Below are 144,179 nucleotides of genomic sequence, written 5' to 3' on the forward strand. Positions count from 1 at the left end.
CAGCCCCAGAAGAAGAAGGGAGGGAGAAAAGGGTTGAAAATTTATTTAAAGAAATAATATCTGAAATTTTCCCAAACCTAGGATGAGATTTCAATATTCAAGTACCTTAAAGTTTCAAACCAAAACAATAATCTCCAACACACTTTATAATAAAACTATATATGAGAAAGACCCACAGCTGTATCATTCTCAATGGGTAAAAACTGAGACCTTTTCTCTATGATCAAGAAAAAGACAAAGATGTCCACTCCCAACATTAGTATTTAGCATACTACTGGAAGCATTAGCCTCAGCACTCAGACAATAAAAAGAAATAAAGGGCATACAAATCAGCATAGAAGAGGACTAACTTGCACTATTTTCAGATGACATGATATTCTATTTAGAAAATCCAAAACACTCCACCAAAAACTTGCTAGACTAATGCATAAATTCTTCAAAGTCACAGGAAATAAAATCAACATGCAGAAATATGTTGCATTTCTTTGTACCATTAACAAAGCAGCAGAAAAAGAAATTAAGGAATCAATCCCATTTGCAATTGAACCGAAAACAATAACTAGGAATATAAACCTAACTAAAGAGCTAAAAGATCTGTGCTCTGAAAACTAAGACATTTATGAAAAAAAACTGAAAAGGACACAAAGAAATAGAAAAGCATTCCATGCTCATGGGTTGGAAAAATGATCATTGTTAAAACGTCTATATTACCCCAAACAATCTACACATTTACTGAAAACCCTATCAAAATACCACCAGCATTTTTCACAGAACTAAAACAAACAATCCTAAAATTTGTATGGAACCACAACAGACCCTGAATAGCCAAAGCAATCATTAAAAAGAAAAACAAAATTGAAGGTATCATGATTCTGGATTTCAACATGTATTACAAAGCTGTAGTGATCAAGATACTATGGTACTGGCACAAAAACAGACAGATAAATGGATCAGAATAGGAAACTCAGAAATGGACCCACAACTATATGGTGAACTGATCTTCAACATAGCAGGAAAAGGTATCCAATGGAAAAAAAGACAGTTTCTTCAACAAATGGTGTTGGGAAAACTAGATGGTGACGTGCAGAAGAAAATGAAACTGGATAATTTTCTTACAGCATGCACAAAAAATAAATTCAAATGGATGAAACTCCTAAATATGAGACAGGAAACCACCTAAATTCTACAGAGGAACACCGGAAGCAACCTCTCTGACCTGGGTCATAGCGACTTCTTTTTTTTAATGTTTGTTTTTGAGAGACAGAGAGAGACAGAGCATGAGCAAGGGAGGGGCAGAGAGAGAGGGGAATACAGAATCTGAAGCAGGCTCCAGGCTCTGGGTTGTCAGTGTAGGGCAAGATGCAGAGCTCAAACTCACAAACCATGAGATCATGACCTGAGCCTAAGTCAGAAGCTTAACCGCCTGAGCCACCCAGATACCCCATAGAAACATCTTACTAGTCACATCACAAAAGGCAAGGGAAACAAAAGCAAAAATAAACTATTGGGACTTTATCAAGATAAAATGTTTCTGCATAGTAAAGGAAACAGTCAACAAAACTAAAAGGCAACCAATGGGATGGGAGAAGATATTTGGAAAAGACATATCTGATAAATGATTAGTAACCAAAATCTATAAAGACCTTATCAAACTCAACACCCCCAAAAATAAATAATCCAGTTAAGAAATGGGCAGAAGACATGAATAGACACTTTTCCAAAGAAGACATCCAGATGACCAACAGACACATGAAAAGATGCTCACCATCCCTCATCATTAGGGAAACACAAAGCAAAACTACAATGAGGTACTACCTCACACCTGTCAGAATAATTAAAATCAACAACACAGGAAACAACATTTGTTGGTCATAATGTGGAGAAAGGGGAGCCTTCTTACATTGTTGGTGGGAATGCAGACTGGCGCAACCACTCTGGAGAACAGTATCAAAGTTTCTCAAAAAACTAAAAATAGAACTACCCAATGATCTAGCAATTGCGCTATTAAATATTTACGTATAGGCTACAAAAATACTGATTCAAAGGGGCACTTGCACCCCACTGTTTATAGCAGAGCTATCAACAATAGCCAAACTAGGGAAAGAGCTCAAATATCCATCAACTGATGAATGGACAAAGAAGATGTGGTATATACATACAATGAAATATTGCTCGGCCATCAAAAATAATGAAATCTTGCCATCTGCAGCAACTTGGATGGAGCTAGAATGTATTATGCTACAAATTATGGAAAGACCCTAAATGTCCATCAACTGACGAATGGATTAAAAAAATTGTGGTTTATATACACAATGGAATACTATGTGGCAATGAGAAAGAATGAAATCTGGCCTTTTGCAGCAACGTGGATGGAACTGGAGAGTGTTATGCTAAGTGAAATAAGTCATACAGAGAAAGACAGATACCATATGTTTTCACTCTTATGTGGATCCTGAGAAACTTAACAGAAGTCCGGGGGGAGGGGAAGGAAAAAAAAAGAGGTTAGAGAGGGAGAGAGCCAAAGCATAAGAGACTCTTAAGAACTGAGAACAAACCGAGGGTTGATGGGGGGTGGGAGGGTGGGGAGGGCAGGTGATGGGTATTGAGGAGGGCACCTTTTGGGATGAGCACTGGGTGTTGTATGGAAACCAATTTGACAATAAATTTCATATTTTAAAAAATTAAAAATAAATAAATAAATAAATAAATAAATAAATAAATAAATAGAAAAGAATGTATTATGCTAAGCGAAATAGTTCAATCAAATAAAGACAAATATCATATGATTTCACTCACAAGTGGAATTTAAGAAACAAAACAGATGAACATATGAAAAGGGGAAAAAAGAGAAGAGACGGAAACAAACCACAAGAGAATCTTAATGATAGAGAACAAACTAAGGTTTGATGGAGGGAGGTGGTGGAAGTTGGGCTAGATGGGTGATGAGTATTAAAAAGGAAACTTGTTGTGATGACCACTGGGTGTTATATGTAAGTGATGAATCACTGAATCCTCGTCCTGAAACCAATATTGCACTGTATGTTAACTAACTAAAATTTAAATTATATGTGAACAAATAAAGAATTTTAAAAGCAGCAAAAAAATTATCTTATATAAGGGAACCCTCATAAAGCTGTCATTGGATTTTTCAGCAGAAACCTTGCAGGCCAGGACAGAGTAGAATGACATATTCAAAGTGCAGTTAGAAATGAATAAAAACCCTAAGAAATCTTGTCCTTCAAAAAGGAAAGCTATAAAATAAAGACTTTCCCAAACAAACAAAAGCTGAAGGAGTTCTTCACCACTAGGTCTGCCTCATAAGAATGATGAAAGGAGTTTTTCAAGTTGAAATAAAATAATGGTAATTAGTAACATGAAATCATGTGAAAACATGCAAAACATTGTTAAAAGTAAGTATATAGTCAGTTTCAGCATATTCTAATACTGTAATCCAGTGGGGTGTCACCCAGGCAACTCAAATATACAAGTTAAGGGAAAAGCAGTAAAAATAACCATAACTAACATAATTTGTTAATGGATGCACAATATAAAAACTTTGACAGTAAAATGTGAGGGGGAGAAAATATTTGTGTACCATGTATATGATAATCCATTAATATCCAGAATATATAAAGAACTCCTATAACTCAACAAGTAAACGATCTAATTAAAAATGGGCAAAGAACTTTCATAAACACATCTCCAAAGAAGATATACAAATTTCCTGTTAGCATATAAAAGATGCTTAACATCACTAATCACTAGGGAAATGCAAATCCAAACCACAATAAGACACCACATTAGATACATTAAAATTACTTCTATCAAAAAAAAAGAAGAAGACAATGACGTGTTGGCAAGGATGTGGAAAAATTGGAACCATTGTGAATTGCTGATGGGAATATAAAATGGTGTAACTACTGTGGAAAACAGTATTGTCATTCCTTAAAAAATTAAAAATAGAATTATCATATGATCCAGCAATTCCTCTTCTAGGTATGTATCCAAAAGAACTTAAATAAGGAGTTAGAACAGATATTCATACAGCAATGTTTACAGTAGAATTATTTACAATAGCCAAAGGAAGAAGCAACCCTTTTGTCAAAGTATGCATGAGGAAATATTATGCTTATATGCATATGGAAATATTAAGCAGACATCAAAGGGAAAATATTGTATGATTCCATTTAAAAGAAAATTTAGACAAATTTATAAACATAGTAGAATAGTGTCAGGGACTGGCAGAAAGAAGAACGGGGATTTACTATTTAATGGGATGAGATGGATAGTGGTAATGGTTGCACAACAATATGAATGTACTTAACGCTATTGGACTGTATACTTTACAATGATTAAAATGTTAACTTTTATGTTATGTGTTATCTTGTGTGTTATTTTATCAAAATAAAAATAGGTATAAATATTTTCAAACATCTGTTTGACAGATATTTACAAATAACCTATATTATTCTAGACACTATACTAGGTAGGTCATTGATCATAATGATAAGTGGTATGAGTGTACAACTTGGGTTCCAAATAAGTTTCTACCAGTAATCAATTATGAAATTTGGGAATAATTTCTCCTCTATGGGCTTCAGTTTCTTATCTATAAAATAAAGGAGTTTAATAAACTGAAACCTTAATTTACATTAGAATCACTTAGCATACTTGGTAATATGATCATTACTTGGCCTCACTCGAGATTATGTTCATTGATTTGAGAAAAAGATCTTTAATATGAATTTTAAACAAGTACTACCCAATGATTATAGTGAAGGTAGTCTGTAGGCCACATTTCAAAAAATACCAGAACACCTCAGAATTTTTTAGCACTAAAATCATATGAATCAATTTCATCCACTCTTCACAGTTCCTGAAATTTTCCCATTAACCATTTTTATTCCTTAGAGTACTATCTCTAGTTTGCACCCTGTTAACACCATTAACATATTCATATTCATTAGCATGGATTACTCCATTAGATTAAATGAACTTTCAAACTTGGCACTGAAATACGGAGGCAGCTCAAGGGGCATATGGCAAGTCCATGGATAAAAAAAGGCAATGTTTATCTGGGGAAACATAAAATAACAGGAAAGATGGGAAGGCCTAGTTTATAAGAAAAAAATGATTTACTAGGTCTTTTCCCCCTCCATCTGGTCTGGGTTAATTAGCTATAAAAGGTTATTGAAAACTTAACATATTTGATGTTTTCCACCTAAACAACTGAAAAAAAAAAACTATGACTAACAACTAAAGACAGAATATGTAGTAAGGGCAGAGCTGAGATTTAGGGATCTGGAAGTTGGAATATCTAGAAGACAATGCTTCCAATCTACTTCTCAGAACAATGAGATCTGTCATAGACTCTGGGTCTAAAGTTCTCTCTTGTTCAGCAAGAAAGCTGATTAAAATGCGAGAGATGGGTAATGTCCGGGAAAAGACAAGAGCCCCAAATAAGGGTCCTTGCTCCATATTTATTAAGATCAGAATGCTTTCAAATGTGATGGGTGTGCACAAAGAGACAATGAATATGCGAACATTAACTCATGGGCATGAGGAAAAGCGGTTTTGAAGATATACAGTGTTTGAGGTTTGGGTTAATATAAAACAAAATCCTGGCGCCAGGTAGATGGGCACATGGTTGTTACTGGCAGACAGGAGGTGCTGTGTCTACCTTAGCTGGCCTACAGGATGAGACAGAGCATGTAACCTCAGGGTTAACAAGACACCTTTCTTTTGCTAATCAACTCCGCTCTTGGCAGCTTCACCCACAGCTGTTTATACCCTATTTACCTGTTTAATTAATTTTGTCCTTCCTTCCTGTGAAAGCAGCTTTCTGCTATAGTACTAAATTGGGGGGGGGGGGTGTTTTTGCCCTGAATACCTAATCTTGCTTATCTCATATACCTTTGTATTGGGGCCTTTGCCCCTCCCCCTCTCTGTTCTGGGACCTTCCCCCCTACTCTATTCTGGGGGCCTTTGCCCCTCTACTCTATTCTGGGGGACTTCCCCTCCCCTACTCTTTCCCTGTTTATATAATCTTGTTTACCCAAATTGGATGCAAGCATCCTATGGCTTTATAATTCTTTATGCCTTGTGAAACCATCAGTGCAGGCTCAGGGAATTCCCAAGCTTATTCCCCAGAGACATCCACTGAAAGATTACTGTGAAATTTTCAGAGAGGGAAATTGCCTTTGATGAGCAAGATAAGCCAAGAAAAAAAAAACAGCTCTTATTTAGATATGCAATTATTAATCTTATTTAGCTGAAAAAAGAGTTAACACTCTTAATAGTTTTGACACGCCTTTTTTAAAAATGTTTATTAACTTTTGAGAGAGACAGACACAGAGTGTGAGCAGTGGTGGGGCAGAGAGAAAGGGAGATGCAGAATCCGAAGCAGGCTCCAGCCTCCAATCTGCCAGAATAGAGCCCGATTTGAGGCTCAAACTCACAAACTGAGATCATGACCTGAACTGAAGTCGGACGCTTAACCGACTGAGCCACCAAGGCAACCAAGGTTTTTTTTTTGTTTGTTTTTGTTTTTTTTTTTTTAATTTATTGTCAAGTTAGCTAACATACAGTGTATACAGTATGCTCTTGGTTTTGGGGGTAGATTCCTGTGATTCATCGCTTGCATACAACACCCAGTGCTCATCCCAACATGTGCTCTCCTCAATGCCCATCACCCTTTTCTCCCCTCCCCCACCCACCCCATCAACACTCAGTTTGTTCTCCCCATTCAAGGGTCTCTTATGCTTTGCCTCCCTCTCTGAAACTGTTCCTCTTCCTTACCTCATGGTCCTGCATTAAGTTTCTCAAGTTTCACATATAAGTGAAAATATAGGATATCTTCTTTCTTTGACTAATTTCACTTAGCATAATACCTTCCAGTTATATCCATGTTGTTGCAAATGGCAGGACTTTATTCTCTCTCATTGCCAAGTAGTATTCCATTGTATATAAAAACCACATCTTCTTTATCCATTCATCAGTTGATGGACATTTGAGCTCTTTCCATAATTTGGCTATTGTTGAAACTCTGCTATAAACATTGGGGTACATGTGCCCCATGAATCAGCACTACTGTATCTTTTGGATAAATTCCTAGTAGTGCTATTGCAGTTCTACTTTTAATTTTTTGAGGGCCCTCCACACTATTTTCCAGAGTGTCTGCACCAGTTTGCATTTCCACCAAAAGTGCAAGAGGGTTCCCCTTTCTCCACAACCTCACCAGCATCTGTCGTTTCCTGAGTTGTTAATTTCAGCCACTCTGACTGGTGTGATGTGGTAGCTCAGTTTGGCTTGAACTCGTATTTCCCTGATGATGATTGACGTTGAGCTTATTTTCATGGGTTTGTTGACCATATGGAAAAGTGGAATGTCTTCTTTAGAAAAGTGTCTATCCATGTCTTCTACTCATATCTTCACTGGATTATTTGTTTTTGGGTGGTGAATTTGGTAAGTTCTTTATATATTTTGTATACTAACCCTTTATCTGATATGTTACTTGCAAATATCTTCTCCCATTCCGTCGGTTGCCTTTTAGTTTTGTTGATTGTTTCCTTTTCAGTGCAGAAGCTTTTTATCTTGATGAGGTCCCAATAGTTCATTTTTGCTTTTATTTCCCTTGCCTTCTGAGACCTGTCAAGTAAGAAGTTGCTGCGACCAGTGTCAAAGAGGTTTCTGCCTGTTTTCTACTGTAGGATTTTGATGGTTTCATTTTTCACAGTTAGGTCTTTCATCATTTTTGAATTTATTTTTGTGTATGGTGTAAGAAAGTCTTCCAGCTTAATTCTTCTGCATGTTGCTGTCCAGTTCTCCCAAAACCATTTGCTAAAGAGACTCTCTTTCTTTTCCATTGAATACTCATTCCTGTGTTGTCAAAGAGTAGTTAGCCATACATTTGTGGGTCCAATTCTATTCTATTCCATTTGTCTATGTGTCTGATCTTGTGCCAGTACCATACTGTCTTGATGATTACAGCTTTGTAGTAGAGGCTAACATTCGGGATTGTGATGCCTCCTGCTTTGGTTTTCTTTTTCAACATAACACTGGCTATTTGGGGTCTTTTTTGGTTCCATACACATTTTAAGCTTGTTTGTTCTAGCTTTGAGAAGAATGCTGATGCAATTTTGAGTGGAATTGCATTGAATGAATAGATTATTTGGGTAATATTGACATTTTAACAATATTTATTCTTCCAAAACATGAGCATGGAATGTTTTTCCCTTTTTTTGTGTCTTCTTCAATTTCCTTCACAAGTTTTCTATAGTTCTCAGCACACAGATCTTTCAAATATTTGGTTAGGTTTATTCCTAGGTACTTTATGGTTCTTGGTGCAATTGTAAATGGGATCAATTTCCTGATATCTCTTTCTGTTGCTTCATTATTGGTGTATAGATATGCAACTGATTTTTGTACATTGATTTTGTATCCTGAAGCATTGCTTAATTCATGTATCAGTTCTAGCAGCTTTTTGGTGGGGACTTTCAGGTTTTCCATGTAGAGTATCATGTCATCTGTGAAAAGTGAAAGTTTCACTTATTCTTTGTCAATTTGGATGCCTTTTATTTCATTTGGTTGTCTAATTACTCAGGCTAGGACTTCCAACACTATGTTAAACAACAGTGGTAAGAATGGACATCTCTGCCATGTTCCTGATCTCAGGGGGAAAGCTCTCATATTTTCCTCATTGGAGATAGTATTAGCTGTGGGCTTTTCATATATGGCTCTTATGATGTTGAGGTATGTTCTTCCTATCCCAACTTACTTGAGGGTTTTCATTAAAAGATGCTGTATTTTGTCAAATACTTTTTCTGTACATATTGACAGGATCATATGGTTGTTTTCCTTTCTTCTATTAATGTGATATGTCACATTAATTGATTTGTGAATATTGAACCAACCCTGCAGCACAGAAATGACTCCCACTTGATATTGGTGAACAATTCTTTTGATATATAGTTGAATTCAATTTGGTAGTACCTTGTTGAGAATCTTTGCATCCATGTTCATCAGGGATAGTGGCCTATAATTCTCCTTTTTAGTGAAGTCTCTGTCAGGTTTAGGAATAAAGGTAATGCTGGATTCATAGAACGAGTCTGGGAGCTTTACTTCCATTTCTATTTTATTGGAACAGCTTGAGAAGGATAGGTATTAACTCTGCTTTCAACGTCTGGTAGAATTCCCCTAGGAAGCCATCTGGCCCAGGACTCTTATTAGTGGGGAGATTTTTGATTACTGATTCAATTTCTTCACTGGTTATGTGTCTTTTCATTTTTTTAATTTCTTCCTGTTTGAGTTTTGGTAGTGTGTGGGTGTCTAGGAATTTTTCCATTTCCTCCAGGTTGTCTAGTTTCTTGGCATATAGTTTTTCATAGTATTCTCTAATAATTGTTTTTATTTCTGTGGTGTTGGTTGTGATATGTCCTTTTTCATTTGTGATTTTATTCATTTGGGTCGTCTCTTTTCTAGAATTCTGGCTAGGGGGTATGAATTTTGTTTATATTTTCAAAACAACAGCTCTTAGTTTAATTGATCTGTTCTACTTTTTTTTTGTTTGATTGATTGATTGATTTAATTTTGGATTCTATTTTTTTTTTATTTCTGCTCTAATCTTTAGTATTTCTTTTCTTCTGCTGGATTTGTGGTTTCTTTCTGTCTGCTTCTAGGTTCTTTAAGTGTGCTGTTAGATTTTGTACTTGGGATTTTTTTTGTTTCTTGAGATAGGCCTGGATTTCAATGTATTTTCCTCTCAGGACGGCCTTTGCTGCATCCAAAAGGGTTTGGACTGTGGTGTTTTCATTTACATTCACTTTTGTATATTTTTAAAAAATTTCTTCTTTAATTGCCTGGTTGAACCATACATTCTTTAGTAGGATGTTCTTTAACCTCGATGCATTTGGAGGCATTCCAAATATTTTCTTGTGGTTGATTTCAAGTTTCATAACGTGATCAGAAAATATGCATAGTGTGATCTTAATTCTTTTATATTTATTGACAGCTATTTTGTAACACAGTATGTGATTTATCTTGGAGAATATTTCATGTGTACTCTGAAAGAATTTGTATTCTGATGCTTCCGGATTAAAAGTTCTGAATATATCTGTCAAGTTTATCTGGCCCAGTGTATCATTCAAGGCCATTGTTTCTTGATATTTTGCCTAGATGATCTGTCCATTGTTGTAAGTGGAGTATTAAAGTCCCCTGCAGTAACAGTATTCCTATCAATAAGATTGCTTATGTTTGGGATTATTTGATTTATATATTTGAGTTCTTTCAAGTTTAGAGCATAGACATTTACAATTGTTAGCTCTTCTTGATGGATAGACCCTGTAATTATGATATAATGCCCTTCTTCATCTCTTGTTACAGCCTTTAGTTTAAAATCTAGTTTGTCTGATATAAACATAGCTACTCCAGCTTTCTTTTGACTTCCAGTAGCATAATAAATGTTTTTCCATCCCTTAACTTTCAATCTGAAGGTTTCCTCAGGTCTAAAATGGGTTTCTTGTAGACAGCATATAGACACATCTTGTTTTGTTTTGTTTTGTTTTGTTTTGTTTTGTCTTGTTTTTTATACATTCTGATACCCTATGTCTTTTGATTGGAGCATTTCATCCATTTACATTCAGAATTATTATTGAAAGATATGGATTAAGTGTCATTGTATTATCTGCAGGTTTCATTCTTATGGTGATGTCTCTGGTACTTTGTAGTCTTTGCAACGTTCCCCTCACAGAGTCACCTTAGGATCTCTTGCAGGGCTGGTTTAGTGGTCATGAGCTTCTTAAGTTTTTGTTTGTCTGAGAGAGCCTTTATCTTTCCTTCTATTCTGAATGACAACCTTGCTGGGTAAAGGATTCTTGGCTGCATATTTTTCCTATTCAGCATGTTGAATATTTCCTGGCACTTCCTTCTGGACTACCATGTTTCAGTACATAGGTCTGCTACTACCCTTATGTGTCTACCCTGGTAGGTTAATGCCCATTTGTCCTTAGCTGTTTTCAGAATTCTCTTTTTATCTTTGTATTTTGCCAGTTTGACTATGATATGCTGTGGAGAAGATCTATTCTTGTTAAATCTGAAGGCAGTTCTCTGTGCCTCCTGTATTTGGATGTCCGTTTCTTTCCCCATATTAGGGAAGTTCTCAGCTTTAATTTGTTCAAGTAAACCTTCTGCTCCTTTCTGTCTCTTCTTCTTAATGAAACTCCTATGGTATGGATATTATTACGTTTCACTGAATCACTTAGTTGTCTAATTCTCCCCTCGTGGTCTAGTAGTTCCTCATATTTTTCTCAGTTTCATTATTTTCCATAATTTTTCCTTTATTTCACTGAATCTCCCCTCTGCCTCCTCCATTCTTGCTGTCACCGCATCTAGTTTATTTTTCACATCATTTATAGCACTTCTTCATTCATCTTGTCTATTAGTTCCTTGATCTCTGCAGCAATAGATTCTCTGCTGTCTTCTATGCTTTTTTCAAGACAGCTATTAATCTTATGATTGTTATTTAAAATTCTTGCTCAGATATATAGTTTATATCTGTTTTGAGCAATTCTCTAGCTTTTATTTCTTCCCAGAATTTCTTTCCAGGAGAATTCTTCTGTTTCATCATATTGGCTAGTTTTCTGTCCCTTATGTGTTTTAATAGCTTGTTATGAGTACTGAACCTTTGAGCACTACTATGTTAAAAGCACAGGTCCTGTGCTGTCCAGGGCCTGGCCCTTCAGGAGGTGTTTTTGGATTGTGTTTCATGATTTCTGTTGTTGAGACTCTGGTTGCTTTATCTCTCTACTTGTATTAGTGGTTTGGACCTTCCACCAGGTGTGCCTTAATATGTTCATTCAAGTATCTCTGGAAAGAAATTTAGGGGGAAAAGGGGGGTGGTGGTGGAAGAAGACTTATCCCATACAAAAAAAGGAATATCATAGGTGGGGAAAAGGAAAAGAATAAAAATTGACATGCCAGTGAATCAGAGAAACTATACGGATTAGTCCAGAGAGAGAGAGAGAGAGAGAGAGAGGGAAATAAAGAAGAAGGAGATGCAGAAGAGACGTAAAACGAGATGGCCAGTTCTACTCCACTCCACAGTCTCCCATGCCTCCTAGCTGCTTGGATGGGGTTAAAACCCCAGTGTCTTAAAGGATTATGCTCCATGTGCCCTGGTTCTGTGGAAGCGCAACTCCACCCCACAGACTAGGGGCCCCTGGATCCTCACAGTGCGGAGCGGGCAGGCCACTATGTCCTGCTTCACCATTTCCCACACCTCCTTGGCACTTGGCTGGGATTCATACCCCGATGTCTTAAAGGATCCTACTCCATGTGCCCCAGTTCCAGGATTCTTTTACTCTGGGGTACTGTCACAAAGGGCCTCTGGGTGGTGGGGGCCTGCAGGGTCTTTTGTAGTTGGAGTGGCTACTTTCCTTCTTCCCATGGCACTAAAGGGAGGGGAATGCTCTCTCTGACTGCACCTGGAAGCTAGCTACTGAGCCTGGGGCTGGCTCCCCTCCCTGCCAGGCACATGAACAGGCCAGAGAAAGCCCCACCATTAGAGATTGGTTCTTTCTCTGTTTTTTTAGTTCCCTGTTCCAAGGTTTTTCTCTTATCCAAATACAATATTACACTTCCACAGACTCTCTTTCTCTTCCTTTTGTCTCTCCATAGAAGGGGATCCCTCCTCTCCATTCCTTTGTCTCTGATTTTATCTCTCCCAGTTCATAATCATGCAACTATGGCCTGCCATGTTGTCCCTGTGGGCTCTTGGAGATGTTTCCATCATTTTGTAGCCCAAATTTCTGGAAATCCAAGTCTTCTGTCCTCAACACTGCTGTGTTTGAGGGAGGAGGGAACTTCAGGTCCCCCTGCTTTTCTGCCATGTTGACTTCTCCTGCCAGTTTGACAGGTCTTAAATGATTCTGTCTATATGGCAGAGCCTTTCTGATCTTATTTAGATGAAGTCATCTAACTGCAAATAGTTCTTTCTCAGATCACTGTCTGGATTGGGGTGTGTGGGGGCAAGAGACAGAAAGCAAGAAAAAGATAGTAGGGAATCAAAGAAGGGAGGAAGGAAGGAAGCATAAGGAAAGAGAAAGAAAGAAAGAAAGAAAGAAAGAAAGAAAGAAAGAAAGAAAGAAAAGAGAAAGAAAGAAAGCGGGAGGAAGGAAGGAAGGAAGGAAGGAAAAAAGAAAGAAAGGGGGCACCTGTGTAGCTCAGTTGGTTGGGCATCCGACTTGATTTAAGCTCGAGGCATGGTCTCCAGTTAGCGAGTTCGAGCCCTGTGTCAGGCTCTACGCTATCAGTGCAGAACCTGCTTGGGATCTTGTTTCTCCCTGTCTCTCTGTCTCTCCCCAGATTTTTCTCTCTAAAAATAAATAAACTTTTGAAAAAAAAGAAAGAAAAGAAAAGATTTTTAATTGGTAAAAGGATTGAACAAGTTGCTTTTATCTATTATTTACTTTTTCTATTTCTCAACTGGAAAGAAACATACATTTCTATGTCAGGCATCTTACAGAAATTGCCTCATCTACTGCACAATGGCCCTAAGAGAGAGTGATGCACTGTAAAGGGAAGGGTGAAGGGCTTGTTTGAGTTTGAATTTGAGAATTGTGGAAAGAAGTGATGCAAAATGCACCCAGAAGTGTAATATGAAGGGGAAAGAATTAAACTCAATACTTCTATACATTTGTGAATAGAGGCAGTGATTTTACCTTAACCTAAAGAGTTGTTACTATTTTCATTTGGTGAATGAAGGCTGTTAAGACAGTGCTAATAAATGTCAATGATAAGATTCAAACTTACTCAGCTTTATTCCAAAGTCACTGGTGTTTTGTCTTTTCTTTATTTTTAATGTGTATTTGTTGGTATTTATATTTTAATTCAACAAACGGCTTTTTATTTATTATTTAGACTCCAGTTAGTTAACCTATAGTGTAGTATTGGTTTCAGGAGTAGAATTTAGTGATTCATCACTTACATATATAACACCCAGTGCTTAGGCCTCTTTAATGCCCATCACCCATTTAGCCCATTCCCCACCCACTTCGCCTCCAGCAACACTCAGTTCGTTCTCTATATTTAAGAGTGTCTTATGTTTTGTCCACCTCCATGTTTTTATATTTTTTTTTGCTTCCCTTCCCTTATTTTCATCTGTTTTGTATCTTAAATTCCACATATTTGTGAAATCATATGATATTTGTCTTTCTCTGATTGACTTATTTCGATTAGCATAATACACTCTAGTTCCATCCACATTGTTGCAAATGGCAGGATTTCATTCTTTTTAAAAACTGAGTAACATTCCATTATATATATATACATATATATATATATATATGTATATATATATATCTACAAAATGGAATATACACACACACACACACACACACATATATATATATATATATATATATATATATTCCATTATATATACCACATCTTCTGTATTCATTCATTAGTTGAACATTTGGGCTCTTTCCATAAACTGGCTATTGTTGATAACACTGCTATAAATATGGGAGATGCATGGGCCCCTTTGATTCAGCATTTTTGTATCTTTTGGATAAATACCTGGTAGTGCAATTGCTAGGTCATAGGGTAGTTCTATTTTTAGTTTTTTTGAGGAAACTCCACACTGTTTTCAGAGTGGATGCACCAATTTTCATTCCTACCAGCAGTGGATAAGTGCTCCGTTTTCTCTGCATCATCACCAACTGCTGTTGTTTCCTGAGTTAATTTTAGCCATTGTGACAAGTATGAAGTGGTATCTCATTGCGGTTTTGATATCTATTTCCTTGATGGTGAGTGATGTTGACCATCTTTTCATGTGTCTGTTAGCCACCTGGATATGTTCTTTGGAAAAGTATCTGCTCATTTATTCACTGGATAATTTTTTTTTTGCGGGGGAGGGGTGTTGAGTTTGGATCCCAACCCTTTATCTTATATGTCATTTGCAAATATCTTCTTCCACTCTGTCAGTTGCATTTTAGTTTTGTTGACTGTTTCCTTTGCTGTATGTAAGTTTTGTTGTTGTTATTGTTTTTTTTAATATTGATGAGGCCTCAGTAGTTCATTTTTGCTTTTGTTTTCCTTGCTTCCAGAGGTAAGTCTAGTAGGTAGCTCCTGCTGCTGATGTCAAAGACGTTGCTGCCTGTTTCTCCTCTAGGATTTTGATGGTTTCCTTTCTTGCATTTAGGTGTTTCATCCATTTTGAATTTACTTTTTTTCTGTATGGTGTAAGAAAGTTCTCCAGTTTCATTCTTCTGCATGTTGCTGTTTACTTTTCCCAACACCATTTGCTGAAGAGGCTGCCTTTTTTCCATTGTATATTCTTTCTTATTTTGTCAATGATTAGTGGGCCACACATTTGTGAGTCCATTTATGGGTTTTGTGTTCTGTTCCATTGATCTATGTGTCTATTTTTTGTGCCAATACCATACTGTCTTGATGATTACAGCTTGGTAATACAGCTTGAAGTCCAGAATTGTGATGTTTCCAGCTTTGGTTTTCTTTTTCAACATTACTTTAGCTATTCAAGGTATTTTCTGGTTCCATACAAATTTTAGCATTGTTTGTTCTGTTTCTGTGAAGAATGCTGGTGTTATTTTGATAAGGATTGCTTTGAATGTGTAGCAACAAAGACTAGAAAGGACCAGAGAACATTACTAGAAACACCAATTCTACAGGCAACACATTGACACTAAATTCATATCTTTCAATAATCACTCTGAATGTAACGACTAAATTCTCCAATCAAAAGACATACAGTATCAGAATGGATTAAAAAAAAAACAAGTTCCATCTATATACTGCCTATAAGACACTCTTTTTAGACCTAAAGTCAAGTTCAGTGTGAAAGTGAGGGGATGGAGATCCATCTATCATGCTAATGGACATCCAAAGAAAGTCAGAGTAGCCAAACTTGTATCAGATTAACTGGATTTTGAAATAAATACTGTAACCAGAGATGAAGAAGGGCATGGCCTTTTGTCTTTTCAATGTTATTTTTAATTTTTGCTTAATTTGTGTGTGTTATATTTAACTTGTGCTTAGGAAATTTCTTCTGAGCACTGAGCCTAGGCTCTTGGGCACATATAACTTGCAAGAGCTAATAGTAAGCCGTAAGTCCCATCACTACTCTACTTGAAGCCTGAAAATGAAATCACTTCATTTAAACCTATGCAAATAAAATACCAATGGTGGTTCTCAAATACCAATTAATAATACCATTTTCACAGACATGGGAAAAATATAAGTAATGCATTTTCACAAGGCTAAATGCATTCCAGTTAAACATGTTTTTATTCCAAGCTTGGATTCTTTCTTTAAATAAGGGTGGTAGATTAAAATGTTCTTTAAAAATATATTAATGGTAATAGTAGATGTAATTGGTGATTTGCTTTAATATATTTGGCAAAATACAATCTCTGCCAGTCCCTCCTATTTTTTTCTATAGAATTATTTTCTTGACTGTGAAATCCACATCTATTGTGGTAACAACTCTTGTGATAAGCCATTTAATTTTACTTGAATGTATTATAGGGATTTGAGGACCCTTAATTAAGAAGTAAGTCAGAGGTAAACCATGCAGCACTTTGCATTTCTTCTCCCTAAACTGTTAAGAGGTGGTTACTTTTTGCAGCATAAGGCACTAATTATGACATCGAACACTAAATTCTGAAATGCATGTCTTGTGAGCTTCACACTGCCTAATTTTGCAATGTTTTACAATCTGGAACAACTTTGTGGTTTCCTTCACCAGGGAGGACTTAGAAGAGAGGAATATCTTTACTCTCATATATCATGGGATAGAGAAGACCTTTAGTGGAAATGTCTGATTATACTGGTGATACAAATAATTTCATCAAACCATAAAATGTTAATTATATATTTATTACAAATTATAGTCAAATAACTTAGACTATATTATAGACTATAATTCTTACAAATTATAGCCGAATAACTTGAGTTTACACAAGAAGATACTGAGGCCCTAAAGATAGACAGCTGGATAAATAGTAAGCTGTTTTATAAGGATAAATAGTAAAGCTGTTGGTTGTTATAATAGAAGTTCAGAAAGATTAATTTATTTGCACAGGGCAAAAGTATTTTATCAAAGGTAATTCCAGTATAGATGATGGTTTAAAGGCTTTTCTAAATTTTAGTAATCTTTGTTGTGAAGGAGAGAGCTGTTAAAAAAAAAACCTTGTCCTTATTTGTCCATATAAACCTGTTTCTTACTACAGCAATTTAGATAACTAAGTCAAATCTCCATTTTTACTAGACATGATCCTAGAAGATATATAGAATGAGGTTATCCCTCATCTTAATCATAAATGACATCTTTCCTAACCTTATTTAAACCCATGCTTCTCTTTAACAAAAAGACAAAGCAGTCTCATGTTCTTCTTTAATGTTACCTAAAGTTTAAAAATATATTAAATATTATGACCATAAATATAAGCAATGGTGATTTTAGAATAAAATGTATTTTATCTCTAAAACTGAACATAGAATTGTATCTGTAAACAGTTAATTTCAACCATACATTTTTTTTATTATAAAAATCCAGGACCCAGCTACTACATGGCAGTAGTAGGTACTCAAAAAATATTTGTTCACAGATGGATGGATAATAAAATATTGACAGAAGAAACCAGATTAAGATGGACTGAGGAGTAAGTGGGAGGTCAAGAGGTAGAGACAACATCATTAAGCTAACTCTGTCATTATTTTCTTCATATCCCCAGTGCCTAACACAAGCATGCTTCATAGTAATCAGTCGGTGTTTAACTATTTAATTACCATGAGTTTTAAGACAAGAAAATTTCTACAACTTTCCTATTCTAGCTAAAGTTGAAGATACATCACATAATAGGTCACCTTAAATATCAAGTCTTTTGCTTTGTTTCATTTTCATAGCCAGAGACAAACCAAAAGAGTTTTGAAAGTGATTTATATTAAGCATATCATATTATTAGAAATGCCTTTTCTAGGGGGCGCCTGGGTTGTTCAGTCAGTTAAGCGTCCGACTCTTGATTTTGGCTCAGATCATGATCTCACGGTTGGTGAGATCCATCCCCGCGTCCTGCTCTGTGCTGACAATGCGGAGGCTGCTTGGAAGTCTCTCTCTGCCTCTCTTTCTCTGCCCCTCCCCTACTCATGCATTGTCTCTCTCTTTCTCTCTCTCTCTCTCTCTCTCTCTTCTCTCAACAAATAAATAAACTTAACAAAAAAGAAGAAATGCCTTTTCTGAATATTTAAGCTTCTCTGGTTGTTGTAATGATCCTTCTTCTCTAGTTTCCCAAACATGCTTTTCTTCCTCTACCTCTTTATAGAAAACAAAGTTGTAAGTTGATATAGAATAGTTGAATGCTGTATGAGTTCAACTTATTTACCTTCATTTTTTATTTATCCATTTTTTATTTATTTATCGGTATATATATAATTGAGATTTATTTGACATACAACATTATGTAAGTTTAAGGTGTACAACATGATTTGGTATTTTTTTACATGTTTATTTTTTTTATACTTGAGAGACAGCATGAGAGGGTCAGAGAGAGGGAGGGATAGAGGATCTGAAGCAGGCTCTGGGCTGACAGAAGAGATTCTGACACAGAGCTTGAACACACGAACGACTAGATCATGGCCTGAGCTCAAGATGGACACTTAACCGACTGAGCCAACCAGGCACCTTGATTTGATACTTTTATATTGCAATATAATCGCCATTATAGCATTAGGTAATACTTTTATTGCATCACACAATTATCATTTCCTCTTGTGGTTAAGAGCAATTAAGATTTGGTCTCTTAGCAAGTTTAATGTTTGTAAGTACATTTTTTGTTGTCTACAAGCCCTATACTGTGTATTAGGTCTCCAGGACTAATTCATCAACTAGGTGCAAGTACGTACCCTTAAACATCATCTCTTCCATTCCCCCAACCATCGGTCTCTGGTTCCACCATTTTACTCTTCGACTTTGTGATTTCAGGTTTTTTTTAATCTATGTATAAAAGACACAATACAGTATTTGTATTTCTCTGCCTGAATTATGTCACTTATTATCATGTTCTCAAGGTCCATACTTGTTGCAAATGGCAGAATTTCCATTTCTTCATGGCTGAATAGTATTACATTGGATATATATACTGCCTCTTCTTTGTATGTTCAACAATTAATAGACACATGTTGTTTCCATATCTCAGCTATTGGTGCAATAAACATGGGAGTGCATATATCTCCTCAATAACCTCTTTTCATTTTCTTTGGGTATAAATTCAGTAGTGGAATTACAATATCATATGATAGTTCTGTATTCAATTTTTTTGATGAAGCTCCATACTGTTCTCCACAGTGGCTGAACCAGTTTACAACCAGTGCACAAATGTTCCTTTTTCACTACTTCCTCACCAACATTGTTTTCATTTCTTGTCTTCTTGATGATTTCCATTTACAGGTGTGACGTGATATCTCATCCTATTTATAATTTGCATTTCCTTGATGGTTAGCAGTATTGAGCACCTTTTCATGTACCTGTTAGAAATTTGGATATCTTCGAATCAGGGAAGATGGCGGCGTAGGAGGATGCTGGGCTCACCGCACATCCTGCTGATCACTTAGATTCCACCTACACCTGCCTAAATAACCCAGAAAACCGCCAGAGGATTAGCAGAACGGAGTCTCCGGAGCCAAGCGCAGACTAGAGGCCCACGGAAGAGGGTAGGAAGGGCGGAGAGGCGGTGCGTGCTCCACGGACTGGCGGGAGGGAGCTGGGGCGGAGGGGCAGCCTGCCGGCCAAGCAGAGCCCCTAAGTCTGGCTGGAAAAGCGGAGGGGCCAGACGGAGTGTGTTCTGAAAGCAAGCGTGATTTAGTGTCTGGGAGGTCATAAGTTAACAGCTCTGCTCGGAAAGCAGGAAGGCTGGAGGACAAAGGGAGGGAGAGTTGCTGAGACCCCGGATGACAGAGCTCAGTTTGGTGGGGAAAAAAGGCGCTCGCCAGCGCCATCTCCCCCGCCCATACCCCAGCCAAAATCCCAAAGGGAACCAGTTCCTGCCAGGGAACTTGCTAGCTCCGCACAAACACCCAACTCTGTGCTTCTGCAGAGACAAACATCCCGCAGTGGATCTGACTCCCTCCCGCTGCTACAGGGCCCCTCCTGAAGTGGATCACCTAAGGAGAAGAGAGCTAAGCCTGCCTCTCCTGCCCCCGTGCACCTTGCCTACCCAACCCAGCTAATATGCCAGATCCCCAGCACCACAAGCCTGGCAGTGTGCAAGTATCCCAGATGGGCCACGCCACCCCACAGTGAATCCCACCCTTAGGAGAGGGGAAGAGAAGGCACACACCAGTCTGACTGTGGCCCCAGTGGTGGGATGGGGGCAGACATCAGGTCTGACTGTGGCCTCGCCCACCAACTATGGTTATACAGCAGAGCACAGGGGAAGTGCCCTGCAGGTCCTCACCACTCCAGGGACTATCCAAAATGACCAAAGAGAAGAATTCCCCTCAGAAGGATCTCCAGGAAATAACAACAGCTAATGAACTGATCAAAAAGGATTTAAATAATATAACAGAAAGTGAATTTAGAATAATAGTCATAAAATTAATCGCTGGGCTTGAAAACAGTATAGAGGAAAGCAGAGAATCTCTTGCTACAGAGATCAAGGGACTAAGGAACAGTCACGAGGAGCTGAAAAACGTTTTAAACGAAATGCAAAACAAAATGGAAACAACGACAGCTTAGATTGAAGAGGCAGAGGAGAGAATAGGTGAACTAGAAGATAAAGTTATGGAAAAAGAGGAAGCTGACAGAAAGAGAGATAAAAAAAATCCAGGAGTATGAGGGGAAAATTAGAGAACTAAGTGATACAGTAAAAAGAAATAATATACGCATAATTGGTATCCCAGAGGAGGAAGAGAGAGGGAAAGGTGCTAAAGGGGTACTTGAAGAAATAATAGCTGAGAACTTCCTTGAACTGGGGAAGGAAAAAGGCATTGAAATCCAAGAGGTACAGAGAACTCCCTTCAGACGTAAATTGAATTGATCTTCTGCACGACATATCATAGTGAAACTGGAAAATACGAGGATAAGGAGAAAATTCTGAAAGAAGCAAGGGATAAACATGCCCTCACATATAAAGGGAGACTTATAAGACTCGTGACTGATCTCTCTTTTGAAACTTGGCATGCCAGAAAGGATTGGAACGATATCTTCAGTGTGCTAAACAGAAAAAAATATGCAGCCGAGAATCCTATATCCAGCAAGTCTGTCATTTAGAATAGGAGAGATAAAGGTCTTCCCAAACAAACAAAAACTGAAGGAATTTGTCACCACTAAACCAGCCCTACAAGAGATCCTAAGGGGGATCCTGTGAGACAAAGTACCAGAGAAATCACTACAAGCATAAAACATACAGTCATCACAATGACTCTAACCCCGTATCTTTCTATAATAACACTGAATGTAAATGGACTGAATGCGCCAACCAAAAGACATAGGGTATCAGAATGGATAAAAAACCAAGACCCATCTATTTGCTGTCTACAAGAGACTCATTTTAGATCTGAGGACACCTTTAGATTGAGAGTGAGGGGATGGAGAACTATTTATCATGCTACTGGAAGCCAAAAGAAAGCTGGAGTAGCCATACTTATATCAGACAAACTAGACTTTAAATTAAAGGCTGTAACAAGAGATGAAGAAGGGCATTATATAATAATTACAGAGTCTATCCATCAGGAAGAGCTAACAATTATAAATGTCTATATGCCAAATACCGGAGCCCCCAAATATATAAAACAATTACTCATAAACATAAGCAACCTTATTGATAAGAATGTGGTCATTGCAGGGGACTTTAACACCCCACTTACAGAAATGGATAGATCATCTAGACACACGGTCAATAAAGAAACAAGGGCCCTGAATGATACATTGGATCCGATGGACTTGACAGATATATGTAGAACTCTGCATCCCAAAGCAACAGAATATACTTTCTTCTCGAGTGCACATGGAACATTCTCCAAGATAGATCATATACTGGGTCACAAAACAGCCCTTCATAAGTTTACAAGAATTGAAATTATACCATGCATACTTTCAGACCACAATGCTATGAAGCTTGAAATCAACCACAGGAAAAAGTCTGGAAAACCTCCAAAAGCATGGAGGTTAAAGAACACCTTAATAAAGAATGAGTGGGTCAAGCAGGCAATTAGAGAAGAAATTAAAAAAATATATGGAAACTAATGAAAATGAAAAGACAACAATCCAAACGCTTTGAGACACAGCGAAGGCAGTCCTGAGAGGAAAATACATTGCAATCCAGGCCTATCTCAAGAAACAAGAAAAATCCCAAATACAAAATCTAACAGCACACCTAAAGGAAATCGAAGCAGAACAGCAAAGGCAGCCTAAACCCAGCAGAAGAAGAGAAATAATAAAGATCAGAGCAGAAATAAACACTATAGAATCTAAAAAAACTGTAGAGCAGATCAATGAAACCAAGAGTTGGTTTTTTGAAAAAATAAACAAAATTGACAGACCTCTAGCCAGGCTTCTCAAAAAGAAAAGGGAGATGACCCAAATAGATAAAATCATGAATGAAAATGGAATTCTTACAACCAATCCCTCAGAGATACAAACAATTATCAGGGAATACTATGAAAAACTATATGCCAACAAATTGGACAACCTGGAAGAAATGGACAAATTCCTAAACACCCACACTCTTCCAAAACTCAATCAGGAGGAAATAGAAAGCTTGAACAGACCCATAACCAGCGAAGAAATTGAATTGGTTATCAAAAATCTCCCAACAAATAAGAGTCCAGGACCATATGGCTTCCCAGGGGAGTTCTACCAGACGTTTAAAGCAGAGATAATACCTATCCTTCTCAAGCTATTCCAAGAAATAGAAAGGGAAGGAAAACTTCCAGACTCATTCTATGAAGCCAGTATTCCTTTGATTCCTAAACCAGACAGAGACCCAGGAAAAAAGAGAACTACAGGCCAATACCCCTGATGAATATGGATGCAAAAATTCTCAATAAGATACTAGCAAATCGAATTCAACGGCATATAAAAAGAATGATTCACCATGATCAAGTGGGATTCATTCCTGGGATGCAGGGATGGTTCAACATTCACAAATTAATCAACGTGATACATCACATTAATAAAAGAAAAGAGAAGAACCATATGCTCCTGTCAACTGATGCAGAAAAGACAAAATTCAGCACCCTTTCTCAATAAAAACCCTTGAGGAAGTCGGGATAGAAGGAACATACTTAAAGATCATAAAACCATTTATGAAAAGCCCACAGCTAACATCATCCTCAAAGGGGAAAAACTGATAGCTTTTCCCCTGAGATCAGGAACACGACACGGATGCCCACTCTCACCGCTGTTGTTTAACATAGTGTTGGAAGTTCTAGCATCAGCAATCAGACAACAAAAGGAAATCAAAGGCATCAAAATTAGCAAAGATGAAGTCAAGCTTTCGCTTTTTGCAGATGACATGATATTATACATGGAAAATCCGATAGACTCCACCAAAAGTCTGCTAGAACTGATACATGAATTTAGCAAAGTTGCAGGATACAAAATCAATGTACAGAAATCAGTTGCATTCCTATACACTAACAATGAAGCAATAGAAAGACAAATGAAGAAACTGATCCCATTCACAATTGCACCAAGAAGCATAAAATACCTAGGAATAAATCTAACCAAAGATGTAAAAGATCTGTATGCTGAAAACTATAGAAAGCTTATGCAGGTAATTGAAGAAGACATAAAGAAATGGAAAGACATTCCCTGCTCATGAATTGGAAGAATATTGTCAAAATGTCAATACTACCCAAAGCTATCTACACATTCAATGCAATCCCAATCAAAATTGCTCCAGCATTCTTCTCGAAACTAAAACAAGCAATCCTAGAATTCATATGGAACCACAAAAGGCCCTGAATAGCCAAAGTAATTTTGAAGAAGAAGACCAAAACAGGAGGCATCACAATCCCAGACTTTAGCCTCTATTACAAAGCTGTTATCATCAAGACAGCATGGTATTGGCACAAAAACAGACACACAGACCAATGGAATAGAATAGAAACCCCAGAACTAGACCCACGAACGTATGGCCAACTCATCTTTGACAAAGCAGGAAAGAATACTAATGGAAAAAATACAGTCTCTTTAACAAATGGTGCTGGGAGAACTGGACAGCAACATGCAGAAGGTTGAAACTAGACGACTTTCTCACACCATTCACAAAAATAAACTCAAAATGGATAAAGGACCTGAATGTGAGACAGGAAACCATCAAAACCCTAGAGGAGAAAGCAGGAAAAGACCTCTCTGACCTCAGCCGTAGCAATCTCTTACTTGACACATCCCCAAAGGCAAGGGAATTAAAAACAAAAGTGAATTACTGGGACCTTATGAAGATAAAAAGCTTCTGCACAGCAAAGGAAACAACCAACAAAGCTAAAAGGCAACCAACGGAATGGGAAAAGATATTTGCAAATGACATATCGGACAAAGGGCTAGTATCCAAAATCTATAAAGAGCTCACCAAACTCCACACCCAAAATACAAATAACCCAGTGAAGAAATGGGCAGAAAACATGAATAGACACTTCTGTAAAGAAGACATCCAGATGGCCTACAGGCACATGAAAAGATGTTCCACGTCGCTCCTTATCAGGGAAATACAAACACTGAGATATCACCTCACGCCAGTCACAGTGGCCAAAATGAACAAATCAGTAGACTATAGATGCTGGAGAGGATGTGGAGAAACGGGAACCCTCTTGCACTGTTGGTGGGAATGCAAATTGGTGCAGCCACTCTGGAAAGCAGTGTGGAGGTTCCTCAGAAAATTAAAAATAGACCTACCCTATGACCCAGCAATAGCACTGCTAGGAATTTACCCAAGGGCTACAGGAGTACTGATGCATAGGGGCACTTTTACCCCAATGTTTATAGCAGCACTGTCAACAATAGCCAAATTATGGAAAGAGCCTAAATGTCCATCAACTGATGAATGGATAAAGAAATTGTGGTTTATATACACAATGGAGTACTACGTGGCAATCAGAAAGAATGAAATATGGCCTTTTGTAGCAACGTGGATGGAACTGGAGAGTGTGATGCTAAGTGAAATAAGCCATACAGAGAAAGACAGATTCCATATGGTTTCACTCTTATGTGGATCCTGAGAAACGTAACAGAAGCCCATGGGGGAGGGGAAGGAAAAAAAAAAGAGGTTAGAGTGGGAGAGAGCCAAAGCATAAGAGACTGTTAAAAACTGAGTACAAACTGAGGGTTGATGGGGGGTGGGAGGGAGGGGAGGGTGGGTGATGGGTATTGAGGAGGGCACCTTTTGGGATGAGCACTGGGTGTTGTATGGAAACCAATTTGACAATAAATTTCATATATTGAAAATAAATACATATCTGATAAAGGAATTGCATCCAAAATATATTTTAAAAATTCTTAAAAACTCAACAATATGAAAACTATCTAGTTTTTGTAGCATTATTTACAATGCCAAGGTATGGAAGCAACCTCATTGTTTATCAATAGGTAAAGGGATAAAGATGTGATATACACACACACACGCACATACATACACACACATACACACACACACACACAATGCACCCTGGAATATTACTCAGCCATTAAAACAGGATGAGATCTTGCCATTTGCAACAACATGGATGGACCCAGAAGGTATTATGCTAAGTGAAATAAATCTGACACTGAAAGACAAAAAAAAAAAAAAAAAAGAAAGAAATTTGGATATCTTCCTTTGAAAAATGTCTATTTAGGTCCTCTGCCCAGTTTTAAAAATCAGATTGTTTGGTTTTGTTGTTGTTGTTGTTGTTGTTGTTCAGTTGTATTTTTTTAAATTTTTAATATGAAATTTATTGTAAAATTAGTTTCCATACAACACCCAGTGCTCATCCCAACAGGTGGCCTCCTCAATACCCATCACCTACCCTCCCATCCCTCCCACCCCCCATCAACCCTCATATTGTTCTCAGTTTTTAAGAGTCTTTTATGGTTTGACTTTGTTTTATTTTTTTTTCTTTATTTTATTTTTATTTTTTAATATATGAAATTTACTGTCAAATTGGTTGACTTTGAATATTAGCCCATTATCTGATATATGACATGGTTTGCCAAAAGTTTGACCTATTCTATAGGTAGTCTTTTTATTTTGTTGATTTTTTCTTTTGCTTTGCAGGAGTTTTGTGTTTAATTTAGTCCCACTTGTTGATATTTTCTTTTTTTGTTTGTGCTTTTGGTGTCATATCCAAAAAAAGCACTGTTAAGACCAATGTCAAGGAGTATTTTTCACTATATTTTATTTCAGGAGTTTTATAGTTTAAGGCCTTTATGTGTAGACTTTGATCCTTTTAGAGTTAATTTTTGTGAATGGTATGAGATATGTTACCAATTTCATTTTTCTGCAGGTTATACAGTTCTTCCAATACCATTTTTGGAAGACTATCCTTTCCCCACTGGAGGTTCCTGACCCCCTAATCAAATATTATTTGACCATATATGCAGAGGCTTAATTCTGGACTCTTCTGTTCCATTGGTCTATGTGACTATTTATTATTATTATTATTAATTATTATTATTATTATTTGCAGTACTGCATGATTATAATTCTTATAGTTTTTAAATATAGTTTGAAATCAGGAAATGTGATGCCTCCAGTTTTTTTCATTCTTTCTCATGATTGCTTTATCTATTCAAGATCTTTTATGATTCCATACACATTTTAGGATTGTTTTTTCTAGTTCCACAAAAAATGCTATTGGTATTTTGATACGGATTGCATTCAATCTACAGGTGGCTTTGGGTAGTATGAACATTTTGACAATATTAAGTCTTCCAATCCATGAAAACAGGATGTCCTTCCATTTGTGTCTTAGATTTCTTTCAGTGAAGTCTTATTCTTTTCATTATAACAAATCCATTACTTCTTTGGATAAATTTATTCCTAGGTATTTTATTGTTTTTGATGCTATTGTGAATGGGATATTTTCTTTATTTCTTTTTTCAGATGTTTTATTATTAGTATATATAAAAACACCTGATTTCTGTGTATTGATTTTATATACTACAACTTTATGGAATCCATCATTTAAATCCAATAGTTTTTTTAGTTTGGTATATGGGATTTTTATTACATAAGATCGTATCATCAGTAAATAGTGATAATTGTACTTCTTCATTTCAGATATGAATGCCTTTTATTTCTTTGCCTTGCTGATTGCTCTAGTTAGTACTTCCAGTACTATGTTGAGTAAGAATGGAGTAGGCACCTTTGTCATGTTCTTAATCCTCAAAGAAAAGATTAGTATTTTCCATTAATAGAATGTTAACTATGGGTTTGTCATATATGGCCTTTATTATATTGAGGTATGTTATTTCTATACTTATCTGTTGACCGATTTTACCATTAGAAATGTATTTTGTCAAATGCTTTTTCTGCATTTTTTGAGATGATTGTATAAATTTTATCTTTCATCCTATGAAGTGTATCACATTTATTTATTTATTTATTTATTTATTTATTTATTTATTTATTTTTTTGGGTAAACTATTTTTTATTGGAAAACAAATACAAAACTTGGAATGGATTTGTGGCAAATCATGCCATAAGCAGATTTTCTCTAAGTGGCTAAGCAAAGTTTAAAAAGCAAGTAATAGGGGTGCCTGAGTGGCTCGGTTGGTTAACCATCAACTCTTGATTTTGGCTCAGGTCATAATCTTATGGTTCATGGGATCAAACCCCATATCAGGCTCTGCACTGACAGAGCAGAGCCTGCTTGGCATTCTCTTTCTCTCTGCATCTCCCCTGCTCTCTCTCTCTCTCTCTCTCTCTCTCTCTCTCTCTCTCAAAATAAATAAATGAACTTTTTTTTAAAGCAAGTAGTAATAAAAAAAATGTTTTAGGTGCAGGACCATCAGTACCAAAAAATAGTGTAAAAGCACCTGGATAATACACCTGTTTTGCAATAGTGTAGCTTTTAAGTACATATTGTCCACACAGAGTCCATAGTCCACAGAGTTACATCTCCACATTTCAACAACATGCTGACAGTTCCTAAAGAAAACTATTTTTTTAAAAAGGTAAAACACAGATGTTCCCTCATTTGACCAATTACATCTGTTTAGATGTGCAGAAGAGCTTAGATATATCCAGAGTAAGCCACATGTAACATGTTACTTGATCAATTTTCTAAAATAAGGTTTCAGGACAATGACAGAAAGCTGAGAAAAGAAAAAAAAAATGGAGGAATGGAATCCTAATTACTATACAGGCAACTTTTTAAATGTTTATTTATTTATTTTGAGAGAGGGTGTGTGAGTGGTGGAGGGACAGAGAGAAGAGAAAAGAGAGAATCCCAAGCAGGCTCCATGCACAGCATGGAGCCCAACACTGGACTCCACATGGGGCTCAATCTCATGACCTTAATATCATGACCTGAGCCAATATCAAGAGTCTTATGCTTAACCAACTGAGCCACCAGACGCTCCTGTACAGGTATGTATATATATATATATATATATATATATATATATATATATATATTACATCAGGGGGAAACCTTTTACAGATAAGTTAAAAAGAAAAGGCACATAAACAATTTTGTACAAGAAATTTAACACATTCTGTACAATGTCTTCACTTTCATGTCATCATTTGTACAAACTCTTCATAGTTTACCCGACCAGCTCCATCAATATCTGCTTCCCTGAGAATTCATCAACCTCATCATGTGTTAACTTCTCTCCCAGGTTTATCATCACATGGCTAAGCTCTGCTACACTAATATAGCCTTTGCCATCTTTATCAAACACGTGGTATGCTTCTCTAATTTCTTTTTCGTTGTCTGTGTCTATGATTTTTATTGCCATCATTATGAGAAGTTCTGGGAAGTCAATTGTGCCATTACCATTAGCATCTACTTCATTAGTCATGTCCTGTAACTCTGTTTCTGTGGGATTCTGCCCAAGAGACCTCATTAGAGTTCCCAATTCTTTTTGTTGTTAAAGTTCCATCATCATCCTTGTCAAATAGTGAAACAACTTCTTTGAATTCTGAAATCTGATGTTCAGTTAGTTGGTCAGTTATGCTGTAAGTAGCACTGGTCTCTGAGAAGTGACCGCAAAATCACTCAGCTCACTGGCCCCACTTGAACTCATATGTCATGTTTGAGTATTTTAAAACATCCTTCCCTGGGGTAAATTTCACGTAGTCATGGTGTATAATCCTTTTGATTAGTTCTTAAATTGAGTTTGTTAATATTATTTTCAGTATTTTTGCAACTTGGTTTATCACGGATATTGGTCTCTAGATTTTTTTTTTCTTGTAGTGTCTTCATCTGGCTTTCATATCAGGGTAATTCTGCCTCTATAGAATGAGTTTGGCATCCTGCTCTTAAATTTTTCTCCTCCTCTTAAATTTTTGGGAGAGTTTCAGAAGGATTAGCATTAATTCTTCCCTAAGTGATTGGTAAAATTCATCTGTAAGCCATCTTGTCCTGGGGGTGTCTATGTTTGGAATTTTATTATTATTATTATTATTATTATTATTATTATTAATTATTATTATTATTATTGAAGTATGGTTGACATTCAATTAGTTTTATGTGTATAATAGAGTGATATGACAATTCTATAAATTACACAATTTCGCCATGATTAAATGTTGTTACTATCTGCCACCATATAATGTTATTACAATATTACTGGTTATACTCCCTACTCTATCCTTCTCATACCCATGACTTATTTATTTTATAATTGGAAGTTGGTACCTCTTAATCCCCTTTACCTATTTCACCCATCCCCCACCTCCCTCCCTTCTGGCAACCACCAGTTTGTTTTTTGTACTTATGGGTCTGTTTCTGTTTTGATGTTTTTGTTTGTTCATTTGATTTATTTTAATATTCCACATATAAGTGAAATCATATGATATTTTTCTTTCTTTGACTTATTTTGCTCAGCATAATATTATCTGGGTTAATCCATGTTGTCACAAAAGGCAATATCTCATTATTTTGTCTGAGTAATGTTCGATTCTTTACGTATCTATCTATCATCTATCTATCTATCTATCATCATCTATCTATCCCACATCTGTGTGTATGTGTATATATATCTTTTTCAGGATTGCTGAAAACACTGACTCCATCATCTTTGGACCTTCATTTTGTTTATGCCCATGAAATGACCTCCTTCAGGGTTGTGTGTTTAGGGCCCTTGGAGGTTAATGTACATTCTGAATGCAATGTGAGAAGGCTTGTTCTGATATTCTCTAAAGTGACACACAGAAGGCACCACTTTAGATAACTAGTAGAAATGACTGGTGCATAGAAGGAACCACTTTAGGGGCGCCTGGGTGGCTAAGTCAGTTAAGCATCTGACTCTTGGTTTCAGCTCAGGTCATGATCTCACAGCTTTGTGGATTCAAGCCCCACATCAGGCCCTGCACTGGCAGTGTGGAGCCTTCATGGGACTCTCTCTCTCTCTTTCTCTCTGCCTCTCCTCCACTTGCATTGTCTCAGTCTCTCAAAAAAATAAATAAACTTAAAAAAATAAAACCCATTTTAAAAAAGAAGGTGCTATTTTAGATTGCCCTTTGACCTTACCACAATGCCCCTTGCCCTATGAAAGCTGTGGATTAAGGTCCAGACTCTGGCAGAGAGTAGCTGTGTAGTGTGGCTGGATCATCTGTCTGCCCCATCTACCCTTTAGTAAGTCACCTTGAATAAAATTCTGTAAACAGTATGGACTGACTTGCATTGTTTTTTGTTTGTTTGTTTTGTTTGTTTTTTGGGTTTTCTTTTGGTCTCAAAATGACTTCTCAGTCTAGAGGTTATTTTACTGTCTCTATTCCACCTTCTAACATCCATTCCGCTATCAGTGGACATTTAGGTTGCTCCCAGATCTTGTTTATTGGAAGTAATATTGCCATAAACACTAAAGTTCAAATTAGCTTTTTTGTTACCTTTGCATAACTTTACTGCGTAAATAGCCAGTAGTGTCATTACTAGGTCATTTGGTATTTCTTTTCTTAATTTTTTGAGGAATGTCTGCACCATTTTCCACAGTGTTTGCACCAATTTCCATTCCCACTAACAGTGCACAGAATACTGATTCAACTCCTTACTCATTGTTGGTCTGTTTATACTTGCTATTTTTTTTTCCTGGTTTAATGATTCTAGGAAATTATCCATTTCATCTAGGTTATCTAATGTGTTAGCTATAGTCGTTCATAGTAGTCTCTTATAACATGTATTTCTGTAGTGTCACTTATGATTACTCCTCTCATCTCTAATTTTATTTGAGTCATCTTTCTTTTTTCTTAGCATTGTAAAGTTTTCTCAATTTTGTTTATCCTTTTAAAAAATTGCTCTTATTTTAATTGATCTTTTTTTTCTACTCTCTATTTCATTTACTTCCATTCTGATCTTTATTTTTTCTTTCCCTTAACTTTGGGCTTAATTTGATTTTTTTCCTAATTCCTCTAGATGTAAAGTCAGGTTGTTTATTTTTAATCTTTCTAATTTCCTAATATATACATTTTACCACTATTAACTTCCCTTTCGGAACCACTTTTATGCCTTCTCATCGGCTTTGGTAAGTTGTGTTTTTCTTTTCATTTGTTTCTAAATATATTTGATTTCCATTTTGATTTCTTTTTTGATCTTCTGGTTGTTCAGGAGGGTGCTGATTAGTGTTCACATATTTGTAGATTTTCCAGCTTTCCTCATGTTGATTTCTAGTTTTGAATCATTGTGGTCAAAAAAGATAGTTGGTATGATTTCAATCTTTTATATATTTGCTAAGACTTATTATATGATCTATCCTTGACAGTGTTCTGTGTGCACTTGAGAATGTGTATTCTGCTTTGTTTAGGTGTAATGTTCTATACGTGTCTGTTAGGTCCATTTGATGCAATGTATGATTCAAGTCCATTATTTCCTTGTTGATTTTCTCTCTGTATTATTTTATCCATTTTTGAAAGCGAAGTATTGAAGTCCTCTAATGTTATTGTATTGTCTATTTCTTCTTTTGGATCTGTTATTATTTGCTTAATATTTTTAGGTATTCCAATGTTGGGTATATATATATATATATATATATATATATATATATATATATAATGGCCGTATCTTATTCATGCATTGATCTTTCTATCATTATATAATGACCTTCTTTGTTTTTTGTTACTGTTTTTGGCTTAAAGTCTGTTTTGTCTGATATAGCTACCCCTACTTTCTTTGGTTTAAACTTTTATGGCATATCTATTTCCATACATTCACTTTGAGTTTATATGTGCTCTTAAATCTGAAATTGGCCTATTTTAGTGCTCTTAGATCTGAAATTGGCCTATTTTAGGCAGCATATACTTGGATTTCTAAAAATTCTATCCAGCAATTTTGTTCCTTTTGATTGGTAAGTTCAATCCCTTTATATTTAGAATAATTATTGATATATAAGGACCTATTAATACCATCTTACTAATTTTTCATTGTTTTGTATTTTTATTGTTTCTTTTTCCTATTGTCTTTGCATATTTTTGTAATTTCCTTAAGTTCCATAGTGATATCCTCTGTTTCCCCTTTCTTTGTCTTTGTGGATCTACTCTAGGTTTCTACTTTGTGGTTACCTTTTAAGTTATTTAAAATGTCTAATAGATAAAACAGCCCACTTTAGGCTGACATGAACTTATCTTTGAATGGCTATAAAGTCTCAGTTTTATTATATTATTGATTTTATAATTTACTTATTTTATTCCATGTATTTGTAAATATATTGTGGCTATAGGTATTTTTATTACTTTGTTTCCCCTCAACTTCATTACTATAGTTGAGGGGTTAACACTTCATCCTAATAGAGAGTTGCAGTTTTCTAAGTCTGACTGTCTATTTTTCACCTTTACCAGTGTCTCATGTACTTTCACATGTTTTCCTGTCACTGATTAACGTCTTCATTACAGCGTGAAGAACTTTTAACATTTCTGTCAAGGCAGTTCTAGTGGTGGTGATCTCCCTCAGCATTTGTTTGTCTGGGGAAACTTTTATTTCTCCTTCATATAAGAAGGATACAATTGCAAGATAAAGTCTCCATAACACTTCTGCAGTAGAAGGCTCATCTAAGGAAAACAGAGTCAGGTTAATAAACATTTTTATTTTAGTTGGCAACTGTTCATATTGATCAAAAGGAAATTCTTATATTTGTTTGAATTTAGTGTTTGATGTCATTACTGAAAACATCTTAAATCAGTCTTATTATTTAACCTTTTTTGATCATATATTGAATAGTTCAGTACTATAACTTATTGGGGCACCTAGGTGGCTTAGTTAGTTAAGCAGCTGACTTTGGCTCGGGTCATGATCTCATGCTTTGTGGGTTCAGGCCCCACATCAGTCTCCACACTGATAGTATGGAGGCTGCATGGGATTCTCTTTCTCCTCCTATTTCTATGCCCATCCTCAACTCAAACTCTCTCTCTCTCAAAAGTAAATAAATAAATCTTTTAAAAAATAAATAGTACTGTAACTTATTAAAATATTTAAAAATGGAATTACATAATGTGTGAAGTGTACTTTAATGTAATATGGGGTAGGGAAAATAGGTATAGTCAGAGAAAAAGAAGATTGGCCATGTGTTGATGTTGTTAGAAACTGAGTAATAGGTACATGGGGGATCATTATACTAATTGCTCTTCTTTTGAAAATACTTGAACTTTTCCATAGTTAAACAGACATATGCGCGCACACATGCACACACACACACACACACACACACACACACATGCATCTAAGTGAAAAGGTTAAACTTAGTGACATAAGACAGCACTGTGATTTCACACCATTTTTAACCTAGTATTACATATTTGAATTTATACAAGCATGGTGAGGAGGTTATAAGGCTACTCCTTTCATGTGTTCCTTCAATGAAATACTTGAATGAGCCCAATACTTGGACCATTAGTGTTTCAAGCTGCTTTTTTTTAATTTATTTTTTCTTATTATTAGATTAGCATTTTAAAAAGTATGAATGATACTTGTCAGTGAATAGGTTGTGAATATTCAATATTGCTTGGAAAGGGCTGAAAAAAGTCTTTCCATTATGCCCAAAATCTAACTTTGAAGAGCAAAAATCCTGTCTCTCGACTCTGCTAATGAAGCTCTTGCAAAAAAAAAAGACAATTGGGTCAGGGTGAGAGGCTTAATAACAGCCCCCACTGCCAAGGGGAGTTCTATTATTCTTTGAAGAGATCCAAGAAGACAAATGTAAGCCATCAAATAAAAGCTATGTCTATAGATGACATAGCAGACGTGTAGTAAAGAATTAGGTAAATAAAAGTCAACAAACAATAGAATAAAAATATGGTCTTTGCAAAACCAAATAAGTGTTTAAGGTTCACGAAATGGTTCTGCTGAGAAAATAGTCAATAAAGTTCAAGAAAGTTACAATACATTGCCTTGTTCCCCAAACATATATCACATCTTCTATAACTGAGGAATAAGTTAAAAGATCCACATTTACTTGGGAGTTTTATCTCTCACTCCTTCCCCCCAAAATATGCCAGTGAAGGCAGTGAAGTTACTTCTGGCCTGGCTGTAGGAAGGCACAGAGATGTATATGTGATTTTAGGACATTGGAAGCATGGGCCAGATCCCATATTTTTATCCCATTATTTTCTTCATGTCTACCAAAACACCAGAAATTTCTCCTTAGAAAAGCCTTTAACACTTCCTAGGAAATTATTTCTGCAACAGCCAAAATGTAATTCTTAACAACTTGGTTATTACAGAAGATACCTGGGTCTCCCCAAAGCACTAGGGATATAGGCAAAATATAAAGGGAGTTGCTAAAGAGGAAGAAAAAGAACTAAGATGAGATGAGTGCCAACAGCAGCTATACTGTCGTCACTGTTTGTTTTTATATCTGTTTTTGGAAAAGTAAACGAAGACAGTGGAATACGGTGTTTTTTTTCCTCCTGCCAATCCACAAAAAAATCAGACTATCATCTTAACAACATGTAAGACTTAAGGAAAAAACACTTCCTCTGTCACCTCATCTCACTTTATGCCCATAAACTGCATTCTAGAAAATATAGGGTAAGTTATTCAAATAGACTTGGTCAACAAGTGAGGGATAGGAATAATCTCAATAAGGTGTGGATAGTAAAGAATCAATCTATGAGAGAAGTGGAAATAGGGGTAGAATAAGATGGGGGAAGTTCCTCATCTTTCTGAGAATAGAATGCACCTCTCCAATGAAAGAAGAGTGAAGTCTCATGGGACTTATCTATGTGTATGAGAATACAGAAAAATATCCTTAAGTTTCACATTTTCTGAAAAAGTCACTAAATATACATTGACTTCTGGAGGCAGAAAATTTCTATGTAACTACAGAGACTATCTTTATTATTAAAATGCAACTTATAACTTACAAATGTAAATAAATTATAAGTGCAAGGATTTCACAGTGTCTTGAGAGTAAAAACAAAAAGATGGTATAATAATGAAGTTGCATAAAGTTCCACTTATGTACTTTTTCAGATCAAGGTAGCTCGATCTGTTGTTCCTAGGGTAGGAACTCTTTTTGTATGGAATTACAGGTTAATAGAATTAGCTGAGTAATTGACTGATAATGAAAACACATAAACCATTTGAATATAATAAAAAAAACCAATAATGACAGCAATAATAATACGGAAGTCACTCCATATTCAAAATATCTGTTTTTGGAATAATTATGTGTATATTTTGGAATCAAAACTCAAAATATTTTATATGGGAAATGTGAGCTTATTTATCTTGAATTGTATATTACTGAGGTTAAGGGTGCTTACTTTTTGCACCCAGATTTCATTGAACCAAGAAATTGATAAATAGGAGATTCAAAAAGAAGATTCTTCAAGGAAAAAAAGAAGCACAAAGAAGCTGCCATTTGAATGTCAGGTGCAGTGGCACATCTTTCCTACTCCCTTTTAAAAAAAAACAAACAGAATTTATTGTCAAATTGGTTTCCATACAATACCCAGTGTTCATCCCAACAAGTGCCTTCCCCCATGCCCATAACCCACTCTCCCCTTTCCCCCACCACCCATCAATCCCTGGGTTTGTTCTCAGTCCTTAAGAGTCTCTTATGGTTTGCCTCCCTCTCTCTCTGTAACTTTTTTCCCCTTCCCCTCCCCCATGGTCTTCTGTTAAGTTTCTCAAGATCCATATATGAGTGAAAACATATGGTATCTGTCTTTCTCTGTCTGGATTATTTCACTTAGCATAATACCCTCCAGTTCCATCCACATTGCTGCAAATGGCCAGATTGCATTCTTTCTCATTGCCAAGCAGTATTCCATTGTGTATATAAACCACAATTTCTCTTTCCATTCTTCAGTTGATGGACATTTAGGCTCTTTCCATAGTTTGGCTATTGTTGAAAGTGCTGCTATAAACATTGGGGCACAAGTGCCCCTATGCATCAGCACTCCTGTAACCCTTGGGTAAATTCCTAGCAGTGCTATTGCTGGGTCATAGGGTAGATCTATTTTTAATTTTTTGAGGAACCTCCACACTGTTTTCCAGAGTGGCTGCACCGGTTTGAATTCCCACCAACAGTGCAAGAGGGTTCCTGTTTCTCCACATCCTAGCCAGCATCTATAGTCTCCTGATGTGTTCATTTTAGCCACTCTGACCAGGGTGAGGTGGTATCTCAGTGTGGTTTTGACTTGTATTTCCCTGATGAGGAGTGACATTGAGCATCGTTTCATGTGCCTGTTGGCCACCTGGATGTCTTCTTTAGAGGAGTGTCTAGTCATGTCTTCTGCCCATTTCTTCATTGAACTATTTGTTTTTTGGGTGTGGAGTTTGGTGAGTTCTTTATAGATTTTGGATAGTAACCCTTTGTCTGATGTGTCATTTGCAAACATCTTTTCCCATTCCATTGGTTGCCTTTTAATTTTGTTGATTGTTTCCTTTGTAGTGCAGAAGTTTTTATCTTCATGAGGTCCCAATAGTTCATATTTGCTTTTAATTCCCTTGCCTTTGGAGATGTGTCAAGCAAGAAATTGCTGTGGCCGAGGTCAGAGAGGTTTTTTTCCTGCTTTCTCCTCTAGGGTTTTCATGGTTTCCTCACATTCAGGTCCTTTATCCATTTTGGGTTTATTTTTTTGCACAGTGTAAGCAAGTGGTCTAGTTTCATTCTTCTGCATGTTGCTGTCCAGTTGTCCCAGCACCATTTGTTAAAAAGACTATACTTTTTTCCATTGGATACTCTTTCCTGCTTTGTCAAAGTTTAGTTGGCCCTACATTTGTGGGTCCAATTCTGGGGTCTCTATTCTATTCCATTTCTCCTACTCCTAAAAGCAATGTTTTTCTCCTGGAAATCAGGTACTGAGTTGGAAGGCAGAAATTCCGAAGGAAAAGGAAATAAGCAGAGATCTGAAACTGATAACCATTCTTGTGGATATATTTCTTAGAATTTAGCATCCCCATTATGGTAAGGAAAGTAGGTAATCATTTACTGTGTATAATTTCAAAGACACTGATGTAAAATCCATTTTCTTAAAAATATCTTCCCCTCCAGTTTTCTTCAGTGTCTTTCATCCTTCCATTAAAAATAAATGATTAACACTTTGAATTAAAGTTTATCCCTAAACCTTGGATTCAGATATCTCTGGGAAAGTTCATATTATGCCAACATTATTCACTAGCATCTCAGTATGAATAAATTGATCAGATTTATTGGGTGGTCCTATAAGCATAAGAATACAGGACATTTGTCCTCTCTTTGCATGATGTAAATTACCTGCAAGGGCTTCTGGACCACCTAATAAATGGGCTCTAACCCCTTCAACCATTCTTCTAAGAAATGTAGTAATGTTCTAGAAAGATTTTCCCTCCCTTTTAGAAAAAAATAAATACGTTTAAAGTGAAATTAATATGTTGGGATGAGCACCGGGTATTGTATGTAAGCCAATTTGACAATAAATTATATTTAAAAAATTAAGTCTTTGGTATCCCAAAATTACCCTAGAAGTGTAATCCGTTCTAATCTAAAAAGTAGTAATGAAATATAGTATAGGTAAGACTCTTCCATTATAAGTACTCATAAAATTATTACTTTTGATACCATTACAACACTAAATTATATTCAAAAATAAATCACTTTAAAGAAAACAGACCAGACAGAGATAGTTACTGTCTCTGAAACACAACTTAACACTCATTCATAACTCATTTAACACATCAAAATATGTACCTTGCAATGAATAATATGTACCTTGCAATGAATAAATACACTATTTAACAGCACAAAGTGTGTTTTCTACTAGGTTATTATTTTAATAATAAAGTACATGCAAAATCAATACTTGTCCAGAGAAAACATTAGAAAATCTTCCATTCCTCTCAGATATTAGAAATAATTTTGATTTTACCAGTTTCTCCTCCAACCATATTAGTATCATAATTATGTGCATAAAACAACTCCTTTTTATAAAAAATATGATGGAGCCCTTGGTTGATTCCCACACTCCTTCCAGATGAGTGGTAGTATGTGTCTTTATTATATAGTGCACAGATTTTAAGTAAATCACTTTTTAAAGTTAGAGATTTTTGTTAAAACATGTTTCAAAGTACTATAATATTTAAAACCTCAGATTTAATTACTACTCTTAGTCTTCTGCACTTTTTCCCAAAAGATGAATCTCCTTCCCCAGCTGCTGGGAGGTAGGCTGTGCAGGCCTCAGAATGGTAGGACTGGGGTAAAACTGGACCAGAAAAGTTACTGCAGGGTCTACATGCCTGGTTGCCTTCAGCTTGTAAAGGCAGCTTGACCGTCACCACTTAAAGTGAGAAAAACAATGTGATGAGTCTTTTAAGAGGTGTATCATCTCTTCATCTTTTTTTTCTCTGGCCTAAGCTTAGTAATTAATTGTGCATTACTTCTTTCGTAGGCTCAAACAGTGCAGTAAACAGTCAGAGATATTCAATGTTAGTCTAGAAGCATGGTGGAAACTCTCTCTTCTAGGCAGGTCAATACATTTCCATAGGTGTTCTTTAGAAATAGTTTAAGAGAACCAGAACTGTGATTGTCACTTATAGGATCTGTTCTGGCCCTATAGAGGCAATTTGGGTCACATCATATGTATTTTGGCAAGCTATCTGACCTGGTAGATTCAATATGGCTTCTTATACAGTCATAGAAATTACTGTAGGTGTATTTGTTTCCTGTTCTTACTTTAAACATACCAGAAGCTTGAGTTTGAATATTCATTTTACGAGTAGGTGTGTCAGATGATGTTTAATAATGACACTTAAATGTAGGAAATAGTTTTTTAAGTCTTCAAACCTTACTGTATAATCACACATGAGAGATAAAAATGATTCCATGTTTATACCACTTTGTTTTCACAGAATAACATGTTGTTCATCCTACTTAAAATACAATAAAAATATTATATTTGAATATAAATTGTGATTACTATAATAAATAGACAACTACATTGCCTCTAAGTACCAAGACTCAGTGTCCATTGCAGCAAAACTAAGTGCTTATGATGAGCCCAAGCAAATACTCTCTGTGTCTTAGGTTCACAGATAAAATTGCTGGCGCTAATTCACTTCATATATTCACAAAGGATTTTCCATGGAGTTGGATGCTCTCTTGTCTTGAAAGTCGTCTTCTGAACTCATTAGTGGTGAAGTAGTATATGACTGGGTCAAGACAGGAATTCAGACTAGCAAGACAGAGGGCAGCAGAATGAAATATTAGAATCACCCTTCTGGCTAGGCAGCTTTGAATTTTGTTGGACTTGACCAGGAAATCTAAAGGAAAACTGAAGTGATAAGGTGCAAAGCAAATTAAGAATACTCCTGCACAGGTTAGAATCATCTTCAAGGTTTTCTTTTTCTCCCCAAGGTCTTGGACCACAGGATATTTATCATGCAGTGATAAAACTGTCTTCCAGGTACAGTAAAGGATAATCAGAAGAGGAGTGACAAACCCAATCAGCTCACCAATGGTCATCATGGCAATAGATTGGACCAGATTGACATTCCTGGTAGGAAGACCCACAAAGCATTTGGTTCTGTTGCCTGAAGTGTCATCACTGGTTCTGAAGAGAGGAAAGAGCAGACAGGCAAGGCAGATGATCAACCATCCAGCGATGCTGATGTATAGGTCATATTTCTGTTTGCAGTCATGGAAGCGAAAGGGGTACATGAGACACCAAAATCGTCGCACACTTATGCAGACCAAGAAGTAGATGCTTGCATACATGTTGACATACTTCAGGTAGAAACAGAACATGCAAAGACCAGTCCCAAATGGCCAGTCATGATTCAAGTAGTAAAAGATCCTCAGTGGCAGGGAGAGAACTTGTAGTAAGTCAGCAATGGCTAAGTTTATCATGAATATCACAGCCCTTTTGGTTTCTTTCATATAGCCATAAAATACCCACAAGGCTAATATGTTCCCTATGAGACCTGGCACAAGAATTACAGTGTATGTCACTGCATAGATAAAATATCGAAAATCTCTATTGTCTCCATCTGGCACAGCACAAGTGTCATTTGCAGGCATGTTTCTTTCCAGAGCAACTACGTTTGCCAAATGGTGATTCAAAACATAAATTCACAATCAACAGCTACTCTTTCTAAAAGACTTATCCATGGGTTGTACAGAGTGAGTGTAAAATAGCTTCCTTTCTCCTGCTTTGGTCTGAGCCCCTACACATAATTTTTGGGTTTTCAAAGAACTATCTGCATATTTTCCTTGGATTTTCTTTTATAGTAACTACACTGAAGTCTAGTGTGCAAACACAGGTGATAAGCTATTATAATTTTCCCTCTTGTTTACTCTGTTATAAGGCCTTCTGGGATATCATGACAGCTGATTCCCATTTGGATCATGAATGTGCCACATAGAAGCTCTTCAAATTTCCATATGATGATAGCCATCTCTTTACAGGTGTTTGACAGGCTGTTTTTCCTTATCTTTGGCTCACATAGAAGAAAGATTTGCTTTAGTACTGAATGAGTCTGCAATTCTTTAGAGATGATTAGCTTGGGTAGATCAGCTTTCTGAGAGTTTTTCAGTTATGTGTTGAAAACTAAAAATTGGGAAACAAAGGCAGCACTGCAAATGAAAAAAACAAATAAGCCAATTATTGTCTGCATTTTTTGCAAAAAAGAAAAAGGCTATGTATACAAAAATCTATTCATTTGAATGGAAAATTCTGAAGTTAGGGTGATAAGCCAGTTTCTATAAGGTACTTTAGAATCACGGGAAAGCACAGCTAGAAGTAACTTGAGAGGTAATGTAGTCTGTGACTGAACCAACATTTTCTGAGAGCTTGTTAGAAATGGGGAAGACTCTCAGACCCCACCTGGGACCTTTGGAATCAGTTTGCAGTTTAAAGAGAACCACAGGTGATTATTATGCCTATTAAAATTTGGGGGGCTTTGATTTAGACCATTGAGTCACAAATCACATTGTCAGACTCATCTGATGGTGTTAAATAAATACAGTTTTCCACAGCTTTCCTGGTGTCTCCTCCAGAGATTCTGATTCATTATAGAAGGCCCCAAATTTGTATTTTTAAAAAGTTTCCCATATGATTAAGATATAGTTGACCAAGCATTTCTCCTTGAACCATCATTTTAGGAGCCACTGATTTGGCAGGAATCCTTCTCATATGTCTGAAAATAAGTGGGAAACCAGCCTCTCTTTATTTTATTTATCTTCAAATTGTAATTTAAATTCTAGATAGTTAACATATAGTGTAATATTAATCTCAATGATTTAGTGATTCATCACTTGCATATAACAACCAGTGCTCAACACAAGTGCCCTCAATATCCCATCACTCATTTAGCCTATCCTCCACCCACCTCCCTCCATTAACCCTCTGTTCTCTATCTTTAAGGGTCTCTTACAGTTTGTTTCCCTCTCTCTTTTTCCCTCTTCTCATATGTTCATCTGTTTTGTTTCTTAAATTCCACATATGAGTGGAATCATATGGTATTTGTCTTTCTCTGACTGACTTATTTCGCTTAGCATAAAACACTCTGGCTCCATTCACATCTTTGCAAATCAGCCTCTCTATAAATAGTTCATTGACATGGATCATTTAGTCACCTCTTAATTATCCAAGATAACAAACCATAGCACCAGTAGAGAGAGTCCAAGTTCCAAGGTGGTTGAATCGACTGGACTCATGACCTTTGTCTGAGGTAAATAAATTTTAGCTTAGGAACTTGGATAGTTGCCCCAAGGCTGCTGAAATCCAGGAGGATTTAACTGGCTTAAAGATATGTGGGAAGAACAAAGTGAAATAAGAATTATGAAACATTCTGCATTATATTATCAAATCCATGTGGCTTAAAGTGTGCTTTATTCAGCCCCTGAAGGAATTGTTATTGTTCTTATTTTGCCTCAATTGCTTCATAAGAAAAATAGTACATTTTGTTCAAAAACATAGTGTTCACTTTAACTAAAAGACCTGATGTAAAATATGAACTATGCATCATACTGAAGAGGTTAAATACTTGAGATTTCTCAGTTAAGGGCAAAGTAGAAACATGGTGTTATAAAATACAAGGAAACAAAACTGTAAAGCATTATTGTTGAAAGAGTAATTAAAATTAGAGGTTGTTTAGCTCTGAAATTGAAATACGTCTTTGTAATATTTTCACAGGTAGTGATTTTGGATAGGTGACAGGCCAAATCAGGTGGCAGACCGATCAAAAGCCTGGGGTTCCAACCTCCTTTTAACTATATAGAAGTCATTATCTTCTAATGTCAGTGAATAAACATTAGAAGTTTATACAAATATACATCCAGTAAACCTTTATTGAACATCCATCTTCCCTATCATGGCCAATGACTCTTCTGGATTTCATTTGAGCTGTAGCTCTTTCCAACTATACATAAGAACTCATCTCCTAATGACATTTTCTCTCAGAGGAAAAAACAAAGTTCTTTTCAATGGCCTACATCTTCTTACATGATCTGGTCCCTGTTACACATCAAGCTCACCTCCTAATATTCTCTTGCCCTCTGCTCCAGCCACTTTGCCATTCTTGCTGTTGGGTGAACAGACCAGTAAACTCCTACTTCAAAGCCTTTGAATTGGCAGTTCCCTGTGCCTGAAATGCTTTAGACCAGTTATTTACTTGTTGCATTCATTCATCTCCTGCAGATATTTACCTAAATGTTACCTTTTGGTGAGGCTTCCCCTGATGTTTCTACTTAAAACAGCAGTTCTCTTCCAACATTCCGCATCTCCTTTCAGTATTTATTTTATTCATTTTCATTCATAATTAACATACTTTATGGGTTTTTTTTACTTATTTTGTTTTTATATATTTTCCCTACTAGAATGTAAAGTCCATGAAGACAGGGATTCTTATGTTTTGTTTACTTTGCTGTATGCTAGAACCAAAGACTGTGCAAAACACAAAGTAAGTTCTCAGTATTAGTTGAATGAAATCGTCACAGTAAATAAAAATTAGTTGAATATAAAAATCAACATTCCCAAAAATTATCATCTCTCAAAACTTCAAACCTGATTCTTCTCTAGATTTCCTTATTGCTATTAATTTCATCAATATTTTCCCAGGTTGTCTCAAAGTCTTGGAGGCATTGACTCTTTGTCACTTATTCTCCACTTCCAGACAAGTTTCTAAGGGGGAAATAGCATACTATGGGGGGAATTAATGTATGTTTAGAAGTTAGACTGACCTAGGTTTAAATTTCTGCTCTTTCAATTAATAGCTATGTGACCTTGGGTATATGACTAAACCTCTCTGATCCTTAATTTTCTCATTGGTAAAATCAGAATAATCATAGTACCTAACCTATAGAGTCAGTGTAAGAATTAATTGTGCTATTGTATGGAATCTATTTTGCACAGTGTCTGGTACATAATAAGTGCCCAATAAACACGTGAGTTATAACTGATATTATTACTATTTTCTGCAATTGCATTGTTTAACACAACCATCTCATTTTTAAAATTCACATTGTTTTTACTCTAGTTCAGGTCTTCATTAACTGAATTTGTCTCCCTATCCCATATCTTTTCCTAATCTATTATGTATAATGCCATCAGATGTTTTTCTGAAATGAACTTTTTAAAGAGCATTAATGACTCCCTGTTGCTCATCAAATCACAACGTGCATAGCCTTGTAGTCAATGGCCTCCTTAAAATACAGTGCCTCCTACCTTTAGAGTTTTGTCTCCCATTACTCTCCTGGCATGATCCACACTCCAGCCGAAAGGAACTCCTTACTGTTCAAACTTACCTTTTTTTCCTCCCCACAAGCATTTGCACATTATTCTACTCATCCTGGAATATCTTCTTTTTAATATTAGTCCTACCTATTTGTAAAAGCCTTTTTCAGATTTCCTGTTCTTCGTGGACACTTTTGTGATGAACTCAACACTGTTACGCTAACCCCCTTTTTAAATACTCATTTATATCTCTCTCATAGTACCTAACATTATCTACTTTTTAGTTAGTAATTTTTGTCTGTGTCTTATTTATGCCTCTGTTCCCCTGCCAATCCCACGTTACCACAATGAGGCCAGAAATCCCTTGAAGTGAAGGGCTGGGTCTTAAACACCTTTATATCCCCTGGAACACCTAGAGCCATGTTTAGAATGTGGTGGATTCAGCAAATATTTATTCAGCAAATATTTACTCAGCATCTACCATTTGCCAGGCACTATTCTTGGTACTGGGGATATTGACAGTGGAACAAGGTACATGATCTCTATCTTCTTGGACCTTATTTTTCTAGTGAGGAAGAATGATAATTGCCACACAATATTAAAAAATATGTGTTCATAGGCAATGTACAATGTAGTCTATAAGCACAAAAGAGGGGAAACAACTAAAATATTCAGAACATTTTCCTTAAGTAAAGTGAACTTAAAGTCATGACTACCTTTCTGAAGTCTATACTTTTCCTTTTGGTCATTCCCTCATTGCCCACATTTTAGTGCATTTTCATATGTATATCCTAGCCTGTAACCTTGAAATGTTCCTGAATAGAATGTCTCCCTTAAAATTCCTCTGGCTTCCTCTGGGAGAGCTGATGATGCTTACCCTTTGTTTAAATACCATTATTTTCTAATAGGGAAAGTTACCTGGGATGACTGAAAAGGTTTTCCATCATGGAAAAAGCCCTAGTTAACTGTTCCATAATGAATATAAATTGTCCATTATCTAAGAGTGTTGGATACAAAAAAAAATGAAGGAGGCATTTTTTTTTCAGAGCATGCCACTATTTTTTTGAGATTTTCCTTTCTCAGGAAAAAATCCATATTTAACAGGCACTGAAACAGACTCCACTTTTGAATGAGGTATTTATGTGAAGAAACTTGCCAGACTCCTTGATCAAATTATTTATTTATTTCCTTTCAGGAGCTTATTCTTCCTTAATTTTACTTACTTCCTGATATAAGTAAAAAGAAAAAATTTAAAAAAAAATGAAAAAAAGAAATAAAAAATGAACTAATGGACTAAATCCGTCCTCTTTCGCAGCAATCTGCAGGTCAGAAACTATTTCATATGGAGTTCTCATGGGAAGATATTATTTTCATTTATGAATATTTATGTTGATCCAAACCTGAAGATTCATTAAATTTCACTTACGATATGGTTCAAGTGTATTTTCCAGTAATACTATGTCTTTGCTTATTCAGGAAAAACATAACTCAAATGAATATCAGGGATAGCTTTTTGTGTTATTTTACTGAGACGTCCTTGAACAAGTTACTATTATCTATGAAGATGCTAGACTTTTATCCATCAAAATGTATTTCTGTATTTTAATAAAAGAAAGTGAATTATTAAAAATATTACACCACCAAATGGCCTAATTTTTAATGGTGGCCTTTGAGACCTATTAGTGACAAGGGAAGACTATATTTTGGAATGTGGAGTTCTGCCCAGCAACTGTCCAATCATAAGTCATAGGTAGCTACTTACTCAAAAGCCAACTTTATTTTAGAATTCTTTCTAGATATATACTGTACTAGGCCAAGAAAAGGCAGACCTAGTGCTTTAAGTGACTGCAAATAATGTGGGGCTAAATAAGGTGTGTACATGTGTGTGGGAGGCAACTGTGCCACTATGATACATAAGAAATCACAAATATTAGATGGAAGAGAGTGAAACAACTTCTTCCTGATTCTTCTTAGCACACAGAGCAAATATCAGGAATTCTTTCTAACTTTTGAAAATCTTTGAAGTCAAAAAGCTTATAATCTTTCCATAAAATGTGTCTGACAACTGCATCTAGGTAAAGAGCTGACTACAGCACAGTAAGCAAATACTTTAGAAAGTCTTTGCCTGGATAATTCTCCTAGGGAATTCACCAGTTCTGCCCCACAGAAAATTAAAATAGAATTTTTATTTTAAAGAGGGGTTTTCTGGGAGAGGGAAGATGGCTGCGTAGGAGGACGCTGGGCTCACCGCGCGTCCTGCCGATCACTTAGATTCCACCTACTCCTGCCTAAATAACCCAGAAAACCGCCAGAGGATTAGCAGAACGGAGTCTCCGGAGCCAAGTGCAGACGAGAGGCCCACGGAAGAGGGTAGGAAGGGCGGCAAGGCGATGCGCGCTCCACAGACTGGTGGGAGGGAGCCGGGGCGGAGGGGCGGCTCCCGGCCAAGCAGAGCCCCCGAGTCTGGCTGGCAAAAGCGGAGGGGCCAGACGGACTGTGTTCCGACAGCAATCGCGACTTAGCGTCTGGGAGGTCATAAGTTAACAGCTCTGCTCAGTAAGCGGGAAGGCTGGAGGACAAAGGGAGGGAGAGCTGCTGAGCCCCCGGACGACAGAGCTCAGTTTGGTGGGAAACAAAGGCTCTCGCCAGCGCCATCTCCCCCGCCCATCCCCCAGCCAAAATCCCAAAGGGAACCAGTTCTGCCAGGGAACTTGCTCCCAAACACGCAACTCTGTGCTCCTGCGGAGCCAAACCTCAGGCAGCGGATCTGACTCCCTTGCTGCCACAGGGCCCCTCCTGAAGTGGATCACCTAAGGAGAAGAGAGCTAAGCCTGCCCCTCCTGCCCCTGTGCACATTGCCTACCCACCCCAGCTAATATGCCAGATCCCCAGCACCACAAGCCTGGCAGTGTGCAAGTAGCCCAGACGGGCCACACCACCCCACAGTGAATCCTGCCCCTAGGAGAGGGGAAGAGAAGGCACACACCAGTCTGACTGTGGCCCCAGCTGTGAGCTGGGGGCAGACATCAGGTCTGACTGCGGCCCCGCCCACCAACTCCAGTTATACACCACAGCACAGGGGAAGTGCCCTGCAGGTCCTCACCACTCCACGGACTAACCAAAATGACCAAACGGAAGAATTCCCCTCAGAAGAATCTCCAGGAAATAACAACAGATAATGAACTGATCAAAATGGATTTAAATAATATAACAGAAAGTGAATTTAGAAAAATAGTCATAAACTTAATCGCTGGGCTTGAAAACAATATAGAGGACAGCAGAGAATCTCTTGCTACAGAGATCAAGGGACTAAGGAACAGTCACGAGGAGCTGAAAAGCGCTTTAAACGAAATGCAAAACAAAATGGAAACAACGACAGCTCGGATTGAAGAGGCAGAGGAGAGAATAGGTGAACTAGAAGATAAAGTTATGGAAAAAGAGGAAGCTGACAGAAAGAGAGATAAAAAAATCCAGGAGTATGAGGGGAAAATTAGAGAACCAAGTGATACAGTAAAAAGAAATAATATACGCATACTTGGTATCCCAGAGGAGGAAGAGAGAGGGAAAGGTGCTGAAGGGGTACTTGAAGAAATTATAGCTGAGAACTTCCCTGAACTGGGGAAGGAAAAAGGCATTGAAATCCAAGAGGCACAGAGAACTCCCTTCAGACGTAACTTGAATCGATCTACTGCACGACATATCATAGTGAAACTAGCAAAATACAAGGATAAAGAGAAAATTCTGAAAACAGCAAGGGATAAACGTGCCCTCACATATAAAGGGAGACCTATAAGACTCGTGACTGATCTCTCTTTTGAAACTTGGCAGGCCAGAAAGGCTTGGAACGATATCTTCAGTGTGCTAAACATAAAAAATATGCAGCCGAGAATCCTTTATCCAGCAAGTCTGTCATTTAGAATAGAAGGAGAGATAAAGGTCTTCCCAAACAAACAAAAACTGAAGGAATTTGTCACCACTAAACCAGCCCTACAAGAGATCCTAAGGGGGATCCTGTGAGACAAAGTACCAGAGACATCACTACAAGCATAAAACATACAGACATCACAATGAGTCTAAACCCGTATCTTTCTATAATAACACTGAATGTAAATGGATTAAATGCACCAACCAAAAGACATAGGGTATCAGAATGGATAAAAAAACAAGACCCATCTATTTGCTGTCTACAAGAGACTCATTTTAGATCTGAAGACACCTTTAGATTGAGAGTGAGGGGATGGAGAAATATTTATCATGCTACTGGAAGCCAAAAGAAAGCTGGAATAGCCATACTTATATCAGACAAACTAGACTATAAACTAAAGGCTGTAACAAGAGATGAAGAAGGGCATTATATAATAATTACAGGGTCTATCCATCAGGAAGAGCTAACAATTATAAATGTCTATGCACCGAATACCGGAGCCTCCAAATATATAAAACAATTACTCATAAACATAAGCAACCTTATTGATAAGAATGTGGTCATTGCAGGGGACTTTATCACCCCACTTACAGAAATGGATAGATCATCTAGACACATGGTCAATAAAGAAACAAGGGCCCTGAATGATACATTGGATCAGATGGGCTTGACAGATATATTTAGAACTCTGCATCCCAAAGCAACAGAATATACTTTCTTCTCAAGTGCACATGGAACATTCTCCAAGATAGATCATATACTGGGTCACAAAACAGCCCTTCATAAGTTCACAAGAATTGAAATTATACCATGCATACTTTCAGACCACAATGCTATGGAAGCTTGAAATCAACAACAGGAAAAAGTCTGGAAAACCTCCAAAAGCATGGAGGTTAAAGAACACCCTACTAACGAATGAGTGGGTCAACCAGGCAATTAGAGAAGAAATTAAAAAATATATGGAAACAAACGAAAACGAAAATACAACAACGCAAACACTTTGGGACGCAGCAAAGGCAGTCCTGAGAGGAAAATACATTGCAATCCAGGCCTATCTCAAGAAACAAGAAAAATCCCAAATACAAAATCTAACAGCACACCTAAAGGAAATAGAAGCAGAACAGCAAAGGCAGCCTAAACCCAGCAGAAGAAGAGAAATAATAAAGATCAGAGCAGAAATAAACAATATAGAATCTAAAAAAACTGTAGAGCAGATCAACGAAACCAAGAGTTGGTTTTTTGAAAAAATAAACAAAATTGACAAACCTCTAGCCAGGCTTCTCAAAAAGAAAAGGGAGATGACCCAAATAGATAAAATCATGAATGAAAATGGAATAATGATAACCAATCCCTCAGAGATACAAACAATTATCAGGGAATACTATGAACAATTATATGCCAACAAATTGGACAACCTGGAAGAAATGGACAAATTCCTAAACATCCACACTCTTCCAAAACTCAATCAGGAGGAAATAGAAAGCTTGAACAGACCCATAACCAGCGAAGAAATTGAATCGGTTATCAAAAATCTCCCAACAAATAAGAGTCCAGGACCATATGGCTTCCCAGGGGAGTTCTACCAGACGTTTAAAGCAGAGATAATACCTATCCTTCTCAAGCTATTCCAAGAAATAGAAAGGGAAGGAAAACTTCCAGACTCATTCTATGAAGCCAGTATTACTTTGATTCCTAAACCAGACAGAGACCCAGGAAAAAAAGAGAACTACAGGCCAATATCCCTGATGAATATGCATGAAAAAATTCTCAATAAGATACTAGCAAATCGAATTCAACGGCATATAAAAAGAATTATTCACCATGATCAAGTGGGATTTATTCCTGGGATGCAGGGATGGTTCAACATTCACAAATCAATCAACGTGATACATCACAGTAACAAAAAAAAAAAGAGAAGAACCATATGATCCTGTCAATCGATGCAGAAAAGGCCTTTGACAAAATCCAGCACCCTTTCTTAATAAAAACCCTTGAGAAAGTCGAGATAGAAAGAACATCCTTAAAGATCATAAAAGCCATTTATGAAAAGCCCACAGGTAACATCATCCTCAATGGGGAAAAACTGAGAGCTTTTTCCCTGAGATCAGGAACACGACAGGGATGCCCACTCTCAACGCTGTTGTTTAACATAGTGCTGGAAGTTCTAGCATCAGCAATCAGACAACAAAAGGACATCAAAGGCATCAAAATTGGCAAAGATGAAGTCAAGCTTTCGCTTTTTGCAGATGACATGATATTATACATGGAAAATCTGATAGACTCCACCAAAAGTCTGCTAGAACTGATACATGAATTCAGCAAAGTTGCAGGATACAAAATCAAAGTACAGAAATCAGTTGCATTCTTATACACTAACAATGAAGCAACAGAAAGACAAATAAAGAAACTGATCCCATTCACAATTGCACCAAGAAGCATAAAATACCTAGGAATAAATCTAACCAAAGATGTAAAAGATCTGTATGCTGAAAACTATAGAAAGCTTATGAAGGTAATTGAAGAAGATTTAAAGAAATGGAAAGACATTCCCTGCTCATGGATTGGAAGAATAAATATTGTCAAAATGTCAATACTACCCAAAGCTATCTACACATTCAATGCAATCCCAATCAAAATTGCACCAGCATTCTTCTCGAAACTAGAACAAGCAATCCTAAAATTCATATGGAACCACAAAAGGCCCTAAATAGCCAAAGTAATTTTGAAGAAGAAGACCAAAGCAGGAGGCATCACAATCCCAGACTTTAGCCTCTACTCCAAAGCTGTCATCATCAAGACAGCATGGTATTGGCACAAAAACAGACACATAGACCAATGGAATAGAATAGAAACCCCAGAACTAGACCCACAAACGAATGGCCAACTCATCTTTGACAAAGCAGGAAAGAACATCCAATGGAAAAAAGACAGTCTCTTTAACAAATGGTGCTGGGAGAACTGGACAGCAACATGCAGAAGGTTGAAACTAGACCACTTGCTCACACCATTCACAAAAATAAACTCAAAATGGATAAAGGACCTGAATGTGAGACAGGAAACCATCAAAACCTTAGAGGAGAAAGCAGGAAAAGACCTCTCTGACCTCAGCTGTAGCAATCTCTTACTCGACACATCCCCAAAGGCAAGGGAATTAAAAGCAAAAGTGAATTACTGGGACCTTCTGAAGATAGAAAGCTTCTGCACAGCAAAGGAAACAACCAACAAACCTAAAAGGCAACCAACGGAATGGGAAAAGATATTTGCAAATGACATATCGGACAAAGGGCTAGTATCCAAAATCTATAAAGAGCTCACCAAACTCCACACCCGAAAAACAAATAACCCAGTGAAGAAATGATCAGAAAACATGAATAGACACTTCTCTAAAGACGTCCGGATGGCCAACAGGCACATGAAAAGATGCTCAAAGTCGCTCCTTATCAGGGAAATACAAATCAAAACCACACTCAGATGTCACCTCACACCAGTCAGAGTGGCCAAAATGAACAAATCAGGAGGCTATAGATGCTGGAGAGGATGTGGAGAAATGGGAACCCTCTTGCACTGTTGGTGGGAATGCAAATTGGTGCAGCCGCTCTGGAAAGCAGTGTGGAGGTTCCTCAGAAAATTAAAAATAGACCTACCGTATGACCCAGCAATAGCACTGCTAGGAATTTATCCAAGGGATACAGGAGTCCTGATGCATAGGGGCACTTGTACCCCAATGTTTACAGCAGCACTCTCAACAATAGCCAAATTATGGAAAGAGCCTAAATGTCCATCAACGGATGAATGGATAAAGAAATTGTGGTTTATATACACAATGGAATACTACGTGGCAATGAGAAAGAATGAAATATGGGCTTTTGTAGCAACGTGGATGGAACTGGAGAGTGTGATGCTAAGTGAAATAAGCCATACAGAGAAAGACAGATACCATATGGTTTCACTCTTATGTGGATCCTGAGAAACGTAACAGAAGCCCATGGGGGAGGGGAAGGAAAAAAAGAAAAGAGGTTAGAGTGGGAGAGAACCAAAGCATAAGAGACTGTTAAAAACTGAGAACAAACTGAGGGTTGATGGGGGGTGGGAGGGAGGGGAGGGTGGGTGATGGGTATTGAGGAGGGCACCTTTTGGGATGAGCACTGGGTGTTGTATGGAAACCAATTTGACAATAAATTTCACATATTAAAAAAAAATAAAAAAAATAAAGAGGCGCTTTCTGCTTGGATACCACATCCAATTAGGTTTCCAACTTCTCATATTTGGTACCTCCTATGATTCTTTCATAAGCCAACTTCATAAAGGGGGGAAATAACTGTGTGGACAGACGGTGCAGTTATTATGAGCATTGCCATTTTTCCAGGAAATTCATTTAGCTGGGTATAAATGTCTTTGCTGAGATCTAAAGCCCCTTTCTCTTCAACAGATAGTGTATCTTGTTACTCGGCTCTGAGTAGTACTCTTAATTACCCAGAGACAGCAAGGAGTACATTACCTAATGTGACATTACCAGTAAGTCATGCCCAGTCTCATGGCCTTTCCTCAGATATCCTAATTTGTAATAATTTCATATCCTGGAGACAAAGTCAACCAATTGGTACTGGCGACCCCAGAGGCTACGAAATCTGCACTGATAATTAACAAGTAATATAGACACTATCCACTTCCTTGCGTCTACTATCCATTAAACCATGTAAGTTTGTTCTTATACAGTTTCTCTCAGGGAGTTGTTCTTATACAGGTGATTTAAAGATGTTTATTTTAGGGGCCCCTGGGTGGTTCAGTCAGTTAAGCATCTGACTTCAGCTCAGGTCATAATCTCATGGTTTGTGAGTTTGACCCCCGCATCAGGCTCTGTGCTGACAGCTCAGAGCCTGAGCCTATTTTGGATGCTGCATCTCTCTCTCTCTCTGCTCCTTGCCTGCTCACACACTCTTTCTCAAAAAATAAATAAACATGAAAAAATTAAAAAAAAAATAAAGGTATTTATTTTTATTCCTTCCCTTTTTCTTAAGCAGTGTTTCTCAAAATATGGTCTCTGGGAAAACTGGAGTGCATGTTAAAAATGAATATTTCCAGAAGATGGCGGCATAGGAGGATGCTTGGCTCACCGCGCGTCCTGCTGATCACTTAGATTCCACCTACACCTGACTAAATAACCCAGAAAACCGCCAGAGGATTAGCAGAACGGAGTCTCCGGAGCCAAGCACAGACGAGAGGCCCACGGAAGAGGGAAGGAAGGGCGGTGAGGCGGTGCGTGCTCCACGGACTGGCGGGAGGGAGCCAGGGCGGAGGGGCGGCCCACCGGCCAAGCAGAGCCTCCGAGTCTGTCTGGCAAAAGCGGAGGGGCCGGACAGAGTGTGTTCCCACAGCAAGCGGGACTTAGCATCTGTGAGGTCATGAGTTAACAGCTCTGCTCGGAAAGCAGGAAAGCTGGAGGACAAAGGGAGGGAGAGTTGCTGAGCCCCGGGACAACAGCGCTCAGTTTGGTGGGAAAAAAGGCTCTAGCCAGCGCCATCTCCCTCACCCATCCCCCAGCCAAAATCCCAAAGGGAACCAGTTCCAGCCAGGGAACTTGCTTGCTCCGTGCATTCACCCAAAGCTGTGCTTCTGCAGAGCCACCCCTCCAGCAGCAGGTCTGACTCCCTCCCGCTGCCACAGGACCCCTCCTGAAATGGATCACCTAAGGAGAAGCGAGCTAAGCCTGCCTCTCTTGCCCCCATGCACCTTGCCTACCCACCCCAGCTAATACAACAGATTCCCAGCACCACAAGCCTGGCAGTGTGCAAGTAGCCCAGATGGATCACACCACCCCACAGTGAATCCCGCCCCTAGGAGAGGGGAAGAGAAGGTACACACCAGTCTGACTGTGGCCCCAGCGGTGGGCTGGGGGCAGACATCAGGGCTGAACGCAGCTCCGCCTACCAACTCCAGTTATACACCACAGCACAGGGGAAGTGCCCTGTGTCTACACCACTCCAGGGACTATCCAAAATGACCAAACGGAAGAATTCCCCTCAGAAGGATCGCCAGGAAATAACAACAGCCAATGAACTGATCAAAAAGGATTTAAATAATATAACAGAAAGTGAATTTAGAATAATAGTCATAAAATTAATCACTGGGCTTGAAAACAGTATACAGGAAAGCAGAGAATCTCTTGCTACAGAGATCAAGGGACTAAGGAACAGTCACGAGGAGCTGAAAAACGCTTTAAACAAGATGCAGAATAAAATGGAAACGTCCACGGCTCGGATTGAAGAGGCAGAGGAGAGAAAAGGTGAACTAGAAGCTAAAGTTATGGAAAAAGAGGAAGCTGAGAAAAAGAGAGATAAAAAAAATCCAGGAGTATGAGGGGAAAATTAGAGAACTAAGTGATACACTAAAAAGAAATAATATACGCAAAATTTGTATCCCAGACGAGGAGGAGAGAGGGAAAGGTGCTGAAGGGGAAGTTGAAAAAATAATAGCTGAGAACTTCCCTGAACTGGGGAAGGAAAAAGGCATTGAAATCCAAGAGGCACAGAGAACTCCCTTCAGACGTAACTTGAATCGATCTTCTGCACGACATATCACAGTGAAACTGGCAAAATACAAGGATAAAGAGAAAATTCTGAAAGCAGCAAGGGATAAACGTGCCCTAACTTATAAAGGGAGACCTATAAGACTCGTGACTGATCTCTCTTTTGAAACTTGGCAGGCCAGAAAGGATTGGCAGGAGATCTTCATTGTGATGAACAGAAAAAAAAATGCAGCCGAAAATCCTTTATCCAGCAAGCCTGTCATTTAGAATAGAAGGAGAGATAAAGGTCTTCCCAAACAAACAAAAACTGAAGGAATTCGTCACCACTAAACCAGTCCTACAAGAGATCCTAAGGGGAATCCTGTGAGACAAAGTACCAGAGACATCGCTACAAGCATAAAACATACAGACATCACAATGACTCTAAACCCATATCTTTCTATAATAACACTGAAGGTAAATGGACTAAATGCGCCAACCAAAAGGCATAGGGTATCAGAATGGATAAAAAAAACAAGACCCATCTATTTGCTGTCTACAAGAGACTCATTTTAGATCTGAGGACACCTTTAGATTGAGAGGGGGCGGATGGAGAACTATTTATCATGCTACTGGAAGCCAAAAGAAAGCTGGAATAGTCATACTCATTTCAGACAAACTAGACTTTAAATTAAAGGCTGTAACAAGAGATGAAGAAGGGCATTATATAATAATTACAGAGTCTATCCATCAGGAAGAGCTAAAAGTTATAAATGTCTATGTGCCAAACACGGGAGCCTCCAAATATATAAAACAAATACTCATAAACATAAGCGACCTTATTGATAAGAATGTGGTCATTGCAGGGGACTTTAACACTCCACTTAGAGAAATGGATAGATCATCTAGACACACGGTCAATAAAGAAACAAGGGCCTTGAATGATACATTGGATCATTGGACTTGACAGATATATGTAGAACTCTGCATCCCAAAGCAACAGAATATACTTTCTTCTCGAGTGCACATGGAACATTCTCCAAGATAGATCATATACTGGGTCACAAAACAGCCCTTCATAAGTTCACAAGAATTGAAATTATACCATGCATACTTTCAGACCACAATGCTATGGAAGCTTGAAATCAACCACAGGAAAAAGTCTGGAAAACCTCCAAAAGCATGGAGGTTAAAGAACACCCTACTAAAGAATGAGTGGGTCAACCAGGCAATTAGAGAAGAAATTAAAAAATATATGGAAACAAACGAAAATGAAAATACAACAATCCAAATGCTTTGGGATGAAGCGAAGGCAGTCCTGAGAGGAAAATACTTTGCAATCCAGGCCTATCTCAAGAAACAAGAAAAATCCCAAATACAAAATCTAACAGCACACCTAAAGGAAAAAGAAGCAGAACAGCAAAGGCAGCCTGAACCCAGCAGAAGAAGAGAAATAATAAAGATCAGAGCAGAAATAAACAATATAGAATCTAAAAAAACGGTAGAGCAGACCAACAAAACCAAGAGTTGGTTTTTTGAAAAAATAAACAAAATTGACAAACCTCTAGCCAGGCTTCTCAAAAAGAAAAGGGAGATGACGCAAATAGATAAATTCATGAATGAAAATGGAATTATGACAACCAATCCCTCAGAGATACAAACAATTATCAGGGAATACTATGAAAAATTATATGCCAACAAATTGGACAACCCGGAAGAAATGGACAAATTCCTAAATACCTACACTCTTCCAAAACTCAATCAGGAGGAAATAGAAAGCTTGAACAGACCCATAACCAGCGAAGAAATTGAATCGGTTATCAAAAATCTCCCAACAAATAAGAGTCCAGGACGAGATGGCTTCCCAAGGGAGTTCTACCAGACGTTTAAAGCAGAGATAATATCTATCCTTCTGAAGCTATTCCAAGAAATAGAAAGGGAAGGAAAACTTCCAGACTCATTCTATGAAGCCAGTATTCCTTTGATTCCTAAACCAGATAGAGACCCAGGAAAAAAAGAGAACTACAGGCCAATATCCCTGATGAATATGGATGCAATAATTCTCAATAAGATATGAGCAAATCGAATTCAACAGCATATAAAAAGAATGATTCTCCATGATCAAGTGGGATTCATTCCTGGGATGCAGGGCTGGTTCAACATTCACAAATCAATCAACATGACACATCACATTAATAAAAGAAAAGATAAGAACCACATGATCCTGTCAATCGATGCAGAAAAGGCCTTTGACAAAAATTCAGCACCGTTTCTTAATAAAAACCCTTGAGAAAGTCGGGATAGAAGCAACATACTTAAAGATCATAAAAGCCATTTATGAAAAGCCCACAGCTAACATCATCCTCAATGGGGAAAAACTGAGAGCTTTTTCCCTGAGATCAGGAACACGACAGGGATGCCCACTCTCACCGCTGTTGTTTAACATAGTGTGGAAGTTCTGGCATCAGCAATCAGACAACAAAAAGAAATCAAAGGCATCCAAATTGGCAAAGATGAAGTCAAGCTTTCACCTTTTGCAGATGACATGATATTATACATGGAAAATCCGATAGGCTCCATCAAAAGTCTGCTAGAACTGATACATGAATTTTGCAAAGTTGCAGGATACAAAATCAATGTACAGAAATCAGTTGCATGATTGTACACTAACAATGAAGCAACCGAAAGACAAATAAAGAAATTGATCCCATTAACAATTGCACCAAGAAGCATAAAATACCTAGGAATAAATCTAAACAAAGATGTAAAAGATCTCTATGCTGAAAACTATAGAAAGCTTATGAAGGAAATTGGAGAAGATATAAAGAAATGGAAAGATATTCCCTGCTCATGGATTGGAAGAATAAATATTGTCAAAATGTCAATACTACCCAAAGCTATCTACACATTCAATGCAATCCCAATCAAAATTGCACCAGCATTCTTCTTGAAACTAGAACAAGCAATCCTAAAATTCATATGGAACCACAAAAGGCCCCGAATAGCCAAAGTAATGTTGAAGAAGATGACCGAAGCAGGAGGCATCACAATCCCAGACATCAGCCTCTACTACAAAGCTGTAATCAAGACAGCATGGTATTGGCACAACAGACACAAAGACCAATGGAATAGAAAGAAACCCCAGAACTAGACACACAAACGTATGGCCAACTAATCTATGACAAAGCAGGAAAGAACATCCAATGGAAAAAAGACAGTCTCTTTAACAAATGGTGCTGGGAGAACTGGACAGCAATATGCAGAAGGTTGAAACTAGACCACTTTCTCACACCATTCACAAAAATAAACTCAAAATGGATAAAGGGCCTGAATGTGAGACAAGAAACCATCAAAACCCTAGAGAAGAAAGCAGGAAAAACCTCTCTGACCTCAGCAGTAGCAATCTCTTACTCAACACATCCCCAAAGGCAAGGGAATTAAGAGCAAAAATTAATTACTGCGACCTTATGAAGATAAAAAGCTTCTGCACAGCAAAGGAAACAACCAACAAACCTAAAAGGCAACCAATGGAATGGGAAAAGATATTTGCAAATGACATATCGGAGAAGGGGCTAGTATCCAAAATCTATAAAGAGCTCACCAAACTCCACACCCGAAAAACAAATAACCCAGTGAAGAAATGGGCAGAAAACATGAATAGACACTTCTCTAAAGAAGACATCCAGATGGCCAACAGGCACATGAAAAGATGCTCAACGTCGCTCCTTATCAGGGAAATACAAATCAAAACCACACTCAGATATCACCTCACGCCAGTCAGTGTGGCCAAAATGAACAAATCAGGAGACTATCAATGTTGGAGAGGATGTGGAGAAATGGGAACCCTCTTGCACTGTTGGTGGGAATGCAAATTGGTGCAGCCACTCTGGAAAACAGTGCGGAGGTTCCTCAGAAAATTAAAAATAGTCCTACCCTATGACCCAGCAATAGCACTGCTAGGAATTTAACCAAGGGATACAGGAGTACTGATGCATAAGGGCACTGTTACCCCAATGTTTACAGCAGCACTCTCAACAATAGCCAAATTATGGAAAGAGCCTAAATGTCCATCAACTGATGAATGGATAAAGAAATTGTGGTTTATATACACAATGGAGTACTACGTGGCAATGAGAAAGAATGAAATATGGCCCTTTGTAGCAACGTGGATGGAACTGGAGAGTGTGATGCTGAATGAAATAAGCCATACAGAGAAAGACAGAAACCATATGTTTTCACTCTCATGTGGATCCTGAGAAACTTAACAGAAACCCATGGGGGAGGGGAAGGAAAAAAAAAGAGGTTAGAGTGGGAGAGAACCAAAGCATAAGAGACTGTTAAAAACTGAGAACAAACTGAGAGTTGATGGGGGGTGGGAGGGAGGGGAGGGTGGGTGATGGATATTGAGGAGGGCACCTTTTGGGATGAGCACTGGGTGTTGTATGGAAACCAATTTGACAATAAGTTTCATATATTGAAAAAAAATGGATATTTCCAGATGGAACTTTATTTTTTTAATTCTATTTTTAATGTTTATTTATTTTTGAGAGCAAGTGGAGGAGGGACAGACAGACAGGGAGACACAGAATCTGAAGCAGACTCCAGACTCTGCTGACAGCTGAGCACAGACGACGGCCTGACGTGGGGTAAAACTCAAGAACCCTGAGATTATGATCTGAGCTGAAGTTGGACATTTAACCGACTGAGCCACTCAGGCGGCCCCCAGATGGAACAACTCTTAACTTCCAAACGACAGAGACAAGGTAGCTATATTTTAACAAGATCGCAAGAGAAACAAATCCAAGAGCTTTCAAATATGAGAGTCTTCCTTGAGTTATAAAGGGCAATTTCAATATCAATACAGTCCTTTTCTTAAGTTCCATATCAAAACTAGGTCCTTGTAGGGTTTCTCTGTGCTTTCCTATCTCCATTGCCTGGGTTCTTGAGTTCTCCATCTGCCTAAAGTGATATATTCCCATCTTTACCTATTGAAATCCTGCCTATCTGCCAAGGCCACTCTTCAAAAAAAATGTCAACTTCCTCATGAAAGCTTTCATTATCTTCTGCCTGATTATGATTATATTCACCTGTGAACTCCTATAGCACTTTGTATTAGAAATATGCTTTCTTATTCATTCCACAAAATTGTGAGCTCATTACCAACAAACACTATTTTTTTATTGATGTATATGACCCTTTACCCCTAAAGTGCCTGGCTACTTTGTGTGTAGTAGGAACTCACTTTGATTCAACCATGTTTATTGAACATCTAGACCAGAGCTTAATACAATGGGAGATAATCCCTTTATGTCTCATATATGGTATGCTATTTTACAAACAATTTGCATATAGCCTCATATTGTTGACTACTGTTTAACTTGTGGTTCATAGTGGGTCTCAAGTCTTTATTTATACATCATTAAAATATAAGAGAAAGCAGTACATTACTTTTGATAGATATTATAAAACACTGAGCAGTTTAGAATTTACATGTAGCCAACTATCTAGCTATCAGTGTCTCCTATTTTTACCATTCGGGTGTATGTATCCTAAATTTTGGTTTGAATTACAGGTCAACATTTCACTGAGTTTTATTTTAAATATTGTATCTGAAATTATTCACTTTATAAATGTGATGAAAAAATCGCAAGTTATGTTACAGTGGGAAAACTGTGTGTACTTCCTGTTCTCAGTGCTGACATGGCTTTGGGGATTTTCCTCCACTCTTCTAGATGCTCATCTGGAGTTTCAGACCAGACATTAGAATTTGGACAAAAAGAGAATTTTTATTAAGGAAAGTTAAAAGCTTCCAAGTTTATATAAAATAAACTAAGATCCAAGATAACCAAGTCCTTCTGGCTGTTTTCACCTTTTTGCAGTCCTTTTCTTGCAATTTTCTCTTTGAGAGTGTTTCGTATCCACTGCTTCACAGGATTAATAGGCTGCAAAAGTGGAGGAATAATGCAACTTTATGAGGTCTGGTAAAAAGAGCAAGAGTGGAGTGGAAAATTAAACCGGTCTCCAGGGCCTCACTCCAGAGTTGGCTTTCATTTTGGGTGTAGGTGGCTACCTAATATGGTGTGATTTCCAGAGCTGCCAAAAAGTGCTTCTTTAAGAAAAAAGAAACTACAAATTCTTTCCTATTTGTTGGCTGGGGCCTCCTTCTTAACAATAAGACATATTCCTTATTGAGGACACATAGACTTGGAATACCAGACTTCCACCTTTAAAGATGGAGTCCAGGAACTTAAAACTGGCAGCTTTTCCTGAGGAATATCAGTACCCTAAACAAACTCAGTCTTTCCATATCATGCGTAATGGACAATAGAGTTCTTTTTGTTGTTGTTGTTGTTGTTGTTGTTGTTGTTTGTTTGTTTGTTTTTTGTTGTTTTTTTTTTTTTTTGCATTGTGCTTTTCAGCTCAGTTAGTGTATCAGCTTTTTTGTTCTTGATGCTTAGTACTTTTTCCTCCATAGTTAGTTGTATCTTACTTATATCTTAAGGCCATTTTTTCTGCACTACATTATTCAAAATCTATACACTTTGTTTTAAAGAAGAAAAGGATATTATGGAAGCTTCTCAGCAGATATTTGAGGTCTTTAGAAACTGCATAAAAATCCTGTTAAAAATAATTTAAATTTTAAGATTTTAAATATTAAAATGCAAGTGACAAACAGAAGAGATTGTCTAGCTTTCAGTGATTACCTTAAAATATACCCATGTAGCTCTCAATATTTACTCTAAAAAACTGTCTATGGGACATTTGATATCCCAGTGAGAGGGCAATTAATCTAAAATATGGGATCTCATTTTTGGATTTTAATGACAAATGCTAGATCCTGTCCTTAGATAATACTTTCATATGGAACCATGAAAGACCGAGAATAGGCAAAGTAATCTTGAAAAAGGATAATAAAGCTAGAGACATCACAATTCTGGACTTCAAGTTATATTACAAAGCTGTAATAACCGAAATAGTATGGTACTAGCACAAAAATAGATGCATACATCAATAGAACAGAATAGAAAATCCATAAATAAATACAAAATTGTATTGTCAAACAGTCTTTGACAAAGGAGGAAATAATATCCAATGGGAAAAAACTTCTGCAGGGGCACATGGGTGGCTCAGTCAGTTTAGCGTCTGACTTGATTTCAGCTTAGGTCATGATCTCAAGGTTTGTGGAACCAAGCCCCATGTAGGGTTCTGCGCTGACAGTGACAGAGCCTACTGTAAGGATTCTCTCTCTTCCTATCTCTATTTTCCCCTTCTCATGCTGTCTCTCTCAAAATAAATAAATAAACTTAAAAAAATAAAAAGCTTCTGCAGAGTGAAGGAATGGATCATTAAAACTAAAAGGCAAAATGCAGAATGGGATAAGATATTTACAAATGACATATGCCATTAATTATTGGCATCAAATATATATAAAGAACTGATAAAACACAACATCAAAAAACAAATAATCCAATTAAAAAGTGGGCAGAAGACATGAATAGACATTTTTCCAAAGAAGACAAACAGATGGCCAACAGACTTATGAAAGATTCTCATTACCTTTTATGGTAAGGGAAATGAAAATCAAAACTATAATGAGATATCACCTCACATTTTTTAGAAAAGCTAAAATCAACAACAGAAGAAAAATGGGTGTTTGTGAGGAAAACAGTATGGAGTTTGTTCAGAAACTTAAAAACAAAACTACCCTATGATCTAGCAATTGTACTAATGGGTCTTTGCCAAACGAATACAAAAACATTAATTCAAAAGGATATATGCACTCCTCTGTTTATAGCAGCATTGTCTACAATAGCCAAAATATGGAAGCAGATGAAATGTCCTTCAATTGATGAACGGACAAACACTCTCTCTCTCTCTCTCTCTCTCTCTCTCTCTCTCTCTCTCTCTCACACACACACACACACACACACTGGAATATTATTCAGCCATAAAAAACCTGAAATCTTGCCATTTGCAACAACATGGATGGAGCTAGAGAGTATAATGGCAGCCAAAGTTACACAGGGTTAAGACAAATACCATATGAATTCACTCACATGTGGAATTTAAGAAATAAAACAAATAAGCAAAGAGCAAAAGGGGGGGGGAGAGGGAGAGAGAGAGAGAAAGACAATTAAGAAACAGACTCTTAACTATAGAGAGCAAACTGAAGGTTACCAGAGAGCTGGGTGGGTTAAATAGGTGGTGGGGATTAAGGAATGCATTTGTTGTGATGAATACAGGGTGATATATGGAATTATGGAATCACAATATTGTACACCTAGAATTAATAAAACACTGTATGTTAACTTACTGGAATTAAAATATTAACTTATAAAAATTGGAAAGATATTTGTATTAATGGATTATAAATTAATATTGTCAAGGTGTTCATAGTACCCAAAGGAATATGCAGATTCAATGCAACCTCTATAAATATTCCAAAGTCACTTTTCACAGAACTAGAACAAATAATCCTAAAATTTGTATGAAACCTAAAATTTGTATGAAAAGACCCTCAATAGCCAAAACAATCTGGAAAAAGATAAACAAAGCTGGAAATATCACACATCATGATTTAAATTTGTTTAATGTTTATTTATTTTTGAGATAGAACATGAGCAGGGGAGGGGCAGAGAGAGAGGGAAACACATAATCTGAAACAGGCCCCAGGCTCCAGCAGTCCGCACAGAGACCAACGTGGGGGTCAAAGTCATGGACCACAAGATCATGACCTGAGCTGAAGTCAGATGCTCAACCGACTGAGTCACCCAGGCATCCCTCACACTTCCTGGTTTAAAAACAAGATACAACGCTATAAAAATAAAAGTAGTATGATATTGGCATAAAGACAGGCACAAAGATCAAGGGAACATAATTGAGAGACCAGTATTAAACCCACATATACATGAACAATCAATTTGTGACAAAGAGGCCAAGAACATACAATGGAGAAAGGAAATTTTCTTCAATAAATGACACAGGGAAAGCTGGACACCCACATACAAAAGAATGATTTTAGATCACTATCTTACATCATACACAAAAGAATTAACTCAAAATGGATTAGATAATTGAATGTGAGCCCTGAGACCATGAAGTTCCCAAAGGAAAACATAGGTGGTAATTTCCTTTACATTGGTCTTAGTGTTATTGTTTTTGTGGTTTGGACTCCACAGACAAGCAAAATGAAAACAAAAATAAACAAATGGGACTACATCCAACTAAAAAGCTTCCACACAATGAAAGAAACCATAATTAAAACAAAAATCTGACCTACTGAATGGGGGAATATTTTTGAAAATTATATATCTGACAAGGGATTAGTATCCACAATATATAAGGAATTCATACAGCCCAACAACAACAATGAATATAATTGAAAATGGCACAGGATCTGAATAGATATTCTTCCAAGAAAACATACAGATAACCAACAGGAACAGGAAAACGTGTTCAAAATCACTAATTATTAGGAAAATGGAAATAAATACTGCAATGACATAGCACTACACACCAGTTAGAACACTTCTTATCAAAAAGACAAAATAACAAGTGTTGGAGATCATATGAAGCTGAGGGAACACTCATGCACTGTTGGTGGGAATTTAAATTAGTGCAGCAACTCTAGAAGGCTGGAGCATGGATTAATCTTCAAAAAGTTAAAAATAGAAATATCTTATGATTCAAGTATTTCACTTCTGGATAATTATCCAAAAAATACAAAAAATGCTGATTCAACATCTCTCATCATCAAAGAAATACAATTTAAAACTACAATGAGATATCACCTCACACCAGTCAGAATGGCTAAAACTAACAACACAGAAAACAACAGGTGTCCATGAGAATGTGGAGAAAGGGTTGGTGGAAATGCAAACTGGTACAGCTACTGTGGAAAATAGTATGAAGTTTCCTGAAAAACTTAAAACTAGAACTATCGTATGATCCAGCAGTTGCACAGAATACCAAAATACTAATTTGAAGGGAGACATATATCTGGGTCTTTATAGCAGCATTATCTACAATAGCCAAATTATGGAAACAGCCCAAGTATCCATCGACTGATGAATGGATAAATAAGAGGTGAGACACACACACACACACACACACACACACACACACACACACAATGGAACATTACTCAGCCATAAAAAGAATGAAATCTTGCCATTTGCAATGACATAGATGGAATTAGAGAGTGTTGCGCTAAGTAAGGTAAGTCAGAGAAACAAAAATACCATGTGGTTTCAATCATATATGGAATTAAAAAACAAAAGAAAGGAGCAAAGGGAAAAGAGAGAGGAAAATCAAGAAACAGACTTTTAACTATAGAGAGCAAACCAATGGTTACCAGAGGGAAGTGAGGTGGGAGCATGGGTTCCACAGGCGATGGGGATTAAGGAGTGCAGTTTTGTTTTTTTTTTTTTTTTTAATTTTTTTTTTCAACGTTTTTTATTTATTTTGGGACAGAGAGAGACAGAGCATGAACGGGGGAGGGTCAGAGAGAGAGGGAGACACAGAATCGGAAACAGGTTCCAGGCTCCGAGCCATCAGCCCAGAGCCTGACGCCGGGCTCGAACTCACGGACCGCGAGATCGTGACCTGGCTGAAGTCGGACGCTTAACCGACTGCGCCACCCAGGCGCCCCAAGAAAGTACACACAGTTTTCCCACTGTAACATAACTTGCGATTTTTTCATCACATTTATAAAGTGAATAATTTCAGATACAATATTTAAAATAAAACTCAGTGAAATGTTGACCTGTAATTCAAACCAAAATTTAGGATACATACACCCGAATGGTAAAAATAGGAGACACTGATAGCTAGATAGTTGGCTACATGTAAATTCTAAACTGCTCAGTGTTTTATAATATCTATCAAAAGTAATGTACTGCTTTCTCTTATATTTTAATGATGTATAAATAAAGACTTGAGACCCACTATGAACCACAAGTTAAACAGTAGTCAACAATATGAGGCTATATGCAAATTGTTTGTAAAATAGCATACCATATATGAGACATAAAGGGATTATCTCCCATTGTATTAAGCTCTGGTCTAGATGTTCAATAAACATGGTTGAATCAAAGTGAGTTCCTACTACACGCAAAGTAGCCAGGCACTTTAGGGGTAAAGGGTCATATACATCAATAAAAAAATAGTGTTTGTTGGTAATGAGCTCACAATTTTGTGGAATGAATAAGAAAGCATATTTCTAATACAAAGTGCTATAGGAGTTCACAGGTGAATATAATCATAATCAGGCAGAAGATAATGAAAGCTTTCATGAGGAAGTTGACATTTTTTTTGAAGAGTGGCCTTGGCAGATAGGCAGGATTTCAATAGGTAAAGATGGGAATATATCACTTTAGGCAGATGGAGAACTCAAGAACCCAGGCAATGGAGATAGGAAAGCACAGAGAAACCCTACAAGGACCTAGTTTTGATATGGAACTTAAGAAAAGGACTGTATTGATATTGAAATTGCCCTTTATAACTCAAGGAAGACTCTCATATTTGAAAGCTCTTGGATTTGTTTCTCTTGCGATCTTGTTAAAATATAGCTACCTTGTCTCTGTCGTTTGGAAGTTAAGAGTTGTTCCATCTGGGGGCCGCCTGAGTGACTCAGTCAGTTAAGTGTCCAACTTGGCAAGATTTCTTTTTTATGGCCAGTATTCCAGTGTGTGGTTGTGTGTGTGTGTGTGTGTGTGTGTGTGTGTGAGTGTGTGTCTGTGTGTATGAGTGTATCTCACCTCTTCTTTATCCACTCATCAGTGGATGGTTACTTGGGCTGTTTCTATAATTTGGCTAATGTAGTTACTGTTGCTATAAACATCTGGGAGCATGTCTCCCTTTGAATTTGTATTTTGGTATCCTTTGGGTAAATACTCAATGCTGCAATTACTGGATAATAGGATAGTTCCATTTTTAACTTTTTGAGGAAACGTCATACTGTTTTCCAGATGTGCTGCACCCATTTGAATTCCCACGAACAATGCAAGAGGGTATCCCTTTTTCCACAACCTTACCAATACCTGGTGTTTCTTGTGTTCTTGATTTTAGCTATTCTGACAGCTGTGAGGTGATATCTCATTATAATTTTTATTTATTTGTATTTCCCTGATAATCAGTGATGTTAATGATGTTTTCTTACATCTCTTGTTCATCTGTATGTCTTCTTTGGAAAAATGACTGTTCATGTCTTTTGCTGCTAACTGGGCTGTTTGTTTTTGGGTTTACTAAGTTCTTTATAAATTTTGGATACCAACCCTTTATCAGGTCATTTGCAAATATCTTCTCCCATTGCTAGAGTTTGCTTTTATTTTGTTGATTGTTTCCTTTACTGTGCAGAGGCTTTTTTTTTTATCTTGATGAATTGCCAATAGTTCATTTTTGCTTTTGTTTCCCTTGGCTCAGGAGAAGTATCTAATAACAAGGTGCCATGGCCAATGTCAAAAATGTTGCTGCCTGTGTTCTGCCTTAGGACTTTGATGGTTTCCTGTCTCACGTTTAGGTATTTCATCCATTTTGAATTTATTTTTGTGTATGGTTAAAAAAGTGGTCTAGTGTAATTTTACTGCATGTTGCTGCTCAGTTCTTCCAACACCATTTGTTGAAGAAACTGTCTTTTTTCCATTGGATAGTCTCTTCTGTTTTGTCAAATATTAGTTGACCGTAGAGTTGTGGGTCCATTTCTGGGGTTTCTATTCTGTTCCATTGATCTATGTGTCTTATTCTGAGGCAGTGCAATACTATTTCATCACTAGAGCTTTGTAATATAACTTCAAGTCTGGAATTGTGGTGTCTCCAGCTTTGCTTTGCTTTTTCAAGATTGCTTTGGCTATCTGGGATCTTTTGTGGTTCCTACAATTTTAGGATTATTTGTTGTAGCTCTGTGAGAAATGGTATTTTCATAGAGTTTACATTAAATGTGTAGATTGCATTGGGTAGTATAAAAATTTCTGACAATATTTGTTATTCCAATCCATGAGTATGGAATGTCTTTCCTTTTCTTTGTGTTGTCTTCAATTTCTTTCGTGAGTGTTTTATAGTTTTCAGAGTACACCTCTTTCACCTCTTTGGTTATGGTTATTCCTAGGTATCTTATTGGTTTTGTGCAATTCTAAATGGGACTGATTCCAGAATTTCTCTTCCTGTTGCTTCATTATTGGTGTATAGAAATGTAAGGTTTCTATGCATTAATTTTATATCTTGCAAGTTTACTGAATCCGTTTATCATTTCTAGAAGTTTTATGGTGGAGTCTTTTAGGTTTTCTATGTCATATCATCTGAAAATAGTGAACATTTTACTTCTTCCCTGCTGATTTGTATGCCTTTTCTTTCTTTTCGTTGTGTGATTGCTGTGGCTAGAACTCCCAGTACTATGTTAAATAAAAGTGGTGTGAATAGTCATCCTTTCTCTGTTCCTGGCCATAGAGGAAAAGCTCTCAGTTTGTCCCCATTGAGGATTACATTAGCTGTAGAGTTTTCATATAAGGCCTTTATTTTGTTGAGGTATTTTCCATGTAAACCTGCTTTGTTTAGGTTTTTATCATGAATGGATGTTGCATTTTGTCAAGTGCTTTTTCTGTATCAATTGAAATGATATGATTCTTATCCCTTCTTTCATTAATGTGTTGTATCACATTTATTTACTTGTGATATTGAGCCACAGTTGCAACCCAGGAATAAATCCCAAGTGATTGTGCTTAATGATTTTTTAACCTGTTGTTGGATTCTATTTGCTAGTATTTTATCGAGGCTTTTTGCATCCATGTTCTTTGAGGATATTGACTTTTTTTTAGTAGAGTTTTTACTTGGTTTTGGTGTCAGGGTAATGCTGGACTCCTAGAATGAATTTGGAAGCTTTCATTCCATTTATTTTTTTGGAAATAGTTTGAAAAGAATAGGTATTAACTCTTCTTTCAATGGTTGGCAGAATTTACCTGCGAACACATTTGGTCATGGACTTTTGTTCATTGGAGTTTTTGAATACTGCTTCAATTTCTTTGCTGGTTATTGGACTTTTCCAGTTTTCTGCTTCTTCCTGTCTAGATTTGGCAGTTTATATATTTCTAGGAATTTATCCATTTCTTCCAGTCTGACCAATTTTTGGCATATAGTTTTTCATAATGTTCTCCTATAAGTGTTTGTATTTCTTTGGGTTTCGTTGCCATTTCTCATCTCTTATTTGTAATCTTATTTATTTGGGTCATTTCTCTTTTGTTTTTGATAGATAAGTCTGGCTAGAGGTTTATCAATTTTATTAATTTTTCCGATGAACCATCACCTGGATTCATTGATCTTCTTTCTTGTTTTTTGTTTGTTTGTTTCTATGTCACTTATTTCTGCTCTAACTTTATTATTTCCTCCTGCTGGCTCTAGGTTTCATTTGTTCTTTTTTATAGCTCCTTTAGATGTTACATTTGGTTCTTTATTTGAGATTTTTCTTGCTTCTTGAGATAGGCCTGCCTTGCTATATATTTCTCTTTTATGATCATTTTTGTTGCTTCCCAAAAGTTTTGGACCACTGTGTTTTCCATTCTCATTTTTCCCATGCACTTTTTTCTTTCTTCTATTATATCCTGGTGACCCATTTGTTATTTAGTAGCATATTATTCATTCTCCAAGTATTTGCGATCTTTCTTGATTTTTTTTCTTGTGGTTAACTTCTAGTTTCATAGCATTGCGTTCAGAAAAGATACCTGGTATGACTTTGATCTTATTGAATTTGTTTAAGCTGGTTTTGTGGGATAAAATGTGATCTATTCTTGAGAATGTTCCATGTGCACTTGAAAAGAATGTGTAGTCTGTTGTTTTATAGGATGGAAGGTTCAGAATATATCTGTTAAGTGCGTCTGGTCCAGTGTGTCAATAAAAGCCATTGTTTCCTTGTTGATTTTCTGGATAGATGATCTGTCCATTAATGTAAGTGGATTTTTGAGTCCCATGTTGTTATTATATTATTATCCATTAGTTCCTTTGTTTGTTATCAATTGGGTTTCTTATTTGGGTGCTTTCATGTTTGGGGCATAAATATTTACAATTATTAGATCTTCTTATTGGATTGTACCATTGATATTATATATATAGTTTCCTGTTACAGTCTTTGTTTGAAAGTCTAGACTGTTCACAATATTTATTGCTACTCAGGCTTTCTGTTGACAATCATTTGCATGATAAATGTTTCCCCATTCCCCTCACTTTCACTCTGAAGGTGTCTTTAAGTCTAAAATGAGTCTCTTTTAGGTAGCATATAAATTGATCTTTTTTATTATTCCATTATGAGACCCCATATCTTTTAATTGGAATGTTTAATGAATTAATATTGAAAGTAATTATTGATAGATATGCATTTATTGCCTCTTTATTACTTGTTTTGCTATTGTTTCCAGAGATATTCTCTGATCTTTTCTCACTTTTTTCACTTTTGGTCTCTCCTTTGTACTCAGTCTCCAGTAATACTTCTTGCAAGGGTGGTCTAGTGGTTATGAACTCCTTTTGTTTTTGTTTTTCTGGGAAACTCTTTAACTCTCCTTCTATTCTGAATGATAGCCCTGCTGGATAGAATATTCTTGGTGCAGATTTTTCCCATTCAACCATTTGTTATATCATGTCACTCCTTTCTGGCTTGCCAAGTTTCTTTTGAGTAATCTTCAGCTAGCCTTATGGATTTTCCTTTGTAAGTTAGGGACTTCTTTGTCTTGTTGATTTTAACTTTTTTTTTTCTTTAGCAGTATATTTTGCAAATTTAATTACAGTAAGTCTTGGTGTTGGCTGCTTTTGTTGACTTTGGTGGGAGTTCTCTGTGCCTTCTGGATCTAGATGTCTGTTTCCTTCCCCAGATTAGGCAAATTTCCAGCTAGTATTTCTTCTAATAAGATTTTCACCCCCTTTTCTCTCTTTGTCTCTTCTGAGATTCCTGTAATATGAATGTTATTACATTTGATGGTGGCACAAAGTTCCCTAAATCTACTTTTGTGTTACATAATTCTTGTTTCTGTCTTTCTTCAGCTTTATTACTTTCTTACTTTATGTTCTAAGTTATTAATTAATCCCTCTCCTTTACCCAGCCTGCTATTCATTGCATCAAGTTTATTTCTAATCTTGTTTATTACAGTCTTCATCTCTAAATTGTTTTCATTTATCTTATCTCTGTGATAAGGGTCTTGCTGATATCTTCTATTCTTTTCTCAAGCTCAGGAAGTATCTTCATGATGTTGCTTTAAATTCTCCATCAGGCATGTTACTTATATCTTTTTTTCCTTAGACCTCTGGCCATGGCCTTATCTTGTTCTTTCATTTGAGATAAATTCCTCTTACTTTGCATTTTGTCTAAGTGTCTGCCCTTTTCTCTGTGTTAGAACCATTTATGTCTCTTGGTGCTCCATGGTATGTCACTGGTGTATACTGTGTGCACCTTGCTTTTGTGTTTTGGCTTTGCTCTCTTTTAGGCCAGTCATCTGCAGAAGTTTTCCTTGCGGGCTGTGGGCAGTGTTTCATTCCTGGCCTGAATATGATGAGTTTTAACTAGGTGTGTTCTGGTCGGCTTGTGAAAGGAGACCTGTTGTCACCTCCTCCAGAACTGAGGCCTTGCAGAACTCTCTGATCTAGAGACGTGGTGTATGCAGGGTGTGTTTTCCTGTCTTCTGGGTGAGGGGTCTGCCATGATGGGAATGAGTCAAGAGTTACTGAGAAGTGCACTCTCACCAGATCACAGGGGATGGAGCTTGGTGTATGTAAATAAGGCAGCAGTAGGGATGCTGTGAGGCTTCCTGCAGTTGGCTCTGTGCTTATGCTGAAGGCTGCAGGAGGGAAATGGTGCCAGCCAGCTTTATTCCCAGTGAGGTGTCTCCATGAATATAGCCTCTCGGACATGTTCTGAGAAGAGTGAATAGTTTCCCCACTGTGTGCCCCAGGCACTCTCCGGATTGTCAGATTGCTGTTTCCACACTGCTCCCAAGTTGTTTGTCTTCCTTCTCTTCAGAAGCAGCATAGTGCCCCCAAGGCTCTGTCACAGTCAAGCCCTGACCTTTAAAACTTCAGGCTGGGGGGGTTCCGGAAGATGGCGGCGTAGGAGGACGCGGGGCTCACAGCGCGTCCTGCCGATCACTTAGATTCCACCTACACCTGCCTAAAGAACCCAGAAAACCGCCAGAGGATTAGCAGAAGGGAGTCTCCGGAGTCAAGCGCAGACGAGAGGCCCACGGAAGAGGGTAGGAAGGGCGGCGAGGCGGTGCGCACTCCACGGACTGGCGGGAGGGAGCCGGGGCGGAGGGGCGGCTCGCCGGCCAAGCAGAGCCCCCGAGTCTGGCTGGCAAAAGCGGAGGGGCCGGACGACTGTGTTCCGACAGCAAGCGCGACTTAGCGTCTGGGAGGTCATAAGTTAACAGCTCTGCTCGGAAAGCGGGAAGGCTGGAGGACAAAGGGAGGGAGAGCTGCTGAGCCCCCGGACGGCAGAGCTCAGCTTGGCGGGGAACAAAGGCGCCAGCGCCATCTCCCCCGCCCATCCCCCAGCCAAAATCCCAAAGGGAACCAGTTCCTGCCAGGGAACTTGCTCGCTCCGCGCAAACACCCAACTCTGTGCTTCTGCGGAGCCAAACCTCCGGCAGCGGATCTGACTCCCTCCCGCTGCCACAGGGCTCCTCCTGAAGTGGATCACCTAAGGAGAAGCGAGCTAAGCCTGCCCCTCCAGCCCCCGTGCACCTTGCCTACCCACCCCAGCTAATACGCCAGATCCCCAGCAACACAAGCCTGGCAGTGTGCAAGTAGCCCAGACGGGACACGCCACCCCACAGTGAATCCCGCCCCTAGGAGAGGGGAAGAGAAGGCACACACCAGTCTGACTGTGGCCCCAGCAGTGGGCTGGGGGCAGACATCGGGTCGGACTGCGGCCCCGCCCACTAACTCCAGTTATACACCACAGCACAGGGGAAGTGCCCTGCAGGTCCTCACCACTCCAGGGACTCTCCAAAATGACCAAACGGAAGAATTCCCCTCAGAAGAATCTCCAAGTAATAACAACAGCTAATGAACTGATCAAAAAGGATTTAAATAATATAACAGAAAGTGAATTTAGAATAATAGTCATAAAATTAATCGCTGGGCTTGAAAACAGTATACAGGACAGCAGAGAATCTCTTGCCACAAAGATCAAGGGACTAAGGAACAGTCACGAGGAGCTGAAAAACGCTTTAAACGAAATGCAAAACAAAATGGAAACCACGATGGCTCGGCTTGAAGAGGCAGAGGAGAGAATAGGTGAACTAGAAGATAAAGTTATGGAGAAAGAGGAAGCTGAAAGAAAGAGAGATAAAAAAATCCAGGAGTATGAGGGGAAAATTAGAGAACTAAGTGATACACTAAAAAAAAATAATATACGCATAATTGGTATCCCAGAGGAGGAAGAGAGAGGGAAAGGTGCTGAAGGGGTACTTGAACAAATTATAGCTGAGAACTTCCCTGAACTGGGGAAGGAAAAAGGCATTGAAATCCAAGAGGCACAGAGAACTCCCTTCAGACGTAACTTGAATCGATCTACTGCACGACATATCATAGTGAAACTGGCAAAATACAAGGATAAAGAGAAAATTCTGAAAGCAGCAAGGGATAAACGTGCCTTCACATATAAAGGGACACCTATAAGACTCGTGACTGATCTCTCCTTTGAAACTTGGCAGGCCAGAAAGGCTTGGCACGATATCTACAGTGTGCTAAACAGAAAAAATATGCAGCCGAGAATCCTTTATCCAGCAAGTCTGTCATTTAGAATAGAAGGAGAGATAAAGGTTTTCCCAAACAAACAAAAACTGAAGGAATTTGTCACCACGAAACCAGCCCTACAAGAGATCCTAAGGGGGATCCTGTGAGACAAAGTACCAGAGACATCACTACAAGCATAAAACATACAGACATCACAATGACTCTAAACCCATATCTTTCTATAATAACACTGAATGTAAATGGATTAAATGCGCCAACTAAAAGACATAGGGTATCAGAATGGATAAAAAAACAAGACCCATCTATTTGCTGTCTACAAGAGACTCATTTTAGATCTGAGGACACCTTTAGATTGAGAGTGAGGGGATGGAGAACTATGTATCATGCTCCTGGAAGCCAAAAGAAAGCTGGAGTAGCCATACTTATATCAGACAAACTAGACTTTAAATTAAAGGCTGTAACAAGAGATGAAGAAGGGCATTATATAATAATCACAGGGTCTATCCACCAGGAAGAGCTAACTATTATAAATGTCTATGCGCCAAATACCCGAGCCCCCAGATATATAAAACAATTACTCATAAACATAAGCGACCATATTGATAAGAATGTGGTCATTGCAGGGGACTTTAACACCCCACTTACAGAAATGGATAGATCATCTAGACACACAGTCAATAAAGAAACAAGGGCCCTGAATGATACATTGGATCCGATGGACTTGACAGATATATTTAGAACTCTGCATCCCAAAGCAACAGAATATACTTTCTTCTCGAGTGCACATGGAACATTCTCCAAGATAGATCATATACTGGGTCACAAAACAGCCCTTCATAAGTTAACAAGAATTGAAATTATACCATGCATACTTTCAGACCACAATGCTATGAAGCTTGAAATCAACAACAGGAAAAAGTCTGGAAAACCTCCAAAAGCATGGAGGTTAAAGAACACCCTACTAACGAATGAGTGGGTCAACCAGGCAATTAGAGAAGAAATTAAAATATATATGGAAACAAACGAAAATGAAAATACAACAATCCAAACGCTTTGGGATGCAGCGAAGGCAGTCCTGAGAGGAAAATACATTGCAATCCAGGCCTATCTCAGGAAACAAGAAAAATCCCAAATACAAAATCTAACAGCACACCTAAAGGAAATAGAAGCAGAACAGCAAAGGCAGCCTAAACCCAGCAGAAGAAGAGAAATAATAAAGATCAGAGCAGAAATAAACAATATAGAATCTAAAAAAACTGTAGAGCAGATCAACGAAACCAAGAGTTGGTTTTTTGAAAAAATAAACAAAATTGACAAACCTCTAGCCAGGCTTCTCAAAAAGAAAAGGGAGATGACCCAAATAGATAAAATCATGAATGAAAATGGAATGATTACAACCAATCCCTCAGAGATACAAACAATTTTCAGGGAATACTATGAAAAATTATATGCCAGCATATTGGACAACCTGGAAGAAATGGACAAATTTCTAAACACCCACACTCTTCCAAAACTCAATCAGGAGGAAATAGAAAGCTTGAACGGACCCATAACCAGCGAAGAAATTGAATCGGTTATCAAAAATCTCCCAACAAATAAGAGTCCAGGACCAGATGGCTTCCCAGGGGAGTTCTACCAGACATTTAAAGCAGAGATAATACCTATCCTTCTCAAGCTATTCCAAGAAATAGAAAGGGAAGGAAAACTTCCAGACTCATTCTATGAAGCCAGTATTACTTTGATTCCTAAACCAGACAGGGACCCAGTAAAAAAAGAGAACTACAGGCAAATATCCCTGATGAATATGGATGCAAAAATTCTTAATAAGACACTAGCAAATCGAATTCAACAGCATATAAAAAGAATTATTCACCATGATCAAGTGGGATTCATTCCTGGGATGCAGGGCTGGTTCAACATTCGCAAATCGATCAACGTGATACATCACATTAACAAAAAAAAAGAGAAGAACCATATGATCCTGTCAATCGATGCAGAAAAGGCCTTTGACAAAATCCAGCACCCTTTCTTAATGAAAACCCTTGAGAAAGTCGGGATAGAAGGAACATACTTAAAGATCATAAAGGCCATTTATGAAAAGCCCACAGCTAACATCATCCTCAACGGGGAAAAACTGAGAGCTTTTTCCCTGAGATCAGGAACACGACAGGGATGCCCACTGTCACCGCTGTTGTTTAATATAGTGCTGGAAATTCTAGCATCAGCAATCAGACAACAAAAGGAAATCAAAGGCATCAAAATTGGCAAAGATGAAGTCAAGCTTTCGCTTTTTGCAGATGACATGATATTATACATGGAAAATCCGATAGACTCCACCAAAAGTCTGCTAGAACTGATACATGAATTCAGCAAAGTTGCAGGATACAAAATCAAAGTACAGAAATCAGTTGCATTCTTATACACTAACAATGAAGCAACAGAAAGACAAATAAAGAAACTGATCCCATTCACAATTGCACCAAGAAGCATAAAATACCTAGGAATAAATCTAACCAAAGATGTAAAAGATCTATATGCTGAAAACTATAGAAAGCTTATGCAGGTAATTGAAGAAGATATAAAGAAATGGAAAGACATTCCCTGCTCATGGATTGGAAGAATAAATATTGTCAAAATGTCAATACTACCCAAAGCTATCTACACATTCAATGCAATCCCAATCAAAATTGCACCAGCATTCTTCTCGAAACTAGAACAAGCAATCCTAAAATTCATATGGAACCACAAAAGGCCCCGAATAGCCAAAGTAATTTTGAAGAAGAAGACCAAAGCAGGAGGCATCACAATCCCAGACTTTAGCCTCTACTCCAAAGCTGTCATCATCAAGACAGCATGGTATTGGCATAAAAACAGACACATAGACCAATGGAATAGAATAGAAACCCCAGAACTAGACCCACAAACGTATGGCCAACTCATCTTTGACAAAGCAGGAAAGAACATCCAATGGAAAAAAGACAGTCTCTTTAACAAATGGTGCTGGGAGAACTGGACAGCAACATGCAGAAGGTTGAAACTAGACCACTTTCTCACACCATTCACAAAAATAAACTCAAAATGGATAAAGGACCTGAATGTGAGACAGGAAACCATCAAAACCTTAGAGGAGAAAGCAGGAAAAGACCTCTCTGACCTCAGCCGTAGCAATCTCTTACTCGACACATCCCCAAAGGCAAGGGAATTAAAAGCAAAAGTGAATTACTGGGACCTTATGAAGATAAAAAGCTTCTGCACAGCAAAGGAAACAACCAACAAAACTAAAAGGCAACCAACGGAATGGGAAAAGATATTTGCAAATGACACATCGGACAATGGGCTAGTATCCAAAATCTATAAAGAGCTCATCAAACTCCACACCCGAAAAACAAATAACCCAGTGAAGAAATGGGCAGAAAACATGAATAGACACTTCTCTAAAGAAGACATCCGGATGGCCAACAGGCACATGAAAAGATGTTCAACGTCGCTCCTTATCAGGGAAATACAAATCAAAACCACACTCAGATATCACCTCACGCCAGTCAGAGTGGCCAAAATGAAGAAATCAGGAGACTATAGATGCTGGAGAGGATGTGGAGAAACAGGAACCCTCTTGCACTGTTGGTGGGAATGCAAATTGGTGCAGCCGCTCTGGAAAGCAGTGTGGAGGTTCCTCAGAACATTAAAAATAGACCTACCCTATGACCCAGCAATAGCACTGCTAGGAATTTATCCAAGGGATACAGGAGTACTGATGCATAGGGGCACCTGTACCCCAATGTTTATAGCGGCACTCTCAACAATAGCCAAATTATGGAAAGAGCCTAAATGTCCATCAACTGATGAATGGATAAAGAAATTGTGGTTTATATACACAACGGAATACTACGTGGCAATGAGAAAAAATGAAATATGGCCTTTTGTAGCAACATGGATGGAACTGGAGAGTGTGATGCTAAGTGAAATAAGCCATACAGAGAAAGACAGATACCATATGGTTTCACTCTTATGTGGATCCTGAGAAACATAACAGAAACCCATGGGGGAGGGGAAGGAAAAAAAAAAAAAAAAAGAGGTTAGAGTGGGAGAGAGCCAAAGCATAAGAGACTGTTAAAAACTGAGAACAAACTGAGGGTTGATGGGGGGTGGGAGGGAGGGCAGGGTGGGTGATGGGTATTGAGGAGGGCACCTTTTGGGATGAGCACTGGGTGTTGTATGGAAACCAATTTGACAGTAAATTTCATATATTAAAAAATAAAATAAATAAATAAATAAATAAATAAATAAAAAAAAAAAAAAAAAAAACTTCAGGCTGTAAATTAGGCTGGATGCAAAATCTCAGGAAAGTCACCCTCAAGGGTTTTCCAAGCCAATGTCTTTGCACAAACATTTGCCTTGTGCATTCACCTGTGTGCTCCCCTGTCTTTCACTCTTCTCTGCAACCATGGTTCCCTCCCCTCTGCAGCACCTGCCATCCATTTCTCCTCTAAACCATGTCTACACACTTTCTAACTTCTTTGATGTGGTCTCTTTTCTCCCTTTAGTTGTGGAGTTTGTTCTGTCAGTCTTCAGGTCTATTTCTGGGGTATTATTATGATTTGCTAGTTATCTAATTGTGGTCTTGGGAAGAGGCAAGCCTAAGATGTTTGCTGCCATCTTCCTCTCCTCCTTCCTCATTTCTTCTTCGAAGTGTGTAGGTTCAACCAAATAAATTTATAAGGTTCTTTTAGCTCTAATATTTTATCATTTTACTTCTGGTTTTTAAATAGCCCTGGTATTCCATACCATATTTATGTGTGGATACATATATAATTATTGCATAACATACAAATATTTTATAAATAATAAGGCATCATTTATGGTTGACAAGAGTGTGGGAATCTGGAACCAGTCTGTCAGAGGGGAGGTAGTTGGGCAGATGGGTAAAATAAAGGGATTAAGAGGTACAAACTTGGAGTTGTAAAATAAGTAAGTCATGGAGATAAAAAGGACAGCATATGTAAAACAGTCAATAATATTGTAATGATACTGTATGGTGACATGTGGTGACTACAGTTATGGTGAGCACTGAGTAGTATAGGATTGTTGGATCAATAGTTGTACATCTGGAACTAACATAGCATTTTATGTTCATTACGCTTCAATAAAACCATCAGATTCTGCCACTGACTAGCCATGTGACTTTGGGCATGTTAAGCATTTCTGTGTCTCAATTGCTTCATCTGTGAAATGAGATAATAGTGCCTACCTCTGTGAGTATTTAATAAGTTAATATTTCTAAGTTTCTATAGTAAATTCTATATAAATATGTGCTTACAAATAAATGAATTCTTAGCATTTTACATAGTATAAAATAACTTTATGCATATCTATCTAAATGTGGTGGCCAAAGACTGAATTCAGATTAATGTCTCCAGGAGGAAATCATTAAAGCTAATTATATATCTTTGCATACATAACACTTTTATTAGTAAAAATGTTCTATTTTGTTGCTTGTTTTGTTTTGTTTTTTATTTTTGGCTAGTAGTTGTAGTTGATTATTTCTCTTTCTCTCTCAAGCCTGAGGTTGTTTCCTGACAGGGGACTTTTATGGCTATGAATAAATAAAAATGTACTTGAATATCCTCCAGTTAGTTTAAATTTTATATCACAACAGTAACTCAGGTTCAACCAGCACTTTCATTTGTTAATACCTCCAACTGAGGTGTGGTACGTTACTTTATAGTAACATATACTTTATTTTTTCCATAAACTCATATACTAAATACTTAAACGTGAACATATTCACGTACTGGTAATATGAGCACTCTAAGGAGTTATGTTAGTTATTAAAACCCTGACTTCCTAGGTAGAGATATAAGTGAATGTGACTGTGTTTAAGGTCTTTCTCTTTCCATGTTTAAGTGATCTATGTAGTCATTTTGTTCCTGATTTGTTTTAAGTATAATTAACATGCAGTGCTATATTAGCTGCCAGTGTGTGATATAGTTATTCAACAACTCTACACATTACTTATTGCTCATCACGATAAGTGTGCCCTTAATCCCCTTTATCTACTTCACCCATGCCCCCATCCATGTCTCCTATAGCAACCACTAGTTTGTTCTCTGTATTTAACAATGTTTTTGTTTGTATTTTTATTTTTTTATTTCATAAATTCCATATATGAGTGAAATCACATGGCATTTGTCTTTCTCTGACTGACTTATCTTGCTTAGCATAATAATCTTTATGTCCATCCATGTTGTTGCAAATAGCAAGATCTTATTATTCTTTTTTATGGATGATTAATATTCCAATGTGTGTGTGTGTGTGTGTGTGTGTGTGTGTGTATACACTTCTTTTTTCATTCATCTATCACTGGACACGTGGGTTGCTTCCATAATTTGTCTGTTGTAAATAGTGCTGCACTAGTAAACAGAGGGGTGCCTATACCTTTCCAAATTAGTGTCTTTGTTTTCTTTGGGTAAATATCATAAAACTTATAGAAGAAAATATAGGTAGCAACTTCTTTTACATTGGTCATAGAAACATTTTTCTATATATGTCTCCTCTGGCAAGGAAACAAAGCAAAATTAAACTATTCAGATTACACCAAAATAAAAAGCTTTTGCACAGTGGAAAAAAAAAGACCACCTACTGAATGGAAGAAGATATATGCAAATGATGTATCTAATATTCCATTAATATCCAAAATATATTTTAAAAAGTATACAACTCAACATCATAAAACCATACATAACCTGATTTTAAAAGGACAGAGGACCTGAACAGACATTTTTCCAAAGAAGACATACAAATGGCCAACAGACACATGAGAAGATGCTCAACATCACTAATCATCAGGGAAATTCAAATGAGAGCCACAATGAGATACTGATGCTGATATTTTTTAAATTAGTTAAGTATTAGACAGGTCCTCTTACAATGGTTAGATGTCTAGGCTGGTGTTTCAATAATGCATTTCTTCTAAGAATAGACATCCAGAAAAAGGAGCCAAAAGGAAACATAATAAACACTCCCCTCTCTCCAAAATCTACATCTTCAGAATCTGTTCTAAGATTCAATGATTTTTAAGCTTACCAATCAATAAATAGACATTTGCCTATTATTCACGTGATTCACTTCTTCACTTCAAATACTCTATTATTCTTTCTCAGTAAATGGCATCCGTTTCCTCAATGCACACATATTACTCTATACTGTACAACTAGAATGGACAATATGTGCTGAGTGATATTTATGTATTTGTTTGCTTACTTAATAAAGTCAGGATCAACATTACTCATTTTTCCTTTTGTCTCAGTTTCCAATATGACTCAACAAGGCAATATTTTAAAGAACATAACATCCTACCAAATACTCCAGAAACTGCAGATCTTCGTGTTCTATAAAAATACACTCACTGACCACAAGAACCTGGTTATTGTCTGGTAATATATCAAGTGGACCAGCAAATGTAGGACAGGGGTGTGGGGAGGACTCTCAGTTCAGTGTTCACAGAATGAAAAAGCACTCTTTTAGGGATGATGCCAAAACAGAATCAAGACTATACTTCAGTACCTACATTTTTCTCCAGTGCTGGTGGAATTCCTTAATCAGAGCAATAGACTCTTCTGAGGAATCCATGGGGAATCTGCTGGTTTAATTCATTTATGCCTGAAAAAAAAAAAACATACAAGAGTAGTGGTCAAGTTCAGCACGAAAAAGATGTTCATAGAGGGCTGTGATATTTCAGCAGGTGGATACTGAGACCCCAAATGGATTATATGGGTGAAAAATATACAGAGAGAGTTATATTTAGTTGATAGTGGTAGCAAAGTCAAATGGGATCCCTTTACCCTCCGACATATTTTTCTGACTTGGCAACCTTTGGAAAGGGTGAGAGATGATAAGAATGTCAGTGGCAGAGGTCACATGTCCCTCCTTGGTCACAAGGAGCTCTTAACTGTGATGAACTAGCCTAGCAAAATCCTAGTTTCTAGTCAAACACAACACAATTGGAGGGTATAAACTGTCATTTTCTCAGTTGGGGATCTTTTCAGAGTTCTCACAACAACAACCACTTCATTGATTAGTTAATACACATGGAAGGGTATCCAAATGGCTACTGTCAACACAGTTGATGCTGAGACAGATTAACTTCTACAAAACACTGCCTTGCAGGTACCATCGCAAGGCTTGTAAAAGGCTTCTCATGTGGGGTAATTTGGGGGCACCAAAAACTGTATTTCACTACTCTTTACCCCATGTTACCCAATGATCCCTTGCCCAGGCTTGCCACATTGCCTGAAATATCCCATTATAGGTTCAATTCTTTAAGGCACTGTGTCTTCAGGGATTTCTTAGTAAATGAAAATGCTGCAAGGAAGATTTTCACATTAATCCATTAACTGTAGTGAATCATATAAGCTAGTTTTCACCTTAGAAAGTGGACATGATGAAATACAAATGGAGATACATTTTACTTAGTAGAAGAAGGGAAATAAAGGAACATAGATGGGAACAGTTTTAGGTGGTGAAATATATTAGAATTACCAGGGAAACTAGATTATATCATAAGTGTTGGCAGAGAATTCTACAAAAGAGAGGAGTGGGCAGGAAACATAGAAGGCAGGCAACCAACATAATAGCTTCCACCTAAACAAATTTGTATCGATCTAATCCTTTTAAGAACATTTTCTCATCTAGACTCCAAGCTTCTTGGGGAGGGGTCTCCTTTAAAAGTGACTAGAGTTAAAATGCCAGCTTCAGTTGGGAAATCTTGAACCACTTGCTTTCTGTTCTTCTACCTACCCTAACCTCAGTTTCTTCCTCTTGTACAATGAGTACAATAATGTATACTCCTGGGGTGTATTGTTAAAATTACCTGAAATATCCCAAGTAAAATCCAGTAAGACAGTGCTTAGCACATAATAGATGCCAATACATATCATTTGTCCTTTTCTTCTGGCCTCCAACATATGCTAAATAAGATGTTTGGTATACAGGGACTTCTCAATAAATGCTTTAAAAAGACTTGATGAAGAAAAAAATAGCAGTGAGGATAAAATAGACTAGAGTAAGCCAAAGGCACTCCCAGGAGCCCAGAATCCATAGTAGTCTGTCATGGGGGCTAGGAAAGAAATCTACTGGTCCTTTGTTGTATGTGAAGGCATAGCCAGGACTATCCAAATACTACTTGAGTGGGACAGATATGTGAAGACAAACTAGAACAATATTTCATAGGGACAGAATTTAGTGACTGAGAAGAGTTACAGACTAATCATAAACATCACCAGACAAATCCAGCTGGACAGAAACAGATTTAATTAAAGTGGTGAATATTCTCAGGCACTTTTAAAAAATCTTTTTACTTATTATATTTCAGGGACAGGAATCATGTAAGATATCAAAAAGATGGTGGGGGTCACTTCATCAGTTTCTTCTAGAAAAATCATATGCCCTAAAAGTATTCTGTGTTACTTTCTGGTTTTTTTCAACTCCTAAGACAGGACACATAAGCTGAGAGAAAGCAGGGTATAGGGGGGAAAATACAGGTCATAGACATAGGACACCTGCTTCTAGTCTTCACTTTACCACTAATTGGTGAAATGACTTTGGAAAAATTACTTTTATCTCTGGGCCTCAATATTTCATCTGTAAAATTTAATAGTTAGACTGTATTATCCCTGAGGTTCCTTTGAGTTCTCACAGTTTAAAACTAGTACAAAGCTTGATTTGATTAGCCTGGGAAGAAGGTGAATAAGTGGATCCTAAGTTTACCTCCACCCAGGAATACGCCAAATAGCCACACCAGTGCATCTAACCCAGGCAACAACCCAAAGCTTGGCAAAACAGACTTTCCATTGTTAATCCTAGAGAAGAGATCACATAAAAATGGTAGTAGGGAAAGAAATGTGGTTATGAACCAAACTCCTGGTCAGACTAACCACACATGGGTGGGACACCACAAGCATGGAAAAGAAGAGGAATAAGCCCCACAGCAGGCACCCCAGATACAAAGGACCTGCACTGGGCAGATGAGTCCTCATAACATTTGGCTTTGAAAAACAGTGGGGCTTAAATTTGCACTTTTACACTAAGAACAGCTTAACTCTGGGTGCTTTAAAAATCAGCATTTTTAACTGTGGAAGAGCCAGAGGGAAAATTGAATCCCAGCTATTAAAGAGACAGTATAATAAACAACCCACCCTGAAAGATACAACATAGAAGCAGCAGTTTAAAAAGTGCCTGAGGTATATAGGAAGGAGATTTATTTACTAATTTCAGAACATGTGCTGGAGTTACAAGGATATTTAAAAGACTTCAAGGACAAAAGAACTGGTGGTCATGATTTCTCTCCCCATTGGCAACCTAGATAGCCAGATACCTGCTGAAACCAACTTGAACACTCTTCACCTAGTTTCCAAACACTGCAGGCCCCATCCCCATGTTCTGCATAGTTGCCTGTCCAGTCCAACCCACTCAAAAGTAGTCCTTCCAAAGTGAATCCTGCCCTAGAGATAAGGAAAGATAACTACACACACAACCCAACCATGGCCCCAGCAGTGGGCTGGGGGCAGATATCTTGTCTGACTGTCAGCTCCACCTGCCAACAAAACTTCACAAAGAGAAAGCCCTTTTAATTTGGGGTCACTGCAACCCCAAGAGACAGACTGTAGGCAAACATCTAGGTCTGACTGCAGGTTCCACCCATCAAGTAAATCTTCTCAGGGGACAATGTAGGGAGAACACTCTGAAGTTCAGTGCAAAAGCATCCCCAGAAAAAGGCAGGCATCTGGTCTGACCCAAGTATAATAATAAGGCAACCCTAGACTGGCCCCTTCAAGGTACAAGGACAAAAACCTGCCTACAACAGGCAAAGTAGGCCCTTACAGCCTACTGGACTTAAGGCAAACACAGTTCAACCGCCATAGTAAGGTGCACGCAACACACATAGAAGACACCCCTGAAGTACCTGGTTCCAGTGACCAAGAGACATTACCCTACAGTGCACTGCAGGACTTCATCTTCATAAGGCCATTACTGTCAAGATCAGACCATAACTGAACTTCCTAATACACAGAAACAAACACAGAAATTTCAACAACATGAGGAGACAGGTGAATATGTTCCAAGCGGAAGAGCAGGGAAAAATCACAGCAAAGGAGTTAAATGGAATGGAGATTGGCAATATGCCTGAGACCTTCAGCAAAGAGACAGAAAATGTAAGAGAGAGAGAGAGAGAGAGAGAGAGAGAGAGAACCAGTCAGAGATGAGGAACTCAATAACTGAACTTAAAAATACACTAGAAAGAATATATAGTAGATTAGAGGAAATAGGAAAACAGATCAGCGACCTGGGAGACAAGTTAATAGAAACTAACCAAGCTAAATGGCAAAGAAAAATTAATAAAAAATGGGAATAGGTTAAGGGAACTCAGTGACTTCATAAGTTGTAATAATATTGGAATTATAAGGATTCCAGAAGGAAAAAAAGAGAATAAAAGGACGGAAAATTAATTTGACAAAAAAAAAAAGCTGAAAAATTCCCTAATGTGGGGAAGGAAACAGACATCCAGATTCAGGAATCACAGAGAGCTACCAACAAAATGAAGCCAAGGAGCTTGCCCCAAGACACATAATAATTAAAATGGTAAAAAGTAGTGATAGAGAGCTTTAAAAGGAGCAAGAAAAAAAAAACAGTTACATAAAAGGGAAACCCCATAAGGCTGTCAGCTGATATTTCAGCAGAAATGTTTTCAGGGAGTGGGATGATATTTTAAAAGTGTAAAAAAACTGTAAAAAAAAGAAACTGTAAAAAAAGAAAAAAAAACTGCAGAAAAAATATTCTATCAAGCAAGGCTACTATTCAAGATAGAAGAAGAGTTTAATAAAGAGTTTCCAAGACAAACACAATTTAAAGGAGTTCATCACCACTAAACTTACCTTACAAGAAACATTAAAGGAAATTCTTTGAGTGGAGAGAAAATGCCATAATCAGAAGAAATTTAGAAAAGGAAAAATTTTTACAAGTACATAGAAACATAATAAAAGTAATAGATTGATCACTTATAAAACCAGTGTGGAGGTTAAAGCACAAAAGCAGTAAATCAATTATATCAACAAAAATCAGTCAATTAATTCACATAATAAAAGGATACACAGTATGACATCTATATATATAACATGAAGGGTGGAGTAAAAATTTAGTGCTTACTTAAAATGGTTTTAAACCTAAGCAACCATCAACTTAATATAGATTCCTATATACATAGTATGTTATATATAAAACTAATGGTAACCACAAATAAAAAAACCTATAATGGAATTGCAAAAAGTATAGTGAGAGGAACCCAAGCATATCGCTAAAGAAAGCCATCAAACTACAAGGGAAGAGAGCAAGAAAAAAAGGAACAGAAAAAAAATACAACTGTAAAACAAGTAACAAAATGGCAGTAAGTGCATACTTATCAATAATTACTTTGATTATAAATGCACTAAATGGTACAAAGACACAGGGAGAAATAAATGTACAAAAAAGCAACACCCATCTATATTCTGCATACAAGAGACTCATGACAGACCTGAAGAAATCTGCAGATTGAAAGTGAAAAGATGTAAAAACATTTATCATGCAAATGGAAGGGAAAAAAAACTGGTAGCAGTACTTATATCAAACAAAATAGACTTTAAAACAAAGATTGTAACAAAAAACAAAGGACACTTTTAAACAAAGATTGTAACAAAAAAACAAAGTATTCTTTCATGTAATCATGAAATAAACAAGAATATATAACAATTGTAAATATTTATGGACTCAGAATGGGAGCACCCAAAGAAATAAAGCAAGTATTAACAGATATAAAAGCAAAAATCTATAATACAATAAGAGACTTTAACACTCCACTTAAAACAATGGATAGATCATCCAGACAGAAAATCAACAAGGAAACAGTAGCTTTGAATGATACATTGGAAAAGATGGAATTAATATATATTCAGAACATTTCATTCAAAAGCAGTCAAATGCACACTCTTTTCAAGTGCATATGCTACATCTTCCAGAATATATCACATATTAGGCCACAAAAAAGTCTCATTTTTTTTAAAGTCGAAATCATATCTTGATTCTTTGTCAACAGCAATGGTATGAAACTAGAAATCAATCACAAGAAAAATCTTGAAATAACACAAATACATGGAGGCTAAATAAAATGCTAGTCAACCATTAATGGGTCAACCAAGAAATCAAGGAGAGGGGCACTTGGGTGGCTCAGTCAGTTAAGCATCCAACTTGAGCTCAGGTCACAATCTCATGGTTCATTAGTTCAAGCCCTGCACTTCAGATTCTGTGTCTCCCTCTCTCTCTACCCCTCCTCTGCTGATGTTCTATCTCTCTCTCTCAAAATTAAATAATCTTTATTTAAAAAAAAATAAATCAAGGATAAAATAAAATAACAAGTGGAGAGAAATGAAAATAGAAGCACAATAGTCAAATATCTTTGGGATGCAGCAAAGGCTGTTGTGAGAAAGAAGATTATAATAACACAGGCTTACCTAAGGAATAAAAACAACCTCAAATAAATAACCTAACCTTAGACTTAAATGTGCTAGAAAAATAAAAAAATCAAAGCCCAAAGCCAGTAGAAGGAAGGTAAAAATAATGATTAGAATAGAAATAAATGACATGGAGACTAAAAAAACAAAAAAACAAAAAACAAACAAACAAAAAAACAGATCAATAAAACTAGGAACTGTTACTTTGAAAAGACTGAAAAAAATTGTTAAACCTTTAGCCAGGCACAAAAAAGGTAAATAAATAAAATCAGATGAAGAAAAAGAAATAGCAACTGACACCAGAGAAATAGAAAGAATTTGTATTGACATGACAAAAAAATGTATGCCAAAAAATTGTACAACCTAGAAGAAATATATAAATCCATGCGAATAATAACCTTTCTAAATACAATCAGGAAGTAATAAAAAAATGAAAAGACAGATTACTAGCAATGAAATGGACTCAGTAATCATAAACTCCCAGCAGACAAAGTCCAGGAACAGATGCCTTCGTGGGTGAATTCTACCAAACATGAAAAGAAGAGTTACTACCTATACTTCTCAGAGCATTTCAAAAAATAAAAGAGGAAAGAAACCTTCCAAATTCATTCTATAAGGCCAGCATTGCCCTAATACTAAAAACAGTTAAAGACACTACATAAAACTACAGACCAATATCTCTAATGAGCCTAGATGAAAAATCTCCAACATAATATTAGCAAACCAAGTCCAATAATACCTTTTAAAAAGTCACTAGGGCACCTGGGTGGCCCAGTGGGTTAAGTATCTGACTTCAGCTAAGGTCATGATCTTGTGGTTCATGAGTTCAAGCACCACATCGAGCTCACTGCTGTCAGTCTGTCAGCACAGAGCCTGCTTCAGATCCTCTGTGCCCCTTTCTTGCCCCTCCCCCACTTGTGTTCTCCAAAATAAATAAATAAATATTTTGCTAAAAATCAGTCACCATGATCAAGTGGGATTTACTTTTTTTTAATATTTTTTTAATATGAAATTTATTGTCAAATTGGTTTCCATACAACACCCAGTGCTCAGCCCAACAGGTGCTTTCCTCAATGCCCATCACCCACCCCCCTCCTTCCCACCCTCCCATCAACCCTCAGTTTATTCTGTTTTTAAGAGTCTCTTATGGTTTGGCTTTCTCCCTCTCTAACTTTTTTTTTCCTTTCCAGGCACATGAAAAAATGCTCAACGTCACTCCTCATCAGGGGATTTACTTTTGAGATACAAGTGTGTTTTGATATTCTCAGATCAATCAATTAGATACACCACATTAACAGGAGAAAGGATAAAAGCCACATGTTCAACTCAATACATGCAGACAAAGCATTTGACAAAGTACAGCATCCATTCATGATAAAAACCCTCAACAAAGTAAGCTTAGAGGGAACATACCTCAACATAACGCCATATAATGCCATATAGCCATATACGCCATAAAGCCATATAATGAAAAGTACACCTAACATCATACCTAATGGGGAAAACCTGGGAGTTTTTTTTTTTTTTTTTTTGTAAAATTTGGAACAAAACAAGGATATCCATTCTCGCCACTTTTATTCAACATAGTACTTGAAATCTTATCCACAGTAATCAGAAAAGGGAAAAAAAGGCATCCAAATTGGTAAGGAAGAAGTAAAACTGTCACTATTGGGGCGCCTGGGTGGCTCAGTCGGTTAAGCATCCGACTTTGGCTCAGGTCATGATCTCACAGTCTGTGAGTTCGAGCCCCGCATCAGACTCAGTGCTGACACCTCAGAGCCTGGATCCTGTTTCAGATTTTGTGTCTTCCTCTCTCTCTGACCCTCCCCCCATTCATGCTCTGTCTCTCTATGTCCCCAAAATAAACAAATGTTTAAAATAAAATAAAATAAAATAAAATAAAATAAAATAAAATAAATAAAAACTGGCACTATTTGCAGATGATATGATACTCTATATAGAAAACCCTAAAGATACTACCAAAAAACTGCTAGAACTGATAAATGAATTCAGCAAATTTGCAGGAAACAAAATTAATATAAGGAAGTATTTTGCATTTCTGTACACTAATAATGAAGTAGAAGAAAGATAAATTAAGAAAACAATCCCAATTACATCAAATTGCATCAAAAATAATAAAACACAGAGGAACAAATTTAACCAAGAAGGTGAAATATGTACTCTAAAACTATAAAATACTGATGAAAGAAACTTAAAATGACACAATTAAATGGAAAGATATTTCTTGATCACCGATTGGGAGAATAAATATTGTTAAAATGTCCATACTACCCAAAGAAATCTATACATATAATGCACTTCCTATAAAAAATACCAGCAGTATTTTTCACAGAACTAGAACAAATAATCCTAAAATTGGACATGGAACCAATAAAGACCCCAAATACCCAAAACAATCTTGAAAAAGAAGAATAAAACTGCAGATATCACAATCCCAGATTTTAAGATATACTAGGAAGCTGCAATAATCAAAACAACATGGTACTGGGACAAAAATAGAGATCAGTGGAGCAGAATACACAGCCCAGAAACAAATCCACACATTATTATCAATTAAGCTATAACAAAGGAGAGAAGAATATATATTTGGAAAGATATGGTGTTGAGAAACCTGGACAGCTACATGAAAAAGAATGAATTTGGACAACTTCCTTACACTATATACAAAAATAAACTCAAAATGGATTAAAGACCTAAATGTGAGACCTGAAACCATAACATTCCTTGAAGAAAACATAGACAGTAATTTCTTTGACATGGGCCATAACAACATTTTCCTAGGTATGTTTCATCTGGCAAGTGAAACAAAAGCAAAATTAAATTGTTGGGACAACACCAAAATACAAGACTTGCACACAGTGAAGGAAACCATCAACAAAACAAAAAAGCAACCTACTGAAAGGGAGAAGTTATTGAAAATGATATGAATAATAATGGGTTATTTCCAAAATATATAAAGGACCTATACAACTCAACACACAAAAAAATGATCTGGTTAAAAATGGGCAGAGGACCTAAAAAACTTTTTTCCAAAGAAGACATACAGATGACCAACAGACACATGGAAAGATGCTCAACATCACTAATCATCAGGGAAATATAAATCACAACCATAATGAGATATCACCTTACACATGTCAGAATGGCTAAACTCAAAAGTACAATAAATAACAAGTGTTGGTGATGATGTGAAGAAAAATAAACACTTGAGCACTGTTGGTGGGACTGCAAATTGGTGCAGCCACTGTGAAAAAAAGTGTGGAAGTTCCTTGAAATAATTAAAAATATAATTACAATAGATACAATAATTCCACTACTGGGTATTTGCCCAAAGAAAAAGAAAACACTAATTCTAAAAGATATATGTACCCCTATGTTTATTGCAGCATTATTTACAATAGTCAAGATATGAAAGCAACCCAAGTGCCTATCCTTAGTTAATGGATTAAAAAAAGGTATAGAAAGCGATATTACTCATCCATAAAAAATAATGTGATCTTACCATTTGCAACAACATTAACTGACCTAGAAGATATAATGCTAAGTGAAATAAAGACAGTGTCTCTATTTTTAAGCTCAAAAAAACTGAGATTTTATCAGTGGATTTAAGCTAACGTATCCATGACCAAGAAGTAGAAGATGTTATGCACAAACTTCACTGAGACCATGCAGGCACTTTCCCGGGAGTCTTTTATTTTTTTAATTTTTTTAATTTTTTTAATGTTTATTTATTTTTGAGAGGGAGAGAGAGAGAGAAAGAGAACGAGTAGGAGAGGGGCAGAGAGAGAGGGAGACAGAATCCAAAGCAGGCTCCAGGCTCTGAGCTGTCAGCACAGAGCCTGACACAGGGCTCAAACCCACGAACCATAAGATCATGACCTGAGCTAAAGTCACACATCTAATTGACTGAGCCACCCAGGTGCCCCCAGTAGTCTTGTTTTAAATAATTCATGGGAACCATCACAGATCCAAGAAAAATGAAGGACAGTACCAAGGGAGGAGAGTAAGGGAGAGGTTTTAAACAATTTGTACCCTTCATATATTATGCTAAACTTTCTCATCAGCCTACACATGGACTAAATAATTCAACAAGTTCAGTCAACACAATCGTCTTGAGCATCTGGAGCAGTACACAGTTTTTCTTTTTTTTTTTTTTTTTTGTCAGTATGCTGACAATTCAATGAGCCTTATATTTTTTTTCAATTGCTGGTAGAAGTGATGGAATATTTTTTTAAAATATTAAATTTTAGAATTTTTTATTAATAATCTATTAATCTATATTAATGCTTTGTTGTTAAGAAACAAAGTAACTGAGGGCTAGAGAAAGTAAGCTATCCCTTCTTAGTTACATTACAACTTAATGGCAAAGCCACTACTAGAACGTACATTTTAATTAAAAAGCTTTGGGTTCTTTTATCTACATCACACTTCCAACTCTACACTCTCTAATATGTTAGTGGATACTTTAGTTCTCATATAGTCAGACCATTTGGATGTAAGCTTTGTTTACTTTATTAAGGGCTGTCAATCTTTAAATAGACACCAGTGTGTAAATCATTCAAAACACATGTCCTTCATTTTTGTTTCTTCAATGCAATAAGAACCAGTGTTCTTACTACATGCAGAAAAAAAATCAACACCTATTCCTGTCTCTTCCCTATCTCTCTTTTTATCCCCATTCCTACATACAGAAACACAGACATACAGACATCCATTTTCACTGGCATGCAAGACTGGATAAAGTAACGAAAATGGGACAAATGTTCTTTTTTGTCCAGTCCTTTCCTGCTGCTACAATTTGCTATATTATCAGTCTAGGGAAAAAGAATTAAGTGACGAGATGAGCAATACCTTGTTGTAAATCAAGTTACCATGCTGGAGAGAAAAAGAAGACATGCGTCTCTACTTGAAAGCTGGTAGACTGTCAGCAGCAACACAATACACAAAATGAGAGAGAAATTGAATAAAATCGATTGCTAAATTGAGCAAGTCAAGTACTAAGCTCTATAGAAAGCTGCCATATATGTAGGGTACAAACCCAGCATAGTTTTTAATGTGGTTGGGTCATTCCATATGGCCTTTCTAAAAGCAGTGATTTTATTAATCCATAAAACTCATATTTCTATTTCTCATTTTTTTTTCATCTTTAAGCCTTATAATAGTTATGTTCCTTATAAATAATTTAAGGTTGAAGCTTGACCAAGCATAATGTTTCCATGTGCTGAAAGAAATCTGACAGGTGGAAGGCAGGTGTAACCTAACTTTTCCAGTATAATTTCAATCCAATTGCACATGACATTTTGCAAATTTTATGGAAGAATTCTAAACAAAGTAATTAGAAGTATGTATTAGGTATTTGCATGGTGATTAATACCCCTGAAAGAGAGGTGCCCTCAATCATACTATTCTCACAAATAGTGAAACTGAAAAGTGAGGAAGTTTGCTCCTTTGTTCAGGTTTATACCCCTAACCAGTCCCAAAAGAGTACAATCTAAAGCTCAAATTTCTGATCCATGCTTGCCGAAAATATAATTGAGAACAGATTTCAGGGATGCATGTCTCAAGGTTCTTCCTCTACTTCCTCTTAGATAAGAAAGCATAGACATGGAGGGTGGGGTATATAGAGCAGGAGGATGTGGAGAATAACCACATCATCACGAGACAGACTATCCTAAAACCTTGTACCTGTTAGTTAGTTAGTTAGTTAGCTAGTTAGTTTCTCAGAGTTCTGTTGATGGTTGGGTCAGATGGTTACGACACTGAGCTCCTAAACTTAAGTATGTGGATTAGATTTCATTAATTCTCTCTGTAATATAGCCATATATTGTATTCTGAACCTGTGACAGTCATCCTGTAACTACAAATCCTTGGCCCTATGGAAAAAAACTCCAATTATTACCCATACTACACTTGAAAAATAGTAAGCACAATAAATATTGGTTAAAGAGAAAGTATTTTACCTATGCTTTCTATGATCCCCATTTTTAATCTACTTTATTCCCTATTTTATCTGTTTTACTCCCCCCCACTTCTTAGTTCACATGGCTTCAATATAAGAAAAGAATAACCAATTTTGAAATTGGTACATATTAATCCCCATGACCTATTTTACCCATCCTACCATCCACCTCCCCTCTGATAACCATCAGTTTGTTCTCCAAACATGAGTCAGTTTCTCATTTTTTTTTGTTTCTTAAATTGCACATATGAATAAAATCATGTGGTATTTTTCTCTCTCTGACTGATTTCTTAAGCATAATACTCTCTAATTCCATCCACATCATTGCAAGTGGCAAGATTTCATTCTTTTTTTATGACTAATATTCCATTACATATACATATGGCGTGTCTGTGTGTGTGTGTGTGTGTGTGTGTGTACATTCACTTTATACATTCATCAGTCACTGGACACTTGTGTTGTTTCCATAATTTTTCTATTGTAGATAATGCTGCTATAGACATCAGGGTGCATGTATCCCTTTGAATTAGTAGTTTTGTATTCTTTAGGTAAATATTTAGTAGTTCAATAGGTCGATCATAGGGTAGTTCTATTTTTAACTTTTTGAGGAACTTCCATGCTATTTTCCAGAGTGACTCCACCAGTTTGCCTTCTTACCAAAAGACCACCTTTCTCCACATCCTTCCCAATGCCTGTTGTTTCTTGTGTTGTTGAGTTTAGCCATTCTGACAGGTGTGACATGATATCTCATTGTAGTTTTGATTTCTATTTCCCTGATGATCAATGATGTTGAGCATTTTTTTTATGTGACTGTTGGCCACCTGTATTCTTCTTTGGAAAAATGTCTATTCATGTTTTCTGCTCATTTTTAATTGGATTATTCTATTTTGTAGGGTTTAGTTTTATAATTTCTTTATATATTTTGGATAGTAACCCTTTATAAGATATGTCATTTGCAAATATCTTTTCTCATTCTTTAGGTTCCCTTTAGGTTTTCATGATTTTTTCCTTTGGTGTGCAGAAGATTTTTATTTTTATGAAGTCCCAGGAGTTTCTTTTTGCTTTTGTCTCCTTTGCCTCGGGAGCTATATCTAGAAAGAAGTTGCTATGGCCAATATCAAAGCGGTTACTGTCTGTGTAATCTCCTAAAACTTTTATGATTTCAAGTCACCACATTCAGGTATTTAATCCATTTTGAATTTAGTTTTGCGTATGGTGTAAAAAAGTGGTCCAGTTTCTTTTTTTTTTTTTTTTTTTTTTTGCATGTTGCTGTTCATTTCTCCCAACACCATTTTTTGAAGAAACTCTCTTTTTCCCATTGGATATTTTTTCCAGCTTTGTTGAAATTTAATTGACCATATAGTTGTGGGTTCATTTCTGGGTTTTCTATCCTTTTCCATTGATTGATGTGTCTATATTTGTGGCAGCACAATACTGTATGATCATTAAGGTTTGTAATATAACTTGAAGTCATAAATTGTGAAGCTTAATTTAAAACAAAATTTTTTTCTATAGTTTGTAGTCACTGTCTTACTAATTTATTCACCTTTGTAATCAGGGTGTCTCTATTTATACATATTGATGTGACATCAATCACAAATGTCAAGAACACATTTCCTTCTGGAGGTTTGGAATTAAATGGCTGTTGAAAAAACACATCTGATAAATAATAAATCAATCTATCTTTTAGATGTCATTTATTTTCTGGCACAACATTTGGTCTGACACACTCAAAATAGAGGAACCACTCAGCATAACATATTTTCAGTTTTAAAGAACTTGGGGTGCCTGGGTGTCTCAGTCAGTTAAACATCAGACTCTTGATTTTGGCTCAGGTCATGATCTCACAGTTTGTAAGTTTGAGCCCTGCGTCATGCTCTACACTGGAAGTGTGGAACATGCTTGGGATTCTCTCTCTCTCCCTCTATCTCTCTTCTCTTCCCCCACTCACTTGCATATGTGCTCGCTCTCTCTCAAAATTAATAAATAAACTTGAAAAAATAAAGAACCAACTCACAGGTCACCTTGTATCACCTAAAAATGAGTAGATATTCCAAACAGTAAATAAGTATCATTAATGTTATCCTATAAATAAAGTGTAAAAATTATTTTAGCATCTAAAAATAAGTCATTAACCTATAAGAAATATCTGGTAAAAGAGGGGGGAAAATGTGTACTCTAAAAACTATAAAAAAAAAACTATGAAAAAATCTATGAAAGAAATTGAAGACAACACAAAAACATGGAAAGACATTCCATGCTCATAGATTGGAATAACAAATATTGTTAAAATGTATATACTACCCAAATCAATCTACATACATATACATATACATATACATATACATATATGTATATTCAGTCAAGTGTCCATTGACTGATGAATGGATAAAGAAGATGTGGTGCATATATATCACACCATTATATTTTCATATATATAATGGAATATTACTCAGCCATCAAAAAGAATGAAATCTTGTCATTCACAATGAAATGAAAGGACTTTGGGATTATTATGCTAAGTGAAATAAGTCAATCAGCAAAAGACAGATACAGTATGTTTTCACTCATAAGTGGAATTTAAGAAACAAAACAAAGGAGCATAGGGAAAAATAGAGGGAGACAAATTAAGGATTAGACTCTTGACTATAGAGAACAAAGTGATGGCTACACAAGGGGAGGTGGGTGGAGGAATGAGTTAAATACCTGATGGTAATTAGGGAGTGCACTTGTTGTGATGAGCATGGAGTGTTGTATGGAAGTGTTGGATCACTAAATTTTATACCTGCAACTAATATTATACTATATCTTAGGTAACTGGAATTTAAAAAAAAACATTTAAAAAAGAAATATCTGGTAATATGTTATTAGCTTATGAGAAATATCTAAATATGATCTACCAAGTAAAGCTGAAAAGAGTTTTAACTGAGTAACTATAATTATAACTAAATTACATGCTCTCTTCTGCTTCTGAGAATGTGGAAGAAGCCTTGCCATTCCCTTTTGTAAATAGTGTGGCATTGAGCAAAAGCTTTTGGAAGAAACAAATATATTTTCAATAAGTAAGGAAGGAATTGAAGGGCTTTTTGAGTTCATGACTTACAGTGCATATATTTTAGGTACCTAGTGAGATAGTAATTATGCTGTCCAAGGTACATTTGAGCCTAAATGGGCAGCATTGGCTCATGTTCTGGGCTCAGATCATGCTTTTCATGATCCACCTGCCGATCATGGCCAATGGTTTAAACTTTTGTTTCCTCACTAGCTAGTTAGATTTAGTGAATTTCTTGGCCCGTACCCATCCCCAGACTTGATTTTGATTAAACTCCTGTACTTCTGATGATTTCTCAGGAACTCTGTCTGCATCTTGATTTCTGGCTGATACTAAAGCAGTCATTGCTACAAGTAAAAGTTATTCCTCTGAAGCACACTCTCCTCTATGGATTATCTTTCAATGACTATACCAAGAAAACCCACTTTAATTTTCAAGTCCCAGATATTATGCTGTTATATGATAAGCAGTAATAGTCAAGGCACTAATGACTATACCCTTTTCTGTATTCACATACTACCAATTGTTATAATATTAACTTCCTCACACTTTATTCTAAGGCTGTTTTACCTTTATTTTTACCCTGAAATCTTTACTCCTTTCTCAAATTTGGAATATCCTAGACCTCAGAACTTCCTGAGTACTTTCTGATGTTTTATAGCTTGCCCAAACTGTTGCACTGGCACATGATAATGCACAAAAGCATCCAGTACATGGCCAGGTCTGTGTTAATGTTTACTATATTATTTTGTTTATATTCATTTTCATTTTGGGTTTTTTCTGTGGGAACAGTAGAATAATTTTCTCCTATTCTGGCAAGAAAACCATAGTAAAGCCCAGCAAAGCAAAATTTGCTAAATTATCAGGGCCCTTGGGAGAAGCCTGAAGTGTGCCCCTTCATTCTTGAGTGATTTCAAAAGGACATCTTTAACATTTCCCAATGATTAATACATATGTCTCTTAATCCTTAAGCCTTATTCAGCAGTAATAAAAAAGTAAAATGAGCTCTGATGAGGTATCAGAGACCTAAGTTGCAGTCTTTTCTCTGTCATTGACTCACAGAGGTACTTGGTTAGGTCACTTCAATTCTCTGAACCTCAGCTTTTCCAGCTTTAAAATGCAAACTGTCAATCTATGTCACTTTTCAAAGCATAAAAGAATCTTAGGTGTTTTTCCATTGCTCCTGTAAGTGACAGGTTTTGAATCCATTTCTAATAATTTCCTTTAACTCGTGGTCTGAAGACTGATTCTCTAGACCTATGGCACAAGACAAAGGCTTTTGGGATGTAACTTTAATGGGCAAGGGAAACAGCACTATCTGTAGTTCTTTCTTTCAGGATTAGGCAAGGGTCAGAAGAAAGAGTTTAATTTCCTTTTGGGTTCTGAGCATCTGATTGGTGCTAATAGTGTCTATAAAATGAAGGTATAAAGCATGCTTCTTTCTACTTTTCATTTCACTTAGTACACAGGGGGAAAATTGAGTTCATTCATTCCTAAGGGTCTCTAGGTGAAAATTCAGTGAGATTTTTGGAGGAATCAATGTCCCATTTTGTATTTATTCACCTTTACAATATTCTGTACCATACTGTACCAGCCCACACAGAATTGGTATATTAAATGATTCCTGTCTCACAGAAATGTAACTATTGCAAACATACAGTAAGAGAGAGCAGTACATGTGTTTACAAGTGCAAAGAATATTTTCTATAATAAAAAAATACCCCCTCTGATACTAAGTTCCTGGAGGATGACTTTCATGTGATCCAAATATTTACTAATGTGGCTGGTGGAATCTTTCCTTGGGATGAACAACTTGAATCCCATCTATAAGATTAATGCCTTTGCCACAATACCTGATATTTACAGCAGCTGCCTGAAAGAAATACTCCTTGCTGAATGATCTAAAGCTCTCTAACAAATTTAGCTCTAGTTGAATAAAATTATAACTTTTTTACTTCCCTGGAAAGATTAGAGCAGTATAAAATAAAGTCCATGAAAAAGAAATTAAAAAACAAAACGAAGTCCAAGGACACAACTGTTGACATAGAGAAAGGAAGGAGCAGAAAATCATTTGAGATTTTATCTTGGGTCATGTTGCACCATGGACATACATCCTTAACTTTTTTAAAATCTCTAAATGCAGCTTCTAGAAGTTACATGTTACTGATAGCCTTATCATTGGGTTTAAAGTTAGAAGGTGACTTCCTCAACATTTTCTACTTGAGCACAAAAGAAAAGCAACACGCAAACCAGAAAACAATTTTACTTACATTTTGTCAAAATATGTTGATGATGAGTATCTAAAAATGTAAATTTAATCTAAAATCATTTAACCCATTATTGATTTTAATGTACTGATTATTCTGATAGATAAAGATTATGTGTGAGAAACAGAGTAAATAAGTCTCTTGTCTTCTTATTTCTCCTCTCTAATTATAAACATGTTTTGGTTGTTGTTGTTGTTTGTTATTGTTGTTGTTGTTGCTCTGGAGTGCTTTCTTTGAAAGCAGAATCTTTACACTTAACATTAATTACAATTCACTTTTACAGTAAAAATATATAACTTTTACAAGCTGATAAGAATATGTATTCATGTTGGTAAATGTCCTGAGACATTATAGTTCTTATTTTTTAATCATAGCTCATTTTGAAAATAACAGAAATCTAACCATTTAAATCATTTATCAGAGAAACTATCACCTCCAAAAAGTTATAACTAAGAGTAGATAAAAAACATCCTGCATATTCTGCAAGTAATTCTACTTAATATAGAGTTGCTTAAATTACAAATGTTCACAGGGCTATTTTATTCAATATCAATTGAGTGAAACACATTAGGAAAAAAACCTCTCCATGTCAAACTTAAATTTCTCCCTGTTCAAAGTTACCTCCCCCTTCCCACATTAAGCAGTCAAGTGTATAATTATTTTTGTTTGTGCAAATACTAAGGAAATGACATACAAGGATGGTCCAGGTTCATGATATCCATACCACCCTTAGATCTGACAGATTACCCAGAACTTGGTGTGAAGAGAACAGTTCTAGATATCAGTGGTAAAAGATACAGATAAGATCTAATTCATTAAAAACTGGAGCCTACCGTTTCAGTTTCTTTCTGTTTTCTCCAATGATTTCCGAAGAATTCAAGTGACAGCCACTTCAACAAGGATGCTATTGATCTGTACCTCAATTCCAGCTCCTTGTTCTGAGAAAAACCAACATCCTTTTCCATCACAAAAAAAAAAAAAAAAAAAAAAAAACAAAACAAAACAAAAAAAAAAAAAAACAACCAACCTCTTAAAAATGAGATAAAGAAAGACAAAAGGAAAGGAGTTAAAGAGTGAAAGATAAAGAAGAAAAAGAAAGAAAAGAAAGGGAGGGAGGAGGGAGACAAGGAGGGAAGAAAGAGTAAAAATAAAACAAAATATAATAAAGCCAAAACAAAAATGAATATAGCAAAGGTAAAGAAAAAAAAGAAAGAAATAAAATTCTCAGCATTACCTAACCACTACCATGTTGGAAAACATGGTAGTGAGATGTCAGCGTGAAATATGCAAGCCTCTGTGCACAGTGAACATTTCCGTTTTCCAGGCGGTAGCTTGAGCTAGCAAGCTTGCCTGTGCTTGTTCTCTCTCTCTCTCTCTTCTCTCTCTCTCTCTCTCTTCTCTCTCTCTGTCTCTCTCTGTCCCTCTTTATCTCTGATTAATTATGAAGAACTATTTTATGGGCTGTAAATACAGGCTGCAAAGCTTCACACTAAGCAAATAAACTTTTGTTTCTATTTATAGGGCGACAGTGCATTGTCTTCCAATCCTGTGGTTGCACTTAGCTTTGAGTTTGTGACAATGCATGGTTTATTTGTTTATGGAGTCTTTTGTAAAAACTACGTGCCCTCTGGCCCCTTTCATAGATAGTGAAATCTTCATCGTGATCCTTTCTATAGGCCCCTCAATTGTTGTGTTCAGGTACCAAAGTGGACACTCCTTACCTAAGATTGACCCTTAGGTAGCTCCCAATAGGAGAGTTCAAAGTGGGAATGACCTCTGCCTAGAGTATTCTTAGATATACAGACATTTAAACCCCTGATATTAAAATAAATACTCTACTCCTTAAGAAAAACTTGAAGATACATAACTCACCTCACACTTCCTGTCCACCCACTCCCCATTCCCCTCAGAGTCTTCTGCCAGGAAGTATAAGTAAACCTTCATTTCCTCTCAGTGGTTAGGAATAATTGGGTGAAAATAGGCTGTTTTTCTGTAGCCCAGACCTGTAGCCACAACCCGTTGAAGATGGTGTTCCAAGGACCTTCAGAGCCCCAGAGCCTAGGACTACACTGTATTAGATGCCTAATATATTCCACCTGCAGCAGTACACCTGTGAAATGGACAAGGGGCAGCTGAAGGCAATCTCCAAGACTTGCATAGTATTTTAGATCAGAGCAAAGGAAATTTTCACATGTACCATGGGAGAAAGAAGTATATTAATGCAAATCCAGTTTTATTCCAGGACATATCTGTATGGCATATTATAGGAAGCATTAGGAAGCATCTGTAGGACTCTTTGCCTCAAAATATTTTTTTCACTAATGCCTGAAAAACAAATCCTTTGGGGGTAAGCATTCCTTTCTTCCTGAAGTGTTGATTTTTAAATCCTGACACTTTTAGAAATATACTTAGTTGAAAACCTTGGTGTGAATAAATTTATTAGAATTGGAAAGATAAAAATAGATAATGAGAGCAGGATATAAAAGAAAACTGAATAGATTCCAGGGAATGAAAACTGAATTGCCAATCTTTAGTGATTTTGCACTAAGCTATGTTGAGTGTAGTTCTGAGTAAGTGGAGAAAATATAGGGGAAGGGGTAAATTAATCTAAATTTTCATTAGGTCAGCTATATTGACAAGAGATCACAATTCATTGCCCCTTCTGTATCCTTTTATTCTGTACCCCACAGTCTGGAATAATGTGGCATTAATTCTGTGTTTATTTAAAGAAAATTGTCCTACTTGCGTTTGTTGTGTCCAGAGTTTATTGTGATGCTCTCTCCATTCACACAACCTTAGCTCCATTCAGCAAACACTTACTGAATAACTGCCAAATGCAGACCAGTAGATCAAATATAGCTGAAAAGGAGAGAATGAGGGGAAAAGAGTACAAGAGAGCTGATGGTAAAGGAAAGGATACTGCTTCCCAGAAACTTTTTAGAATCTAGTTAAGCAGATAAGACATTATCTAATTGCCTAAATTATAAGGCAGCATACATGTCATAAGGGCCTAAAAATGTTATTTCTACTTCTGTAATATTTTACAGAGGAAGTCAGGGATCCCAGGAGGACTGGGATAAGAAATGGAATTTCAGGATGCAAGTCAAGCCAGTCTTTAGGAGAATGAGAGTTTGGGCTGTATCTCTTAAGAATGGAAGGATTTCAATAATTACAGAAGTGACAGTATTTTTCAAATTTCTAAAAACTCATAAATTTTGCTTCTTTGTTCAAGATCACATTTTATTATCTTCATTTTTCTCCTGTCTTCTTCAACCAAATAAAGTTTGGGTACAGACAGATCAGTCTTGAGGTTTCAGCTGGTTGTCTCAGATAGAACACATAGGAGCCAATCTTTATATACTTTGAAAAACTACCTGGTGGTGAAGTTTCCTGACCTAGTCTATACTTATCTTTCTTATTTAGGTCAAGGAAATTTACCTCGATGAGAATCAACTTATGCTCCTACAAGAACATTGTTAAATTCCACTCCAAATTGCTCAAATAATACTTTCAGAGCTGAATGCAATAGGAGTCATGATGTAGTCTAAGTTCTCATTTTAAAGATTAATAAGTTAAGAGAGAAGGACCTGATTCATGTTTCACAGTGAATTAATGATAAAGCTGTCACTTAGACCCAGGTTTCTTGACTTTTAAGACAATGTCCTCACCAACATCATTTCCATCTGGCCAGGGTCTCATGGCATCAATGATATGGGTAATTTATTCACTATTATATAATCTGTGGCAAGGTTTGTCTTATTTAGTTACAGAGGAAAGGTCAAATATCAAATAAACTCAAAGGCTAAATTCTATGGTTCTGTCTTTATATGTAAAAAGGGTGGACATCTTGACTCACTTAGATCTACTTAAAAAGAAAAAGTTAAAGCCCAGTCAAATTAGAGATAGAGGTCAAGACAATTTATAAATCCTTCCTCAATCATGTAATTATGAAATATAAAATATATTAAAAATATATTTTAAAAAATGGAAAATAGTAGCAAAGTAAGAGGACCCTAGCTTTAACTCCTCTCACAAACACAGCTAAATGACTATCAAATAATCCTAAATACACCAGAAATTGACCTGAAAACTTAAGGAACAAACTCCACAACTAAAGGTAGAGAAGAGGCCACATCGAAGAAGGTAGGAAGTACAGAGACATAGCTTCATAGAGAAATGGATTGTGGCCTCTGCAGTGGGGACAGAGCTATGGTGGTGGAGGAGGGTGACAGACAGACTAACACAAGGGGAGTGCATGGGGAAAGGAATACCAACACCATTTGGTTTGGAAAGCAAGAGGGAATGAATTTCATAACAGCTGACAACCAGCTGGGCTTAATGCCTGGAGTTTTAAAGGTCTTTGTGGGGCTTGGGTCCAAAATAGCATAGAGAGCATTGGGCTGCTCTTGGAGAGAAAGCAGGGCAAACAGTCTGTGAACTTACAGTATAGAAAAAATGATATAAATAGCACTTGGGGCACATAATGGGGTTATTTGCTCATCTCAGAGTATGTACCAGAGAGTCAGTGTTCACGGAGAAATCCCTACAAGAACAAAAGACCTAGCAGGCATCATTTCCCTTCCCTTCCCTCATCATAAGCACAGGGTCACCTGCAGGAACTGGCATAGGCCTTAAATTCACTAACTTGCTAACACCAATACCCACCCCCCCACTCCCACACTCTAGTAGAACCAACCTTCCCTTCCAAGTCATGCTTCCCTGAGTCCAGGGTGGTGGGACCCCTACCCCAGAAGTGCTGGGAGTATTGCAAGGACACAATTACAGAGACTGTGGCAAGAGGTCTCATTTCACAAGCAGACCACAGAACACCTACTTAAAACTCACCACATTCAGGCCAGGGACCAAACATTGCATACAACAGGAAAAGAGAGCCTCTAAAGATGACTGGCCCAAAGGATAAAGCAGCCAAGATAAAATAGCAGAGCAAACACAACATACATTAGAGATACTACCTGAAATACCAGGCTCTGGGGAACAAAGGACACTATACTGCAGAACACTACAGGACTTCTTCTTTATAAGGCCATTACTCTCAAGAACAGGAAACGTAACTGACTTACCTAACTTACAAAAACAGGCACAAAGACTTAGACAAAATGAAGAGAGAGAGGATAATAATAGAGCCACAGATATACCAAAACAGATATAAGTACATGACTAATACAGAATTTAAAGCAATGATCATAAAAAGCACTCACTGGACTACAGAAAAGAGTAGAAGGTAATAGTGAGACCCTTAACACAAAGATAAGGAATAATATAGTTGTGATAAAGGGTTCAATAAAAAAATGAGAAACATACTCACTAGAATGAACAGCAGGCTGAAAGAGGCAAATGAATGAATTAATGACTGAAAAGACAGTAATAAAAAGTAATCAGGCTGAACAAGAGAGAAAAAAGGTATTATGCAGAATGAGAATAGACTTACAGATCTCAGAGACTCCATCAACCATAATAACATTTGTGTTATAGGGATCCAAGAAGAAGATAGAGAAAAGGAGGCAGAAACTCTATTTGAAGAAATAATAGCTGAAAACATCCTGAAACTGGGGAAAAGAACAGATATCCAGATCCATGAAGCACAGAGAACCCACAACAAAATCATCCAAAGCAGATCCACACCAAGACATATTGTAATTAAATGGGAAAATGTGGTTATAAGGGAAGAATTTAAAAAAAAAAAAAAAACAAGACAAAAGAAGACAGTTCTACCAAGTAGAACAAAGGAAACCCCATAATTCTATCAGCAGATTTTTTAGCAGAAACTTTGCAAGCAAGAGGGGAGTGGCGTGACATATTCAAAGTGCTGAATGGGAAACTCTGCAGCCAAGAATACTCTATCCATAAATGATATCACTCAGAATAGAAGGAAAGATAAACAATTACCTAGACAAACAAAAACTGAAGGAGTTTGTGACCACTAAATCAGCCCTGCAAGAAATATTAAAGGGGACCCTTTGAGTTGAAAGGAGAGACAGTAAGAGGGTAAGAATTACAAAAGCAATAAATATAAATATTTCTGTAAAAAATATTCAAGTAACTCACAAAATAAAAGGCTGAAAACTATGACAATATATACTTAACACTTCAGAAGGAGAGGGGTAAAAAATGGGTTCAAAATTAAACAACCCTTTACCTAATATAAACTTCTATATACAGAAGAGGCTATATAAAAACCTAATGGTAATCATATATCCAAAACTACTAATATATATGCAAAGAAAAAAAACAGAAAAAAATTTAAAAAATATATCACTAAAGAACACCAAAAAATCATGAGAGAGAAAAACAAGAAAGGGTCAGAAAAAATCTTCAGAGACCACCAAAATTGAATGATAAAATTAACATAAATACATATCCATCAATTACTTTTAATGTAAATTGACTAAACGCTCTAATCAAAAGACATAGGGTGACAGAATGAATTTAAAAAAATCAGACCAATCTATATGTTGGTTATAGGAAACTCATTTTAAACCTAAGACACCTACAGTCTGAAAATGAGGGATGGAGAAAACTTTACCATGCAAATGGCTGTCAAAAGAAAGCTGGAGTAGCAATACTTATATCAGAAAAAAAAAAAAAAGAAGAAAGACTGTAACAAGAGACAAAGAAGGACCCCGTATAATAATAAAGGGACAATCCAAAAGAATATATAAAAATTGGAAATATTTATGTACCCAACATGAGAACACACAAATACATAAAACAGTTAACAACACTAAATTGAACTGATAGTAATACAATAATAGTAGGGGGCATTTTTTTAAAAAAAAGTTTTTATTTAGAGGAGCCTGGGTGGCTCAGTCAGTTAGGCATTTGACTTCAGCTCAGGTCACGATCTCGTGGTTTGTGAGTTCGAGCCCTGCGTCAGGCTCTGTGCTGACAGCTCAGAGCCTGGAGCCTGCTTTAGATTCTGTGTCTCCCCTTCTCTCTGACCCTCCCATGCTCATGCTCTGTCTCTCTCTGTCTCTCAATAATAAATAAATGTTAAACAATTGTTAAAAAAGTTTTTATTTAAATTCCAGTTAGTTAACATGTAGTGTAATATTAGTTTCAGGTGAAAAATATAGTAATTCAACACTTCTATACAACACCGTGTGCTCATCACAGGTGAAGTTCTTAACTCCTTAACCCCCATCACCTACTTAAACCATTAACCCACCCACCTTATTTCTGGTAACCACCAGTTTGTCCTCTGTAGATCAAAGTCTGTTTCTTGGTTTCTCTCTCTCTCTCTCTCTCTCTCTCTCTCTCTCTCTCTCCTGTTTACCTTTGCTCATTTGTTTTATTTCTTAAATTTCACATATGAGTGAAATGATATGGTATTTGTCTTTATCTGACTGACATTTTGCTTAGCATAATACTAGTTTCATCCATGTCATTGCAAATGACAAGATTTCATTCTTTTTTGTGGCTGAGTTGTATTGAATTATATATATATATATATATATATATATATATATATATATATATATTTATACACACATATACGTATATACACACATACATATATTACATATATATATATATATATATATATATATATATACACACATACCACATCTTCTTTTTCCATTCATCACTCAATGGACACATCAGCTTTTCCCATAATTTGGCTACTGTACAAAATGTTATTGTAAACAATAGGGTGCACGTGTCCCTTTGAAGCAGTATTTTTGTATCCTTTGGGTAAATACCTATTAGTGCAATTGCTGGATCAGAAGGTAGTTCTATTTTTAACTTTTTTTTAAGTTTTATTTATTTATTTTTTTGAGAGAGAGTGTGAGCAGGGGAGGGGCAGAGAAAGAGGGAGAGAGAGAATCCCAAGCAGGCTTCAAGCTGTCAGTGTAGAGCTCAAGGCGGGTGTCGATTTCATGAACGATGAGATCATGAACTGAGCCAAATCAAGAGTCAGACACTTAACTTACTGAGACATACAGGCACCCCTATTTTTAACTTTTTGAAGAACCTGCATATTTTTTTCCAGACTGGTTTCACTACTTGCATTCCCACCAAGAGTGCAAGAGTGTTTCATTTCTCTATCTTCTCTCCAACACCTCATTTTTCTTGTGTTTTTAATGTCAGTCATTCTGACAGGTGTGAGGTGATATCTCATTAGAGTTTTGACTTGCCTTTCCCTGATGATCAGTGATATTGAGCACCTTTTCATATGTCTGTTGGTCATCCATATGTCTTCTATTGGAAAATGTCTATTCATGTCTTTTGTCCATTTTTTATTGGATTATTTGCACTTCAGGTGCTGAGTTTTATAAGTTTTTATATATTATGGATATTAACTCTTTATCAGTTAATTCATTTGCAAATATCTTCTCACATTTGTAGATTGCCTTTTAGTATTCTTGATTGCTTCCCTTGCTGTGCAGAAGCTTTTTTATTTTGATAAAGCACCAGACCTGTATCCTGAACACTATAAAACACTGATGAAAGAAATTGAATATTATACAAAGAAATGGGAAGACATTCTGTGTTCATGGATTGGAAGAAAAAATTTGTTAAAATGTCTCTACTACCCAATCCAATCTGCACATTTAATGAAATCCCTATGGAAATACCAACAACATTTTTCACAAAGTTTGAACAAGCAATCCTACAAATGGTATGGGAGCACAAAAGACCACGAATAGCCAAAGCAATCTCGAAAACTAAAATCAAAGTCAGAGACATCACAATTCTGGTCTTCGAGCTATATTACAAAGCTGTAGTGTTCAAGACAGTATGGTGCTGGCACAAAAACAGACACAGAGATCAATAGATCAAAATGGAAAACCCATAAATGGACCATAACTATATGCTCAACTAATCTCCAACAAAGAAGGAAGGAATATCCAATGGGAAAAAGACAATCTGTTCAACAAATGGTATTTGGAAAACTGGACAGTAACATGCAAAAAATGAATCTGGACCATTATCTTAAACCATACAACAAATAAATTCAAAATTGAAGAAATGCCTAAATGTGAGACAGGAAACCATCAAAATCCTAGAGGAACACATAGGCAGAAACCACTTTCACATCAGCTGTAGCAACTTCTTACTAGGTACCTCTCTGGAGGCAAGGGAAAGAAAAGCAAAAATGAACTATTTGGACTTCATCAACATAAAAAGCTCTTGCACAACAAAGGAAACAATAAAAGAAACTAAAAGGCAACCTTAAGAATGGGAGAAGATATCTGTAAATTACATATCTGGTAAAGGGTGAGTATCCAAAATATATAAAGAACTTAAACTCAACACCCAAAAACCAAATAATCCAGTTAAAAATTGGGCAGAAGACATGAATAGACATTTTTTTTCCAAAGAAGATATACATATGGCTAGCAGGCACATTAAAAGATACACAAAATCACTTATCATCAGGGAGATACAAATCAAAACTGCAATGACGTATTAACTTATACCTGTCAGAATGGCAAAAATTAACAACACAGGAAACAATGGATGTTGTTGAGAATGTAGAGAAATGGGAACTCTCTTATACTGTCAGTGGGAATGAAAACTGGTGCATCCATAGTGGAAAATAGTATGGAGGTTCCTCAAAAAAGTTATAAATAGAACTACCCTACACTCCAGCAATTGCACTAATAGGTATTTAACCAAAGGATACAAAAATACTGTTTCAAAGGGGCACATTCACCCCACTGTTTATAGCAGCATTATCAACAATAGCCAAATAATGGAATGAGCCCCAAAGTCCATTGAATGATGTAAAGATAAAAGGTTGTGGTATATACATATACAATGGAATATTACCTAGCCATAAAAAGGCATGAAATCTTGCTATTTGCAATGATGTGGATGGAGCTAGAGTATATTACACTAAGCAAAATAAGTCAGTTGGAGAAAGACATGTACCATATGATTTCACTCATATGTATAATTTAAGAAATAAAATAGATGAACATAGGTACAGAAAAAGGAGAGAGACAAACCATAAAACAGACTTGTAACTATAGGGAACAAATTGAGAGCTGGTGGAGGGTGGGATAGGCTAAATGGTTGATGGGTATTTACCAGGGCACTTGTTGTGGTGAGCACTGAATGTTATATGTAAATGATGAATCACTAAATTCTACTTCTGAAACTAAAATTACACTGTATGTTAACTAACTAGAATTCAAATAAAAACGTGAAAGAAACAAAGAAACAAACAAATGAAAAACAGAACAAAGAGCAACCTAAACTTACACCTAATGGAGCTAGAAAAAGAATAAACAAAACCCCAAACCACGAGATGGAAGAAAATACTTAAGATTACAGCAGAAATAAATGATACAGAATCCAAGATAAATAGTAGATCATATCAATGAAATCAGCTGGTTCCTTGAAAAAATAAACAAAATTCATAAACCTCTAGATAGACTCGTCAAGAAAAAAACAAGAGAAAGGACTCAAATAAATAAAATTACAAATGAGAAAGGATAAATAACAAGCACCACATAATAAATAAAAACAATTTAAAGAAAATATGATGAAAAACTATATGGCAACAAATTGGACAACCTAGAAGAAACAAATTAATTCCTAAAAACATATAAATAACCAAAATTTAAATGGAGAGAAATAGAAAATTTGAATAAATCAATTATCAGCAAGGAGTTTGAATTGCTAATCAAATAAAACTCCAAACAAAAAAAGTCCAGGACCAAATGGCTTCACAGGTTAATTCCACCAAACATTTAAAGAAGAGTTAATGCTTACTCTTCTCTATTCCAAAAATATAGAAAAGAATGGAAGTTTTCCAAATTCATTCTATGAGATTACCATTACCTTGATACCAGAACCAAATTAAGACACCACCAAAAAAGAAAAATACAGGCCAATATATTTGATGAGTAGAGTACAAAAATCCTCAGCAAAATACTAGCCAACCAAATCCAAAAATACTTTAAAAAATCATTCATCACGATAAGGTGGAATTTTTTCCTGGTATGCAAAGGTGCTTCAACATTTGCAAATATATAATGTGATTCATCACATCAGTAAGAGAAAGGATAAAAACTATATGATCATTTCAGTAGATGCAGAAAGAGCATTTGATAAATTCCAATACCCATTCATGATAAAAGTCCTCAACAAAATTGGTTTAGAGGAAACATACCTCAACATAATAAAAGCAATATATGAAAAATCTATAGAAAACATCATACTCAATGGAGAAATACTAAAGTTAGGAACGAGACAAGGATGTCCACACTCTCCATTTTTATTCAACATAGTACTGGAAGTCCTATCTATAGCAATCAAACAACAAAAAGGAATAAAAGATATCAAAATTGGCAAGGAAGAAGTAAAACTTTCACTATTTGCAGATGATATGATACTATATATAGAAAACCTGAAAGATTCCACCAAAAATCTACTACAACTGATAAACAAATTCAGTAAAGTTGCAGGATACAAAAGTAATGTGCAGAAATCTGTTGCATTTCTATACACCAATAATAAAACAAAAGAAAGAAAAATTCAGGAATCAGTCCAATTTACAATTGCACCAAAACCAATAAGATACCTAGGAATAAACCTAACCAAAGTAGTAAAAGAACTATACTCTGAAAACTATAAAACACTGATGAAAAGAATTGAAGATTGACACAAAGAAATGGAAAGACATTCCATGATCATGGATTGGAAGAACAAATATTTTTAAAATGTCTATACTACACAAAGCACCCTACACACTTACTGAAACCTCTATCAAAATACCAACAGCATTTTCTACAGAACTGGAACAGAAATTCTACAATTTATATGGAAAACAAAGGACCCTAAATTGTCAAAGCAATTGTAAGAAATAAAAGCAAAGCTGGAGATATCACAATTCCAGATTTCAAGTTATATTACACAGCTATAGTAATGAAAACAGTATGGTCCTGGCACAAAAAATAGACACATATCAATGGAATAGAATTGAATACTCAGAATGAACACCACAACTATATGGTCAATTAATTTTGAACAAATGAGTAAAGAATACCCAGTGGGAATACCCAGTGGGAAAATGAGAGTCTCTTCATCAAATGGTGTTGGGAAGCCAGGTCAACTACATGCAAAAGAATGAACCTGGACCACCTTCTTCTTACGCCATGCACAAAAATAAATCCAAAATGGATTAAAAGCCTAAATGTGAGAAAAGACACAGAAAAGACACATAAAAATCCCAGAAGTTAGTCTAGGCAGTAATTTTTCTCATATAGGAACATATAGGTATAGGAACATTTTTCTAGATATGTCTCCTAAAGCAAAGTAAATAGAAGCAAATTTAAGCTCTTGGGAATACATCAAAATAAAAAGCTTCTGTACAAGAAAGTAAATCATAAATAAAACAAAAAGCTACCTACTGAATGGGAGGCAAAATTTTTCAGTGATATATCTGATAAAGGGTTAGTATCCAAAGCATGTAAGGAGCTTATACAAATTAACACCCAAAAGCCAAATAATCCAATTAAAACATGGGCAGAAGAAATGAATAGATATATCTTCAAAGAAGACCTACTGATGGTCAACAGACACATAAAAAGATGCTTAACATCACTCATTATCAAGGAAATGCAAATCAAAACCACAATGAGATGTTACCTTACACCAGTCAGAATTGCTAAAATAGAAAACAAAACAAAACACAAGAAACAACCAGTGTTGGTAAGGATGTGGAGAAAAAAATCTCTTGCACTGTTGGTAGGAATTCAAACTTGTATTGCCTCTGTGGGAAACAGTATGGAGGATCCTCAAAAAGTTAGACTTTAACTACCCTATGATCCAATAATTGTGCTACAGAGTACTCCCCCAAAAATACAAAAACACTAATTCAAAGGGATACATGGACCCCTATGTTTTTTGCAGCATTATTTACTATAACCAAATTAAGGAAGCAGCTGAAATGTCCATCACTAGATGAAAGGGTAAAGAAGAGGTGGTTTATAGATATAGACAATGGAATGGAATATTATTCAGCCATAAAAATAGAATGAAATCGTGCATTTGGAAGGACAAGGATAGAGCTAGAGAGTATAATGCTAAATGAAATAAGTCAGTCAGAGAAATATATCATATGGTTTCATTCATATGTGGAATTTAAGAGACAAAACAAATGAACAAAGAAAAGAAAGAGAGGGAAACAAGCCAAGAGACAGAATCTTAACTATTGAGAACAAACTGTTTTTTTTTCAGAAGGAAGGTTGGTGGGGTAATAGGTTAAATAGGTGATGAGGAAATGCTACTATATATATATATATATATACACACACACACATATAGTAATTATATATATATTATATATATGTTATACATATAGTAATTACATATAGGTATTATTATAGGTATATATACGTATAATTACTATATATTATACACCTGAAACTGATGTAACACTGTATGTTAACTATACTGGGGTTATAAAATAAGATTAATAAAAATGAGTCTGCTTTCCCTTGTTCTGGGAGTCATTGGTTTGTAAATTATTCTCCATAATCTCCTGTTTATACATATAAAAATGATCTTGTGATGCAAAAGAAGAAGAAGAAGAAGAAGAAGAAGAAGAAGAAGAAGAAGAAGAAGAAGAAGAAATATATTTTAAGTAATACATTTAATTTTAGGTATAATAATAATTATATTTTAAATAAATAATAAATAATATGTTCCTTAATAATAAGGTATAAATAAAAGTTTCAGCTTTTATTATTGGTTTGAGAAGATAATTTTCTTTTTAATAAATTTTTCATTGCCATTTAGTGTTTACCCATGATTCTAAAATTCCTTTTTCAACTATACTTGTTTATTGTGTTGTATATAAAATATTGCATAACACAGTATATATTGTCATTAAAATGGTTTTTCTAAACGTATTCATATCATCAAACCTTCAATTTTAAGTCCCAGTATTTCTCCCTTTCCAAGAATATCCTATAGTTTAAGCTTTTACTGATTGTGGTTTAATCATAAATATCATTTCTTCAGCTCTCTATAATCTGCAAAGGGCTTTATGCCTTGTTATGTAATTACACAGAATTAACACAGCAGCAGCAGCAAAGCATTAGAATGCTGTAATTAACAGATTAAAATACATTTAAAAATAGTTTACCTAAATGATTTTCTTTGAAAAGTTACCAGTTAAAATACTAATTATACTCATTCCTTCTTTAAGTAAAATACTTTTTTGGCGAGTGTTTGATGGCTGAGAGTTGGCAAACTACTATGTACTGTGCTACCAGTTTTACATTTGTTATGTTATTTATTCATTCAAACAACCCTGTTTTAGATAGTATTGGTCTCCACTTCATAGTTGAAAAAACAGGCTGAGAGGTGTTAAGTAGCTTTATCCAAGTTATACAGCTTTGATAGTCAAGAAATACTGAAAATTGATTTGAATTTTTGAAATTAAGATTTCAAGATAGACAATATCATTGCTGATTCTCAGACTATAGTGGTACTTTTGGTAAAGTATGATATTGTGACTAAGTTATATTAATAATTATTAATATGAAGGCAATAAAATAACTTACAAATGTTGATTCAGGAGATGCACATTGCCAAGAGAAAAATTTTCACAGCTTTGGGATTACAGGATTATATCATAAGGTAGATTTCATATATGTGGAACTCCCACATAGTCCTAAATGGACTGCAAATTACATTTCAGTGCCAAAATTATAAGCAGTCCAAGGGCAGGTCAACTGCTCAACTCCCTCCTTTGTCAAAGTTTTCAGTGGTATATCTTATACTTGTGTGTTTTGTTTTTTCTCAGGGGACAGTATCTGACTTGATCATGAAAGAAAGTGGGAAACTCCATTTCACTTTACAGAAATTTACTGAATCCAAGAAGAAAGTGAAGAGGAGTTGGTGGAAAGTTGTTTCTATCTCAAATAGCCCAGTGGCCAAAGAAACAGTTTACTCAAGACCATGCCCATTTGGAAAATTAATTTAGTGAAATTTTATTTGTTCTTTCAATTTTCATTCTTTACCTAGAAAATAAATCTTGAACAATGTCCAAAATAATAAATAATGGTGCCATTATGTATCAGGGCATGTTTGGGGCCTGGAGGGAGCCTAATTTGTTATTCCGAAAATGCCCAGAGAACATTATACTAAGAGTCACAGTGTAAGTGTAAATAAACATTAGATTTCCCAAGAAAAAATAGCACTCAAGGAAATCAAGTAAAGGAGTGCTATTTGAATCTGCATTCTTAGACCAGAATTCAAAGCAAGAGTGGTTTTATTGTTACCGATTTTAAATCTTTATAATTAACAATAACAATAAGTAGTGAAAATATCTACTATATTAGACCCTTGGTGAAAAGGGAATCAGCAGGAACCCAAAAAGATCACTTTATATAGCCTATATTAAGTTATACACATGTGGACAAAGCCCTTCACAGAAAGAAACACCCTTATCCATAGATAAACTAGAAAGTTGTTTATCCTACACAACACAGTATTCAATGCAAATATTACTATCTCCAAAATCCACTCACATACCTGAAAAGTCAGTATTCCAGGTGTGGTTTTTTTGTGTGTGCTTCTGCATTGATCCTTTTTCAAAACAGAACTGTTGAGAAGGATAATATGTATAGCCTCAAATTCCTTACTATAAATTTATTAGGTAAATCTACTTTCAGTGGAGATCCTGGCAATCTGGGGACAATTAACAGGAAAGGATGCTGGAGAGGAATGAGAAGGGTGTGAGGAACTATCCACCACACATTTTTGCCTTGGGTCAAACAGGCTAACCACGTAAGATACTCACAGGGTATTGGATATAAAAGAAGTTTTACACATCTTCCTGTAACAGAATCTTTACTGGTCAGCCATTCATGGACTTCAGAAGGTCCTGGAATCTCTGAAAGCATTTATAAAAATTTCTGTGTGCATACATATAAGTACTTTTTTTGTGTGGGAAGAAGGTGTATATTTTAATCAGATCCTTGAAGGGGCTGGGACCAAAAAAATGTTAAGAACCACTAGAATAATGAGGTTTGTCACCACCACTGTTATCAGAAGTGCAATCTGGCAGGAAGAGCCCATAAAATGAAGGTTTTCAGATAGTAATCCCCCAAATGGATACAAACTACTGATCTGTCCAACTTCCTCACTTTACAGGTGAGGAAATTGAAGCCCAGAGAGTTACAAATCTTGTCCAATACAAAATAAGTATAATTATAGTATACTTTTATAGAATAATATAGATAAGCTCAGGCACTTCTTTTTAGTTCTACTTGTCACCTGTTCTGCTGTGTTGCCCAGAGAAGCCAGTTGGAGCATCATAACATCTGCCTTGGAGAACTACTACATCAACAGAACTGTTGCAATTGTTCAGAAGGAATAATTGGGAGAATGATTGTGGGAACACTGAAAGGTTTTGACCAGACCATTAATTTGATTTTGGATGGAAACCATGAACAAGTGTTCAGCTCTTCACAGGGAGTAGAGTAAGTGGTGCTAAGGTTATACACTGTAACAAGTGACAATGTTGCAGTCATTGGAGAAATTGATGAAGAGACAGATTCTGCACTTGATTGGGGGAATATTCAAACTCTGTAGCAAACCGAGGAAAAACTACATACATTGGGCATCTGTAGTCTTTGTACAGAGAAATTTATTATTCTGAGGATGATGTTTGGAATTTTTATGAATTTGTAATGGCAGACTTTGATTCCATATTGATTCTTTGTAATATAATATGTAAATTGAAATATTTCTACTTTTCCTTGAAAATAATATAGATGAGCACGGTGTGAATTATTTTGAGTCTAGGGGTACCTGAGTGTGTTCGTCACTTAAGTGTCTGACTTTGGCTCAGGTCATGATCTCATGGTCTGTGGGTTCAAGCCCCAAATCTAGCTCTGTGTTGACAGTGACGAGCCTGCTTCAGATTCTCTGTCTCCATCTCTCTCTGCCCCTCACCATCCCCTCTATCTGTCTAAAAATAAATAATCATTGAAAAAATATTTTGAGTCTAATGAGAGATAATCTTTGATCCTCTTTCTATTTTACTTAATATTTCTTTTCTGAAAGTCACTGTAAATGGAAGAGAAGTTGCTCATTGTGTTGGATATAGACTTTTAGATATGAGGAATGACAGAAGAGGAGAAGGGTATAATGGGAAAGGAAATGTTGAATTCCAGAGTTATTTCCATGATATCTGATAAAATTTTAATGCACAGTTTCCTCAATTAGAGAATTTCCTAAATGGTATGAAAATTTTTGAGTATGTGATTCTGTGTGCGTATTTTACTTGGAAAATGTTCTATAGATTTTATAAGCTTCTTAAGAGTCCATGACCCTCAAAAAAGTTAAAAATCACTTACCTCACTTATTCATTTAAGGAAACTAAGTCCCAGAGAGGATAATGTTCCCATAGTTAGGAAGTAAAAAGTTAAGACAAGAACCCAGTCTCTCAACTTTGGTTCCGTGGTTTTTACACTGTGTCCCAAGCAACCTTTTCCTCTAACACCTTATCTTTATAAATAAGATGTATCTATGTTTGTCCCTTATTTGATACCTGTGAGAAAGACCTGATGAGATATACTCAAGACCATGGACACTGTAGACTCAATACACAAAGGGATTTTAAATGAGTGCAAGGAAGTCTTCTGAACCTGAAATCATTCAACTAATGTATTTTTGAATGGATCTAGCCACTGTGATTAGGATAAGAAGTTTAAGTTACATAGGTTAAGTTTTTAGTTATAGATACTGGTAACATTGGATCTACTTGATTTATATAGAGTGTAATTTGTAAGGATTACTAGATAAATCACTGAGTCTCCAGGAGAGGCAAAAAAACAAAACAAAACAAAACAAAACAAAACAAAACAAAACAGGCTTAGACACCACACAGCTAGGGATGATTCAGCCAAGAGAAATGCCCAGTCACACCATGAAGATATTCTAGGACAATATTCATCATCCACCACTCAGTACTATGCCATTAGAGACTGTGTGATGCTTTGCCCAGATTGTCTAAAAGAATTAGATGCCCCTACCATGATGATTTCCATAAAACCCAAGCCCACCCATATGGCCCCAAACTCATAATGCTTTCTTCTAATTTATAAGTATCATAAATTTTATCTGATTAACCAAAATTGGGTCACATGCCTGTATATCAGATGCCAAAAAATTAGTTAAAATATATATATATATATATATATATATATATATATATATATATATACATACACATACTTGTGTATGTATGCATACATGCAATGTAGAATTTAGCTTTCCAAGCTTAATAGTACAAGAAGCCAAACTAGAATGAGGTTGGAATGGGTATTGAATGGGAAAACATTGAATATTTTCCATGGGAAGTAAGATTAGCCCACTATTTTATATTGCAGTATGCAAAGGGGACTAGGATTGGTGGGTCACAAAGGGAAGAATTTAAAATCAAACCTGACATGTTAAAACCTTGGAACACTATTAAACCATTTAACTTCATAGTGCTTTGGTATGATACATAACACTTTGGAATTTTAGTTTAATCCAAATAAGATTAAGGAGATAAATATTCAAAAAGGCAAAATACCCTAAATTCATGTCTACAATCCTATTTTATAAATTGTCTGTGGTTCTGCATGTTCCCATAGATAACTGACCATATCAGAAGTTTGAAAGAACTGAGGGGTGGGACTCTTCCAGTTCAGGAATGACTGACATTGGTTCAAGAGCACAATGAAGTAAAAACAAATTAGCAACAGGGTAAATGGAATGGGGATAGATAATTGGGCACTAGGTACAGAGAGAATGCAAAGAGCCTTGTATTTGAGGGGAAAGGAAAAAGACAAAAATGGATTAAAGGTGGAGGTGTTGAAGAGATATATTTTAGCTAGAGTAAAATATAAGTACATAGGTAATATTTTCTGTGTCTGTGCTGAACTCTGGATGGAGACAGTAGTCTTGGGGGACAAAGGAAGTAGGGCCAACTGGAGACCACAGTATACTGATTTTCCTGTCCTGCATCCCAAGCCTGACTTAAAGGAACAAAGATTGATAATTTATAAAAATGCTTTTCTTTTCTAGGTCATATGGAGAATTTTTTTTGTATAAATATAGTTTCCACAGATTATCCATATGCAGTAGAAAATAAAAAATGATCTGTAAAAAGCAATTTTTCCTTGGTTTAAGGAACTGGACTAAACTAGTTCCATCAATCTCTTCCAATATCAAGGGTTTTGCAGAAGCTTCTTTTGAATGGGGAACAGGAAGTTAATTTGAAACCATCTATCAGAGCAAAATATCCACACCCAAATGGGCTATTTATATTTATTTTTATTTGTGATGTGCAAATTTCATGAGCCACACTGTCTGTCTCCAATCTAGAATGTGCCTACTTCTTTTCAGTGTATTTTCCCATTGTTTTGCTTTGAAAATTATACTCAGCAACAAATGAAATTGTTAATATTGCCCTATTTTCTGCATTATATTATACTAAAGGTACTTAAAAGCATTTATTTACCAGAAATTGATTTTTTAGTTTTGCTACTCATCACTTACTAAAGTCACATATCCTCCTCATCATAAGCATCAACTGAAATGTCAACAGAAATAGCATCAACTCAATTCTCTGTTATCCCAGAAAGATGCAAGTGATGTAGTATGACCAAACTGCTCCTCTTGCCACTATGTAAGGAGTACCTGAGTCCCTGGTTCCCCATCACAAAAGAGCATGCCCCACCTCAAGTAACTAATCAAATACCTGAGGCAAGTTCCAAGCCATCTGCTCCTGTTTTGAAGCTTTCCCATATGTCTCATTACTGTTTCTTTCACTCTCTCTTCCATGTGTGTTGGGTAAGGGAAAGAAGTGTAGACATTTTAATCCTTAGGGATTATCATCACATTAACCAAGCTATCTTCTTCCCTACTCCAGAAGCTTTAGTCAGGACTGTGTCAAAAGCAAATGACTAAAACTCAATTTAAATTGGATTTAGAAAAAAATATGTTAGCTCAAGTACCTGAAACTTCCAGGACTCCAAACATTTATGGATATAGGTTCACAAAAAATGAAAGCAAAAATATGTTTTTTACCATATAAAATATGATATATGTTATTTCCTCAGGCTTGGCTTTATTCTTAGGTAGGCTTTCCATACATGCTGATAATCTGTAATCCCAACAGTGCTAAAAGATAGGCAGAGCAGGTATTACTATACTCTTCTTATATGTGAGAAAAATGAAACACAGGGGATTGGATTTAAATACTTGAGAAGATTGTTCAAGGTCACATAGCTAGGTAAGTAGATGATTGTACCAGACACCTCATATCCTTTCAGACCTACTCCATTTTACTCCAGCTGTTGTTGAAGCAACTAGCTGTGGACAGATAAAACCTGAAAGCATGATGCCTCAAAAACAACATATACTGTGCATCTCTCACTTTTGGCTCAAGATTTCTTTGAGCTAGATGACATGTCTACTGGAAAACTTGAATTGGTGACAACACTTTTAAAACGTTCATAATTGTCTATCTAACGGGATCTTAACTAGGGTTATTTAATAATTTGGATTTTTAAAATTTTTTCCTCTAAGTTTTTATTTAAATTCAAGTTAGATAACATAGTATAGTACTGCTTTCAGGAGTAGAATTTAATGATTCATCACTTACATAAAACACTCAGTGCTCATTCCAACAAGTGCTTTCCTTAATGCCCATCACCAATTTAGCCTATCCCCCCACCAACTTCCCCTCCAGCAGCCCTCAGTTTGTTCTTTATAGTTTAGAGTCTCTGATGGTTTGCCTCTCTCTCTGTTTTTATATTATTCACGATAATACACTCTAGTTCCATCCATATCACTACAAATGTCAAGATTACATTATTTTTGATCACTGAATAGTATTCCACTATATATATATATATAATATATATAATATATATATAATATATTCCACTATATATATATTCCACTATATATATATATATTATATATAATATATATATATTATATATAATATATATATATTCCACTACTGCCTTCTTCTATATCCAACCATCAGTCAGTGGACATTTGGGCTCTTTCCAAAATGTGGCTATTGTTGACAGTGCTGCTATAAAATTCGGGGTGCATGTGCCCCCTCAAATCAGTATTTTTGTATCATTTGGATATATTCCTAGTAGTGTAATTTCTGGGTGGTAGGGTAGTTTTATTTTTAACTTTTTGAGGAAATTCTGTACTGTTTTCCAGAGTGGCTGCACAAGTTTGCATACCCATCTACTGTGTAAGAGCGTTCCCCATTCTCTGCATCTTCACCAACATCTGTTGTTTACTGAGAATTTAATCTGAGGCATTCTGACAGGTGTGAGGTGATATCTAATCATGGTATTGATTTGTATTTCCATGATGATGAGTGATGTTGAGCACTTTTTCCTGTGTCTGTTAGACATTTGTAAGACCTTTTTGGAGAAATGTCTGTTCCTTTCTTCAGCCCATTTTGAATTTATTTTTGTGTATAGTGTAAGAAAGTAGTCTAGTTTCATTCCTCTGCATGTAACTATCTAGTTTATCCAAAACCTTTTGTTGAAGAGACTCTTTTTTCCACTGGATATTTTTTCCTGCTTTGTTGAAGATTAGTTGACCACATAGCTGTGAGTTCATTTCTGGGTGTTCTATTCTGTTCTCTTGATGTATATGTCTGTTTTTGTGCCCATACCATACTGTCTTGATGATTACAGCTTTGTAATATAGCTTGAAATCCAGAATTGTGATGTCTCCAGCTTTGCTTTTAATTTTCAGTGTTACTTTGACTATTCAGGTTCTTTTCTGGTTCCATACAAATCTTAGAACTGTTTTCTCTAGCTCTGTGAAAAATGCTGGTGTTATTTTGATAAGGATTCCATTGAATGTGTAGATTGCTTTGGGTAGTATACACATTTTAAAAATATTTGCTCTACGAATCCATGAGCCTGTAATGCTTTTCCATTTCTTTGTGTCCTATTCAATTTCTTTCATAAGTGTCCTATAGTTTTCAGTGTACAGATATTTTAACTCTTCGGTTATGTTTATCCCTAGGTATTTTAGTTTCTGGTGTAATTGCATATGGGATAAATTCCTTGATTTCTTTTTCTGCTGCTTCATTATTGGTGTGTAAAAATGCAACAGATTTCTTTACATTTGTTTTATATCCTGCAACTGTGCTGAATTCATGTATCAGTCCTACCAATTTTTTGTTGGAGACTTTCAGTTTTTTTAGATAAGGTCGTCGGTGAAGAGTGAATGTATTAATTTCTCCTTGCTGATTTGGATGCCTTTTATTTCTTTTTTTGTCTGCTTGCTAAGGCTAGGGCTACTAGTACTAGGTTAAATAAAAATAGTAAGACTGGACATCCCTTTCTTGTTCTTGACCATAGAGGAAAAACTCAGTTTTTCCCCATTGAGGATGTTATTAGCTATGGGTCTTTCCTGTATGGACTTTATGATTTTGAGGTTTGCTCATTCAAACCCTACTTTATTGAAGGGTTTTTTTTTATTAAGAAATGATTCTGTATTTTGTCAAATGCTTTTCCTGAATCTATTGAGAGGATCATATGGTTCTTTTCCTTTCTTTTATTAGTGTGGTGTATCATGTTTATTGATTTGTGGATACCTAACCACCTTGCAGACCAGGAATAAATACCTCTTGATCATGGTGAATAATTCTTTTAATGAACTGTTGGATTCAATTTGCTAGTATCTTGTTGAGAATTTTTGCACCCATGTTCATCAGAGATATTGGTCCATAATTCTCCTTTTTAGTAGAGTCTTTGACTGGTTTTGGAATCAAGGTAATGTTGACCTCCTACAATGATTTTGGAAGTTTTCCTTCCATTTCTGTTTTTGAAATTTTGAAAAGAATATGTATCAACTCTTCTTTAAATGTTAGAATTCACCTGAGAAGCCATCTGGCCCTCATTGTCCATTCATCAGTTGATGAACATTTGGGTACTTTTCATAATTTGGCTATTGTTGATAGTGCTGCTATAAACATTGGGGTACATGTCCTCCTTTGAATCAGTATTTTTGTATCTTTTGGTTAAATACCTACTAGTACAATTGCAGGATTGTAGGGCAATCCTTTAACTCTCTGAGGAATCTCCATACTGTTTTCCAGAGTGGTAGCACCAGATTACATTGTATTGGGAGATTTTTAATTAGTGGTTCAATTTCTTTGCTTGTTATAGGTCTGCTCAAATTTTATACTTCCTCATGTTTCAGTTTTGGTAATTTAAATATTTCTGGGAGTTTATCCATTTCTTCCAGATTTCCCAGTTGGTTGGCATATAATTGTCCTTAATACTCTCTTAAGATGTAAAAGATCTGTATGCTGAAAACTATAGAAAGCTTATGAAGGAAATTGAAGAAGATACAAAGAAATGGAAAAAATTCCATGCTCATGGATTGGAAGAATAAATATTGTCAAAATGTCAATACTACCCAAAGCTATCTACACATTCAATGCAATCCCAATCAAAATTGCACCAGCATTCTTCTCGAAACTAGAACAAGCAATCCTAAAATTTGTATGGAACCACAAAAGACCCCAAATAGCCAAAGTAATTTTGAAGAAGAAGACCAAAGCGGGAGGCATCACAATCCCAGACTTTAGCCTCTACTACAAAGCTGTAATCATCAAGACAGCATGGTATTGGCACAAAAACAGACACATAGACCAATGGAATAGAATAGAGACTCCAGAATTGGACCCACAAAAGTATGGCCAACTAATCTTTGACAAAACAGGAGATAATATCCAATTGAAAAAAGACAGTCTCTTTAACAAATGGTGTTGGGAGAACTGGACAGCAACATGCAGAAGATTAAAACTAGACCACTTTCTCACACCACTCACAAAGGTAAACTCAAAATGGATAAAGGACCTGAATGTGAGACAGGAAACCATCAAAACCCTAGAGGAGAAAGCAGGAAAAAACCTCTCCGACCTCAGCGACAACAATTTCCTACTTGACACATCTCCAAAGGCAAGGGAATTAAAAGCAAAAATGAAACACTGGGACCTCATGAAGACAAAAAGCTTCTGCACTGCAAAGGAAACAATAAACAAAACTAAAAGGCAACCAACAGAATGGGAAAAGATATTTGCAAATGACATATTAAAGGGCTAGTATCCAAAATCTATAAAGAACTCACCAAATTCCACACCCGAAAAACAAATTCTCCGGTGAAGAAATGGGCAGAAGAAATGAATAGACACTTCTCTAAAGAAGACATCCAGATGGCCAACAGGCACATGAAAAGATGCTCAACATCACTCCTCCTCAGGGAAATACAAATCAAAACCACACTGAGATACCACCTCATGCCAGTCAGAGTGGCTACAATGAACAAATCGGGAGACTGTAGATGCTGGAGAGGTTGTGGAAAAACGGGAACCCTCTTTCCCTGTTGGTGGGGATGCAAACTCGTGCAGCCACTCTGGAAAACAGTGTGGAGGTTCCTCAAAAAATTAAAAATAGGTCTACCCTATGACCAGCAATAGCACTGCTAGGAATTTACCCACGGGATACAGGAGTGCTGATGCAAAGGGGCACTTGTACTCCAATGTTTATAGCAGCACTCTCAACAATAGGCAAAGAATGAAAAGAGCCTAAATGTCCATCAACGGATGAATGGATAAAGAAATTGTGGTTTATATACAAAATGGAATACTACTTGGCAATGAGAAAGAATGAAATATCGCCTTTTGTAGCAACGTGAATGGAACTGAAGAGTGTTATGTTAAGTGAAATAAGTCATACGGAGAAAGACAGATACTATATGTTTTCACTTTTATGTGGATCCTGAGAATCTTAACAGATGACCATGGGGAAGGGGAAGAAAAAAAAAGTTAGAGAGGGAGAGAACCAAACCATAAAAGGCTCTTAAAAACTGAGAATAAACTGTGGGTTGATGGGGGGGTGGGTGGGTGATGAGCATTGAGGAGGGCACCTGTTTGGATAAGCACTGGGTGTTGTGTGGAAACCAATTTGACAATAAATTTCATATTAAAAAATACTCTCTTATAATTGTTTGCATTTCTGAGGTATTGGTTGTAATCTCTCCTCTTGGGTCCTTTCTCTTCCCTTTTTGATAAGTCTGGCTAGAGGGTTATCAATTGACTTAATTCTTTGAAAGAACAAGCTCTTAGTTTCATTGATCTATCCTACTATTTTTTTTAATTTATATCTTTTTTTCTACTCTAATCTTTATTATTTCCTTTGTTGTGCAGGTTTTAGGCTTTATTTGCTATTCTTTTTCCAGATCCTTTAGATGTAAGGTAAGTTTGGTTGGGTATTTAGACATTTCTTGCTTTTTGTGATATGCCTGTACTTATATATACTTCCCTCTTATTATCACCTTTGCTGCACCCCATAGGTTTTTCATATGTCAGATTCACTGTCATATGTCATTTTCACTGTCATATTTTCATTTTCATTTCTTTTCATGTCTTCTTTAATTTGTTCTTTAATTTCCCGGTTAACCCATTCACTCCTTGGTAGGATTTTTCCTTAATCTCCAGGTATTTTTGGTGTTTCCAATTTTTTTTCCTGTGGCTGACTTCAAGTTTCATAGCATTGTGGTTTGAAAATATGCATGGTATGAGCTCCATTTTTTGTATTTGTTGAGGCCTAATTTTGATCCATTATGTGATACATTCTGGAGAATTTTCCATGTGCACTTGAAAAGAATGTGTATTCTGTTGCTTTAGGATAAAATGTTATGCATATATATTTAAGTCCATCTGGTCCAGTGTGTTATTCAAAGCCATTGTTATTTTTTGATTTTATGGTTAGATAATCTGTCTATTGTGGTAAGTGGGGTGTTAATGTCCCCTACTATTGTTGTATTATTATCAATGAGTTTCTCTAAGTTTATTATTAATTGATTCATATATTTGGCCTCTTTCAAGTTGGGGCCATAAATATTTACAATTGTTAGAACTTTTTGTAAGATAGACCTCTTTTTTATGATATCGTGCCCTTATTCATATCTTATTACAGTCTTTGGTTTAAAATCTTGTTTTCCTATATAAGTATGGCTACTTCAGCTTTTTTTGATGTCTATTAGCATGATAAATGGTTCTCCATCCTCTCACTTTAAATCTGGATGTGTCTTTGTGTCTAAAATGAGTCTCTTGTAAGTAACATATTGATGGATCTTGGTTTTTTGTTTTAATCCATTCTGATATCCTATGTCTTTTTATTTGAGCACTTGGTCTTTTTACATTAATAGGGATTACTGAAAGATATGAATTCAGTGTTGACTGTAAATTTGGTGTTTCTGGTGATTTTCTCTGTCCCTTTCTAGTCTTTGTTACTTTTGGTCTTTTTCCCCACTCAAAGATCCCCTTTTAATATATATATATATATATATATATAAATATAATATATATTATAATATAATATATAATATATATAATAAAATATAATACATATAATATATATTATATTATAATATAATATATTAGTATATATTTTATATATATATATATATTTTTTTTTTTTTTCCTGGGCTGGTTCAGTGGTCACAAACTCCTTTAGTTTTTGTTTATCTGGGAAGGTCTTTATCTCTCCTTTTACTCTGTATGACACCCTTGCTGGATAAAGGATTCTTGGCTACATTTTTTTTTCTACTTAACCAATCGAATATTTCCTACCATTCCCTTCTGGCCTGCCAAGTTTTAGTAGACAGGTGTGTTATTACCCTTAAGTGTCTCCCTTTGTAGTTTAAGGATCTTTTGTCTCTAGCTGCTTTCAGAATTCTCTCTTTATCTTTGTGTTTTCCTGGCTTCACTATACATCTTTGTGCTGACCTGTTTTTGTTGATTGTGAGGGGAGTTCTCTGTGCCTCTTGGATTTGAATGCCTGTTTCTTTCCCAAGATTAAAGAATTTCTCAACTATAATTTGTTCAAATAAACCTTTTGCCCCTTTTTCCTGCTCTTCTTCTACTGGGATTCTTATGATACACATATCATTGCACTTCATGGAATTGCTGATTTCCCTAAGTCTATATTTTGAATCTACTAGCTTGCTTTCTCTCTTCTTTTTTTGTTTTATTATTTTCCATAATTATATCTTCTTTTTAAAATTTTTTTTAATGTTTATTTTTGACAGAGAGAGACAGAGCATGAACAGGGGAGGGGCAGAGAGAGAAGGAGACACAGAATCTGAAGCATGATCCAGGCTTTGAGCTGTCAGCACAGAGCACCACTCAGGGCCAGAACACATGAACCATGAGATCATGACCTGAGCCCAAGTCAGATGCTCAACTGACTGAGCCACCAGGGGCCCCTCCATAATTTTATCTTCTATATCACCTATTTGTTCCACTGCTTCTTCCCTCCTCATTGTGATTACATCCCTTCAGTTTGCATCTCAGTTATAGCATATTGTATTTCATCTGCACTATTTTTTATGTCTTTTATCTCTGCTGCAAGGGCTTTTCTGGTGTCTTCTATGCTTCATTTCAGCCCAGGCAGTATTTTTATGATTTTTGCTCTAAATTCTTCTCCACATAGATTGCTTATATCTATTTTGAGGAAATCCCTGGCTGTGATTTCTTTTTTGAGAGGAGAATTCTTCCATCTTATCATTTTGTCCAGGTTTCTGTCTTTTGCATGTTATGAAAGCCTGTTATGTTTCTTGCTCCTTGGAGTAATGCTACATTCAGAAGCAGTCATACACTGTCCAGCACCTGATGCTTCAGGAAGTGTTTCTGGTGTATGCTGTATGCACTGTGTTATTGTGTTTTTGGCTGCTCTTTCCCACAACTTGGTCCTCTGCAGAGTTCCTCTTTGCTTGTTGTAGGGAGTGTTTGGACCTTTAACTATGTGTTCTTTGATTTGTTTATTATAATAAGCCTTATTAAGAAAAAAAAAGCTTGATCCCCCCAAAAAAAGAAGAAAGAAAATGAACAAAATCAACAACGGCAAGAAAAAAATAGACAAAAAAATTATAAGTCTGATTCCAAAAGGGAAGGAAAAAAAAAAAACTTCCTGGTCCTATTTCCACCATAACTGAATCTGATAGTTTGGAACACTCTATGCTCAGTAGATTTGGTGCATGCAGGGGACCCATGCTGGTTCTGGGGGAGAGGCCCATTGAGCTGGCTCACTGTCAGACCTGTCCTAGTAAAGATGCACCAGCAGGGCACAGGAGTAAAGGGTCTGGTGTAAGTGGCTCCAGACTCCACTGGGGATGCTGTATTGCTCACTGACGTCCAATTCTCCTGGAGGGGAGATGGTGTCATCCTGCTCTCTCAGCCCCACAGAGGGAAGCTCACACTCTCTCTCTCAGGAAGCCCTCACAGAATGGTTTCAGTCAAATCCTTGCCCTCATGCTGACTGTGCCCAGGCCATCGGCATAGTCACTGCCACAATTCTCCTGTGTATTATCTCTGGTGTGTGACTAGGATTCAAAACTCAAAATCGTAAAGGACCCAACACAGCACATACCCACTCCCCTCCTCCAGAGGAGGGCTTTGCCATGCTGGGTCTGATTCTGTTTTTTCCCAGAAAGGCAGTTGCATGGAAGTGCAGGTGTTTAGAGTTTATGGTGAAGTACAGAGAAAAACAGTGAGCAGGTTATCTGCCCTCTGTGAGTTCTACTGCCCCTTGCTGTTAAATGGCTGCTCAGTTGGTACCTGCCAGGTCTTTTGTCATTGGAGAGACAATATGTCCTCCAGGACAATGTACTCCAGGAAAGGGAATATTCTCTCCCAGTGTGATCCAGGGGATCCCTGTACCATGTTGTCTGCTCCCAGGCCTCCTTTATGCTCCCCAGAAGCACCACTGCCTGTCCAGATCAACTCTGGTGAATGGCATGGACTTCTAAAACATAGGAATTTGAACTCCACTGCTTGTAAAAACTTTTAATAGTCAATTCTTCTTGATTTCCTAGTCAATGGTTTTGGGGGAAAGGTTTTTCTTGCATGAACCCAGCATGCTGCTCTTTCCCCCACCTCTTCTCTCCATGAAAAGACCTACCTCTTCACCATGGTATCATGGTTTTGCTCTCCTAAAATTCACGTCTTTCCACCTCATATCAGCCATGTTCTCTCTCTCTAATTGTGCGGATTGTTCTCTTAATCCTCAGATGGATTTCCTAGGTGTTCAAAATGATTTGATGTTAATCTAGCTGTGTTAAAGTGATTAGGCAAGCTCAGTGTCCGCTACTACCCTGCCATCTTAACTCTCTCTCAATATGGATTTTAAATAGAAAAAAAAATGCCTTATTTTACTCTTTTATCAAAAAAACGCCATCAGCCAGAGAAGGGCATTGTAGCCAAGCAGCATCACAAGTAGGAAAGAGGAATTTCAGCTGTTATCTCACATTCAGTGAACAACAATGAGCAATAATCACCAGCAACAACAAAAATAAATGTCATGTTAGGCTGAATTAATGGAAATAAAATATTTCCATTAATAGTTGGTGATGATGGTGATGATAGTGATGATAGTTATATTCTACTCTAAGCTAGTCAGACCACTCTTAAAATAATTTATGAAGTTCAGACAGCCACACTTGAGACGGTATGATGACAAGAGAACATCTAAGATGATAAAAATCTATTTATAAGATAAACTATTTGAAATAGCTAAGGATGTTTAGTGTGTAAAATCTGGGAGTTTGGAATGAAGCACATGATATCTACCTTTAAATAACTCAGTGGCTGTTATACAAAATAATAACAATTCAATGATTACTATGTACCAGTTACAGAGCCAAGCCCTTTATATGAGTAGACTGATCAACACATTCCTAAAAGGAGAACTTGAAGAAGCAGATGCAAACTCCCAAGAGACTTATGCTTACTGAATGAAAAAAAAAATATTTCGAAGCAATTATTTAGGTCAAAAGTTTAAAAAGACAGCATAGGAAAGCAAATGAGTTCCCTATCCCTGTGGAGATATGAAAGCAAAAACTGTACTATTCATGATGGAGATTGGTATGGAGTGAATTGTGTCCTCCCCAAAATTCATGCTGAAGCTTTAATTTCCAATGTGACCATATTTGGAGAAGAGGCTTGTGAGAGGGTTAAATGAGTTAATAAGAATGGGACCTTAATCCAATAGTACTGATACCCTTATAAGAAGAGGAAGAGACACCAGAACTCACTTTCTCTTTTTGCCTTTCTCTCTCAACTTCTCTCTCTCTCTCTCTCTCTCTCTCTCTCTCTCTCTCCACCCCCGCCACACACACACACACACTCACTCTGCCATGTGAGCACACAGTAAGAAGGGATCTATCTGTAAGCCAGAAGGAAGCTCTCTCCAGAAAATGAATTCTGCCAGAACCTGGATCTGGGACTTTCCAGCAGTCAGAACTGTGAGAAAATCAATTTGTGTTGTTTAAGTTACCCAGACTATGGTATTCTGCTATGGCAGACTGTATGGTATGTATGGAATAGCTAGTTTGTGCAAGCACACCCTGACTGTCCCTGCTAATCTTGAGAATGTAGAGATCTTGTCCTCCCTCTATATTTTCATCAAGTGGAATGTGTAAAAGAATATGTTGTTCAGTCTTCAAGGTCAGGGGTTCCAGGTGTGACAAACCCTTTCACTGGCTGTGCAAGGAAGGGAAGGGCTACAAATAGTTGCTAGGCTAAGTTGTAACTCTATAAAAGCTTGTTTATATAGATCCCAGCAGCAAATGTTTCGTCCAGTTGGCTGCTCATAAACTTCTTGTATGTAAGTTCCCTAATACACCTATGTCTCAATCACTGTCTCCAGGTCTTTTCTTTGGCTTCACCAAATCATCACCCACCTTTGGCTTAGAGTTTTCTGGGATGCAGCTACACACTGAGCCGTTTAAGACAGAAATTTTGCAGAAGAAATTTAAGTAAAGGAAGAAAACAGGCTACAAAAAATTGTTTTAAAAAGCCCTGGGAGATCTGCAAAGGCAGAAAACAACTTAAAATAAAAAAAAATTAAAAAATTAAAGCTCATGGATAAATTGCTTTCTTGACTGCTTTCATGATTTTCTCTTTATCTTTGGCTCTTAACATTTTGACTATATGTCTGTTTGTAGACTTCTTTGTGTCAATAAATTTTGAAGGTTTTTAAAATTCCTTGAATGTGAAGAATAGTGCTTCTCATCAAATTTGTAAAATTTGTGATCACTTCTTTAACTTGTCATTTTATTCCATTTCTTTCCTTCTTCTGTTACCATTATGCATGTGTTAGTCTGCTTCATCTTGTCCTACTTTTCTTTGAGACTGTTCATTTTTCTTCACTTCTATTTATGTTCTTCAGATTGTATAAGATATATTGATTTATCTTCAAGTTTGCTGATTCTTTATTTTGAAAACTCCATGTACTCTTGAACCTTTCCATTGAATTTTTCACTTTGCTTATTGCATTTTTTATTTCCATAACTTCCATTTACTTGATAATATGCCATTTTCACACCTTTATTTAAGTCATTAAACAAGGTTTCCTTCAACTCTTTGTACATATTTATAATAACTGGCTTGGAATCTTTGCTAAGTTCAACATCTAGACCCTCTCAAAGGTCCTTTCTATTACTTTCTTCTTTTCCCTGTGCATAGGTCTCATTTTCCTGTTTCTCCACATATCTTAAATTTTTGTTGAAAATTGAACAAATGATATATTGTAGTAGCTTGATACTGAGTCTCCTTTCTTGCTGAGACTTTTTGTTTTTCATGTTTATTTGGTCATTTGTTTAGTGACTTGACTAGAATACTTCCATGAAGTTTATTTCTTCTGCATTGTACAGCCTCTGATGCCCATTCTCAGATTAATTTTCCTTTTAAAAATAAATATTTTAGTCTGGCTTCTCTTATCCACCTATTGTTTATTATAAGTAACTTATTGGTCAAAGCTCATACTTACGGTCACTAAACCAGTGACAACCCCACCCATTATCATTTGGAGACTGCTTTTACAGTTCAAGAAACTTGGATTTTGTTTCAATCTCATCCTGGGATGAATGGCTCAGAAGATCCCTCTGTAGATGTCCCTGAGAGAAATTATTTCTTTGGTTATACAACCTTGAGTGTGTGCAGTCTTCCAGACCACCAGAGCTAAATGTGATCTTATTTTTCTGTCTAGATTCTTAGGAGTTACCTGGGGTCAGAATAGTTTAGTATTTTGCCATTGTTTGGTCAGAGGTTGTACTTAAGCACCTCAAGCCCATGAGGCTTCCACTTTATTTTTTAATTAATTTATTTTTATTTTTTATTAAAATTTGTTTAATGTTTATTTTTGAGAGACAGAGCACGAGCGGGGGAGGGGCAGAGAGAGAGGGAGACACAGAATCTGAAGCAGGCTCCAGGCTCTGGGCTGTCAGCACAGAGCTCAATGCAGGACTCCAACCCACGAACCACAAGATCATGACCTGAACCAAAGTCGGATGTTTAAGCCACTGAGCCATCCGGGCACCGTGAGTCTTCCACTTTTTGCTGATTGATCCGTATGTAGCTTGGAGAATGTTTTTATTTCTGTCCCATAGCCTGCTATGACATTCATGAAGAGTAATGCACACAGCCTTCCCAAATTCCACAGTTTAGTGTGATCCCAAGAGGGTTCTTCTTGTCTGTCTGTCTGTCTCTAGTTTTCTCTACTAAACTTCTGGCTGTTTTGTTTATATCTGAGCTACAGAATGCCTCTTAATTGCTCTCTACTGAAATCTCCATTGTTTTGGTAAGGCCCTTCCACATGGAGTACTCCAGTCTGTATTCCAAAAAGTCAGTCTACCCCCTCAGGAAGGACTGTCATTGTGGTTTGTTTCTTTTCTTGGGAAGATCTATGCCATTGCATAGGAGACAGTCTATTGATTCTCTTGGAGTGACACCCCTGCTCTACCAGTGAGTTCTGATGGACAGAGAAACACCAATGGGTTCTAGTGGAAAGAAGTATAGTATCCCCTGATTTTTTTCAGCTTGCCTCTCCCAGAATGGAACCTCTGCTTTGTGAGCAAACTTGCGGGGCAGGGTGGGGGGGGGGGGCAATGAGGCTGCAGTATTATCTGGCACTGTTGAGTCAAACTCTTAGCCCTAGGGTTTAGGTGGCAGGAAGGATTTTCAGTCCTTTCATCCATGTCTTCTGGGAATAGAGCTTGAGCAACATAGATCTGGAAGAGGACATGAAATATGCATATATCCTGCCCCTGTAACATGCACCTATACAGTGCCCAGAGTAAAGCTTCCTTAACATAGTGCTGGGAATGGCAGGGAATGGGAGAGGTTCTTAGCTAAGATGCCACAGATTTTGACTCTTATTGCAGAGATTTACTAGATTTAGCAGATTTTCTTCGATAAATGTTTCACCATTTCCTATGTGCTACTTAGATCAATTTTCAGATAATTTAAATCATTATTTTCTATAAAATTTCACCACCTAAATGTTTGTTGCTCTGCAGAGAAAGTCTACTGAGCTCTGCCCACTACTAACCTGTTTTCATAAATGAAGTTTTATTGTAATAGAGTTATGCTTATTCACGTATGAACTCATTCATGAATGTATGCATGTCTATGCCTGTTTTTAAACTCAAAGGCAGAGATGAGTAGTTGCAACAGAGATCATATGGCCTGCAAAGCCTAAAGTATCTACTATCTAGCCCTTTATAGAAAATGTTTGCAAACTTCTTACTTAGATATTCTTTTTAAAGCCTTCTTTTTTAAGAGCTAAATGATATCAGAGAACTGTAGCAGTATAGTTGATCAGTGCCCCAAATCATGTTATAAATTATATGATCAACTGCTCCAAGAGATTGTAAATTCCAATTTGAGAGCTGGTGGCTATGATCTGAGAAATATCTAGAGATTCTGGGGATTTTAGAGAAGGGTAGGCCTGGATAGAGGTCTGAGGTAGGGAATTTTGACTACTGAAGAGACAAAATTAGGTTACAGAGTGTGAGTGGAGTGATGGAAGAAAAGATTCACAAAAGTGCTAAAAAAACATTGAGAGGTAACTGCACCCAGTTTCCCTTGATACAGTTTGAATGACTCTTACTTATTGACCTATATATTCAACATTATGCTTCCTGTTTTACAAGAAAAAATGCACACTATGAATTATCAGACTGGTAAAATATCAAACACTGCAGAAACAGATATTCATTAGCTTTTTGGAAGGTACTCCCCGACCCAAGATCCTAGTCCTCTTTTCCTTGGAGCTTCAGTTATACTATAGGGGTCCGTGTTTCCCATGCTCTACTCCCTGTTCCCAAGATAGGATATAGCTTTTCCAAATTTGTACCTGAAGCTGTGAAATGACAAGTATGATTTGTAACTTTTCTATTATATCACAGCTGTGCACAATTCCCTTGTTATAAAAAGTTCTCTTGTCTTGAGGAGAGCACTTGTTGGGATGAGCACTGGGTGTTGTATAGAAGCCAATTTACAATAAATTATATTTTAAAAGTTCTTTTGTCTTCCTCTTATTTATTTGCACTCTGTCCAAGACTAAATTCCCTCTGCACACAGAACACCTGTGTAATTCATTTTTCATGCTCTCCAGGCAACTGGAGATTAAGGATGTATAATTTTAGGTAATGTATAAAGCTTAAATTAGTAGTTTTTTCTAATGTAGTCTCCCTTTAACTATAAAGTGCCTCTGCTTAGATTGATATTTTCTTGTTACAAGACTATACAGCTGTCTCTGAAGTACAAAGAAATAGGAAAAAAAATAACAAAAACAAAACTACAGACAAGGAGTTTTGAGCTGGGCTTTTGCCCCAGCCCTCTAACTAAGTCAGTGTGTAACCTAGTTGCCCCTAAATCCATTCATGCAGGACTATTTATTCCACTATAAAAAGAAGGTGTTAGGTTGGATGATTTCTTAGGTCACTTCCAAGACCACAAATTTCTGACATCTCTTAAATCTTTGACATTTTTTTCCAGTCGTGTCCTTTGAGTTGAAATAGTTTCCTACTTGGAGGGGTAGATTTTTCCAGAAACACATAGAGACCTAAGCATACATTCCCCATGCTCCACTCATATCTCTCAGTTTGGGCCACAGCCTCTGTAAATTTGGCCTCAAAGCTGTGAATTTCAAGCTTGAGTCATAAGACTGCATTTCTCTCACTGATGTGAGTTTCTGTCTGTCTCCATTCTTGCAAGTCCTCATAGGCCCTTCTTTTCCACTTGGGAATTTACACTCTTTGGAGGATGAAAGCCTAACATATACCTGAAGATCAGCACTTTTTTCCTTCCACTGTACAGCAAACATTCCTATAAAGCAAAGTATGTGGTTTTGACCTCTTGCAAATTGAGAAACTGCAGAAACTATAGAAGATACAATCAATTATTTCTAATAGAAGTCTTACCATAGTATGTGAATGGCTAAGTTAATTAACTATGTGTAATAGTCTCAGGAACATTTCTTAATTTCTAGAATTCAAAACAAATCTGAGATTCTCTGGACTGTTTTTCTTATCTGTCAAGTGAAAATAACAATACTTGCTCCACTCACTCCATAGTTTGTAAGTGCTTATCTTAGTTAATGATGTGAAAGAAATGTTAAAAGTATTCAGTACTGTACCCTAGATATAGTAAATATTTTCAACATGCTTTTCAATGGTAAATAAATAAATTGTTGCTATTGTTCTATAAAAATATTTTAAATGGATTGTCTTGACACTTATTGTGTATATAACATAACTCTGGCCACCTCAAATCATTACTAATTAGAATGACGGAGAAAATGTTTCTTTCACCTGGAAAAGCCAGCTAACTTATCAGTACAAAGGGCTTATATTAGGATCTCAACACATCCTCACGGTGAATGATGAGAGGAAAACTTTGATTTTCAGAAACACAAATTTTGAATTTTCAATCTTACTAATGTATATCTCTTTTAAAACCACCAAGGTATGTGGCCAGATTCCCCAAAAAGGTCCTACAACAAATCTCTTCTACTTTCCTTAAGTACTTAAAATATCCCCAAGTAAAACTTTCTCTGTGTGTTTGCATGCCCACACTTGTGCTTGTGTGCGCTCACACACACACACACACACACACACACCTGTGCCTTTATATAAAACCTTCATCCAAGTTCAAATGAAACAAGGAAACTTACATGTAATATATATTAAATAGAGATTTGTTGAAAGTATTGAAATGACAGTACTTTTGAAGGGAAAGCTGTTCTTACCATCTCAGGGGAAAAAGTGGAAGTTAGAACAGGAGGGAAAGAGTAGCTTAATGGGAAGAGGAGAGAAAAAATTAAAATTTGGGTAAAAAAACATATATTTGTATATATTTGCATGGTTTCCTCTAGCATTGGCCAGAGCAAAGATATAGGTGTAGCCTTCTAAAATCAGGCTTTTAGTGACTGAGAAGATAACATGCCTCAAATGTGAGGCTTTTTGCATTCACACAAAAGTAGAATTAAAGATGTTTAGGGGCACCTGGGTGGCTCAGTCAGTTGAGCATCCGGCTTTGGCTCAGGTCATGATCTCACAGTCTGTGAGTTCGAGCCCCACGTAGGGCTCTGTGCTGACAGCTCAGAGCCTGGAGCCTGCTTCGGATTCTGTGTCCCCCTCTCCCTCTGCCCCTCCCCCACTCATGCTCTGTTTCTGTCTCAGAAATAAATAAACATTAAAAAAAAATAAAAAAAAAAGATGTTTATTCTCTGGGTTTTTTTTATTTTTATTTTTTAAAAAATTTTAGGGAGGAGAAAGAGTTCAAAGAAATGGCTCTAATTTTTTTTTTTAATTCCCTAAACTTCACTTCCAGTCTTGTGATGGCTCATTGAGGGAAATGGAATTCCTGTCAGGGTATCCATAACCATTAGGATATGTTTCCTTGGATGTCTTAATTTTCAGGAATTCACAGAAAGTTTATCATGGAATTTACTTGGTTTCTCTTTATTACTCAGATATAAAATTTCCCTTTGAAATACTAAACTTAAAACCTTGAAATTTCTAGGTTGTAAATTGATATTTAAGGCACTTACTGGGCTTCATATTCTGGCTTTAATTATCATATTCTCTTAGCTCAGTTGGTTGATTGCTCAGAGTTCTCTAATTGCAGGCTTGCACCTCTGAGAAACAGAAGTTTGAAGCCTGAAGCTTCTCAAATTGCAATAATTGTCTGAGTGCTTAATCTATTGCTAATTTTAAAAGTAAAGAGGCCATTGTTCTGTGTTTAAACTGTCTGCCAAGGTTGATTAGTGGAGTGCCAGGCTGTGCTTGTGGAAAAGACTGATAAAATGCAGGTGGTGATGAGCACTATGGAGAACATATTCAAGGGATTCTATATCAAAAATTAAAACAAAAGTTAAACTGCTTTGGTGAAAGTGGTCAATATTTGCTCAGTTTTGTGTGTGTTTGGAATTATATTTCAACATAGCTTTAGGTCACAAACATTCGTGGCTTAGAAAATAACAGTTTTTGCTTTATTAAGCTTATTTCTTCAGATTCATGGAATAGGTACAAGTGAAGAGACATGGATAGAAGGAACCAGCCAGTGTATGCTAACCACCTTGATCAACTAATCCTAATAGAAACACCAAAATAGTCTGTGAAATGGAAAAAATATGCCTTTGTACCCATCTGAATCAGAACTCTCTTTTATCATTCCAAGGCCTTTGCAAATTTTCAACAATTATCAATCTCCTAAACCTTAGGATTATATTATCCTCATTTACAATGATTTTGGTGTTTACTAATTTTTTCCGGGTATATACCCCATCTTAATTAAATGGTAAGTAAATTCTTGGAGAACATTGTCCATAATAAGTTCATTTAGAGCCTATTTATTAACTAAATGGCTTAACAAATCATTGTTGTCTTAGAAATGACTAAAAAGAAGGGAGGAAACTAATTTTGGGAGGTTACAGGCCCCAAATAGCATGGTATGTGTTTATTACAGTGGTCTGCATTGCCAACTTGCATGTCTTAAGCTTTGATATGTATAGCGGGGATTTTTTTTTTTTTTTGCCCTCTTTGTTCTGTCTCTGTCAGAAGTGGGGTTAAAGTCTCACTTTGAACAAGACAGGTAGGCTAAATAGGACAGACTTGAGAAATCTGGATGATCTCTTCATGATGCCATGCCTGTCTGGTAAGTTTGGTGTCCAGTAAATTCCCAAATCTATACTTTTATTCATTAACAGATAAACACTAACTGGTTTTGAATGTCTGATATCACATAGTACTTTGATTGTAATAGTTACCTTTGTAGGGGATTTTTGTTTTAAACCCAAGGAAGTGATGTTATATCCTGTTTTTGCCAGTGGTTTATGAATAGCAACCAACGTTCATTTCTCAGCAATGTGTCTGTAAACTGAAACAAGTAAGATAATTAATTCATAACTTCTTCCATACAGTGTCTCTGACTTAATATAAGAAATGCAGGATGCAAGTCATCCTGAAGCTAAGAGTTTTCAAATGATGCTAAGTATATTTCTATGCTTGCCACTGTTCAGGGATATGCTGACATCCTGACAATGATTGTTAATGATCACAGTAATAATAATGCCAGAATACAGAGAATAGGGAATCTTTACCTCGAAGCATTCACAGGACTATTACTAATATCTTAAATTGTTCAGATTAGATTAATCAGTCATGTCTTTATTGATAACTGAACTTTATACTAATAATAGTAATTAGCTCCATTTTTGAACACTTACGATGTATTAGTCATTGTGCTTGATACTTTATATGCATTCTGTCATTCAATTTATAAGGTAGGTTTTATGCCATCATCTCCATATTAAGAAAAGGAGACAGACTCAGAAATGTTAAGTCAATTGCTTAAGATCATGCAGTTAATAAAGGTAGTAGCAGCACATTTTATAGACCTTTAACCATTATGTTATATTTCCAGTTTTGCATCAAGCTTCAGGTAGAATTCAAAGAAGCAAAAGACAGATTCTTGCTCTCTAGGAGCTTATAGGTTAGTTGATAAGACATGACTCATAGCCAGAAACATTTTAGAGACGCTATAAGTTTTCAGTTTCAGGGCTCTAGCTTTAATTCTATAAGCATCCAGATATTCTTAGTCCAAGGCATTTCTCAAAATCATTTGAATGGAATTTGAGTTGGTTTTACTGCACTGAAGAGTCACCTAGGAATGGCAGAGGTAAAGAGGAAAGCCACAAACATTTACTGCCCATTTACTATTTTACAGGTACACAATTTCTTTTACTTTTTAATAAAGAAATTTTATTGAATAATTTCTGTACACAATAAACATAATAAAGGTTTTAATGAAAATTTCATGACATTTTTCAAAAGTTTTGAATTTTTTGGAGAAAACTTATTGTAAAGCTATCTATCTAAGGCAAAAATAATATTTGACATTCAGAATTAATGATAATCACTTTCATCATATTCTGTATTTAAAGCAAAACATTTCCAGTTCAATTAACATGAAGAAACTTACAAGTTGCTATGTCATTGGTATTAAGATTTTTAAAATTAACTTGAGTATAGTTGACACGTTACATTAGTTTCATGTATACAACCTAGTGATTCAACTTCTCTATATATTATGCTATGCCAAATATATTTACCTTCTGTCACCATACAATGCTATTACAATAATATTGATTACACTCCCTATGCTGTATCTTTTATTTTTGTGGCTAATTCATTGGACAGATGGAACTCTATACCTCCCACTTCCCTTCACCCATTTTGCCGATCCACCTATTCCTCTTCCCTCTGACAACCATCAGTTTGTTCTTACAGGTACACAATTTCAGTTAAGCCCACAACAGCCTTTGTTAAAGAGCATTTTATGAAGAAGAAAATTTAAATTTACAAAACTTAATTTACCTGCAGAAAGTGGTGGCACTGAAATTTGAATCCAGCTGTGACTGATTCCAAAACCCAAGAAACAAATACTTTACAATTGGAAGAGCATAGACATGGAGTTTCACTGTTTCTATCAGTAAAAGTGGGATGAAAAGAATACCAACCACTTTATAGTTATTATAACTTTAAATTACAGAGTTAGAATATCATTAACTATTCAATGATTTTTCAAACTTGTAGACCAAGTTGTTACATGAAGCAAATAAAGCGATGTATGAAAAGTCTCTGGCATATATTAGGAAAATGATAAATTGAAGTTATTGCCATTTTTATTATTGTAATGTATCAGGAAGAATATTTAAAATGCATTAATTTTGAGGCATTTTGATGTTGCTACTTTTTTAAATATTGAAGATTAAAGAACTGGAACAAATCTTTGGACAGTTATTGGTTATGTCTTTATGGAGATAACTATTATTCTTATTTTTTGCAGATAAAATCCCCAACAGAAAAATCGACCAGACTTTGACTTAACAAGAATAAATCTTCTTAGAAACTGGTGCTATCAATAGTGCTTATTTCTATTACCTTTTATTAGTTATTTATAATAGTATTTATGGTCCTAAACCCTCAGTGCTTTACAACAGACATCATACTGAGCCTCATACTGTAACCTTAGGCAAGATGAGGTTTGTGTAATCTTGCCCATGCTTTCTTGGTAACAGTAAAAAAGAATACTCCTTACCCCAATTGTACTGTGCTTTGGTCCCAAGGGACAAGAAGCATCCTCTCATAATCCTTTGAGTTGGCACTGTCCCATAAGATGTGGAGATGCTACTCTAGAACTAGACACAAGTACAGAGTAAATTATAAGAGTGTTTACTAAAATGTGAAATAGTCATGTTTGACATAAGCCCAGCATTAAGTATCTTGAATCACAGACTTAGGAAAGCATTTCCTCTTCATTTTTATTTTAATATTTCTGATTATACTGAAGATAAATTCTCTGCTTTTAGTCATTAGTGTTTCTGTGAAATTTGATAATTATCCCTTTTATCATAGAGAGAACAAACATCAGGTTCAGAGCCTTAAGCATGCCCCAGTGTCTGGAAAAAAGTAATTTTAATATTTTTATTTTACTGAATTTCTTTTTAATATTACTTTCTATTTGTGTAAATCATACTGGTTTTCTATTTATAATAATAACATTTAAATTTTTAAATTTAATTAATAAATAACAGGACATAAGTCAATATACAGGAAAATGAACTAAATTATAATTCATGCTAACCAGGTATAGCAAGAAATGAAAAAAAAAAATTAAAAAGACTATCATCCACAGAAACAAGAACTTAAACTCAAGAGAATCAGAAGAATTTATTATTTTTTAATTTCTGAGAATATTCAGTGAATATGGAATTATGTAAACAATAAAATCTATGTGATATGATTAAAATTAATTATCACTTTTTTAATGTAGTCAAACTCATTTTTTATGTGCATGAACCTCTGCAGCAAAAGAACTGAACACAAATGGTCTGGGTAAGAATAAAGTTGTTCATTAAAAAGTTGGTCATTCCTACAGAATACATATTTTGTGTACAATTAGAGGACACCCTTTAAGAAAAGTATATAAAAGTGTAAGTACAATTAAGGCAATGGGCTTTAAAAAGGGCCCTTACAAGTGAGAGGCCCTGATACTTAAGTTTCCATAGCATAATGTTAAATTTTCCTCCAGGTAGACACTGTGGTTGCATTCCACATTAGCCATGAATACCCACACTATTTTGTGAATAACTTGGTTTTCCAAGACTAACATCTGTACAGTCCTCTCAGGTGAATTAAAAGGAAATAGGCCAATAAGAACATGCACAGCCTATTTGGGTCTCCTAAAAATGATGTTCAGAAATGAAAATTGTATGTCTTTAAAAAGTCTTATATGGGTGCCTGGGTGGCTCAGTGGGTTAAGCGTCCAACTTTGGCTCAGGTCATGATCTCGCAGTTTGTGAGTTTGAGCCCCGTGCCGGGCTCTGTGCTGACAGCTCAGAGCCTGGAGCCTGCTTTGGCTTCTGTGTCTCCTTCTCTCTCTGCCCCTCCCCTGCTCATCCTCTGTCTCTCTCTGTCTCAAAAATAAATAAAACATTAAAAAATTTTAAATAAAAAATAAATTCAAAGTCTTATAATAATTCTGTGTATTATCCTTTTCCATTTTATTGTGATCTGTTAAACCAGAATATAATGACATGGGGAAAGAGAAATATTAGAAAAATAATAGTATTCTTAGTCATGTAAACTTTATATAGGTAAATTTTTATAAAGTGTTATAATCAACCATTAATAAGAAATTTGCACAATACAAATAGTCTTAATCATAGCCATTTAAATTACAGCTTTAGTTCTAGAATGAACCTATCAATTCATTTTTTGTCCAAATAAAACATTAATTCATTATACTTCATCCTAACGTGACTCATTTATTTCTGCTTGTATATCTTTTCCAACTCAGAAAATAATATCAAATCATTATGTTGTACACTTGAAGCTAATATGTTATATCAGTTATGACTCAATACAAATTTTTATAAAGTTAAAAGAAAAGCTTTTCATTCAAAATTAAAGTTGCTTAATATAATTAATTATTTTACCTCCCTTGAACCAATTTTCAGCTAGTTATGTTTGATCATTCTGGAAATGAATGATACCCACAAGCACATATACATATCACAAGTACACATTACACCCCACTCCTGCTACACGCACATACACACATACATTTAGAGTTTGCTAATTTGTATCTGAAATCAGTCTGCACAATTTGTAACCTATGAGATGTTGGCATAGTAATTCCACTTTTTTTTTTTGTCATGACCTGAACCATGACTAAAACAGTTAAATCTTTCCAACCAGAATTTATTATCTCTAAAGTTTTAAAGTTGATTGAGTGTTAAGTGAGAGTAAAATATAAAGAGGGGATTATATATATATTATAAAATGAGTATGGAAGATAGGATTCTAAAAATAAGATGAGGCTCATGGAAATTTTTCCATCATCGAAATTTGTAGTAAATTTTTGTATGACAGGAATCACAATAAGCAACATTTAGTGAGTGTGTACCATGTGACAGGTATGCTGGGCATGGGAAATACAAGTTGAAAAATAAGATGTCCCTGATCTCAATATTCTAGTCATTAAGAAAAACTGGTCTTCAATTTAATGAGACTAAAAATTTCTGAATGGAATGCCACATCCCCAAGTAATAAATTTGGTACCTACAGAATTGCATTAATTCTCTGGGATTACAAAAATCATCACTTGGTGCAACATTCACTGGGAGTTATTTACTAAGAACTATATAGCAATCTATTGAGCCAGATAGTTAGATAACTTTGACCAAACTGTACTTTTGCTAACTGGAAATCTCCATTTCCAAGCCCACATATGTCACACTTCAAGTGAGGCCTGAATTTTGAGGACAGGGACTTTGGAATCAAAAAGCCTTGGAATTTACTATTTTCCCCATTTATAGGCTGAGCAGTATTTAATTCTTTAAAATTTGGCTTCTTCATTTAAAAATGGGAAATAGTAGAGGCACCTGGGTGGCTCAGTCAGTTAAGCATCAACTCATGATTTCGGTTCAGGTCATGATCTCGCCATTAGTGAGTTCAAGCCCTGCATCAAGCTCCATGCTGACACTGTGGAGCCTGCTTGAGAATCCCTCTCTCTGCTCCTCCCCTTCTCAAAGTAAATAAATAAACTTTAAAAAATGGGAAATAGTAATAATAGTACTATAATAACAGAATGCACATAATAGGCCTTTTGATAATGATTTTGTGAGATAAGTTATGAAAAGCACTTTAGTGTTGTGTCATAAGTAGAAAACTTGATAAATAGCAATTTTTACAGAGAGGAAGGGAGGCAAACCATAAGAGACTCTTAAATACTGAGAACAAACTGAGAGATGATGGGGGTGGGGGAGAGGAGAAAGTGGGTGATGGGCATTGAGGAGGGCACTTATTGGGATGAGAACTGGGTGCTGTATGGAAACCAATTTGACAATAAATTATATTTAAAAATAGCAATTTTATTATTATTAAGCAACTTTTCCAAAGTTAGTTGTTTTGAATACTAGCCTGAAAGCTAGTCTACATAAATAAGTGAATCAACAAGTAATTATCTTTCTAAAAAGGCTCTATAGACAAATACTTTTGGGAAATGCTGCTGGTTAATAGCTTCCCTTAAGAGATTAACAATGTAATTAGCATATTAATATCTCTGCAAATTTCTGCAGTAAAGAAACCTAATTTTTTTTAACTCAATCAGTATCTTTAAAGAAAACAAATTCACCTCAAGTAGTTCAGATAAAGATATTTTAATCAAGTAATGTCTTACAGAGTCCTGTTCATAGGTAGCTGAACAACAAGGGATTATGAGTCATTCAAAGAATAGCCACAAGCCATTTTACCCTTAAGGCCAAAGGGGCCAGAGGAGTTAATAATGTTTTCTTCATTTTTGAGAAGCAAACTCCTAAAGATTCTTCAAGACTCAGCTCAAATGTCATTCCCTAGGTGAAGTCTCCAATTATTTTCACCAACCCACTGATATCTTGTAGGTATCTCTCATTTTCCAGAGAACAAAAGAAAACAGATGATGAAATTCTCAATAGTTAGCTTTCAGGGACACAGAGGAAGACAAAGAAGGAAAATGGCAGAGATGTAGACAAAATAGTGAATATCCAATGCCTTCAGTGTTTCCTAAATATATGTCACTAAAGACGTCCTTTTAAATAAGAATATCCAGAGACGCTTGGGTGGTTCAGTCAGATAAGCATTGGACTCTTGATCTGGCTCAGGTCTTGATCTTAGAGATACGAGTTCAAGCCCCATGTTGGGCTTCAAGCTGGGTGTGAAGCTTACTTAAAATTATAGAAATAGATATAGATATAGGATATAGATACATTAGATATAGATCATATAGATATAGATATATAATGGATATAGATATATATCCAGTAGAATACTAGCTGCCTGCGAGAGAAACTTTAAGGAAATTTATTATAGGGGCAATTATCCCTTAAAGTCTAATTTGTCCTAGCAGCTGCAATGTAGGGAGATTTTTGTCAGAAGACCTAGATTCAGTGAATATCTTTGAAGGATAGCCCTCACATATTAAGTGAAGCAAACAGATTTTAAGCTACTAAGTATACTTTCTTTCTTTTCCGTAATAAATATGCATGTATTTGCATGCAATCCTCAAAAAGCAACCAAAGACAAACTAAAATAACTTTATAGAAGCTTTGATAAATAATCAAAGCCTATAACAATCAAACAAATGCCCAGTCAATAAAAGACAAATTCAAAACTGTGGGAATTATATTATTTTTACTCACCCTTGTCTTGATTTATTCCCAGGAACAAAAAGGAGCAGAATAGACGTTATTTGCAGAATTTAACCACTCTATGGACTGCTTGAAAGACTGCTGTGTTTTCTATCTCAAATCTCAAGTAAGGATAAGCAGCATAGCTCAGTTCTCATGTGAAGGAAGCATTAGAAAGCAGAGGACACTGCATAGAAAAGCTGCAGGAGAACTACAGACCTTCAGATACCCGGAATAATAAATTATTGGTGGAAGCATACAGTAGACTATATTAAGACCCAAGATGAAGCTGAAATGGGATTGTTTGGGAAGTTAAATCATTCAAAAGCAGCTATGTATACAATGAAATTTTAAAAGCCAAATGTAGGCCTCAGCAAGATTCACACTCGGAAAAGACCTAAAACTCTTAGCTTTTATTTCAGGTTGGTATAAATGTTCAAAACATGCCCAGCTACTCAGTAGATGCTTAATAAATCTCTGTAAAAATAATACTTTACCATCAAGCTAATGAAACACAAACTTCAGTGCTCATACCATAAAACAACAATTACAAAAATTGTTTCTGAAAGACAAAAAATAACAAAAATAACAACAAACTAAAAGAAGCAACAAAAAAATTTCTGAAGAAGGGATAAACATCTTATTTTCAGAAGCTGATTTCCCAGAGTTGCCACATTACATTATTTAAAGCATCCAGGTTTTTTTTTCAATATATGAAGTTTATTATCATATTGGTTTCCATACAACACCCAGTGCTC

The 144,179-nt window shown here is 36.4% G+C and overlaps 1 protein-coding gene and 1 pseudogene across 3 annotated transcripts; both read right to left on the reverse strand.

Moving 5' to 3' along the window:
* Nucleotides 1-28,639: 28,639 nt before the first annotated feature.
* LOC145714619 (calmodulin pseudogene) lies at nucleotides 28,640-29,584 on the reverse strand (annotated as a pseudogene).
* Nucleotides 29,585-36,068: 6,484 nt separating this feature from the next.
* On the reverse strand, nucleotides 36,069-99,634 carry GPR174 (G protein-coupled receptor 174). Of its 3 annotated transcripts, none has more exons than XM_081793840.1 (4): nucleotides 99,543-99,634; nucleotides 99,142-99,246; nucleotides 81,036-81,127; nucleotides 36,069-41,209 (listed from the first exon to the last, which is right to left on the reverse strand). In XM_081793840.1, the coding sequence occupies exon 4, from the start codon at nucleotides 40,652-40,654 to the stop codon at nucleotides 39,695-39,697; it is 960 nt and encodes a 319-aa protein (XP_081649966.1). In that variant the 5' UTR covers nucleotides 40,655-41,209; nucleotides 81,036-81,127; nucleotides 99,142-99,246; nucleotides 99,543-99,634; the 3' UTR covers nucleotides 36,069-39,694. The 3 variants fall into 3 exon arrangements, with proteins under 3 accessions (XP_081649966.1, XP_081649964.1, XP_081649965.1); XM_081793838.1 differs by having other exon boundaries at nucleotides 99,142-99,264; XM_081793839.1 differs by lacking the exons at nucleotides 81,036-81,127; nucleotides 99,543-99,634 and having other exon boundaries at nucleotides 99,142-99,532.
* Between the last annotated feature and the right edge of the window lie 44,545 nt (nucleotides 99,635-144,179).

Source organism: Panthera onca, chromosome X (assembly GCF_046562875.1).
Source record: "Panthera onca isolate mPanOnc1 chromosome X, mPanOnc1 haplotype 2, whole genome shotgun sequence".
NCBI lineage: Eukaryota > Metazoa > Chordata > Mammalia > Carnivora > Felidae > Panthera > Panthera onca.

Excerpts from the sequence above, each read along its gene's own strand:
- GPR174 (XM_081793840.1), bottom strand. The coding sequence starts at position 40,654 with ATGCCTGCAAATGACACTTGTGCTGTGCCAGATGGAGACAATAGAGAT.